Source organism: Ananas comosus, linkage group 15, assembly GCF_001540865.1.
Source record: "Ananas comosus cultivar F153 linkage group 15, ASM154086v1, whole genome shotgun sequence".
In the NCBI taxonomy this organism is placed as follows: Eukaryota; Viridiplantae; Streptophyta; class Magnoliopsida; order Poales; family Bromeliaceae; genus Ananas; species Ananas comosus.
In genome coordinates, this window is record NC_033635.1 from 2,756,063 (window position 1) to 2,876,471 (window position 120,409).

The following is a 120,409-nucleotide window of genomic DNA, read 5'->3' on the forward strand; positions in this document are numbered from 1 at the left end:
ATATTTGCATCTTAGTGCTTATTATTAGAATGTTTATTTTTTTAAGAAAAAATTGAGTTAGTAATTTATAACTTCTTCTAATTAAAGATGTTCGCAAATTATAACACACGTACGTATCTATATATCAAGAATTTATCAAACAAAGGCTTTAAAGGCTTGAAGTATGTAAGAAATAACATAAAAAGGACTTCAATAAAATTTATTGGTTAATTTGTTCCTGGAATTCATCTAATTAAGGCTTTAGTGGCTTAGAAAGATAAAAGGTAAATTTCAATTTGCTCCCCGTTAAGTTTAACGATACTTTGTCGCTCCATAGTTTAAAAAATTGCATATAACAATCATGTAATCTTACTTTTCTTTCACCAAAAAATCCATCCGTCAAATAAGATAGCAAAGTAATTTTTTTTAAAAAAAATCATACAATGTATATCATGTTTAGCGATAGTTTCTTACAGTAAAATAAAAATAAATTGAAATGATAGTTAAATATAATTTTTTAAACCGTGTAATGGTAAAATGAAAACGCAATATTAAACTGCAAGATAGCTAATAAGGTATAATTTTTTTTACCACATGATGATAAAGTAGAACTACGTTAGATCACGGTGAGGTAAATTAAAGTTTACCTAAAGATAAAATTGGTGGGGGGAAAAAAGGACCAAGTCCCCACCTTAGCTTAAAAGAATGTCACAAATGTTGCTATACATCTTATTCATGAATCTCTCACATATGGCTCCAGTGGTCTCCTTTAACATTGCTTTAGTTTCTTATACGACAAGGCGACAAAGGAAAGAACACATCCCCTACCAACAACACCAACAATGACCATCAAATAAAATATACCTAACTTAAAAGAAATCTCTAGCAATTAATCTTTTTTTTTTTGAGAGATAGGTAGCACGCTACCCGCTTCGTTTATTTCATTTAGAAATAAACTTAACTAGAAACGTGAATCAACTAGGATTCGAACTTGGGTCTCGGGTACCAACCACCAAGCCCTTTGCCGCTTGCTCTAGGAACGGGCGGTATCTCTAGCAATTAATCAAACCCACACTCTTTTGATTTAGATTCTCTTTTGCTCATGCTTATCTCTTTTTTGTGTGGATGAGGGTGTAAAGCAGTAGACACAAATTAGCTGGTGAAAACTATGTGTGAGTACATGCTTTTATTTTTGATATCTAAAATTGAAGTGGGGGTTCCACCATGGAGTGTCTCCTCCTTTTGGCAACATGATATGAAGATTATCAACAGTCCATCAACTTAATTATGGGGGCTGGTGAAGGCTATTGTTACCAAAACCATGGATGCGCTACTTCTAAAAAAAAAAAAAAAAAAAAAAAAAAAAAAAAAAAAAAAAAAAACACTATTACTATACCCAATATTGCATCAGTAAAAACTAGAGTTAGTGTTGTTCCTTTTTTTTTTCCTTTCATTTTTATGTTTGGAGTTGAGGCTCGGAGAATTATTTCTTTTGTTTATATTCAAACCCACAAACTATTTCGAGCGTTCGGACACCAACAGCTAGATTTAAGCACGGGTGATAATAATTGTTGGTATATATTTCTTGATCCATTTTTTACTAAATCAATCTTTTGTATAATATGGTATCGAAATCAACTCTAAACTCTTTTCATTCTGTGAGATGTTGGGATCAATCCCCACTTTTAATGTCTAACTAAGAAAATCCTTTCGCTCTATGGGCCATGCAGCATTATGGTATATCATGTTCAAGCTTTATGACAAGAGTAATACTTCTATACTTTTTTTTTTTTTGTTACCGTTCATTCACGTGTATTCAACGGCTCGGATTTAGTTTTTTTAAAATAATGACCTACAATAGCAGGTCACTTTAGGAGAGGTACCGGTTACCAGGTATCTCAAAAAAAAATATTTTTGTCTTTTAATACATGGGCAATTTAGTCATTTTACATCTACTATATTTTCCAAATTTTTATTTTTTCTTTGTTTCCTTTTTCTCTCTCTATCTTTCCTTTCATAATTTGGCATTTCATATAAGAAAAATTTCAAATGATTTGACAATATAATCATTGAATTTAAACTTTAAATAGTAATATGAAATTCCTCTAATTTAAATTTCACTTTTAAATTTAAAATTTAATATTATATTCAAATTTATATTTTAAAAATTTAAGTTTCATATAAATACTTTGAAATATGGTAAACAGAAATAATTGTTTGAATTCTAGTCTTCTGGTTTAGGTTTGGTTTTGGGTTTCGAAAAATTGGTCAGTTTTGAATTTGGATATGGATTTTTGAAATCCGTCGAGTTCGGAAATAAGTTTTGTGATTGTTAGTCAGATTCGAATTCAAATTCCTAACTATTTTTTTTCTCACCAATAATTCTAATCTTTTTAATTTATATGTTTAAAATTATATTTAAAATATTTATTAGCTCTAACAGTTAAATTATCATTCTGTTTAAAATATTTATTATCTTTACCGGTTCCAAATTGTTCTTAATGTTATTCGGTTCAATAGGTTAAAATCAGATTCTTGATAGAATAGGTCAAAGTCTGATCAGTCAAATCAATCGGTTCAATCTAGTTTTTAAATCATTGAATTTAAAATTTAAATAGTAATATAAAATTCCTCTAGAGAAATCTAGTTGTAGAAATCTTACTCTCTAAGTTTTTTATGCATTACGTTTTAAACTGGTGCGAATAAACTGTATTTTAAATCTTGGTAGAAATTTAGTTTTTAAATAGTAATATGAAATTCCTCTAATTTAAATTTCACTTTTAAATTTTAAGTATTTAATTTTTAAAATTTAAATTCATCGTATTTAGAAATAAAACTATTTCTAAAATTTCTATAATTTAAATTAATGCATAATTTGAGAAGCACTAAAACATTTAAAGTAGATTCCTAAATTAATGCCTAATAATTGCATAAATTTGGTTAATCAATTAATTTTCTAAATTAGTGCTAATTAATGCATAAATTTAGGACGTCAATTAAAAGTTTTTTTAAATATTGTATTATTTAATTACCAAACTAACCTTGAATAAAACAATCATTTTACCTGCTAAGTATTAAAGTTACATTTTTACCCTCTATTAATCAACGGTTAAGATCTTTTTTATTTTTTAAAAAAAAAAGTACCTAATCATTTCTCTTGGTTTGAGACCACCTACAATGTGAAAGCTTAGGAAAGGTTTTTGGGAGGATTTACAAATGAGAAATAAGTTAATAAGTTATTTTTCACCTATCAATTTTAGTGAATTAGTCATCAATTTGAAAAACTTTTATGATTTTAACCCCATGTACTATATATGACTTAAAAATTCTACTCTTTTTTTTGGTCTTTTGTGATTAGAACTTTTCCTTAAAGAATGATTGGATGGAGAGTGTGTACACTTGGATTTTAACTGTTTCTTATTGAGTCCAAGATATGGTAGGTGAGCAGTAACATTGTGAGGGGGACAAGCATGGTTTGAATCAAAGAACTCAATAAGAGAATTAGGGTAGGTGAGGAGTGGTGACATGATCTACAGAAGTCGGCTAGGGGAGAGTAGTCATTGCCGAGTTAGGCTTTGTAAGCTGATACTTCTAGGGTTTGACACCAACTTGCGTGTTTATTTCAATGAAAGCAGAAGGGGTGAAGTTGTTCTCGGCTGTAAATGCGCACTTTTGTTGTTTCATTCATCATAAATTAAATTCACCTCTAAACTCTACTTTCTGAAAACACCAAAATTGACTTCGTTCAAAATCAATTTATGTGAGAAAAAAAGATAAAAGAATAATAAAAAAAATCAACTGCTATATACGGTGGTGTGAAAATTTTCAGTAAAATACAAAAAGGGATAATTAAAGTTAAAAATCAATTATTGGTATTTTGTCAAACAAATAGATTTATTTATTTATTTATTTATTTTTATTTTGGTTTCCACTCCCTCTCTCTTGATGGGGAGATGGGAGGGATAAGAAGGGGATATTTACTTGAAGTAAGGCATAAGTAAATTATTCACTACTTATCCTTTACCTGTACTTTAATAAGGCAAAAAATTAGATTAAGCAATTAGTACGTGTTTAATAATATTTGTTAATGTATGGTAATATGGAAGCAGGATTAATAAAGCTGAAGAATGATTGGTATTTTTATTACAGTTTGTAATTTTACAAAAGCAAAACTTTTACCTCACTGACCGTCCCCAGAGCAAGTGGCAAAAGACTTGGTGGTTGGTACCTGAGGCCTAAGTTCGAATCCTAGTTGATTCACATTTTCAGCTAAGCTTATTTCTAAATAAAATAAACGAAGCGGGTAGCATGCTACCTATCTCTCAAAAAAAAAAAATCCTTTTACCTCAAGGCCACTCACAAAGCTAGACACGCATGCGTAAAGTGATAGCAAAATTTTTGAAAGAGATTTTTCCAATGAGAATTAAAATATGTAGAGTTTTTTTTTTTTTTTTTTTGAGAATTATACCAACGATCCACCATTTTAAAATAGCTATCCAATCTTTCAAAATTTTATTTTACTATACAATTATTCAATTTATTTTATTTAAGTCAGTCAATAATATTTTGACTTTAAAATTTAACCCAATTATTTACTTTAGTAAATTTTTAATTTGCGAGAGTTGCATGAAGCATACTGATTAAATCTATAAAGATAAAGAATACATTTACATCTTGAAGGCAAAGTGTTATTAACTTACTCAAATTAAATAAATTGAAAGGTTAGATAGAAAAATTAAAATTTTTAATTTATGGTTTGATAGCCATTTCAAAATTATTGGTCCATAATTCAGGTAAGTTATATATATATATAGAGTCCGGCTATTATTCTATTAATAGGATTGGAGCCATTGTCCTATCAAGTCGTTTTGATTGATCGGAACTTCAAATTGATAATCGGCACCGTTGAAATTGATCTACACAATTAAAAATGTTTAGAAACCAAATTTTGTAATATTTAAAAATCATTATCAAGTTCATCTTAAAAGTTAAAAAATGAACGGTCGTAAATGAATAACCTTCTTAAAATAGAGGTTAGACTTTCTCAATTCATAATCAAAGTTATTAAACATTATCTAAATAGTATAAAAAATTTTCTATCAAAAATTCAAGCAATTTGGATTGCTCTACACCGTTAAACAAGCAAACGGCTCATAGAGGCCGTCAAAAATTGTCGATTTTACGATACTTTGATCACCATGTAAATAATTTTTAAAATTTATGAAATTTAGTTTCTAGATATTTCAAATACTCTAGATCAACTTCAACGGCTCTGATCATCGATTCGGAATCTCGATCATCAAAAACAATTTGATAGGACAAGTGCTCCTATCCTATTAATAGGATAGTAGCTCTAGCATATATATATATATATATATATATATATAATTTTTGTGGAACATTTATTTGAAGTTCATGACATTCTCTAGTAAATTTTTGGTGATATTAACGTATCAACTTCTTGATTGGTTTTGGCACGATCCAACGGAAAAAACAAAAAACGTTCACTCTACATATTTTCATGTAAATCTTTTCAATTTGAGTCTTTCTTTCATAGAAATTCCTAATAACTTCACCTTTATGCCCCGTATCTATATACAGTTCAAGTTTTATAAGCTTTGTATATATGTATATTCCTATCTTTATACAATTTCAAAAAAAAATTCTAATTTACTGTGTTTTCCAGATGCCATTGGGAATACTTGAAAAGAACACCTCTAACAAAGAAACTGCAAATGGTTAACAAGAAAAGAATTGAGATCAGTTTTTTAAATTACAAAGAAAAACACTTACATATTATTGAAGTGGGGTAGATATATGCTTCTAATAGCATTAAATTATTGGTGTTTATGAAGTTTCGGTCTTTAAATAAAAGATTGTGGGATCGGAATGATCGTCATCCCTCCAGATCGAGCTTAGGGGTGGTTGGCGAAATAGTATGATTGTAGATCTAAGAAAAGTTGATAATATTCTGTACGTGCTTGGTGCTATTAGAAGCATTAATTCAAGCCAAACTCTATCTTATTAGTCCTAATATTTTTGTATATAACTACAACATATTTAGTTACTAGTCACCATTGGAAACATATCCACTAGAGATCATTTATGGACCTAATTAGAAGTGAGAGTCGACGTACATTCAGAACACTTACAAACATATGCATGTACAAAACCTAAGGATATTCTTAATTATCAAGGTAAGATAAGAGTACAATATATACAAATCAATTAAGTACTCTAACATCCACAATATATATATATATATATATATAGAGAGAGAGAGAGAGAGAGAGAGAGAGAGAGAGAGAGAGAGAGAGAGAGACCGAGAAAGAAACTAGAATATTATTGATTTATATATAGTCCCCCTCTCACGCACACCAAAAAAAAGAAAAAAAGAAAAAGCATGCATGCAACCTATATAAGTTTATATGCCGATAATTATAAGATGCCTTACGTATTTACACATACGTACCAAGCTCATCTCCTTCTCCAGCTATCACCAGAAACTTATTGAGCACATCACATTAATTAATACATATATATAATACATATAATATATATGTTCTAGCACAGTTTTTAAAGTTGATCAGGCCATAAGAAGGCACCCATGGCATAATCTCTCTTCTCCTCAAGAGACCCATCAAAGACCAAACCATACTCCCTCAGCAACAAATCCAACCTCCACTCCTCCATCTTCATGTAGTCCTCTTTCTTGCACCGCGGGTAGTGCAGCGGCATCTGGAACCCCTCGTAGCTCACCGTTCGAATCTTCGCAGCCACAGGCGACTTTTTCAGGCGCGCGTCGACGACCCTCGAGCAGTCGACGAATTGGCTTGTTAGAAATAGTTGGAGGAAGGATTGGAGAGCCATCGATCTCGCTCTCACTCTTATTTAACTCCCTCCCCCTCTCTATCTCTTTTGCTCTCTTCAGCTTGCTCATATTCGAGGAGGAGGGTGTAGTTTATTTATAGGCTCGAGTCGCAGAAACAGTTGCTTGGACTCGGTGCACCACATGCCGCATTTTGAGCCACAAAGGGCCTAAAATCATTGAATCAATTATTGGATGTGTTATACGACAAACCAAAACTCCGTAAATTATTTATATGTAAATATATATATAATTAATTAATAGGCTAGTTAACACTTAACAACACATGCACTTAAGACAAAGTTTAAGGTGAAAACGAAATATATTTCGTGAAAAAAGAACAAATTAATATAGTTAGTTTGATTTTACGATATTAATTCATAGCAACCCAATAATAATGATTTTTATGAAACATGTTATTTAAGCATGACTCAACTAGCACATATATGCATGGTCATGGTTTTAATTACATGCACACAAGCTACACTTCAATGTCATGCCCATTTATGATTAGTGGAAGGATACTTTTGCGTGCTCGTTTGGATCATAAGATTCAATTAATAAGAGATAATTACACAATGTAGACTATTTTGCACACTTAAGAGAATTTTAATTACAACAACCTGCTTACGCTGATGTGATAGATTTTAATTGTTTTTAAACTATCATAACTATTATTTTTTCATCTAAAACATTATATCCGATCAGCATATTCAAAGTTATTTATCAAATGTGCAAATAAGCATTATTATTAACTCTTAGGACACGTTTGGTTCAAAATTGGATCGAAAAGCAGAATAGAAATGAAAATTGAATGAAATTGAAAACAAAATGATAGAAATTCTTAAATTGTTTGGCTTATAACAGGGCCCAAAAGTTAAAATCATGATCAAATAAAAAATTCAAAATATTTAAATAAATTTTAGATATAAATTTAAATTAGAATTTAAATCCAAACTGAAGAAATATTTTTAAAAATTGAGTTTTGAATATGCAATTCAAATTCCAATTAAAAAATTTATAATTTATTCTAAAATTAAACATATGTATAGTTAAATTTGAATTTAAATAATTCTCGATGAAAAAAAATTTTCTTTCCAATCTCTTTCAGAATTGATTCCCACTTTTGCAATAGAAATTATTTAAAGAAAACTCAGCTCCCTTCCGAAATCGCTCTCAAACGAAACACCGACAATAAAAATATAAACCATTCGATCCGATCTCCCTGATAGAAATTTTTTTCAAGAAATTTGATTTGCCCTAAAATTAAAATGGCTTTAAATTAAACATGAAAAAGAACCATTTCGATTTTCATTTCAAATGTCAAGATCCTATCAATGAATAAGAGGTGCCCTTGTTAACATTGCATCTATTGAGAGTGAAATTATACACAACTTACTTAATGAATGAAGCAGGTAGCTTGCTACCTATTTCTCAAAAAAAAGAAAAAAGAAAAAAAAGAAATTATACACAACAAATGGGGATAGTAGCTTAACATGATTGGTTTAGTATTTATTACATTGCGATCCACCTGGCTTAATATGGGGAGGATTGGGATTCCGTATAAGGATTTAATGGAATGTGATGTTGATGTTCAACTGCATTAATTATTAGCCCCTCCCTCAATTATTGAATCCAATTGGCCCCCATTGTTCCCTTAATTAATTGATGAGATTATTTGTTGCCTCTTCTTTTCTTTTTTTCTTTTTATTTTTTATGTTTTTTTGTTTCCAAATTGTGAATATATAATATCACACATTTTATATATCCTGCTAGGAATTTAGGAACTGTTCGGTTTCTCAATAATGATTTATCAAAATTTTTAATTTTTTGTCGTTTATGATTGAAGAAAAAATAAGTATTTTTGGATATTTTTTTTCCATATTTTATGAAAATTAGTATACTATTTGTATAAAATATGAAAAAAAAAAGAGCTTGATTTTTCAGAAACAAATGAGCAAAAAATTTAAAAACGATTTTTCATAAAGAAAACTTTTTTTTTGAAATTTTTTTCACACTGTTTCGACAAGCCAAACAATCCTGTAGGGAATAGAACGCAATTGGAATTTGGCTGCTTAATTTGTAGTGCTAAATGACTCCGACCAATTCAAAATTTTAAATTTAGAGATGAATAAATTCCTATATATTGTATGGTTATCAGATTTTCTTAATTCTGTTCAATATGTGATCATTTGTATTCATAAGTCATAACACGGTTTCTTAACACAAGAAAAGCGCTACATATACGCGGTAGGACAAAATAGGTCATATAAAAACTCGCGAGTTAGCAAGACGCCACAAATATTTTTTTTTTTGAGAAAGAGGTAGCAGACGCCACGAATATTGTTGTAGAGATAAAAGTCTATGTGCTGGAAAATTTGAAAACATGGGAGTTGTTCATGATCAAACTCTGCTAATGTTAATTAAAAAGACGTGGATCGATTAAAATGCTTAAACTGATAGGTGAAACTATAAGAGTCCTTAATTTTATACTACAATTAAACCCAAAAAAAAAAAAAAATACAAACAGTAGGTTGGAACTTAACTAAGTTATTAAATTTCCTTAAGCAATTAAAGCAGAAGAATTTATTTTTAACTTGCATTTTAGAATCCTGCAATCTTGCTTCCACCATCAATTATATAACCACAAAATAAATTTATAAATTTATTGTTTTTGAATTTTTAAAACTATAAATTTAACATTTATAAATTCTTAGATGTATAAATTTAATAAATTTTAGTGTGTTTAATTTGAACATTTATAGATCTAACTTTTTTTTTAAAAAAAAGTGTGATTTAAAATTCTGCAATCCTACACAATCAACTAAAAATATATTTTAAAAACAAATTTATAAATTTTAAAATAATAAAAAATATTATGTTTTAATTTTAAAAATATAAACTTAACTTTTATAAATTTTTAAATGCATAAATCTAATTCATAACTATAAAAAAGTTTGGTCAAGTAATTTAAATATTTAACTTTATGTTTTAAAATTTTCACAACAATTTCACAAATGTTAAAATATATGAATTTAAAACATAAATTGAAAACTTACAAATTAAATATTATAATTTTAAAAACTTATAAATATAAATTTCGGAGGTACGTAGTTATCACTAGCGTAAGATTGATAGGATGGATGGATGGTGAAATTTCCTAAATTCCCTCCAATCTTAAAAATTAAAAGGTTGGGATTATTTATTAACAAAATAAAAAAACAATTGGCTTATCCTTGAAACTCACAATTATTATAGTAGTATAGGTATAGATACATGGAACAGGAGCAATCATGCGTGCGTAAATTCTTTATTAATATATTAATTACTATCAGTTTAAGTCAAAATTCTTGTTAATTATATTAATTAACATGACCATTAATGTTCAATAATGTTAATTATTTTTCCAATATTATTTTGTTTTTGCTCAACTACATCATCATCAAATTTGTTATAAGGGACTATTGAACTTAATTTAATTAAGCAACCTCCTCAGTCAAAACTCTTCTTTAATGTCGAAATTTCCAAACATAATTTCTCAGTAAAAACAAATTTTAGCTCGAGTAATTTCATTTTATAAAAATTTGTGCTTGGTTTAGATGCTACGCTATTTTTTTTTTTTTTTTTTTGAGAAAAAGGATGCTACGCTATTGAAACACAGATTTTATTGGGCCATTACGAGCCCAAAATCGTTTCATTTGGAAACGATCTAAGCCCATTTTCACCCAACATTATTCAAAATATTATAAAACAAAATAAAATTATAAAATAATCAATATCAGCAATTTGACGCTAGTTTTTCTTTTTGGAAACTTTTGTTTTTTTGTTTCTTCTTTTCTGTTTTTCGATAAAATACCATATGTATATTTATATATAGGTATATATCATACATCTCTCTCATTTTTGAATTCACAAAAGTTCAAATAAATTTAGTAGAAAATAAGAAAATAAAACTAGCAAAAGAAAGAAGATAGATCTTCAGGAAGAGGATTACGTGTGGAGGTTAGGGTCTTAGGGAAGGGCACGTGTACGTGGATGCATGCATGAAGTGCACTTCACCCTGGAGTCCTGGTCCCGCTGCGTGCATGCGTTTGTACATCATTTCAAGTCAATAACTTTCCACTTTTATATATATACACCAAATAAATAAATAAATAAATAAATATATATATATATATATAGAGAGAGAGAGAGTCCGGCTATTATACTTTTATGAGTATATTGGCTCTCTTATACTTAAAAATTTCGGCCTTTAGATTTATTTTATTAATCATTTCCACCCGTTACATCATACTATTCAACAAACTACCCACTCAACCCTAGTAGGGGATCATTATTATTCTAAGTGAGGACCACCATCAACCTAACCATACATCCCACAATCAACAGTTAAAAATTCATGAGTACAAGAAGGACTATACTCATAAGAGTACAGTAGCTCCAACTTATATATATGATAATGGGGAATATAGAATTGAGCTAGAGTACTTTTAGAAGTATCATCTTTTTGGTGCGTCTAAATTTTTAGCCCTTGGATCTTCTCCTTGATTACTAATAGCCTTTAGATCAAGCACTATTCGACCTACCACCACCTATCGCCACCTACCACCATCATCTCAACTCTATATCTCTCCATCCAAAAGCTAAAAACTCAAAAGCACCACCCCTTTAGTGCTTTTGGAAGTATTCTAGCCCAACTCTGATAATGACTATGATAATGGTGTTTCTTTTCAATATTTTTTCTATTGAATCCAGAGTCTACTGAGAGTTGGTGGAATAATATAATTTAATAGTGAAAAAGTTACTAATAAATACTATTCATATGTTATGTTAGATAACCAGCTTTTATATATATATATATATATATATATATATAAAATTTCCCTTTCATTAATCAAATCTTTCCTTGCGTACATTGTCCAATGGTCTGAGACGTGCGGAAGTCCCTAACCTTTGTTTGTTTACTCTTTATAGCTAGGAAAATTCGATTGTGGATGTGCAAAAATAGATTACTTCATGCGTGTGCGTGACGTGATGTACATTAATTTTATGCACATACTGGTGGGGGGGCCAGTTCGAGAGCAAAAAATTTGTGAGCTTTATAAATTCAACTGCATCTTTTATCTCAGGGAAGTTGATGAAAAGTTGATCTTCATACAATTATAAACGGGAGTACAGATGATCTCGTCAATTCGATGTCGAAACAAATACGGGTGAAGCAAAAAATTTGTGAGCTTTATAAATTCAACTGCATCTTGTACCTTATGGAAGTTGAAAAGTTGATCGTCGTACAATTATAAGCGAGAGTTTAGATGATCTCATAAATTCGGTGTCGAAACAAACGCCAACAGCGATCACGTTTTCGAATTCATAAGTTCAACCGCCAAAATCCAGAAAACAAACGGGCTCTACAAACATGTCACTTAATTTCATATTTCAATCCATTAAAGGACTTTATATATAGTGAAAAGACTCTGATAAAGTACAGGACAATTGATCTCGTTCAACTGCAAGATAGGATAAGGACTATACATAGGTATAACGGGGGAGGGTTCAAGAGGTGTGCAAATGATGCATCTGGATCATTGTATTAATACATATTTCTTTTTTTTTTTTGAGAAATTATTAATACATATTTCTAAACCCATATTATATAATACTAGTAAAGTCTCTCGCGTGATGCGACGGAGAGATAATAAAAATAAAATAAAAATTTATGAGAGAAATAAAAATATGGGAATATATATTTCATGATCGTTGAGAATGAGACAGCTGGTGATGGCACTGTACGCCGTTCTTATCGAGGATACTTGAGAAACAGCGAATCGGAGCCGAAGGGCTCTAAGCGGCGAGCAAGAGAAAAAGGGAAAGAGAAGAAAACAAATGTAAAATTATAGAAAGAGAAAGAGTTTTACTAAGATAAAAAAAAAAGAATATAAAAAAATTTAAAACAAACAATAGATCCCACCATCCTGAAATAAAGGTGGTACATCTACATTAGATTCAACCATAAAAAATCATGTATAGAATATAGATTTATAATATATATATATATATTATATATATTATATATTATATATATATATATATATATATTATATATATATATATATATATATATATATAATCGTCGAGTCGTGTCGGAAGTCTGAAAGATGGAATTTGGAAGCGAGGGATGTTCGCGCCTATGGTGGAGATAGTAACATTCACGAACTGGCACATGGGGGTGCGGATAAAGAGTTTAACCCAGTTGGCGGCGATATGGTGGGTCATATGGGCGGAACGCAATAATATTATCTTCAACGACGCGCGACCCAATGCTTCTCAGGCTCTCGTACGTGTCAAGAGTCTGATCAAGGATTGGACGGAGGACACCTAGCTTTTGGACGGAGGACACACAACTTCTTTTTTTTTTCTTTTTCCTTTTTTCTTTTTTTTTGCTGCCTGACTCTCAAGGAGGCCTTAGCTGCCTCCATTTTGTTCGCCTAATTCATTTTACTTAATGAATGAAACAGGTAGCTTGCTATCTTTCTCTCAAAAAAAAAGATTATAGATATAGATGTAGATATAGATATAGATATGAGTAAACTCATTCATACTGTAAGATGCTGATTTCGATCAATCTCATCCATTAATTTCACATACTTTTGAAGCGTTAATGTATATATATTTCTGAATTTATTAGTAAATAATATTTTTGGGTAACAGATGAATAGATGATACTTAAAGGAGGTCTTCGCGTGCATCGGGCCTGAGATGCGGCCGCTGCTGCATGCAGCAGCGCCGTTCGTGCTACATTTCTTTAAAAGCGCTGCCACATAAATGCAGCAAAAAGCAGCAGCAGCAGAAGCTGAAGCAGAAGCGTTCTTTGTTGCTGTACCCTCCCCCCTCCCCCTACCTAGGAATATTAATTTGGATTCCACACCTTATATATTAATTTCTCCTCCTAGCTATATATAGCTATATATATATATATATATATATATATATAGAATTATAGATCCCTCTCTTCTATGGCTACCATGTACATCATCATGTACTACTCATCTTTATTTCTTTCCCTACTTTATGTTAAATATAAAAATGTTTAAAATATCGTCCTATAATAGTTTAAGTTTTTAGAGTATAACGGTTATTTCATATGGTATCAAAGCAGGAGGTCCTGAGTTCGAGTCACGCCAGGCTCCTGGCATATTAATTTTCTCCAATTTAATTCAAACTCACGTCATGGACCGATTAAAAAAAATTTCGAGCCCAGACGTGAGGGAGAGTATTAAATACAAAAATATTTAAAACACCGTTCTCTAATAGCATAAGCTTTTAGAGTACAACGGTTGTTTCATACTTCATACGTCACCTCGAAAGGAACAATCAGAGTTAATTTGCCTTTAATTAATTGCTTCCATTTTTTTTATTTCCTTTCCCACTCTTCTAGCAACAATCCACCATGCTCCAATCCCTTAAAACAGATTTTATAATATTTTATAAATTATACAATTCAATTATTAAATTTAAATTTTAAAATTATGTCATAATTATTTTTTCATAATTTATATTTTCTACTAATTAAATACCCTCGCAAGTATTAATTTATAAAATTTATTTATAAGCATAATATTATTTTTCTGAAAATTGTGTCAATGATTTTATATTAAAATTTTGAATTAATTGCACACGGCTCCTTATAAACATATCGAATAGCAGATAAATTTCTGCAGAGTTCAAGTTTTCATTTTTATCTCTACAAAAGTTCTAACGCTTTCAAATATATTTCTACTGTTAGGATCCGATAGAAAATTACAATTAATTATAAGTAAAATACTTAACCTTGATTAATAAATAAGATAAATTAATATTTTTACGCCTCTTATATTATAATAATCTTATTCACTTATGGAAGGTCTTTTTTGCACAATACTAATCGTTGAGGCCTTTACATGTACATATTTATGATGATAAAAATATTATTTTATTTATCTGCTGTTAAAAAAAAATAGTGTTCTAACGGCAACAAACCAGAGAAGTAAATATAAATATTACTGTATTTTTTTTTTTTTGCAAAGATAAAAGTGAAAAGTTAAACTTTATAGGAATATATTTGCTATTCCATATATTTACAGTGAGCTGTATGCAATTAATCCTAAATTTTTTCACCTTTTCTTTTACATTGAATTCCCAATAAATGTGATATTTATGATATTGAGATTATGACAAAAATTTTAAATTAAGATAATTTTTTTTAAATTTAAAAGTAATGTAAACTAATCACACGATCAACCAAATTATCACTATCGGAATGCTTTAAGAAGTTCTTTTTGCGCTTGTCGATTTGATCATCCCCAATCCACATACAAACAGCACAAATTCGTGGGTGAAAGTACTCCTACTTATCATTCTATTTGGAACAGATCAAAACAAAAAAAGAATTTATATCAAAATTTTGACATATCAAAATGGATCAAGAAAAACTATGTATGCGTAATTTCTTCGTGTTTCGCTTCATTTTTTTTTTTTTTTTTTTTTTTGTAGAAATGAAAATCGCTGCGCATGCACATGAGCCAACATATGATAGCACGTGCCATCGCTGCGCATGCACGTGCCTCGTCGACAACTCCGCCCCTGGATTCGTACACCTGGGCACCAACACTGAACGTTATTTCCCAACGTCGCAATGAAGAAGGATCCCTCCCTCGCTCTCCACAGAGGAGCCTCGGAATTCGTGAGACTTGATGCCAAACACATCACGGCCGTCGAGATCGACCCGACGTCCAATCAGTGACCGGGGCCCACCGTAGCACACGCGCACACAAAGATTAGATCCCTCACCGCGAGTCAAAGATCATACGGCTGGATCTTTCCGTAACTCGAGGGGGGGCATTTAATTCAGAGGCCTCGAACGGTGATCCCTAGTACTCCGTAGGCCGGGAGCATCGTTTCGTGAACAGGGCCTTTGAGCGCGGTTGGGAGGTGCACGGATGACGTGGTGAACCGAGCCCCAGGAACAAATGGACGGTGCGATTGTTTAATGTGCGCACGCATCGTAAAGAATGTCCTCCCGCGTGATGGAACCCCGTCCCCCCGCACGGTGGCGATCGCCTCGGGGAACGTAATCCGATGTGACCCCACCCATTACTCCCGAGACGATTCCCAGCCGTCCGATCACGATCCGACGAACCGGGCTGCCGACCCGTCATAAATACGAGGGCCCGGTCCATCAGTGGCATTCCCGTAAATATTGGGAGAAAGAGCGGCCATTGGTGTAAAATAAATGCGTGGCGTGTGGAGGGTACATAAAGCGGTGGGCAGTGCAGCCAGTGCTCTATCCTTTTCAAATGCCCAACCGTTTTGGGGGAAAAAAAACAGGGAAGTGGATTTCGCCAGCATCCGACGGTGGAGATTTAATCATGGGCTCGCTCAGCATCTCGACCGTTGTCGCCTTCGGTGTACTCTTCTCCTTGCTCTGCTGCGGTGCGTTTTCGTCGAGTTATATTATTATTATTACTCGGTTTGCATGCGAAGCTTATCCGATGGCAATTATGTAATTTTGGTGAATTTTTAGGGGTGTTGTCGTACGAGAGCAAAATGCATGGTACGGCAGGGCAGGTGGGTGGGGCGAGAGGTCGACGGATCGTCCCTTCCCCGCGCAATCAGACGGCCGGGACGCGCAAGCTCCTCGCAGTGGGTACGATCCGACGGCTCAAACTAACTGATGACTAACTAACTAACTAACTAACTAAAGTGCGCTATACATGTTCCCCCAAACACATCTCATTGTCAACATATACACGTTGATGCTTATATCAGTACTTCTATAGCGCGTGGATTTTCTACTATATGAACAAATATATGATGATAATTTTGTGTGGACTTATATAGCAGTGTTCAGTATCTGTTCTGTCAGTAATAAGAATTATATNTATATGGACGGCTGATATGATATTTTTGAACAGATGGCGGTGGGAGCGGCAGCAGAGAGGAGATGATGAAGAGGAAGAAGAGGGTGGATCGGATGGGGGGGGAGGCGTGCACGAGGGAGGACGTGGCGGTGTACCAGGGGGCGACGGCGCCGCTGCCGAACGGGATACCGACGTACACGGTGGAGGTGCTGAACGCGTGCGCGTCGGGGTGCGCGGTGTCGGACATCCACGTGGCGTGCGGGTGGTTCAGCTCGGCCCGGCTGATCAACCCGCGGCTCTTCCGCCGCCTCCGCTTCGACGACTGCCTCGTCAACGACGGCCGCCCCCTCGCCCCCGGCCAGTCCCTCTCCTTCCAGTACGCCAACTCCTTCCCCTTCCCCCTCGCCGTCACCTCTCTCTCCTGCTACTAACTAACTTTAACTAACGAACTAATTTTGTTACCTAAGAAGTACATAAGAAATGAATGGAGAAGTGGTTTTAGTATATGGTATGATGAGAATAATAATAATGTACTCTAGTTACTATATATCAGAGCTGTAATGAATGATGAATTTATATTAATATTTGCAACTACTGGCTTATTTGTTTGACAATTAATTTGGGAGAATCAGCACACGTATAGTTGTGGTGTAGATGCAACATATAAATACTTCTTTGGCTTGGAATTCTCCGGTCGGATCGACCGGACCGCGAATGAGACCAGTTCGATCGGTTGCCGATTTTCGGGTCTCACAACACAATTTTTAGATTCGGTCTCGTTTTCACGGCTCGTGTTCGACCCCCACCGACCGCGACTAACGCAGTTAGAGCTACAAAAGTGGTGCGACTGTTACCAGTTCCGTCCAGCGTAGCCATTTGGTTCAACTGGTCTAGTTTCTCGAAGTCGAAGGCGAATGACCGGAATTCGACCGGTTTTGGCTCGGTCGGTGCCTGATCGGTTCGGGACGTGCTTGGCCTCGGCTCCTCAGTGGACTCATGCCTGTGGGGGAGCTCAAATCTCGGGTGTCTACGGGCCGGTTGGGCTGTACGATCAATGCCGGGACCGTTTTCGGCCCAAGAGTAGTGGAATTCTAATGCAGAGAGCCCATTGGGCAAGCCCAGAATGAGCCCACCACATTTTTGGTAGTTCGATCAAACGCTTTTATTTGTATAAAGATTTTAAGAGGAGGACATTTTATAACAAACTTGATCGCCATTCGTATCATCTACGTATAAGTTACAGCATCACTATCCTAAATAATCATTATACAAACTTTTGATCTCAGAGGAACTCTACGAATCCAGTTGAGTTAGGCTTGTCAAATCGACAAAAGTGCATACAAACGGTGAGTGTCGCAACCCAATTTGGTTCACCGAATTGGCAAAAAAATTAGTTCAGGCTCGTCTAAGTTTTATGTTCTCATTTCTACAATAAAAAATCAAAAGACCTGTGAAGAGTCTATCTTTTTTTCTTTTTTTTCTTTTTTTTCTTTTTTAAGAAACTCGTTTCGTCTATTTTATTTAGAAATAAACTTAGCTGGAAATGTGAATCAAATAGGATTCGAACTTGGGTCTTAGGTACCAATCATTAAGTCCTTTGTCACTTGCTCTAGGGACGGTCGGTGTGAAGAGTCTATCTTCGTATGCCAATTCCAAGGCTATGAGTGGAGTTAGCTAGTCTCATAATTACAAACAACCCCCTGTCAAAAATGAGTATTCGTCAAGGCCTATATTCTAGCATGTGCGTGATGATATATACTTTTGTCTCCTGGAAAGATTATGTATATTTTGTGCATATTTGGAACACATTTCTCTCTGTCGTTGGATATAAAATATTTTATATCCGTACTTGCTTTCACGTTGAAAAAACAGAAAAATTGTACATCTCAAAAAGACTTTTTTTTTTTTTTTTCTTTGGAGGGTCCCTAGCCACATGCACTTTGTTTCTTTCACTCAAACAAGCATTTTAAAGCATTTGATACAATAAAGTTGCATTCTACTCAAAATCAAACTCTGTCAAAAACAAAAAACAAAAAAAACTTAAAAATCTCTCAGCCCTAACATAACCCATCTCAATTTTAACAGCGAAATACACATTAAAAAGATTAGCCATAAAAAGGAAAAAAATGGGACCGTCGCATAGCACAATACAAAAAGCACTACATTTAACTTATTTGCCAATTTCTCTATGCAAATTCTGAGCATGCAAACCCTTCAGTTTCTTTCACTGAACACAACATAACTATATCCCTCGACGGCAAAAAAACTCCGACTCCCAAGCGCATTTTTTAGAACGATCTGCATGCATCAACAACTACAGGTACACTGTTATTACCTCTACAGGGACTTGTAGAGGACCACTGTGACATACTTGGCGAGAAACCGGCTCGTCGATCCGAGCGCCACCACAGGAGAAAAGTTCTTGTGAATGTAGAGATGGTTGAGCACGACATGCGGAGGCCTCGAGAGAGAGGACGACGAGCTGTTTACGTTGGTTGGAGAGTTAAGAATGGTGAGCTGCAGCTGCGGAGGGACCGCCGGGGGCTCCTTTGCGAAATCTTCAGGCCCGAGCAGCCAGTTGTTGTAGCTTGATTCAGGAGATTGAGGCGACTCAAAACCCGCGATGCTTCCAAGGTCATCGGGAACGTATTCCTGCATGCAGAAATGTTGCTTGAGTAGAGCTTAGATATAGAAGCATAAATTTCAAATTAGAGTTTCCGCTTTCAGAGTTCGAAAGCCCATTTTGACTTCTGATCACCACAATAAAAGCTCCAAATACCTAATTAATTGCTACTTCTTGGAGTAGAGAAGCGGTTTGATAAGCGAAGCCAAACGGGCGACATGTATTGATATTTATGGCTCTGAACTAAGAGGAGCAAATAGAAAAAGCAATTAACGAATACTCAGATAAGCATATTAATGCCAAATAATCTGAATGTGTCATAAAATCTGATCAACCTATGAAAATTACATTATGCAGTGTTCTGGTTCCTTAACAGATGTGTGGAATTTTAAAAGTACACAAAAATGAAACAACTTTAAAGAAGTATTCAGCAGTAAAATCAAATGAACTTCTCCCTATTCACTACAACAAAAACGGTCTATAGCGACACTTTTAAATGTCGGTACAGGTCAAAAAAAGTGCTGCTAGCTAAATTACCGACACTTTCTAAAAATGCTGTTATATATGGGGGTCGCTATATGTGAGGCCGCCTCGATGTTTGGCACCCACTCCTCCAGCGACCTGAAGCGGAAGGACATATGGCGATTGTAGCCCTCTATGGTCTCTGTGAGATCCTCGTGGCCGAACTCCAACCGTCGAAATCCTACCTCGTCGGCTGCAACGGCGGAGAAGGAGAAGGGGAGATGGTGATCAATTTTTCTTTTTTTTCCTTTTCTATTTGTAATCGGGCTGAGTGGGCTGGGTTGAGTTGGTTGAGTAGAGTAACTTTTTGTTTTTGGTTGAATTGTGCTTTATATTTAGGTCTTAGTAGATTTTTTAAAAAAATTTTGACATAAATGAGACACTTACATAAAAAATGTCTTAAAAATGTATCTCTATAACCTAATTCTATTGTAGTGATTCTAGATATAATAGATGTACATACCCATGATTTGGATGCTAAGCCAAAAATGCAGCAATTTAATAACGAAATAGGAACTGAAATCCAAATGCATACCACCATGACATGTAAAATTTATGCATCGGCATATGCAATGTTCAGAAGCTCCACTGGAACTACATCACTTGCATTGTGCGATTTGATCATGAATCGTAGAGACCAAGATGGATAGTAGAAAATTATTTCAGAAACCAAGCCACTAATTAATACACAAGGAATGATCGAAACTAATAAAATAAATTCCATGCATAAATTACCTTAATGTCTAAGATATTGTACACATTCCCGGCGGCATCACGAAACCACGGCATGTCGGGAGCGTACTTCCACTCTCCATCGACAATGAATTTATACTGGTAGTAGCCCGAAGGGAGGACTTTCATTATGGCAAACTCCTTGCCCGATCTTTGCAAGAGCTTCCTATAGCAGCGACAATAAGAAGTGCCAACTAACATTACATAAATAACAGTAAAAAATTAATGCACAAAATAAAGGTAAAAACATCCAGACACAGGCCGAAACTATAACACATTTTGAAATTGGTACCTGAACTATAAAGAGTTCTGGTTTGATTATCTAATTTTTCATTATTGTTCATTTAGAACTTATTAATGTATTCGATCAAGAAAGTTACAGAAAATTCCCTCGAATAACAAAATATTCCGTCAGGTTATGGAAAATTCAGGTACCCATTTCAAAAAGCAGTATAGTTTAGGTCACGTCCGTAAGTTTTTACCTAAAATTTATAGTTCGCCATACTTTGTTTTCCAGTTATCCCAGGAACCTTCGACAAAGACTTCCCTGCCACCATGGCTCCAAGTAATCATTGTCGGAATTCCTTCTTCATAGAAACTTTCCTCGTCAACGGAATTACGAGGACATAAATTGCTTTGACAATACATCTCCCCCACTTTCTGAAGCGGAACCATTGGGGTCTGGAAAAATAAAAGAAGAAATATGACCTCTCTTTTTTTAAATATATATATATATATATAGAGAGAGAGAGAGAGAGAGAGAGAGAGGCTCCTATACTATCTATAGTACCGGAGCTCCGGTACTATAGTCTCATTTTAATTGTAGGGTGTTCAAATCAACGAGTTACACTGTTAGAACTGATCTAGGGTATTTAAAGTTTTTAGAAATAAAATTTTATATTTTTTCAACATAGTATATTTTATAATCAAACCATTTCAAATTTGTTAATTTTCAATGACTACTATGACGAGTTTGTAGCTTAACGGCGTAGAAGAATATAAATTTATTCAAATTTTGATAGAAAATACTTTAAACTATCTAAATCAAGGTCGACATCCTTGATCTTGAATTCAAAAGTTCTATTCTCAAATTTTAATAATTGTTCAATTTTTACCGTTCATTTTGACATGATTTACTTATTAAGTAAACGATGTTGAAAAAAATTAAAATTTTATTCGTAAGAACTTCATATACCCTAGATCATAATTGACGGTGTGGATTGTTGATTTGAACACCCTAAGATCGAAAACAAGACTATAGTAACGGAGCTCCGGTACTATAGATAGTATAGGAGCCTCATTCTATATATATATATCCTCTGAAACTTGAATAAGAGAATAAGAAATTCCATCAACATAAGATGTATATAAGTCAATTTATAAGCAGCAATACAATAAGTTTGGTATGAATTGCGAGTACAACAGGCTAAAGTTCCAAACTAGGCAATGCATTAGGAATCAGTAGGAGTCGTGCTTTTGATATTAAGGGGAAAGGGAACGGTTGCTGCGAACAGAACTGAAGGCATTAGGATGTATTAATTGATGAAATGCATTGCAAAATAGAAAAATCTCGATAAGCATAAGTCGGTAATTTTTGAGGTAAAAGCCCGTACGCAAACCATCAAAAAGTATAGCTTGATTCCATCATTCTACTGTTTTGGGGAAGAAAACAAGCACATGGAGGAAAACATAAATGTCTCCAAAACCATAAGCACACAAGTTGATAATTGAAATTAAATACCAAAGCAGTTGCAATTTTAGTTCATGCACGATGAACAACTCTCGAAAATACTCGAAACATGAAAATAACTAATTAAGGAGACAGCTGACAAGTTTTTACTAAGAGAATTGTCTACATACGGATATGCAAGATAAGCCAAAAAGGTCAAAAGAAGCAAACTATCACTTGCATCAACATTTTATATGCCTTCTTTCTCAAAGTTCAATGTAACTAATTTCTACCAATTATATAAGATTGCTTATATTGAGAAACTACAAAGGAGAAAGATTAAAAAAAATCGACAAATTTGAGTAGCTGATATCTTAACGATGGATGGAAAGCCTCTTAAAAGTAGCAAGCACTGTTATCATGCACGAAGTCGATAGCGATGAAAAATGATGCCGACATGTAGCATAGTAGCTGCTATAAGTAGAGCCGATAGAAGAGAAGATGCAATTCGGCTGCAAAGGATACGAAAATCCCATAAACCTGAAATCATCTCTTCAAAAACAAAAAAGGGACTAGCTACAGATTCAATTAATGTGGCTATCGTCGAGTATAATATATTAAAAAACAATGTCCTCTAACAAATTAAGCTTTTAGAGCAGTTGTTTGTTCCACATGGTTCTGAAGCAGGAAATTGAGCTTATTCATTGCCCAGGTAACAATTACTGGAGAAAAGGGAACAAGTATAAATGTAAAGAGAACTTAGTTCACATGCACATAACATAGTTGAAAATAGAGCATACTTCATACCAGGCTTACCACCATGATTCCACATACAAAATAAGACAACATGAATAAGATCACAAGTAACATGCATCTACATATATAGGAGACACCAACAATGAAGGAATCAAAAAGAAAAGGAAATAAAGAGTTGTTCTTAGTACCTAGTTAAAAAGAAATGCTCAGGAAACAGACACAGAAAGGAAGAGAGAAACAAGTGCAGGAGAATTAACCTGAGGATTAAAGATCAAAGGAGGTGATTGCCCTGCACCCATTGGGCTTTGAGGAGGGCTCTGCCCCATCAACTCCTCATAACCTCTGTGTGCAAGAGAGCTCCTACCCTCCCCTTCCTCAACCTTAACTTGTTGCCCCTCCTCCCTAACACTACTAACATTACCCATCACTCGAAGAAACCACACCAATAATCCTCCACACAACAAAATATGATCTTTAACACCCAAAGCCCACTCTTTCCAATTGTAGAGAGAGTGCCAAGAGTAAAGCTCCCTCCTTTACTCCAAAAAAGCGAACTACATGATCAAATGAACAAAACCCATCTGGGAATCAGCAAGAAAACCAGGAAAATATCACTACCTACTACCCAAAATTTGCTCCTCAACGCACACCAAACCAAAAGCTATAAAGTGAGAGCCAAGGGCTCTAAAAGGGCCCCAAAACAAAAAAAAAAGAAGAAAATAATCATAATAAAGGGGGAAAGAGAATATGGACAAGTGAGTGAGTGAGTAATTAGCAGGAAAAGAGCGAGACCTTTGTCTCTGGAAACAGGGCAGGAAAAGGAAACCACCCACTCCCACAGTCACTCCAACACCCAGCACCCCCACAACACCCATTTTTGGTATCTGTTCGTTTGAACGTACCAGCATTCTCTCTTATGGCAAAAGATCATATCAGATCGAGTCACATTCGAAATAATAATAATTTAATTTAGATCGAGTTATGTTCGAAGTGGAGGCACTCTATCTGTACGCTTTAAGTGAATTAATTATATATTTTTAACTGCTCGAATTTAGAAGATTAGTGGTTAGCACCAACGACCTGACAATACCAAAATAATAAATTTTTACATTATACCAAAGAAAAGATTACAAAAAAAATTGTATCGGACATCCCGCGAGTATAAAATGCATTCTGCCACCGATAATCTGTAAAATAATTTTGAGAGCTGAATATTTCTGCACACGAAAATGCACTCACTGAAGAATCCTAAATATGTTTGTTAACTAGAGATTATATTGCATTAATCAAGAAAAAAATTCAATTAAGAGAAAAACAATTGAAGGGACCATTTGAAAAAGTGCATAATTGAATGATCCTTTTGCATTTTCACACAAAAAAAAAAAAAATCAAAACTCCACTTTACCCTCTTAATTAACATTTTCTTTTAATCATTTTCTTTTTTCTTTTTCTTTTTTTTCTTACTTTTCTATCCTCCAATGAGTTTGGAGAACCCCATCCCCAAGTCATCATATCTCTTCGGACACATCTGAAACCTCCCCCACCTCACCAAATGAAACCAAATAAAAAAAATAATTAATTATATTTTTATATATCAATAAATTAATGTTTACACTAACCAATCACTGATCGGATATTTGCCTTCGCGCACAGCACGTGATAACCCGCGTGTAATCATGTGACGCGTGTCCGATGGTCGTGTATTTCGTACACGTGTAAGGATTTGGCTGGTTTCCGTGAGTAGCGTCGCACCAAATAGTTATTCGCGGGGTTGGATGCTGCCTCGGCTCCTCCTGACCGTTGAAACTGTGGGAGTGGGAGTCTCGATGTGACATCACGTACCGTTCATTTCTCTTTTCTTCTCTTTCTATGATAAAACCGATCAAACCGTATTGGGACAGGGATCGGGACCACAACTTGTGACTCTCCAGTTAGGGTGCAGAAATAATCGGGCGCACCCGGTGTAACCGAACTTCTCATGCACCGCATCCTATTTATTAGACCTAATACTCTAAAATTAAAACTTAATCTTTATATATTCATATAAATGTATTATATAATTTATTGGGTGCCTTTATAGTTCATTGCATGAATATGCTATTTATTTATTTTTTATAAAAATTATGTAGCTTGTGATATTTCGTAAAGTATGATCTAGTATAGAGAATAATATATAATATTCCGCCCTCAAACATATTTTTTAAAAATATGATAAATAATTTTATAGATATAATATATTATTCTACTAAAAATTTAAGATATTTTATTCTGACATCTAAATCAGAGTCTTATAAATGTAGAAAATTTATTTCTGAGATATTAAAAATTTTAAAAAATCAGCAATATAGAAAAAAGTATTGCTTGATTCATGATAGAATCGGCATGTAAAATTTTGTAATTTTTTATTTGTAAGATATTTAAATTTAGTAGGACAAATTCAGTAAAATTTTGATTATGATTTTTTAGGCAAATATAAAATGGGGATTTAGTAGTGCGGTGTATGGGATGTGCTCGTACACCGAGTTCAGGAAATTATTTCTCCTGTAGGGGGGGTGGGCTTAATGAACTATTTGACTCGCGGGTGTAGCACGGCGTGACGTGGCGGGACCCACAATGGGGGGTAGTAATGGGCCCCGCGGGATCAACGGCTGTGATGGGGCGGACTTTGCCAAGCGTCATGGGAACGGCTGCGATGCTATCGGTGGGTGGTGGGCCGTTCTTGGACGGGCCGCTGGCCCAGAAACTGTTGATAGTGCTCGTTAGGCATCTCGGGTGGGACCCACCCTCGTACCAAAAATGGTGATAATTGGGCCCCCACTTAGAAAATTGTTACGAATAATCTGTCACTACTTGGGTTTGGGATTGCGAAAAAATAACGTTAAGCGGTAAAAAAGTACGATTGAAAAATACTGTATTTCGTATATCGTAATGAATCGGTTACGATATATTTTTTACGGTCCCACCGGAAAAAACAGAGACATAGCCTTGTATATTTTTATCTCAACTCTATTTTATCTAATAACGTCAGATAAGTCTCAATACCACACTAATTTTAAAGCACAATGAATAATAAATGAGTTTTTTTACACGAACGAGGGGCCCACAAGTCCTTTTCAATTAACAAACTTTTAATTAACTCCTTAAAAAAAAGAAAATGAAAAAGAGTGGTCCCACCCCCCTTTTTTTTTTTTTTTTCTTTTCTTTTTTGGAAGCTCATAGAAATATTAGGAAACAGAATCTTTGTAGCTATTGGAAGTAGTTAAGGGTCGATTTCATGAACAGGAACAGCACTGTGCGTCAGATGAGAATCCAACGGTGGGGACATCTCTTTGGGTAATTAGTTAATCCCACTAAATTTAATTTTCAAGCCATACGAGATTATGCACTTTTAATAAGATTTTGATTTAGTGTCTAAATTTTTAAAAGCGTTTTATTTTAGTTTTTGCCTTTAAGTTAAATTCACAATTTTTTTAAAAATTTTCTCATATTTGAAGTCTAAAATTTTAATTTAGAAGCTACTAATATCGAAGTTAAAAGAAACTTGGTTGAAAGTTCAGGGGACTAATGGTGTGATTTATTCTTATTATATTTATGCGAAGAATCTGATACAGAATAGACCTTCCCACTTCATATATTATAAATTAGTAAGCAATCAAATTTCGTATGAAACTTTTTGGATGCATCATGAGCAACTTTTTGGAGCGTGGGGTGGCTTCAGTTTCTCGTGAAAGTGTACCACTGTGTATGGATTGGTTCTGAGTCCCCACCACATTGCATTGTTTGCCATCTGGTAGATCATTGTCACTTATCTTAAGGTCGGGATTCGAGCCTCTGTGTATAAAACAGGGATAACTTATCTTAAGGTTGGGATTTGAGCCTCTGTGCATAAATTAGGGGCCTGTTTGATTTTATGGATCTTGGAGGTTGAACTCGTCACTTGGATAAATTCATAGACGTTGGTGTTTATTTTGACATTTTTGTTATTTGTTTCGTTTATCTCTTTTATAAATAAATTTAGCCGGAAATAAAAAGCAACTAGGTTTCGAATTTAGGAGCTCGGGTACCAACTGCCAAGTCTTTTACCACTTGCGCTAACGGCGGTTAGTGTTTGTTTCGACATTGAAGTTGTAAAATCATCTGAACTCTCAATCACAATTGTACGGATGGATATCGGTCCTTTCTCTTCAACATTTATTATGGGCTGCATCAGTGGGCCCAAATTAAAGTTGCCTTGCTTTGGTGATTATTGGGCCAGGCCTACTGGAGCTTTTGCCGTAAAATGGTTTTTTTTTTTTTTTTCTTTCATCTATCCACAAACCATTTATTGAATTTTCAATCGAGGACAATTTATAACATGAAAAGGACTAGTAACAAATATTTATGCGAGGTAATAATACCTTTGAGATGGAGCCCATTTGGTTCACCGTTTGATTGCTACATATATATATAAAATCCATGTTAATATTTAGCATATTGTTTGATACTATAAATTGAACTATAGTAAAGCAGTGAAAACTCTGCAGCAAGTTATGTAGATACTGCAATAACACACTTTAGGACGCATTTGGATTGATGTAATTGCAATTCCGTCGTATTTGAAGCTTTGTAAGAGTAGTAAAAGCTTTTGCTGTTGGCGGAGTTCATGTTTCTACTCTTACTAAATCTTATTTATGGCCGACCGCAATTATGTCGATCCAAACACCCCCTTAGACACTGCGAGCACGCCGTCACGGCGAGGCGTTCTTCGACGTGAAAGCCGGTGGGATGCCGGGAAACAGAGGGCTCGGCGGGAACGGGAACGGGAATGGAGGGAGCTGAAAAGCTGGCGGCGGCGGCGGCGGAGTCAGGAACGGCAACGGTGGCAAGTTCACGAACGGCGGGGGCGACGGCTGGAAAGGAAGCGGCGGCAGAACCGACGGTGGAGGCTGCAACGGGTTCGGGGGCAGGAACGACGGCGGCGATGGCAGGAAGGGGAAGTTCGGCGTCGGGAAGAAGAATGCCGGCTGCTCGGCATTCTGTTCGGACTCCGGAGAGGATCTGTCACGTCGTCGGTCACAGAATTCCGGCCGTTGCAATGGCTTGAAGGCGAAGATCCCGGCCGAGAGCACGCGGACGTCAGCCGCCTGCCACCGCGATTTGAACCGGTGGAGGAGCAATGCAGCAGTTGATGGTGCCGCGCAGAAAGGGTCGCTGCTCCGGATCAGGTTCACCGAGCAGGGCCGGACCGACTTGACGTGCTTGGTTACTTCAGCTGGGAGGCGGATTCTGAACACGCCGCGCCGGTCGGTCAAGACTTCTTTTCTGAAGCTCGGCCTTGCGGACTCGTCCCGGCGGCATTCGATTGCAACCGTAGCACCTGCAGCAGTTGAAATTACGTACCAATTCGTATCTTATTTCGTGAGACAGAGTGGCGCGACGAAAATAGAAGATCTACGTAAAAATCGCGAAAAAGTTCGGCGATCAATATTTGCGCAACCTGAGATGAATCTGCTGGACTCGGAGAGCTTTCGGAGGAAGCAGGTGTCGCAGAAAACGGCCCCAACCACCACTGCAGGTGCGAAGTGCTTCTTCCTTACGCGGTGATGAGCAGCAGAGGAACAAAAGAAGATGCAGCAGTACAGCAGGATAACTGCTAAGCAGTGTGCAGTTACTTTAGTACCCATCATTGAAACACACTGGACCATGCAACGTGCACATAGACACAATACATGCTTCAGTATTTATAATGAGTGTGTAGCAAATTAAATAAAAAGATGAAATGCATGAGAATATGGATTTAGTTACAGTTATTTGATTCTGAGTACTTTTAGTTGCAGCACATGAACATTTAAAGCTCCATTTATGTCAATCATACGGAGAGAAATACAACACCCAACTGCGCGCGAAGAAGAGGAGTGAATGATCTAGCTAGTAGGCACTAGATTCAAATTATTAAGATTATTTTTCGATCATTTCGAATGATCTTTTAGATAATATGGTTACAGAGTCAGTCCTAAGATTTTTTTTTTTTTTCCGCAAGGAATATTTTCAAACCATTTTTTGTTAGAACGATCTTCTGGATTAACACAAATTACGTTTTTAGCGTGCAAAGAAACAGAATTTATACAAGTAAATTTATAAAAGAAAATTAAAAATCTTCACCCAAAAGGAGGAGGAGAGAATGGTGAGAAGTGCTTGGCCTCTATGTGCTCCTGGCCTTCGTGTTGTGTGTGGGCAATTGAGGATGAGGATAGGGATAAGGTTCTCATGGGTGCTTATCTAGTTTATATATTTTGTTGGATTTGTATGTGTTTTTTTGCTTGGACTATTCATTTTATTGTATTTGTCAAATTTTGATTTGTTTATGATTATATGGGGCCATTAATCATAACTTCTATTTTTTGAAATTTAAAATTATTTACTAAAATAACTTTACTACTTCTTTTGCATCGAATTAGAAGGAAAAAAAAAGAAAGAAAAACTTATTCAATTATTTGAAAACTCTAGTATCTGGGCTTGTGATAGTGCTGTGTGAAAGAGTGATGAATATAAACAGTAAGCCCCACAATTCTCTGACAACTTTAGCTTTTCAAAATAGGTATGGCTTTATGATTAAGGAGATGAATTTAGGCTTATGATAATTCATTGCACATGATCTTCTATTCATTCTTTGGACAAATTTGACTATGACAGAGCTCATTTTGTTGGTATAAAACAAGATAAAGAGTCAGTGTTGATGTGATCTTCAATGGATTTTCCTAAGTTTGGGTTCACGGGTTAGGGAGTCAAAAAGAGTCACACCAACTTCACAAGTTTGTGGTGATGTTTGTTGATAAGATTATCTACTACTTGAAGCCATTTATGGTGAGAAATAGCCTCTTTTTTCTATTTACTTTGGTAATTGCAAGCATTCCAATCATTTGTTGGATAAAATTGAAGGTTCAGTCGATGAGAATCCGACTCACGAGAATGACGCACTAATAAAATAAAACTTGACTGTTCAGTATTAGTCGTTCATCACTTTTTTTCATTTGCATTATGATTCAGAATCTGTTCAATATATGTGACAGCATCTGCAATTCACTTCATTTAAGAAGTGATGAACTACTGATATTGAAGCAGTGCAACAATACAATCATTGCTCGAGTCTAATTAATTGAATAATATGCATTAACCAATCTGATCATGTAAACACAATAAGGTTTATCAAGTGTGAAAAAATATATCATTGCAGACAATTTTGACTGCACTCAATGCTACAGTCTTTCTTCACTTCATGCCGAAATATAGATCAGAAAAAATGACACAATAACTTCAGTGAATCAACTTCGAATATCAGATTCCTCTTGATCAGCTTCTGAGAAGCTGAAGAAAAATGTTATTAACCTGTCTGATTATCTGTTTTACAATCTCTGTACACATTGTTTGACCAAAATCCAAAATTTGAGGTCCAAATGTGTGTAAATAAGGCAAAAATTATACTGTTTCTTCGAAAATTGAAACATACCAATACATGCTGATGATATTTTCATGCTTTCTCCGGTATGAAATCACTTCTCTTTCACAGATTAGCGAAATGGTAATCTTTTAATTATCGATACAACCTCTAACCAATGGATGTGTGAAATCGACGTACTGGTCCCATAAATGCTTGTACCTGGTAATGGCTAACTTCAGCCAGGGCTTCATGTTTCCACTGTAATGCACCACTGCTGCAGTTTCAATTAACCTCTCATCAATGTCCACATCAAACCCAAGGCCCAATACATGCCATCGTCGATCAAGTGGCTCCATTACCCCGTAAAATGCAAGAAGACCCGGTGGAAGTGCTCCTTTCTTCCAAATCATGTGGTCCACATTTTGGTCCTCCCAGTATTGGTACTTTGCCGTCACGTTTGCCTTTCTCCAGGCAATTAGATCAAGTATGTTCATCCCGAACGCCCACCCGCAAGATTGCGGGTCGAATTTAGAGCTAATTAGTGGGTTAGAGAAATTGAGATATTTGTAGAACCTGCGAAATGATTCGAGGCAAGTCTCGACCGCTCCGATCACGTTGCCATGTAATTCTATGGAGAAAAGAGGGGTCAGATCCTTCTGCACCACAACATCATCATCGAGAAGAACCACCTTTTCTAAACTTGGGTGTATTTGGGGAATATAGAACAGCAAGTAGTTCAGCGAAGAAACAAACTTTGCATTAAACCAAGAGAACTCTTCTATACTTCGGACTTCAACGGTGCACCCTTTGTAGTCGTTTAATAGAAACCAAGAGGTCATTGCCCAGTAATTGATCTTGTTCGTGACCACATGAAAAACGAGCTGCTGAGGGTGGTCGGCACTGGAGACCGTAGAGTTTACGACGACTGAAGTTGCAATTATGTTATCAGAAAATATACAGAAGTGGTACAAATTATTGTCCACAAGCCTAGGTGACTTCCTATACTCATTTTTGTGTCTTCTAATTGTTGGGTTTTGGAACCATTCTTCCGTGAGTTTCATATTCAAACAGTGAAGGCTTTTGGGCAAAGAAGCTTCTTCAGAAGCCAATCGACCAAACTCCGTGCTTTGAACCACCGCGGCCTTTGCACGCTCCTCGAGGGCGAGGGCGTGGTTCTTTAATGTTGTTATCGTAGTGCTGATATCATAATGGCAGTCCTGGGCTTTGTATATAAGCCGTGAGAGCCGAGTTACTAAAGGACGAGCTTCTTCTAGCATGATGAGCTTCCCTGAAACAGCTGCTTGAGAAAGCAGTTTCTGGTGGTTTCTAACCTGCGAACTGAGCTCCCATGCAAGCTGAAGATTGTTGTGCTCCTTCGCGATGATTATGTAAGCCTTAGCTAGCGTCACCTGATCGACCAACTGCCTGGCAAAGGATGTGCTGCTCAATAGCTCATGCGTAAAATTAAAGCTCTCATTAGGGGGTTCTTCAATCGCTAGGCTCTTATCCTACAAATTTTAGAAACGTGCGCATCTTAGATGACTTGAAAAGGAATCACATATGAAAAAATCATGGAATTCATAGAATGATCAATGAACTTATGCTTCAATATGTTGAAAACGAAAAGAGAAAGTTCCATTAAAAAGTAGCTAGACCTTCGCTCCAACTTTAACCTGGTAGTTTGGAATAACTAATAAAAGAGAAAAACAGTTGTAGTAACATACAAGTTTCTGACCAATGAAAGATGGAGAATAAATGACATAAACTTTCAAAAAATCATTTCAGTTCATCCCTGTGATTAGTTTCAGAATTTTGGTAAAAACAAAAACTTCATATGCTAAAATTCCACTTCTAAAGAGTCCTCTTTTTTCTTGTTCCTAAACAGATTCATCATTAGAGGCGAATATGGGTCTTATCCTACTTCCTATATGTCGGTCGGTAACAAGTGGTTGGATATTGGCATAGCACTTCATCAGGCTCTATTACACAGACAGTGTAAAAAGGATTAGATTCCATTTTCTTTTAGTAAGGACTAAGGAGATAAAGACACTTTTTTCCAACCATATAAAGTCTAAATATATAACTGTTCCTCATTAGACAAACTCTTGAAACAAACTAGCTGTAGAAAGACCAAAGAACCTGATAGGTCATTGAAAGTCACATGATTCCACACATTGCAGGGCTCCACTGGTTTACTTGTAGCATATCATGCTTTTCTTTTGATGGAAAGTGCCTTTTCCCCAGCATTTACCAATGAAAGTGAATTAAAAGAATCTTTCCAACAACATCTTTAAAATCAAAGTAAATTAGGAAGCAGTCACATGCCAACTCCTGGAAATTTCTACCAACTTGACTTGACTTCGTAACAGTAATATGGACCCATTACCAACTCCTACCACAATACAAGAATTATTTGGTTGCATATAGTTACAACTGTACTGTAATACGATGTTCCGTTTAGCGCATTTGAATTCAACTACTGAATCGGTCAGAATTACACCCAAATTGATCGTAGTTTTAACTTAAGTTGGAAAATATTTTTGACCTAAATGGGTGTAAATCTCGCCATTATATATACAAAGTAATAAAATTGTATAAATAGACTGTTTTATATTATATTCAACCAAACAAGATGCACACAATACCGATGTTAAACCTCTTCAGTTCCAAGAGGTCTATCAGTACAGGTGACATGATTCACTAATCACAAGCACACAAATCAAAACTAACTGAGAGAAAACAGTAAACCAACTTGGTATTTTCATCAAATCAAGAACAAATTTAACCAACTGTTGGATCCAGATATTACCTTTTTGGGTTCCTCGATCCGTTCCTGATGATGATAATGGTGCAGAGCAAAGAGAACTGCTCCCGCGAAGGCGAAGATCCCGAGGAGCCAGGACACCAAGAGAGAGCGCCTCCTCCTCTGCGGTCGCCGGAGCTCCGCCGCCCTCCGCCGCATGCCGCCGCCGGAGCTCCGCCTCCTCGGATTGTGTGCACTAAATCCGCTATGTAGGATCCCCAAGGCGCTACCTTTCTCACAAATTCGGAAAGAGGCGGCCTCAAAACCCAAAACCCGTGTCGCAATTTAGTCGAAAAAGGTGGGGGGGGTTTAAGTAAAATTTGGATCGGATTGGAGGTGAAAATGAAGGGCTTTGACTTTTCGAAATTGGGGTATCAAATGGTGTGCTATGAATGATTGATAGCATACATGAATGGTTTTGTATTGTGATTTAACTAATAATAATAATAAGTTGGCGTAATCAAGTTTACATTTTGGAGATGGTTTTGTAGAAATGTGGAAAAAGTTTTGGATTGTTGACAAGTAATTAAGAAAAAGGACACTGCTTTTGGTTGTTTGCTGCTAAATTTGCAGCTTTTTCTTCCTCTTTTTGCATTTTTTTGGATAGAAAGTCCGCAACATCTATCAGACAAATTTGGGCCTGACTAGCAAAGATCTTTGTCTCACCATCCATATTTTTTCTGATATTTTTAATATTTATTTTTAACATTTTTTTCACATCTAAACTAAATTTTTTTTATAAGACTAAAACATGAATTTGAATAATAAGAGAAAAATAATGTTAGAAATCTAACCGAACTCGAACTCAAAATCCGATACGTTGATCTCATGTTAAATAATACGAAGTAATCATTTATCCCTAAAATATTAAAAATATTATAAAATATTATTATTTGATAATTTAAGTTTTTGAAGAACAATAATTGTTTCATATTATTTAACATAACATTAAGAAACAGTATTTTTAATATTTATATTCAATATTTTGGTATTTATTTGGGCAAAAAAGAATGATATAAACAAATCATGTTTTATAGACACAAATCAAATTTATTAAATATAATTTAATTCAATATAGAAATAATAAATAAATCCAATAAAAATTTATTAGAAATATACTATTTTGTTAGTTTAGTTTAAAATCTAATTTTTAACACTATCTTGAATTAATACTGAGATTTGTCCCTATATTTCTCCTTAGAATAAGGAATATTAGTGCTTGTTTGACTCCACTGTTTCATTTTTTGAGAGAAAATCCGTACGTTGTTTTATTAGCAAATTACAAGTACATCAAATATGACAAAAGAGTTAGACAATAGACGAATATAATCGTAAAGTTGCATTGGCAACATTACGAGTGCATCTGTATTTTGATCTCTTCTAACATAGGAAATAGTAATATTTAGATACAATCGCAATAAATTTCTACACTCATTAATGAGATAAGCGAGAGTCTAATTTGACAGTGTATTAGTAGAAAGAATAGAAAAAACCTCATTCCAAGCATTACTATAAATTATAATACTAAAGGCTGGTCATGAGCTAACAATTTGAAGAGCTAATAAGTTAGCATATATATAATATTTTAAAAGCTGCCGAAAGGAATATTATATGCTATCTTGTTTGACTCCACTGTTAGATGCAACGGCATTGGAGAATTATTGTAATGTATCAAGGAAAGAAAATAGTTATTGAATATTATTGTATATTTGTAACAGAATAACTGTAAATAATTAAAAACTTTTTGGCAAGTTTACTATCACAGCTCCACTATTGCTATGTAATATTGAAATGACTAAACTAATCATCTCAAATGCAAGTGGAAAAAGGCTTTTTTTTTTTTTTAGAGAAAGGTAGCGCGCTACCCGCTTCATTTAGAAAGTAAGTGAATTAAGCTACATGGGTGAGGCAACAAGGCCTCGACGAGGGACGGACGAAAAAAAAAAAAAAAAAAAAGAAGTTCGATCTTCGTTGGACTAAGTTTCCTCCACAGGTCCGTCAACTGTTTAATCTTATAAATACCGGCTATTGGGTTGTTCTGGGTCGCCGTAAAAATCGCTCTGTTCCTGGAATCCCAAGAGACCCACCAGCAGGCTATCAGACCTATGAGACTGGTTGAGGTAGATTGTGATCTCAAGTGGAAAAAGACTTGATAGCTAGTACCTGAGGTTTCAATTTCAATGTATGCCTAGTTGTTTTATATTTTCAACTAGATTAAGATCTTGTCATCTGTAAATTATTTTGAAATAAGACTCAGAAGTTAATCCTTTTCTTTTATTATGAGTAAGTTGAGTTAATGATTTTGCTAACTAGAGAGTGAGTCAATCAAGTTCTTGTCAATTTCTAATAAAATACAAAAAATTAGAAATTCATGACACTCTACTTTTTGAGATTTTCTTCTATTTTTCTCTTGGAATTAAAGAAGGAAAACATTTTTTTATTTTTTTGTTTTTTTGGAGGATAAAAGAAGGGATAGCATTTGCTGGTGATGGAGAAATGATTAAAGTTTAAGGTACTTCGCTTTGTAGATTCCAACTAGAAGAGTATGAAAGGAACAAAGTGAAGCTTTTGATTTGTAGTAACTTTAGTTCCTTTGGCCATTGAAACAGCTAGATCACTGTCAAATAATTCACACTTTGTGTTCCATCACAAAAGGCACATATGCTTGCTGAAAATAATTCATGCAATTTTAGATTTTTTTTTTAATTGAGAAATTTCTTTTAAAAAAGCTTTCTCAAATTGCATGAAGAATTATTTTCATCAAGAAATAGTGTCTTTGTAATGTAGTTCTTTTTTTCTTTTTTTTTTTTGGTTTTAAAGCCTAGGGCCTATCTTAAATTCAGACCAACAAATTAACTGTTATCGAACATCTTACTCCGAATAAAATCTTTTATCGAACACTTCATGTTTAGTTCATGGGGTATTAATATAGAATTACAAAACTACAAATGATTTAATCAATAAAACTTGTAAATACAATCTTCATCTCAGCCAAATTTTTCATAGTTAAAAAAAAAAAAAAAAGCTCAAGGGAGAACTCAGAAATTACCCTTCTCACACATTTCGGTTTAGTTTGATTTTCTTTTACTTTTTTCTCATGGTTTTGTTATATTTGCATACCAACTATAGAAGAACTTCACCTCCTGTTTTGAAGTACTTAAAATAACTGTTCTTTTCAAAGCACGAAGCATATGAAATAATCGTTATTTTTTAAAAACTTTAGTTGTCAAAAAATATTGTTATTATATTTTATGCTCAACAGTTATGGTCTCCAAGTTTCTGCTTGAAATATTTTAATAAGCAGTAGATGTGGCCCAGAATTAAATGAGAGGAAATTATATGAGACGACGTGGCAAGATTTGAACTTGGAATTTATTATTCTGATGTCATATTAAATGATGTAAATATAATAGATTTTGATGTCAATTGCAGATTTGTATGGAGATCATTGCATTACGTACAGTGAATATGTACAATAAAAAGAATATTATGCTAATTAATTTCTATATGTACCATTATGCTATGCATGTCGCAATTGATTAATTATAATATTTTTTCATAATCACACTAAAACATAAATATATATATATTTTTAAATATTTTCATTCTAACTTTAATTTGTGTAATAGCATTACTTAACTGTCAATGTTCATGTTCAACATCATGGCGCCGTTACCGACCGTCCCTAGAGCAAGTGGCAAAGAGCTTGGTGGTTGGTACTCAAGACCTAAGTTCGAATTCTAGTTAATTCACATTTTCATCTAAGTTTATTTCTAAATAAAATAAACGAAGCGGGTAGCGTGCTATCTATCTCTCAAAAAAAACATCATGACCCCGTTCTATTGACTTTTGATTCGTACTAAAAAAACATCATGGCTCCGTTCTATTGACTTTTGATTCGTACTAAAAAAACATCATGGCCCCGTTCTATTGACTTTTGATTCGTACTATGTAGCTACCGAAGATATTGAATGGGTCCATGTAATAGTTGAGATCTCCACTGGGGATTCTTTGCTTACACAATAAGCACTCTCACTGCTTTATCTTTTTCAATTTTCTTTTTTTTTTTCCATCTATATAACTAGTAATTTTACATCTATTAAGGGCTTGTTTGTTTGCACGAAAGTAGGCTGAAAGTGGGAAGGAAAAAGTAATTTTCGGTGAAAACTGTCTACTTTCGTTATTTGGTTCACTATAATTTTATTACGCCCGAAAGTCCAGTTCATTCAAAATAATGAAATTGACTTCGCCCTCCCACGGGGTAAAGTCAATTCCGGTGAAGTGAAAAAAAGGCAAGAGTGGGATTAATGTGTTAGGGTATCTCCTCTCTACCCTTTCATCCAAATATATTCAATTGTGGAAGTAATTAAATTTTTTATTTTGATTGTATGTCTAAAATATGATCAAATTTGGTTAGATAAGTTTTAATATATTTTTTGTTTAATATGTATATTTAAAAAATGATGAAAAATGAATTTGTTAAATGTTAATAAATTTTTAACTTTAGAATTTTATTTGCTGCATTATAATAATTTATATGCAAACAAACAATATAATTTTTTAAAATTTTATTTTATAATTATACATATATATAATTATATACATATATAATTATATTAATTTTTATTTATTATAATTTATTATTCACTATAAGTTACAAAATAGACAATAATATAACTTCGGAGGTAAGTATACCGAGGGTGAAAAGTTACACTTTTTACGTCATCTACTTCCTACCAAATAAACAACAGAACTCGCAAAACTGTACTTCCACAGTTAAAAACAAACAGCAGAAGTGAACTAATTTTCACCCCAACACCACTTCAACCCAAAGTCCACTTCCACCCTAAGTCTACTTATATTGAAACAAACATACCCTAATTGTACGTGATGCGTACTAACTCTTTAAAAAGATAGAACAGGTAAAATGACTATTTAATATGAAATATACTTACCAACCGTTCTTAGTGCAAGTGACAACAGTCTCAAGTTCTAATCTTAATTGATTCATATTTTCAGCTAAATTTATTTTTTAAAAAAACAAACAAAGTGAGTAGCATGCTATTTATTTTTAAAAATATTTAAAATATATAATTTAGCTGAAAATATGAATCAAATATCAGCATATGAATTGATCATATGCATATTTAGAATATTACAAATGTTTAAAGTTCAAAAAAAAAAAAAAACACGGGTTAACATATTTTGAAAATTAGCAAATGTTCTAACTTTAGGGGGAAAAACACAGGTTAATATGTTTTAAAAACCAAATTATGATCTCTGAAAAAATTTTCCATATCACATGAAAATTATACGCCTCTTGTTTTGTTCTGTTAAACTTAAGCCACAAGAGGCCCGAGCCGTGTCAGACGCGCGTCCATCGCGCATCCTGACATGAAAATAAAAATAAGGAAAAACTTCAAATACCACCCTTGTGGTTTCATACTTTTTCACTTTAGTATCTTATAGTTTAAAATATCTCAATTTAGTATTCTGTGGTTCAAATACCATCCCGTTAATATTTCAGTAAATTATATACAAAAAACTTCATATAACCCACCTAGATATATTAAATATTCGCTTTAGTCCCCTTTAGTTTTACGTTTATCACTGATTTAACATAAAAATTATTGGAGTCAATAATAAAAAAATAAAAATAAAACCACAGGACACTAACTTAATACACTTTAAATCATAGAATACTAAAGTGAGAAAGTACGAAACCACAGAGGAGGTGACATTTGAAGTTTACCCGGAAAATAAAAAGGGGTGTGGAGAGGACTTGTGTGAGTCTTCAAGAGGACTTGCGTGTGCCTTGTTGGATACGGATGCAAATTGATTTGAATTGGTAGAGCTTTCATTCTAATTAGTTTAGAATTGGACAATAAATGAAACTAATAAATGAATATGAGGAGTAAATGGAAGTATTTTTTTTTTCATCTGAAAGATATCCAGGGCGAGAGATATATATTAAAAGAATTGATTCGTCCTGAATCAGCTCCGAATAGAATTTAAATTATAGAATAATTTTTTATTTTTTAAATATTATTGAGTCTTAAATCAGCAAATGTGATTTAAAAGATATTTTCTTTGATGATATTTTTATTATTTTAAAATTTTATTCTAATTAAAATAATAAAAACATATTGTGTTTAATTTAAATTTAAATAAAAAATAAATAAAATTTGGTTGGTGGTGTGAATTTTGAGCAATGGTAGAAGGCAGTTTTTTTTTTTTTTGAGAGATAGGTAGCATGCTACTACCGGTTTCGTTTATTTCTTTTAGAAATAAACTTAGCTGGAAATGTGAATCAATTAGGATTCGAATTTGAGATCTCGGGTACCATCGACCAAGGCGTTTGTCACTTGCGCCAGGAACAGTCGGTGTAGAAGACGGATTTTTAAGCGGGGCAGGTTACGGGAGACATATATTTCGTTTCATCACAAAGGAGGGGCGGGAAGCGAGACAGGCTTAATATATGCTGGGTGGGTACGTAGGAGGCGAGGCAGGATTCTCTCCGCCGAATCCACCCCGTTTGCATCCCTACTCAGCACACAGGGAGGGAGTGGTGCTTTCAACAATGGAAAAATATTATTGCCTACACTTGATGCATTTTTATATAATTATACAAACTACAGTCTACAACTAATATTTGATACTTAATATTTAAAATTAAAATCTAATTTGGTATGATTTATAATATTTAATAGCCATATGTATGAACATTATAAGTTTTAAAAAATATATTGTCTAGACATTAAGTAGTTTTAAAAATCAACTATATTAAGAAAATTCGTTGTTTGATTTATAAAATTTATTATTCAAAATTTAAAATTTTGATATATAATTTTTTAATGTTATAAAATACATATAATAAATTAGATTCTACAAAAAGGATTTTATGTGCGGTAAATAAGATGTACTTACTTATACACTTGGTTACCGTTTGGTTTGGGTATAAGCAAGAACTAGCTATTACAGGAATAGGTACAAGTATGGAGATAAGAAAAATAGCGTTGGGATGAAAATTGAGTTGTTTCCGGGGATAAGAAAAATATTAGGTAGTTTTATATAGAAAATAAAGGTGTTGGTGGGGATAATCGAGAACTACTATTCTCGAATAAAATCTAGGTTGAAATTTAAAATTTTATGTTGGAATTTATAATTTAGAGCTTAATACATCTTTGAGATATGGGAGCTGAAAATTCTTTTGTTAGAGTGAATTATAATTTACTTTATTTTTTGGAGTATAGTTTAACTATACTTTAAAAATTACGTCATTTTTTTTTTCCAAACGCTTCACAGAATAATTTTTCTACCAGTCTAATATAGTTTAACTATGTTACGTTTTCAGGAGTATCCAAACGGGGTCTAAGAGAAAATGTCCAGATGGGGAGTTGATTGCTCAGGATTCAGAAGTTTCTACCACATTCTCTACAGGCAGCGTCCTAAGATTAGTCCAAAAACATAAGCTAGCTAACTATTAGTTAGAAATTAATTCATTTTTTGAAAATAGATCGACTCAATTAGTTAACATATATATAAAACATACAGAACTTTTCTGCATATACACATGCTGCTGTAGAAAATACTTAACTCATTATGAGTCGATAGAGTACTTGGAGAGGATTTTTTGGATCACAACCCAAAGCATCTGCTGGAATAATTAATGAAACAAATATATATATATATATATATATATAGAGAGAGAGAGAGAGAGAGAGAGAGAGAGAGAGAGAGAGAGAGAGAGAGATAGAGCCCGGCTATGGTGCTTGTAAAAGTGCCAAACACTTGGTGCTTTTAAATTTTTTACCGTTAGATCTCTACCTTTGATCCATTTTACCCGTTAGATTATACTATTCAACCAACCACCCACTCAACTCTAGGGAGGCCACATCATCCTAACCACACATCCTTTAATCCAAAGGCTGAAAACTTATAAGCACCAATGACTTGTTACTTTTAAAAGCATAGGAGCTCAATTATATATATATATATAGAGAGAGAGAGAGAGAGAGAGAGAGAGAGAGAGAGAGAGAGAGAGAGAGTTGAGCTAGAATACTATCGATAGCAAATCGGCTCTTTTACTGCCCATTGTTTTCGATGATGGAGCCTCCAAATTGATGATCGGCACCGTTGAACATGATTTATACCATTTGAAATATTTAGAAATTAAATTTCATACATTTCGATATTGTTCTCTTATCCATCGAGTGGACACAAAAATGAACGGCTGAAAATGAATATTCTCAAAAAAATGATGATAGGAGTCTTGTAATCAAGATCAAAAGTATAGATCTTATTTTAAATAGTTTAAAGAATTTTCTAACAAAAATTCAATTGATTTGGATATCTTTATACCATTAAACGAGAAAACGCCTCATATCNAGTCTAGATCTTATTTTAAATAGTTTTAAAAAAAATTTACAAAAATTTAGTTGATTTGAACTTTTCTACATCATTAAACGAGCAAATGCACCATATCGGTCATTAAAATTATAGGTTTTATGACCCTTTGATCATTCAGTTAGTGATGCCAAAAAATAATGAAAATTGATTTCTAGATAATTTAAATGATCTAGATCATGTTCAACAGTGCCAATCATCGATTTGAAAGCTCTATCATCAAAAATAAATCGATAGTAAATCGAGCAGTTTAATACCGATAGTAGTCCAGTCAAACTCTCTCTCTCTCTCTCTATATATATATATATAAAGCAAACGATGCACCATATATATGTAGATATATACACTAAGAAAGTGTACAACAACACGACTCCAAATTACTTTACTAAATTATTATACAAACATCATCGATCGATCTCATTCCACGCATGCATGTCAAGCTAGCACGTCGGCCTATTTCAGAACTGTATTGTCTAAAAGCACTCATTTTTATATTTTAAATATTTTGAATTTTTTTAAAATAATAACGAAATAAAAACGGATGCTTTTATTAGCGACTCAATCTGGAACTAGGCCTAGCGACTCAATCTGGAACTAGGCCTTAGAAAACGTGCTCCCTTCCTGCTCTGAGATTTATGAAGTATCCACGAGGGTCGCTCTCGAACACGTCCCTGGGAATGAGCGCGCCGCGTCGCCCCGGGGCGCGCATCATCCTGCGACAACAGCAGCAGAGGCTGCGGAGGCAGCGGTAGGGGATGCAGAGGCAGCTGCAGAGGCAGTGGCGGCAGCAGTAGAGGCAGAGGAGGGCGAGGGCGGCGGGGAGGCCGTAGACGAGGCCGATATGGGTCCAGCGGGCGAACGTATCGGCCCGGGTGTCGGGGGGGAACACCTCGTCGGCTTTGCTCACCAGGTAGGTCCAGATGTGCTGGAAGAAGTGGAGCAGCTCCGCCAGCTTCTCCTTCACCAAGTCGAGAGCGTCGCCTTTCATGTCGTCCAGCCTGTTCGATCGGCCGGCCGACGTGCTCTCCAGCACCAGGAACTTCCTCATCCCCTCGATCTTTGTATATATAAATTAAATGATCTCTCTCTCAGAGTGCATGTATGTGTGCAATGGCTCAAGAGGAGGAGGTGATACATATTTATATATGGAAGGACTTTACGATATGTTGCACAACAGGTCCATTTTTATCCGATGGAAAGAGAAAAAGAGCAGAAAAAGAAAAAGATAAAAAGGAAAAAAAAAAACAAAGTAATTTTATTTTCCTTTAATATATATATATATATATATATATATATATATATATGAGTCTGGCTACTATACTCTTATGAGTATAATTCTCTTCGTATTTATAAGTTTTTGGCCGTTAGATTTACTTTTTTTTATTATTTTCACCCGTTAGATTATACTATTCAACCAACCACCCACTCAACCCTAGGGGACCACTATTAACGTAACCGGGGATCACTATCATCCTAACCACACATCTCTTCATCCAATAGTTGAAAATTTGAGTACAAAAGGAGGTATACTCATAAGAGTATAGTAGCCCTATCCATATATATAGAGTCCGGCTACTATACTCTTGTGAGTATAATCCCATTTGTACTTATAAATTTTTGGCCGTTAGATTTATTTCTTTTATCATTTTCATCCGTTAGAGTGTTGGTTTTTCAGTCGAATATTGCTCAAATTAACACAAATTGAGAATTTTCTAAAACTTTTCTTGTGAAAATTAGTACAATTTTTATTTTCTGATCTTGTGCTTGCACGTTCTTAGGCATATTGCAATGGACATAATTCTAAGTACTATTTTTACTGTCATAGAAATACACCAGATATAGCCAATATTTTTTTAAAAAAATTAGTGAAGAAAGATAAGGAGTAATATGAAACACTTTTAAAAACTAAGGATCTAAAATGCCAAACTTATAAAGTTTAAAACTAATAGAATGCAATTTATTGTCACTACAACAAAAACGGTCTATAGCGACATTTTTAAATATAGGTATATGTCAAAAAAGTGCTGCTAGCTAAAATTACCGACACTTTTAAAAAGTGTTGCTATATGTGGGGTCGCTAGATATATAGTGACAGTTAAAGAGTGTCGCTATAACTTAAAAGAGTGCTGCTAATTTACCAACACTTATTTAAGCATTTAGCAATCGTCGAAACTCTCTCTCGTTGGCTGCGGTGGCGGAGGAGGACGACAGGAAAGGCTCTTCGTCTAGAATTTCAGTGGATTGAGTAAAGAGAGAAGAAAAGATGGTAATTGATTTTTTCTTTTTTTTCTTTTCTGTTTGTAATCGGGCCAAATGGACTGGGTGTGGTGGGTTGAGTAGAGTAATCTTTTATTTTTGGTTGGATTGGGCTTTATATTTAGGCATTAGTAGATGTTTTTTTAAGTTTTAGCATAAATTGGACACTTACCTAAAAATATCCCAAACATGTGTCCCTATAATCTAATTTTGTTGTAGTGTGTGGACTATATTATAATATAGAAAAATTACTGCATGCGTGCGCTGTGCTGCACATTACTCTTGAAGACTCAGGCAAAATAATTTGGGTCTCCCGAAATATTACTTTTATAGATTATTGATGTATTAATAATTAAACTTATCATATCTTTTTGGCTTGCATTTATATATGGATCAATTGAAACTCTTCTTTCCAACTGTTTAAACGAAAAAAAAAACAATTACACAATAATGTTGGGAATTACGATTATCAATCATATCTAGCGCAATTGGCTAAAAGTTTGATGTTGGATATCTAAAATCCTAAAATTCAAAATCTAATTACTCTATTTTTAAAATTAAATTTATTTCTAAAAAATAAAAAAAAGGTAGCATATTATCTTTCGCTACAAAAAAAAACACTCACACACAGACACACACATTAGGATTTGCTATTAATTGCTTCCTCCTAAAGGCTTTCCCATGGTGTTTTTGGTTTTTTTTAATTTTTTTCCCCCCTAAAAGTATGTTCAAATGAACTGGCTAACTCACTCATCACCTGTGTAATGGCTCCCAAGTCCATTGCTTATGAAAATTAATAAAATCTCAACCTAAATCCCTCCTACTAGGAAAAATAAATTATAGGATAGTACCTGGAGATTAGATGGAAAATAAAATATTACTTACCCACCAGTTTAAAATTCGAATGCTAGATAGAGATAATGATTCCCTGCATAATAGTGTGCCAACCTTTATTGTTTTTTTTTTTTTTTTTTTTTTTTTTTTTTTTTTGGTGTGTCGCACTCTACTATTCCACTAATTATCCTACTAGCTTTTTATTCCACTAACAAATAAAAAAAAAGAAAAAATCTTCCACTAACGAATAAAAAAAGAATAAAAGTAGTCCTGTATTTAATTATAACTCGTCGCCACTCTCTCACTCCCTTAAACAAAAAAAAAAAAGAAAAAGAAAAAGAAAAAAGAAGAAGTACTATGTTGCAATTAAAAAAAAAATCCGTTCTGCAGGATGTTAGTAGATGGATGAATCTTTTTTGGGAAAACTTCTGAAACCCCCCTTGTGGTTTCATTTTTTTTCACTTTAGTATCATGTAGTTTAAAATGTATCAAGTTAGTACCTTATGGTTTATCACTTTATCACTTTAGTACCCTGTGGTTTAAAGTGTATTAAGTTAGTACCATGTGGTTTTACACTTTATCACTTTAGTACCCTATGGTTTCGCACTTTATCACTTTAGTACCTTATGGTTTAAAAACCAAAGGGTACTAACTTGATACAAAATTAAAACCACAGGGTAGTAAAGTGATAAAGTGCAAAACCATAGAGTACTAACTTGATACACTTTAAACCATAGAGTACTAAAGTGATAAAGTGAGAAACCACATGGTACTAACTTGATACACTTTAAATTATAGTAGGGTACTAAAGTGATAAACTATGAAACCACAGGGGTTTTTTTTAAAGTTTTTCCATCTTTTTTCCTCTTACCCCTACTTTCTTTTGCTTTTGCTTCCTTTGCCTTTTTCTTTTTCTTTTCTTTCCATGTTCTTTCTCTCTTTAGATTGCTTTAGCTTGTTCCTTTTTTTCGCAAAAAAGTAAAATTCAGATCTCTAATAACTTAAATATTTATAAAGTAATAATGAGAATAAAAGATTCTGAATTCAAATCCCCTTACTTCGGATTTTATAAAATTTTTGTGCATTTAATTTAGATTCATCTCTTGAATTTATTAAAATGTTAAAGAAAAATATTAAATATACATATTAAAAATTATACTAAAAAATAAGAGATTAATTTAGTGGTTTAAGCTTAGGGAAGTAATAGTTGATCCACTAGGCTTCTAGACATATTTAATTTTTTCTCATTCAATAATAAGTCCACGTCTCGAAACAACGATCATCACATATAATTTAATAGCAATCTCACGAGAACAAAAGAGGACACCAACTATTTCTGGCGCAAGTGATCACAAAGTGTTTATTAGTTGATGCTAAGATCCTAAGTTTAAGGTTCGTATATTAAAAAATGAATGAAATGGAATATGGATGCTAGAAAAATGATCAAAATTAAGAGAACTAAAAATTCTGCATCTAATTAATCATCTAAGAGAAAGTCCTGCCTGAAACCTTAATTACACTACAACAAAACTGAGCTATAGCGACACTTTTAAGTGTCCCTAAAACTATAAAAAAGTGCTGCTAGCAAAAATACCGACACTAAAAAAAATGTCGCTATATGTGCAGTCCCTAGGGTATATAGCGACACTTAAAAAAGTGTCGGTATATCCCAAAATAAGTGCTGCAATTTAGTGGCACTTTTTTTTAGTTTTTAGTGACACACATAAGTGTCCCTAATTTTTTTTAAAAAAGTAATATTTTTTTTATATAATAACACTTTATAAGTGTCCCATTGTCATTCAAAGTATAATATTTATTTAAACATCTAGTCTAGTATTAAACTTTAGTTAAGCTAATCTCATTTATATTAAATTGCTGAGACTAAAAAAAAGCAATCAACAAAGTTTTTTAAATTCTTATTAAAATGATAAAACTAAAATCAAATATACATACGTCACAACAATAATATCCACTCATATGTTGTAGTAATTATAATAAATCAAACTCTGAAAAAAATACAAAAAATTAAAAATTGGATGATAACAAAATCAAAAGAGCATAAACGAATTCTAATCGGCTCCACGAATATATACTTGAACCTGCACATTGAATAACATTTGAATTAATTCAAATTTGTGCAACATCCTTGATTTGCCAAAGCATTAAAAAAGAAGAGTGTATTGCCTATGTTTATAACAACAAAATGCAGGAGTTCCGCAAGAAATTAAAACAAATCATTTTCCGTCGACATTAGTACCGAGACATTAATTATTTTAATCTATAATTTTTCTCTTTTTAAAATTCTAGCATTGTAAATACAAGTTACTTACAAGAGAACAAGATACCATGTACACGGTTAAGTTGAGATTTAGAAAGATCACTCGAGCATTAAAGATCTATTGAGGTAGAAACAGTAGTCTTAAGAGAAAATAATTACAAAATTCGACCTCGCAATAATATTATTTGCCTGCTGCAACATGTGCTCGGCTCATAAGAACTATGTAAACTTTATAGGAGTAATAAGGGTGCAATAAATACCATAGTCAAATATAAAACTATTCAGAATATGCATGGTATTTTAAAGCATTATTTGTTGTTGTTTGTGATTCCGATTCAAAATAAACAACAAAGAGCGAGTCGAGGAGACCTTACAAAGGGAGTGATTGAGGCCCCCCTTGCATTTTTGCTCTTTTTGTCCTCAATCTCTCCATAAATTGTGGGTTGGCCCTCAGTCGATCTTTGACGTAGGCGTTTCGAGCCGCCTCCACTAGTTTATCTGCTTTCATCGCGTCTTCAATCAAGGCGTATAGAGTCCTCAGACAATCTTTTTTGTTCTCTTCCCTGTGCTCAAACCTGGAATTGCAAGAAAAGGGATGGCTCCTTTATAAGCTTCCAAAGTTATAGTTCACATGCATTTTGCATGATCTATGAGTGTGAGTGAGTGATTGTTCAGTAAACTTAGATGCTAAAATTTGAAAAGAGAGCTTCATAGGAGTATAAAAAGTCTAAGGCAACTATTGCGATTTTTCGACATCAAATGGAAGAGAAAACAAAAGATCAAGTAAAAGACTGAGAGACAGAAGTTGTAGATCCCGCACATGTAAAAAAGCACAAATAAAAGTATAGTCCGGTGTTTCCTAGGCAACTTTTTCACATGAGATGTAAGTAGCCTGTTTACATTGCAAGTACCTAACAAAAAAGAAATTGTTTTATCTTACTCTTTTCACATTATTGATATCACAATGCCTGTCTAATGGAAGTTCCTTGATCCTATTAGGGAAGTTCCCCTCAAAACTTGCAACAATTTTCCATCCTGCACCCTGCATATACAAGGTAAATCTTTTATAGATGCATTACATATATAACGGCTAGTAAGTTTTCTTTTTAAGAAAAGAAAAACATAACTTTCTACTAACCTCACCAGTTGCAATATGCTGAAGAAACTTATCTTCAAATTCTCGGCAAAGCTCCAGAGCAATAGTTCTGGTTCCTTCCGCACTATGCACCATTTGCTCCCCCAGCCTTACCAATTCATCTTGTACTATCTGCGACTTATCCTGCAGGAGCCTGAAAATAGTGCTCACAGAAGAAGTTCATTAGTTCAAAACTGATCAAACATTTTTTACCGAGCCTACTGATCAACACTAAATTATTTGGAAATTGGAATACACAATTAAAAAAGCTAGAAAAAGCCCTCCATCTCTGGCTAATCACTCAGCCATCTATACGATTAAAAAAATCAAGCAAAGTCAATAAATTTTTTAGTACTCAATATGTTTGAAATAAAAGGGTATAAATGCTTCATGACTGGCCTCTGCTATTTCTATTGGGAAGCAATTAATTCTAGCCATCTATTAGAAGCATAAAATTTTCAACTTTCAAGGAAGCTGATAAGCTATTGCTTAACAGGACATCACATTGCAAGAATTATAACATTACATAGTTTAAGTATGATAATCCCAACTGTTATCAACGAAGCAAACATGGAAATTTATTGATAACCTCATATTCTCATGAATATACAAAGATGTGAAATTAAAATTATGCAAAAGCAGAATAACTCTTCAAATTCTAACCTCCCAATATGTGGAGCCTCCTATTTACTTGTGCATCTTACTTTGGTGCAAGTGCAGCACAGGAACAAAAGGACAAAGCTTTCGATAAATTAGTAAAAGAAGAGTGGTTGTTCATTATTAGAGATAGCATCAGGTATAGTTGATAGTTCAGCCAAAACCAAATTAGATATCAACATAAAAGATAATTTGGAAGCCAAAACCAAATAACATATTGCTCAATTGACAAGTTACATCTCACACATAATAACAAAAAAAAAGAAATCACAAATAAATCAAAGATGATATCCACTTAGTTGAAATACTGCAGAGGTCTAAAGCAAATCAAAACAGGAACTTATCCTTGAATCCTAACACTGTTCAATTGAGATGCAACAATAAGACTTATGTTTCGCTTTAAACTTCTAACAGTCTGCTTTAAGCTGCACATTAATCCTTGTACATCAATCCCAACTTTGAGGCTTAAGGTCATGCATCTTACAACTTATCTTCAAGATCTAAATGTGTAGAATTTAGATGTTGTTCTAAACAAAAGAGTTCAACAGTTCATTATATAAAGGACCTAATGTAAGAATCAAAATCTCTGAGTTTGAATGTTGCAACACTATAAGTTTATTGTTAGTTATATTCAGCTAATAGAAGAAAACAGAATTTCACATCTTTTAATCCCTTCAAACCTACAGATTTTCAACATTTAAAGATCCAAGATGGTGCATGCAATTTTATTCCAAAACTCTTTCGTGTGACAGTTAGATAAGCATAATCTGATCATTAATAGCAAGGCAATTTAATAGAAAAGGTTATCGTTACTAGCCACATACATCACAAAGCAAAATATATGCCTCTGTTCAACAACATTCAGCTTATGACAATGGTCCCAATAAACCAATCAGCAATTTTGGAAGCTTTTTACCTTCTCTAAAAGCATATGAATGACTAAAAGCTTAGTCAAAGATCATCTATAAGCCTTAATTTGTTATCGAAGCAAAAGATTCATGCACAAAGATATTCTTACAAGAAATTACACCCTAAATCCTCATGAACAAGAAACCCTACCATCGATCGAGCTCACGTTCTTCTCCGTCTCCTCCTTTCACGCCTTTGACGCCGCCACGAGCACAGCTAGAAAGTGGTCGCCGGACTCCTTCCCCACCACCGCCGCCGCCTCGACGCTTGCCGCTCACTCCCCCGGCGACCGTGGCGTCTCGGGTGCTACGTCGGAGGAGGAGGAGAGCGAGGGCCTCTCTAGGGTTTCGGGGGGTCGGGTGAGGGGAGAAGAGGGATACAACCCCTTTTTGTTTTCTCTTTTTTTCTTTTTTTTTTTTTTTGTAATTGTGGTTTTTATTTGGGCCTTGTTAGTTTTTTTTTCTAATTTTAAAAGTTTTTTAACATATTGTGGGACACTTATACTAAAGTGTCCCAAAAAAGTGTCTCTACAACCTAGTTTTGTTGTAGTGTAACAGACATTTTCAAAACTTTGAAATTGCATAACAGAATTAATAATGATTATTTCAGAGAGGACTCACACGAGGACATTCAAGGGAACATAACAAAATTACTTCTCTCTAATATTAGCAACGTCATTTCAAACCATGCATTCCTCGAACATTCCAAACCAACTAAAGCACACGTATATAGTTCCATCTCTAAACTATTTATGAAATCCAATAATCATACTGAAATTAATACTTCTAAAAACATTACACATTACTATTCATACGCATGCTTTCACCCCTCCGTAACCTTTAATGAGCGTAAAGATTAGAGATACATTTGCTGAGGGAACAGCTAGAGCTAGGGAGCGTCCACACATGTACATTTGCATGGAGCGCATTCTCTTCTATTTATTCTTTCTTGGATCTTAGATTCTTGAAGTAGCCACTGGGGTTGCTCTCGAACCCGGCCCTGGAGATGCGCTTGCCGCGTCTTCCGGGGGCCTTCATCGTTCCGCCGCCGCATCTTCTGGGGGCCTTCATCGTTCCGCCGCCGCAGCAGCAGCAGCTGTAGAGAACGCGGAGGACGACGAAGACGGCGAGGCCGATGTAGGCCAAATGGGCCCAGTCAGCCTCGGCCCGGGCCTCCGGTGTGAGCGCCTCCCCAGCCTTCTTGAGCAAATAGAGGTAGATGCTGTAGAGGAACTGCAGCAGCTTCCCCTTTGCCAACTCCAGTAACGTTCCCATCCACCCCATCTCTCTCTCTCTCTCTCTCAAATGGATTAATAGTGTTGAAGCACAAGGCTATGAAGTTATATGTATGGAAGGGAGCAGATAAAAATTATTAGTTTGGAGACGATGCGGATGACACGGCATGATGAGTGCGTGCCCATCGCACGTACAGGAACGAAAAGAAAAGAAAAAAAAAATTCGTGCGCCTTAATTTTATGAAAGAGAGAGAGAGAAACTGATGAAGAGAAAGGGAGGGTTGAGATGCACAGGTTCACCACGTGGCACCCATTCGCATCATTCTCAAATTAGTAGTTTGGGGACTATGCCCATACATCATGCTAGCTTCGCTTTTTTTCATTAAAAGAGTGGATTTAAATTTCCCCAATATCCCCAAACAATATTTTGGAGGGTAGGGTTGTTGACCTGAATTAATTGGAGTGGAATTTTACCCCAATTTAATTTTTTAATAGAATTTATAATTTAAATTAAAAGTTTAAAATTTAATTTTTAAATTTAAATTTAAATTTTAAATTTTTTAAATTTAAAAATTTGTAAGTTTAAAATTGGTATATTTAATTTTAAATTATTAATTTTAAATTTTAGATTATTATTTTTAATTTTTTAAATTTAAAATTTGATATTTGATATTTTTAAATTTAAATTTAATCTTAAAATCAAAATTTAAAACTTCAAATTTTTGAATTTGAGATTTAAAATTTTTATTTTTATTTTAATTTTTTTAATTTTTAAAATTATATATTTAAATTTAAAATTTTAATTATGAAATTTAAAAATTTAAATTCAAATATAATGAGCAATATTATAATTTTCTATTTATAATTACCTACTATTCTTCTTATTTCATATTATCTATCCAAATGCCATTTTTTTTATTCTCGAAAATAATTCAATTTTTATTTCAAACTTAATACTGAACTTATATTTATTTTTAGAATAATAGTTCTTACTTAGCCCCAAAACAAACAAAGACTTCATTAAACTTTCGAAAGACGTCGACGAGGGGGAGAGGCCAAATCCACCATGTCTGAATTGGTGGTTTAAATTTATTGAATCTGTGGGTGTCAAAAAGTGGAAATTAAAGTTGTTAATTATTAAACGGAGTACCATCTAAGTGCTAAGATGGCTGTCTTAGTAAACGGAGGCCAAATCCACCATGTCTCAATTGGTGGTTTTTATTGAATGCTAATTAAGATGGCTGCCTTAGTAAACAGAGTACCATCTAAGTGGATCAAATCTAAACGAGGAGTGCGACAAGGCGACCCCTTATCTCCTTATCTCTTTCTTTTTGTGGCTGAAGGTCTTGCAAGGATGGCTGTAAAGGTTGAGGAGTCCAACCTTCTCAAAGTCCTCGGACCCACGAAAGACAGCTCCATAATATTAATCCAGTACGCAGATGATATCTTATTTTTTTGTGAGGCAAGGAAAAAGTATATATATAACTTCAAATTTTTGTGAAGTTTTTTTTGAATGGGCCTCTGAATAAAAAAAAAAATCAAAATTATTCTATATGAAAATGAAGGACGAAAAGGACACTAGACTTGCTGTATCCTACAATGCAAAGTTGGAAATTTGCCTACAAGGTATTTGGGTTTACCTTTGACATTCAGGAAGCTTAAAAAAGAAGATTGGGTTGGGGCCATTGCTAGCTTCCAAAGGAGGATTGAAAGCTCCTTTCAAGAGGTGGTCGTTTAACACTGGTCAATTAAGTTCTTTCAAATCTGCCGATGCATTTTCTTTCTAGTTTCAAGCACCGAAATGAATTTTAAAGCGAATGGAGGCGCTGCGAAGGGACTTCTTTTGAAAAGAACGGGCGAGTTTTATCGGTGGTGGATGTCTGTTTGCTTGGAAAAACGTGTATATGAGTAAGAAGGAAGGTAGCTTAGGTGTTAAGGACTTGGCCACCATGAACGATGCTTTACTTGCTAAATGGTGGTGGCGCTTTCGCATTGAACGGGAAGTATAATGGACTAAACTTATTAGGCGCCTATACTACAACTGACGACGACCTCTACTAGAGGGAAGGCCCTTTCGGCCGGTCTCACATTATAAAGGGTTCAGATCATCCTAACTGCACATCTTTTAATACAAGGACAGAAAACTTAATAGCACTAAGTCATTGGTGCTATTAATAGTATTCCAGCCTAGTTTGTTTTTTTTATATGTTGTAAATTATAGGGTTAATTGTATACACGTCCCTGCAAACATAGTGAATTGTAGATATATTCCTGCAAAGCTCAATTTTCATAAGATATCCCTACAAAAGTCCTAATGTATTCAGATATGTCCGTGCCGTCAGGATCCGTTAGAGAAATTTCATTAACCACAGTTAAAATACTTAACCATGGTTAATTAATAATGTGAATTTACAATTTTGCGCTTCTTCTTCTTCCTCTTCCTCTCCTGCTTCTTGTTCTTCCTCTTCTTCCCCATATCCTCCTTTTCCTCCTTTTCTCTTTCTTCTTCTTCTTCTTCTTCGTCATCGTCGTCATCGATGATCCGATCGTCGTCGCCGTCGTGGTGCCCTTGTGGGCCGTCGTCACGGGCGCCTCCGACGGCATCGGCCGCGCCTTCGCCTTTCGCCTTTTTCTCGTCCTTGTTGGTTGCAACCCCGACAAGCTCCGCAATGTCGCCGTCGCTGCCGCCACCGCTGTGTGCTCCCGCAGCCTGAAGAGGAAGAGGAAGAGGAAGAGGAAGAGGAAGAGGGTAAAGGCAAAATTATCATTTCACAACTCTACTGTTAAAAAATTAACAGCTCTCTAACGGATCCTAACCAGAGGGACATATCTGAATACATTAGGACTTTTGTAGGGATAGCTTATGAAAGTTGAGCTTTGTAGGGATATATCTGTAATTCACCATGTTTGCAGGGATGTGTATGCAATTAACCCTAAATTATATATATGGATTGTGCTTGTACACCCGGTGCAGGCAATAATTTCTCATGTTAGAGGGCCAACCGGAGCATAGTTCATTACGGCCTAGTAATGACCCGGCCCGGCTAAAAAATATCCAAATTTTCGACCCGGCCTAATAACAACAAAGCTGGGTTTATTGTGGCGTCCATTTCGATAGATCGATATCGAGCGCCCCAACAAAAACCTCTCTTTTACACCCTCAGGCGGCGGGGCGGCGTCTTCGTCGAGGAGAGCGAGGTCGCGAGGATCATTCTCAAAGCGGTTGATCCCCCTATCCCCCAATAATCTCCATTGGTACCCTTCCTTTCCTCTTCTTTTCGATCCAATCCCCTTTTCCTTGGCAAGGTTCGAATCGATTCTTTTTCGCTACTTTTCGAGAGATTCCGGTCGTTTGAGATTCGATTTTTCTTAGGGTTGGGTTTTTCTCCGCTAAGAATCGATTCTAAATATAGAAAAGACGATCAGAAAAGGAGAGAAATTTCTCATTTGTGCTAAAAATAGCTTCCTGTTTAAGCTTAGTGTCGATTCAATCCCCATGTTGAAACTCTGGCGATTTTGATCTCTTAAATTTGAATTTGGTTTGGGCAAAAAAAAGAAAGCTTTTTTGTGTGGCGTTTTGTGGGAATTTTCTTGAATTGATTTTAGGTTATCAGAATATAGCTGCATTGGTTGGTAAATTGTGCTTGAGAATTGAGATGATTCTTTTCCACTTCTTTTGATAGGTATCTGCGAGAAAAGAGGTTCTTTTCATGCACAAAGAGCCGTTCAAATTTACCCTTTTCATGTAGATATTGCGATTAATGATATAGCAATCAAATTCTTGTAGGGAGAGGGTTTGGGCTTGCTAGGGAGTTCGATATTTGCAGGTTGAAAACCCTCTCTTGTACAAATTTTGGCATCGGTTCCTGAGTAAATTATTGTTATAAAGATTTGGGAGTGGGAGGAGTATGGGATCGGTTTGTTCCTGCTTTCAAGGAGATGATTTTGGAGAATATGCCAATGTTGGTGCTTCGATCTATAGACACTGCATCTGCCTGAGATGCTTCGCTCGACAGATTATTCAGGCAGTATGTCCATTCGCGCTTTATCTGTCGTCTTCTATTTTCAATTCTGTGTATTTGTCATATAATGGAAGTTAGGAAAACCCCAATTCTCCACGTGAAAAGAAAATTGATTGTTGTATTCTCTGATATCTGTTTATTTGGCTTGATGAATCAGTTACAATAGCTTCAGTGGGTATTCTTTAATGAGTTTCCCAGGATGACAAATAGAGTGAGTTGTCGTTGCTTGGGCATAAGAAAGGAAGGCATTACCATTTATACCTAACATTGTTGAAACTTTTACATATCAGGAAATCGACAAACTTAGTAGGAAGCATATTGGAAGTTTGGCATGTTGCTTTGTCTATTTCATGAGTCTATAATGCAACCTGTAAGATAAGTCTATCATTCAATTTATGCATGGGATGGTCTCATGTCAATTTTTAGAAGGTTAATGCTAGCTTTAAAGGTTTATTGCAAGATTCATATTTGGCTGTAAAACCCAATCATTTTTTTTTTGTTGCTGGGCCTCTTTCTATTTTGAATTATGCTCTTTGTTGGCCTCATTTGGCTATGGGAAGGCTTGGGACAAAGAAGATTAGAATTCTACTCTTACTGTTTCAGTTAGATATGATACTTCAAGATAAATGCTATTCAAACGGTATTCATTTGTCTGATGATCTATAAATAGTGGATATGCCTCTTCTATTTCCGAAAGGTTCAGCCATTTCATGAAAAGAAATACCGAAGGTGGCACTTACTCCAAAATCTCGCTTTTCAATGGAAATACTGCTGGGTGTTGATCTACTGTTAAAGTTTGGTGGTGAATTGTGGACGGTATAACTTTTCAAAAGTATTTTGTAAGAAAACTAAGAATATATATGTATTGAATGACATGCAACTTGTGATTGTTATGCTCTTCATATGTCCCCCTATATGCTGAAAACAGCTAATTTCTCTTGGAGACCTGTTTATTAAACCATCTTTCTTAAGTTCACTTGCTGTAATGCTCTTCGGCTGTTCTGAGGCATTTGCTGATCACTTAATAATAGGTAGCTACTATTGTTAGTTCTTCCATCGCCCCTTGGTGCAGCCACTATTCACTAGTTCTTTCTAGTTTCTATCACTGGTTATGCTCCTGTGAAACTTATTTAAGTGGTTATGAGATAGAAGTCTTAAATTTTCCCACCTGGTGTCTACATGCATTTGATATCCGAATGTTCATTTTTAGAAAAAGTTGCATATTGTGGTGGGTACATCATGATGTTTTGTAGTTCTCTTTTGTAAATTGAGCATAACTTGGCTGGATCTGCTTATTATCCAAAAAATAGTTATTATAGCATTGTTTTTGGAACAACTGTAGAAGATAGACTGCTTTGGTTTACTAGGGTTTTGTGGGGAGAGGTGCCAACTAGAATATGCTCGACTATAATGCCAGGGAATTCGAGTAATATTGTGTTGTACTGAGATCTAAAATATGATTTTTATGAGGCTATCATTTTTTCCTTTTGACTCTGCAGTACAGCACATTGTTCCAAAGAGGTGCTTTGCCCTCTGTATCTCCATCTGTACAAGGGACAACTCCCATTGCTTCAATTGAAAGTTCTATATTTGATGCATACCGTTCTCTTCCGAGGCCTTTGCCTTATGATGATCCTAGATGCTCTCGTGTACCACGTGATGGTCTTGTATTGAGGCGTGACAAGTCTTCAGGCCATCTTAATGAAGAATCAGAACCACTTAGAACTAATAGTGACAACGAAGTAGAATCTCCCAGTTCAAAAGATAAGAGTGCCGGATCTAATTATGATGGAAACCTCAAGTTATGTTGTTCTGGATATGCTTCGAAGCTTCTGCCAGCAGAATTCACAAAAGGAACGACATACTATTTTCCATCATCTGAAGATGAAGATGTGTGCCCGACATGTCTTGAAGGTAGACAATTTATTTTTCATTTATTACTTTCATATGTGTGGCATATACAACCTCTTAGTTAATATAGCTCTGATGATATAACATCCTTGGTTTTGGTATTGAAGAAACGTCCTGAGGTAAATATGATGAGAATTTTGCTTGCAGATAAGCTGATTTCAGTGAATGGACATTTTAACTTTTTTGAGTCAATTATCTTGTTTCTAAGTTAGCGTGGTGTGATTTTCATCAAGTATCCTATTTTGGGTAGCACCCAGTTTTCAAGCAAAATTCCTGGAAATGGATTCAAATTCACCCCTCAGGAAAATAGTTTACGTTAATAACTTATTCTGAATAATTAAACACACCTAATAACTTATTCCGAATAATTAACCACACCCCAAAGACAATATGTTTATGTTATGCATGTGGGCTTGATTGCCAAAAATCTTTGACTTAAATTTGCTGAAAATAGAGACCTATATTAAAAGAAAGAAAAATTCCTAGTTAATAAATAAAGGTTATATACTTGTTTTTGACATATTTTATAACTATCCCTTCTGCAGAATATACTCCTGAAAATCCCAGGATTGTAATGCAGTGCTCTCATCATTTTCACCTCGGCTGTATATATGAGTGGATGGAAAGAAGTGAAGCTTGTCCGGTTTGCGGCAAGGTAACTGATTTATCGCTGCCTATCATAATGAATATACCACTATCCATGCAATTAATTTTACTTTCCCCGTGGGGATGCCGACAATCTTTGCTGACAAAGCTGTTGGAATACTAGTACAACTAGCTCAGCAGTGCTAATAATTTTAAAATTTGTACATCTTGTGTTAGTTATTGCTTCCTTTTGTTATGCGTTGCTGATGGATCGGTTCAACAGGTCATGGCGTTCAACGAAGCAACTTGATACTTCTGAATCGACTAAGAACTTTATTCCTATATGTTTGTAAATTTGTAAATACATTGGACATAATCAGCATGCTGTTGTAGGCTGTATATATGTGTTCTGGAAGTGTAACACAATAATTTTATCTTCGTTGTTTACTGGACGTAGAATATCATTCAAGGACGAATTCATGGCATCATACTGTATCATGATCTCATTTTCTTAATCCTTTTTTTTTTTTCGACATTGTTGTTATTAATTTATTAGGTTTCTGTGAATTATTGACATTGTGGAGAAGGACTATTATCATTTAAGTCTTATAAATAAACTAGGAAATGTGTCGCATTTGTCAGTGCGGTGGTTGTTTCTATCTAAGGAAAAGGAAAATCGTAGCCAGCAAGTTATATAATATATATATATATATATATAGAGTCCAACTACGGTGCATTTGAAAGTATAAATGAGTTGGTATGTTTAAATTTTTAATTTTTGAATCCATTTTTTTGATCATTTTTAATTTTTAAATTAATATTATTTTTCTAAGAAGACCACTAAACTCTATAATAGTATATCAGTCTAGCTCTCTCTCTCTCTCTCTATATATATATATATATATATATTCTTGTGGGTGTTTTTTATTTATTTATTTATTTTTCATTTTGAAAGCAGATAGAAGTTTGCTTATAAATTTTTATGAGGTTCCAGTAATTCTCTATTATTATGAAGTAATTTATTCAAATTCTAAGAAGCAAGGTTTTAAGTGTCCATCGGCACGGACCGTATCCACTGTGCTGTACAGTGCCAACAAGATACCGGTACGATACAGACCTCGTGCCGATGCCAGAGCTTAAAACCCTCTATTTTTTAAATTAGTAAGTAATTTTTTCAATAAAGTTCAAAAGATGTGATAAAAAGAAAAAATAAATAGTTAGAATATTTTGTTGCTAAAGAAAATAAATATTTTATACTATTATGTGTCAGCACAGAAGAATTTTTTTTTACCGGCACACATCGGCATGGCTCGGCACGCATCGTGTTGTACCATACCGGCAAGTTTCCAACACGGCCCCGTGCCACGGCACTTAAATTCTTGCTATGAAGTAATTTATCTTATTTGATTTGCATGGACAAACAAAATGAAATCATAGAGGTATGCCTTTTTGCAGTTTCTCATCTACTAAATTATTCACGTCCTTAATTTGAGTAAATACGAAAGATGTGTTAAACAAAAATATTTATTCAACCAATTTAACAATTATAGAAATTGAATAAATTATAATAAAAAAAATTAAATTGGCCTATTAGCTCAGTTGGTTAGAGCGTCGTGCTAATAACGCGAAGGTCGCAGGTTCGAAACCTGCATCGGCCATTAAATAAATTGTTTTTTTTTATTTCATTAATTTTTTTGTTTGTCCTTGTGCACTTTTACCATTATTTTAGCATACAATTTAGATCTACTCATTCAATATTTATAACAATTAATCACTCTTTTCATTTTTGTATATTAAATGGAATTTGTATCAGTGAAAACTAAATTATACCTGATTAGGCAACAATGCTATCTCCATGTTTCTTCGAAAAAAAAAGAGGGGTTAAAAAAAAAAAAAAAGGTAGCTCCATGGTTTAAAATTTGAGTAATACATCAATACATCATATAAATCTTAACCATTTATTTTTCTTAATAGATAGTTTAGATTTAATATGACTCTAGAGGTGGCCTACTATTGAAGCATAGGCACAATTCACGAGGTACCTATTTAAAGGATATTTTAGTCTTTGTAAAATATTTTGGTCTACAAAATCAGCTTTATCCAACTAAAAATACTGTAACATTTTCAAATGCCTACAGCAATAGTTGGACTTCAAATTACAACAAAATTATAAATTTAAATTCAGAACAACATTTAAAACTTAATTATAAATCAAATTCAATTTTTTTAAATATAAAACATAAATTTAAAATAAAACTTTCAGTTCTAATTCAAAATTTTAATTTAAATCAAAAAATTAAAATTTGGCTTTAAGATTAAAAGTTCAATTTAGATTCAAATTTAAAAGTTTAATATAAATTTCAAAATTCAAATTTTACATTACAATACTAACTTCAAAAATTAAATTTAAATTCAATAGTTTTTTGAGCTAGATACTTAACAAATTGGATATTATCTAATTTGGTAAGTTACCAAAGTAAATAAGATATTTAATATTTATAGGATACTGACAAATTTGGTATATACTACTAATTTTCTTTTCCAATACTATCATATTAATTGATTCAAATCGGTAACCTGTTCAACAGGTTACTTCATGTAAAACCCAACTATACCCTTTATTAATTAAGAATTAGATTTTTATATTTATGGTGTATTGAAGCATCCCTTTTAAAATTTTGGAACCTAATTAGTACCTGCCTCCTTATCATAAACCTCTTTTTCTGCTTGTAAAGCAATTGTAGGTAACAAAACAATATTAAATGTACAAAAAAGAAATGTCACATGCATTTCTCATTAATATATATCCTCCAAACAAGTGGGGAATGCATGGATTTGTCCTCTTTGCTACTACCTGTTGTTCCATCAATTTGAGACATTATGCACCACAAACATTAAAGATTCATAAAAGGAGTTGCTTCTCCTTGACTTTTCAATTAGATTATGACTATTCTATGCGAAATCTAGCAAGCCTACTAAGCTTTATTGGCCTCATCCCACTCAACAATCAAAGGCAAATTAGGCACTTGTGGGTGTAAGATGCCCAAAATCTCTGCAGCTCCTTAGAAATGAATGGAGGTGAGCAATGGAAAACAACTAGTCATGTACAATAATATACTGTGGACAATAACTTTGGCAATTGAGATCTATGAAGAGACATATTTAAGAGATTTGTGGATGTTATGGCCTTGTAAATATATAGCTTTACAAAGCCTCTGCATATATGCGTGTGCACTACCAGTTTTACTATTCAAGATATGGTTGGATACTTAATTTGTGGGGCTATGCTGGTTCTTTGATTTATAACATGTTAACTAATATCTGCTTTGAGTAGTACTTAAGCTTTTAGGATTTTTGATTTTTCTCTCTCTAGATTGATAAGAATTTATAGAAGATGAGAGGATGAGGTGATGTTTAGTGTGATGATGCACATGTGATGCATCTGTATTGTTGAATGATTAGTGTTGATGTAATCTTTTCAATGTAATAGATCCAAAATTTAGCCCAACATGTCTAATTTTTTTATCTTCTTTTGTCACGTTTCGATTTGCTTTAATAAATTATTTTTTTAATATATAATTTTTTCGTTCTGCCATTCCATTTAGATTTATATTTTGGTCATGTATATAAAGTGCTCAATAAATTTTAGTAAAGCAACTTTTTATATGATTGTGAAAGGGACACTCACATTTTGCTTGTAAAGCATTTAGTAAATTCTAGTAAAGAAACCTTTTCTCCCCCTCTTTTTACACCTCCCAAAAAAATTTATAAATATCTTCAATGTGAGATAGCAAATGGCTCAGGATAATACAATATGGTTGTTAACATTATTTAATTCAAAATTGTTTTTTGTCAAATTATTATTTTCAGTAACATAGCTCATAATGAAGATTAGATGGATTACACATGTGCATATCCCTGGAACTATTATCGAATTAAAAATAGGATTATTTAAAAGTTCGCATATATTTATGATGTAAAGTTGTGCCTACAGTTGAAGGGGCCGTCATATATATATATATATATATAGAGAGAGACCGGCTGGGATACTATCGATAGCACCAAGAGTTTGGTGCTATCGAGTTTTTTACCGTTAGATTTAACCTTGATTAGTTTTATCCGTTAGATTGTACTATTCAACCAACCACCCGCTCAACCCTAGGGGGGCCACATCATCCTAACCGCATATTTTTCAATCCAAGGAATAAAAAATTAATAGCATCAATGGCTTGGTACTATTAAGGGCCCGTTTGGTTCGAGTTATGTAATATTACAAAGTATCTCGACATATCCAGGTATTTTAGATTTCGGCGTGAGATTACTACTGATGCTGTATTAGCGCGTTTGGTTTAATGCAGTAATGTAATACTAGATTACAGTGTTTATAGCATTAATACTTTTGGTTCAGTTTATAAAATTTAGTAATCCTGACATAAAAGTATAGTTTTTCCAAAATTGCCCTTGTTGTGGTCATTTGAATATTATTTTTTGCGAAAATGACGAATGGAGGGAAAGAGATCGTGATGATTACCTGGGAGGACGACGCAATAGAAAATGATAGGTGTTCGTGCGAGAGAGAGAAAGAGAGAGAGATAGAGAGACATCGAGAGGGAGAGAAAGCGGCGTGCGAAAGAGAGGGGGAAGGCGAGAGAGAGATGAAAATAATATTGTTAATTAGATTTGGGGTTGTTGGAGGGTAAAATTGCCATTTTAAATAATATATAGTATTAACGGGTTTCAGTAATGCAAGATACACGACCCCCCTCCCGTTAATATTTTCGATGTAATCCTGCTCGATTTGTAATGCTACATTAACGACTAGATTACATAGCGGATTAACCAAACACAGTTATCCTGGCAGGATTGCCTGTAATCCTGCCAGGATAACTCGAACCAAACGCACCCTAAAGCAAAAACCACGGCCGCCAACTCCAAGTCGTGGGTTGGATAGTTTCTTTCATATTCCTTCAATTGGCGAGAAGCATACGCAATCACTTTCCCGTCCTGCATCAAAACACAGCCCAATCTATTAAAGGAAGCATCACTATAAATCACATACCCTGCTCCAGCAGTCGGCAAGGTAAGAATCGGGGCGGTCGCCAACCTCTGCTTCAACTCTTGGAAGCTCATTTCACACGCGTCATTCCAAATGAACTTAACACCTTTATGCGTGAGCCTCGTGAGGNAGCCTCTATATATATATATACACACACACACTAACATTTAAACTATAAATAAAAATTCCCATACACTTATGATTTAAACTTGTGCCTATAATTGAAGGGGTCGTCGTACACACACACACTAACATTTAAACTATAAAAATGATATTTTAGGAAACATAGTATTACTCTCCGAACAGATTTAAAGATAAATGTGTACGAACAATGCTACTTTTATGCATATTTATTTATAGGGTGTGAATTAATTAGTATTTTTTATTGTGTGTAGATGCAAACACAATCAATTAAAGATCCCCACCTCCTATTTGAGTCAAAAGTTTATAATTAATCCTTTGGAAAGCTTTGTGGATCTTCAATTGTGATTAAAGGAAGAGAGAGGAGGGAAAAGAAAGAAAAGATATCATGGTCACTCCGAGGGCATTAATTGCGTTACCAGATATACGTAAGCAATCTCGTTTTACAGGATTTAATGTACAAAAGCCACAAAAGTCTTTCTCTACCCTATCTCCAAAAGAGGAGTGCTAGGGCTACAATTTATTATGAGTTGTAATCACAGAATTTCTTTTTTTTTTTTTCTCTACTTACATATTATTTTTAAAATAAAATTTAAAATGGGTCAGTAAATTCTACACCCCTTAGATAAGGGAGATTCTATTTTTCTAAAGAAAAAATTCAACGACTATATATGGATCAAGTTAGATAAAGAATACAAAAACGACCAATTTCGTTTATTTTTTTAGAAATAAATATTACTTAATTGAAAATGTAAAACAATAAGATTTTGAAGTTCCAATTTCAAGTAATAATTATCAAACTCTTTATGACTTGCGCTGGAAACAGTCATCGACAAATTTACAATATTAAATAATATAAGGGATTATCAATACACCTGACATCAAGAGTTAGAGTCTCTTTATCCAAGTAGTTATCCCAACTTGCCAAAATAAAAATCTTACTCACCATCAGGCCAAAGTTCATACTCCTCATCTTATTTGTTGAATCTCACACCACAATATATGGTTAAGAGTTGTTCAACATTTATAGCTGATGTGGTCCTTTAAATTGGCTTGAGATCGACTTAGCTTTAGTTGAGACTTATCTATATATATATATATATATATACAAGATGAGCTTATGAACCAACCCAAGTGGGTGGGTTGGATTCATTATCTCAAAGAGTGATTTTAAGTTCCTCCTTTAACCCAACATCTTTATTGCATCGAGCCGATTGAGGTCAACAACAATCCCATCCATTCATAGCAAAGCCAAAAAAGTTGACTAAGGCACACAAATAATGTTCATTCCCACAACCTCAATCACATCTTAGATTTCGATATGTAAAGAGGGTCACCACTAATTAATTTGTGGTTCTCCAATCTATTATTTATACTCTAAAACATAAAATAGTTTTGGAGTATTAGAAATGAATTTGAATTTGAATTAGAAATTAGCTAGTTCAAATGATATGAGCTAGAATTCTACTTAAGATGGGGCTAAATTAATTTTTGTTATTATCTTTTTATGAACCAGGAGCTTAGCCTCCAACGTCTGAGTCTCCCCCCCGGAAATTGAATTCGAAACCTCACCCTTCTCTCTTCGCGCCTTAATCACAGAAAATCGATCGCTTGTTGAGAGTTTTCTCCCAAATAAGTCAGCTCCGCGTAATTGTACTTTTGCTAGTTTGCTCTGGGAGTCGAAAGGGGATCGCTCAGAGGAAAGGAGTTAGCGACAATCACCACAACGTGGTTAGTCATTTAGTTAATTGGAGCGTAATAGAAGAATCTTGCAAAAAACCAAACGTACGTGACGAGTTTATTAGGGTCTGAGATTCGCTCGCTTAGGAACAATTGGAATCTTTTTTGCTATATATATATATATATTATTTTTATTTATCCCAAGGTCCAGTTGCTTTATTTTGTAGCCCAATTCATACTCTAAATGAATGAATCGGTAGCATGCTACCTTTCTCTCTCTAAAAAAAAAAGTCTAACAATATGAACATACTAAATTATTGAGATTATATTCGGAACAATTGTAGATATTTAAATTAGATCATTCATCATGTACATAGAATTAGTTAGCTATGTATTAATAAATGTAAATTTATTCCATGTCTTTAAAACTAGGCATAAAATTTCTACTATACTATATTTTTATATTAGAAATACTAGATTCGACAACATAACTAATTACCATCTATGTTTCTCTCTAAAAGTTGTACAAACCTCATCATGCATTGCCTTTCACACTAGATAGTGCTCGATCTTGAGTTAGGTTGCATCCTTATAAACTCCTCTTTATCCTACAAATATTAGACAACATAACTAATTACCATCAAGTGCGTCTCTACAAAAAGCCATACAACTGATCTCCTTCTATCTTGCATAACATTTTAGTGATATATGTTAGAATTAAAAGTGAGAAGATCTAGTCCGTCGGGTGAGAAAATATCAAAAAAGATTTGAAAAAGAGAAAAAAAAATAAAGCACATAATATTTACGTGGTTCGGCCATCGGCCTACGTCTACGGGCAAATACGGAGCAGAGATCTTCATTATAATGAAAGTGGTATACAAAATATGCCTCTCTCACGAAACCCTAATCCCAAAGAATTAATATACCCATATTTTCTCTCTCATTTTCCGCACCAAATCAATAGCATATTTTCTCTCTCATTTTCCGCACCAAATCAATAGCAGAAAGGGTATACTTATAATAGTGGCTAAATCCTAACACAATTAGAAATACAAACACACTAAGATTATGAATATCTCAATAAGATTAGGCATAATATAAACTTAACTTAATGGGATAATCAAAACAGAATAGAGTTAGAAAACCTTGCGCTACTAGAATTCGAGACATATCTAACAATATATAACTCATCATTCCTAGTGCATATGTTAAAGAACTTGATGGTTGATATCCAATGTTTTAAGTTCAGAACTTTGTTGCTTTATATTTTCAATTAAATTTATTTTTAAAAAAATTAAATGAATCAATGAGCATGTGCTAAATTTCTCGCTAAAAAAAATAATTAGAAAAAAACTTTTTAGTGGTGGTACGTAGTGTTCTTAAGATAGGGTGCACACTCCATCACTATCCATCACCTTCACACACCCCACAATTAAAAAGAACCACCCCTCCCACACACAGCATGCAGAGAACAACACACTCATCCATGCCCACTTCCATAACAACTCACTGCCGCGACAGCTCCGACGACGAGCTCGATGTCTTCGAGGCAGCACGCTACTTCTCTGGCGGGTTCGATGGTCTCATTACCGGTCGACTCAGTTTCCAAAGAACGTTGAGGCAAGAGCTCTTGTTCAAGGGAGACAGAAGGAGCTTAGACATGCCCATGAAGAAGCCTAAGACACCAAGTTCTCAGGAGCCATGCAAGATGGAAAGGAATTATAATGAGATAAAGAGTAAGCAACCCAGCTCCCCAGGTGGCAGCAGGTTGGCTAGCTTTTTGATCTCTTTGTTTCATCAAAGAAGCTCCAAGAAGAAAACAACCAAGTCCCCGGTCACCACCACTCAATCTATGAAGGATGGGAACCTCGCAATGATCAAGCATGGGCAAGAGAGGAGGAGGAGGAAGAGCACTAGCTACTCCCAAAACATTAGTGGTGATCATAACAGTTACTCCAAGTCCATGCACTACTCCTCTAAGAGTAGTAGTGGATTTAGGACCCCTCCACCTTTACCATGCATGCCAAAAGAGAAGGTAACCACTTCTTCTTTGGGAGGTAGAGTTCATGGAAGTGGTGATCATCATGATCATAGTCATAATGGAAAGAGTAGTGTCAGGGAGGAGGGTTTTATGATGAAAAATGTGGGATTTGGGAGGAGAGAGAAGGAAGAAGAAGCAGGAGAAGGGAGTAGTGATTCAAGCTCTGATCTCTTCGAGTTGAAGAACTATGGCATGGAGGATTTCTCAAGCGGCGATTTTCCTGTTTATGGCGCAACTAATGCAGGGATCATCAGTAGTAATTAGGGATCTACAGTTCCAAGTGTTGCTTTCTAATTAATGTAATTGTTTATATGTTTGTCATATAGCTCGATTAGAAAAGTACTTGTCAATTTGCTGGTTTGAACAAATTAATGGCTCTTAATCTTAATTAATTAATCTTGTCTTCAAGTTCATCTAAACTCGCATCTTCAAGTTCATCTAAACTCGCATGAGCTTATTATTCTTTGAGTTCTCTCTCTCTCTCTCTCTCTCTCTCTCTCTCTCTCTCTCTCTCTTTGCCATTTTAGCTAATGTTGGTCTCCTTATACATTCTACTTGATCTTCAGTACTTAATGCACGGATTTACACTCAATACTATATATATAACGGTAAAAAACTCGATAGCACCAAATCCTTGATGCTATCGATAGTATCCTAGCCGGACTCTATATATATATATATATAAAAGTATATATATAAAAGAAACACGAGCTGATTGGCACATTTTTATTTTCTGTGATCTTAATGCACTAAATTGTAGGGTTGATATAAGCAACTAAGCAAACAATTTAGAAGTTATAAGCAATTAAGTAAACAATTTAGAAGTAAGGTTGTCTCAATTGGACGTATGTGGGGACAATTCGCCAAATTATCTACTTGAGAATGTAGGATCTATTGTCGGGCCTTGGATTCCATATCTCCAGATAATTTAGTAAGTTAATTGAAACTTTTCTTCTTTCAACTATTAGCAGATCCCAATTTTTTTTAAAACTAGTTAACTAAAAAGCCCAAAACATGCACAAAAAATTTACAACAATTTTTTTTAATTTTTTTTGATAAATTTTTAACCTTACTCTAACCATTTTAGCAATAAAGTTGCAATATTGAATAGTAAAAACCCAATAAGGGTTGCCTAAATCTTAGAATAGAAAATATTTTATTTGTTAAGTTACTATGTTTTTTTTTTAAAAAAAATTTACTAAAAACCCAATAAGGTTGCCTAAACCCTAAAATGAGAAATATTTTATTTTCTGAGTTAATATTTTATTTTTATTTTTTTATATGAGTTATTACTTTTGAGTTAACATGTCTAAAATATATTTCAAATTCGTTAATAGTTGAAAGAAAGTAAATTTCAACTATTTTACAAAGTTGTCTGGCGATGTGAGATCCAACGCCTACGTGATAATAGATTCCACATTCTCAAATGAATGATTTGGATGGAAAATTTTCCTCGCACAATCAACCCTCTCTCTATTATGTAAACTGATTTAACCATTTTAATTTAGTACTTTATATGGCATAGAAATATGGGTGAATTCAAGGAAAATTAAGGACCCGCTCAATTTTCTCAGCAGTATATATCTCTACAATCACTTCCATCAAAAGTATATATCTTTTATCTCCCATACACGGTACACCCTTTTGCTGCGGTACTGCAATTTGGTCCACCACTGTAAAAACGAACCTGTCAAAAGGCTCATTCAATTTTACAGTGCGATGGCAAAGGGCTTGGTGGTTGGTACCCAAAATCCAAGTTCGAATTCTAGTTGATTCACATTTCCAGCTAATTAAGTTTATTTCTAAATAAAATAAACGAAGCGGGTAGCATGCTACCTATCTCTCAAAAAAAAAAAAATTTACAGTGCGATGTGGCCCCACCATCATATATATTTTACTGTGGGTTGTAGTGTTGTACCAGTACTGTAAGATCAGTGTGTGTTGAATAATATAATTTGTAGTTTTTTAATATCAAACTCCCTCTCATGCATACTGGGGCTTAAATCTTTTAATAGGTTTCAGATATAAACTTGAACTAAAATAAAAATAAATTAAGTAACAGAAGTAGAATATAGCTAAGAGAGGAACTCAAAATTTACTGCTATGATACCATGTAAAATTTTGGGAGAGCTTAATCACTTCATTAAAAACATCAAGTTTATTTGGACATATGTAAGAGTTGACTTCTGAATGTACGTTCTTAAATACGCTACCATTATTTTATCCAAAAATACTGTGATACGAAAAGTATATGAGAAATGCATGCATGCAATCAAGCGCAAGTAAGTTGCACTCAATTTGGCTAAATTGGTGCGCATGATTGGTGCAGTCAATCACAACAAATAAATAATTTATTAATCATCGCTAGACTTGTCAATCTCTATCTATACCCACAGATTACCCACAAATATACAGTTATAGATATTAGTTTTTTTATCCAAAAAATTATAGATAAAACTGGTGAGTATCCGTTAAATGGTAGACATTTTGGACAACCGACCGCGAGTCCCACATATACCCGCAAATATATTTTTTAATTAAAAAATATATAATCTTTATAATATTGACTTTCTAATAATAAAAATTTTATTAATTTTGTATATAAAAATTTGGGATGATAAAATATTTTTTAATTATACAATTTATGCGCTTTAAGATTTTGTATTGTTTATTGTATATTATGATATTTCAAACAAGAAGTTATATTATACTTTTAAAAATTTTATATATGTATTTTGTAGTTGAAATGTATTGGAGTTAAAAATAAGATAAAATCTTGCGGGTAACCCGCATACCCATCTGCCTGTTTGTTGGCGGATATGAATAAAGATGTTGACTACTCAAAAATTTATTTTATCCATACTCATATATAATTCATAGATACAATAATCCATCCGTGAATTACCCAACTCATCCATTTTCCAGTTCTAATCATGGCAATTGATGAAGGGCTAATAGAGGTGTATATTTGTATTTTATACATCCGGCCCGGTCCGATTCTTTTAAGACTAATTAGGGTCGTGTCAAAATAGGCTTGGTCCAGATCCAAGTGATGATCCTAACCTTGTGGATCAATTAATTAAGGACAAGTCCAAATCGAATACACATGTATACATGAATACCAGCTATAGTGACCAACCATGTCCCCCCATCTCTCGAGCATATTCCAAGGTACGTTTTCTCTTTTTTACTGGGGAATTTGATACGTTAAATTTTGCTTCTAAAACCCTGAAAAGGCATATAATTGCTTTGTTAGATCTAAATTCTGTTCTTAATTTCAACTCTATTGTTACCTAAAATGTTCGACTGTGATATAAATAATATTATTTTTAGAAACCTACCTACTAACGTGATCTCAGCTGCTCAGCGTATTGGAGTGCAGGCGAAGGAGTGGGCTAATTTTTGTAGAGCCGGATGACGGCGGTGTTTGCTATACATTTTGTTTTGACGCTTGTTTCTGCTTCTACTTTGATTTTTCTTTTAAGTTCTTTTTTTCTTTGATTTTTTGCCTTTTTTGAGGCTTTAACTGTCTTACTTTATATAGCTAAATTTATTTATTTAATGAATAAAACATGTAGCGTGCTATCTTTTCTGAAAAAAAAAGTTCAACTGTGTAACTTATTTGTATGTAACGTAATAAAAGGGCATGTTAATTAGTTGAATCCATAGGAAAAGAACTAATGGTTTAGTAACCCGTTCTCTTCTACATTTAAAATTTTAAACCCTTGATATTTAATACTTGATCTCTGATTTTTGCATGCAGCTTAATTCTAGCTGTATTGAATTTATCAGGACTACTGATGTCTTTGTTAGCTACCTATATATATATAGCGTGTAATTTTGATTATTCTATTGATTCTTCAGCAATGCATGTAATCATCAGTGATTAATTGCTTCATGTTTGATTTGCCTGTTTTGTGAATAATTTCTGCATATATATAAAATTGGGTTTCTGGTTTGGTTACTCCAATGTAATAGTTAAATTTGAAAAGATCTTGCAGAATTTTTGTAACGGCGGGTACAATTAGGGGTTCAATTATTGCTACGGCCTACTCAGCCCCAACAATTATAATTTATACTTATTTACATATAACTTCTATTACATTCAATGAAACATATAGGCGATGCCCTATACGTTCCTTTCAAAAAAAGAGATTTTTTGTAGGTTTTTGCGTCTAGCTACTGGAACACCTCCTGATTCATTCTCCAACCTACCAAAATTCTACAAACTAGAGAGACACAATTGTGATTTGTGAGAGAATCGGACAAATATTAATTCCTTAGCCTCTTAAAAATCTCCACAGGATGGCAACTCTGAACATGACATATATATACATTCAATTAACATGGAATGAAGTTACAAAAAGAAATTCAAAATCAATATGACAAGAATCTAGCTAATCAGAACGTAACACGACATGACATGATATGACAAAAATGAGACACCAGTTAATTTTTGAGCATGCGTTTGAGATACTATTAAATTAAGTTCGACTTTTGCGTATCTTTATATAGGCATGATCACTAAGGTAATTGCTGAACACGAACGCAACTTACGAAACTGAAATGCTAATAACTTGGGATGTTCTCTCCAAATGCTAGTGACTCCGAGTGCATGCGCGCACAATATATACATTTTTGTTGTGTATGGGAGTTCATGCAAGCTTTTGAGTTTGTCTAAATGCGGTATTACTCAAATGAAAGATGCATACATACTTGACAACATGAAATTATAAAATATAAATATAGTGTATCGGCCAGGTTCATATTTTAGAAGGGGATCTAAAATCCCACCGACAAGCAAAATTCAATAAGTTCACAGATGGTAAAAGCTTGATATGTCGATGTCGCAAACTAATCCTTACGCTCCATTGGCTTGAAAACATCGAAGCTGTTAATGGGGAGACCGTTACTTCTTTCCTGCAGAAACAAATCCAAAACCATACATCATCTCCTCCCCAGAGATACTCCTTTGTTCTATATATAGAAGAAATATTTTATGACTAACTTAGAAGGGTATGATGGTGAATATATAGTTGTTCTAAATGTTAAACTTAACACAATTTGGTCTCTTATCTTTCTCTTAACAAGATTAGTCCCCTAACTTATGTAATCTCTGGCAATGTTGTTCCTATATATATTATGCTTCAGGGTTTATTACACTCTTTTGCTCGTAGCATGCGTTAGAGTATTTTAAATGAAAATAAACATAGGGATGACATTACAAAAGCTTAGGTAAATTCAGGCTAATGTGTTTAAATGAAAGATTAGGGAACAAAATGCCATCTCTTGGTAGTTTAGGTTATATTTTATCAAATTCAAAATTAATACTTACATGCGAAAAGGACATTGCTCTTACCGCTACATTGTTCTCAGAGGTTGAAACAGTTGAGCAGCGAGGATCACACTTAGCCCACTACAATTAATGGATCCAAATCAACAGAAACATGGAATAAAATTTCACAAAGAAAATTGGTTACTTATAAGATTAATTCAGTACAACAAATCTGAAAATCAAAGTTCATGGAGTATTGGCTTACATTTTTTGCAGCCATGCTAAAGGCCTCTCTGTGAGGGATATCAGGTTTCACAGCTTTGATTCGCTGTATTTCTTCCCTGTCATGCATTTTTGATTATCTTAATTTGAAGGGACCTTGCAGGCTAAACAATTTACGAACTGGCAAGTAAAATGACTTCCTACTTATCAGTCAAGTCTCTTTTTTTTGACATGACTAACGGTTATCGAAGAAAACTGATAGACAGATCAGACCCATGAAAAGGTAAATAGTGCAATTATATATGTGGCTCTTTCCTCTTTATTTTTTATAATTCCGTGTACGATTTGCGAATGCTCAGAGAGGTTTGGCATGCATATTTTCTCTCTTTTTGAATCATATATAAGACGAGAGATTAAGAACATTTGCATATGATTAGGTTGTAAATACATTTGAATTTGGATCAATAAAATATATTATGATGAAACATAAGTTAACTATTGTATACCTGTATATAAAACTGAAATAACAACGTGCTGGCTACATTACGAATTCCTATTAAATTTATGCTGATATTAGATCATTTACATTGCTTTAGCCTATTGTTTTGATATGTCTAATTCAAAATTTATTGGTCAGCTGAACCCCAATCCACTTAACAAAAGAGAAAAAGAACCATAATTAATACATGTAGAAAATTAAAACAGTAGATCAAATTATATGCAAACTTATGGGGAAAAATTGCATAATTAATTGTAAAGAGCATACAATGTAAACATTAGTGATGATTGAGAATCCTTATCATATATATAGAGACCTTAGGAGTTAAATTACATTCTTTATAATCCAGTAGATTGAACCCCTTTCCTTGTTACCCCACCTGTTGCCTCTCAATCTCTCGTATTCATCATGCACATGGAAGAAGAATATTCATTCTTCCTGGATCTTTTTTTTTTTTTATCAAATTAATCCCTTCATCAGTAAGTATGTAGGTATATTTATATGTAACGTACTGCATTGGTAGGTATATATACAGTCATATATAATTATATATTATCATTAGCAATATATATCACAAGGTTTGCACTTCTCTATTCCTGCAAAAGTGTAAAGAAATTGTGCAATTCAACCAAATGATTTAGATTTTCTTGCGCATCCATCCCTTGCGAAGTATAAACATATGATATTTAGTATTTATAGTTAGAAAGAAGATGTGATATTATGTAGCTATAGAAGTTCAATTCATGGAGACTGAACTGGTCAATTTATTGTTATCGAGCTATTGACGATTTGTTTCATTTGGCATGTTTGGCAGTAAATCTGTTTCCATGTAATCTGCTTTTGTGTATGTAAGATACAAATCTGTAGTTTAGCGAGCCTCCTTATATGATTATATATTTTTATCTTAACAGTTTAATGAGCCTTCTTACAGACCGACACGATAACAGTATACTGCGACAACTTAGGATGAGCTCTTGTCAAACAATAGATCTCATGGCACATATTGCTGTAAAAGAATTTCTTATGCCAGAAAAAAGAAGCACAAGCCTTACTTCATAAAGCGATTGTAAGCTGACGGAAGTCGATGTTTCTTTTCAGGAGCTGCCACCAAGAAATAAACCAAAATAGAAAGAGGAAATTAAAGAGAATTAATTTGGGGAAGCAAAAACAGGAAATTATTAAGGTTATATATATGTTCCCGACATACGTTTAACAACAAATGGTGCTTTGGTGGTTGTCTGTTCGCTTGACATCGATGAGTTAGACGGCGAAGGTTGCAATCTCCTACAATCGTTGCAGGGACCCTAATTCAAAGAAATTAAAGAGTCATTTAATTTTCCTCAGTATATTGCCAGCTATATAATATTCAAAGAAAACATAGAAGCTATAAATTTTCCTCATTATATTGTCAGCTATATACATAATCATTTCCAATCAATAGCTTATGTTTCAGTAAACATAGCCATTTAATTTTTTTTTTCTTTGCAAAAATATTCAAAGAAAACAAAAAATGAATATATACATGTACACATATATCTATGAGCATTTTTGGACTATTAATATTATATCGATATTCTTAACATAAAAAAAAGGGACGAAAAAAACAGTTTGCACTAATAATAGGTAAGAAAATTAATTCGGCAAAAGTGGGAAATAGCTGAACCTGAAAACACATTTGTTGATGATCAGTAGGGCAAACGGGTTGCACCATAGGCCTTGGGCTAAGGAAGGAGAGATTGTTGCAGTGTCCACATTTCACAGTAACAGTGTCCATTATCCTCTTGCATGGAACCCCAACCTGAAAACCAAATCCATCACACCACATGGGATTATTAAAAACATAAAAAGCAAGATACTCTTTGCATGCACCCTCCCCCTATAAATTTATAATATATATTATTCTCATGCATTTTAATTTTTACTTTCTGGTAGTTGTAGATCAACCCTAGGGCACTTAGCCGTATAGGGGACACTTCTTTTAATGGGGAAAATATATGAACTACTCTGAGGACAAGCCACTACAGTCGCACGTAATCTTCTTTCATAATTAACTTTAGGTTTGAGAGGTCCAATCCAAAGAAATTAAGTATAGAGTCTAAGGCATTGGTCGAAGGGGGTATAATTTAATTAATTCCAAGTCCACAAAGCTAGCTAGCTAGATAAATATGTTACAAGGTTGAAAGATGCCCTTTTTTTTTTAATGCAATACTGTACAACCCTGTTGCATTAAAAAAAAAAAGAAGAAAAAAAGCTAGTTAGATAAATATGTTAAAAGGTTAAAAGTAAAGTGATCGCTTGACCAGAAGAAACTAGAGTTGATCAGAGAGAGAGAGAGAGAGAGAGAGAGAGAGAGAGAGATGATATCAAATGCATGCATAAAGATCTGCATAGAGAGAAAGAAATGTTGGGTAAAAATGATCCAGCAATCACAAACACGAGTGGATCGATCTCTTTCTGAGTATTCTCGAAGAGATCATTACCGCGAGAACGGTGTTACAGTAGGTGCAACGAACGTAGCAAAGGTGCTCCGAGGGAGAAACCAAGTCCATGATCGATGAGGAGAAGTAAAAGAAGATGAGGATGAGGATGAGGATGAGGAAGAAGAAGAGAGGAGAGAAAAGCTAGCTAGTGAATTAAGAAGGGAGAGAGTGGGTGGGGGAGCTTCTTAAAGATTCCAAGAGAAATAGACGCCATGGGTAGGGTTTCCATTACAGCAATAATGCCCAGGGAGGGATGCCCCACAGCAAGGGTTGTACGGACGAGCCAACACCCCAGCTAGCTATAGCTACACATCATTATAAAGTATACGGCCTAAGCCACTACTACTACTTGGTTTCTCGCGCGATATGTAAAATGTATACAACTTTAAAAAGGAGTGGAATTAATCTCAGTGGAATTAAGAACTACTACGGGACTTAGTTTGATCCTGTGGATCAGAGCTCAATTGCGGACCTTTTTAGTCATTAATTGGTAGTGCAATCTCCTCTTCTTTACATGGTCACTATTTAATTAGAAATCACTTTATGCGTTTATATATATATATATATATATATATATATATATATATATATAAGGGTTCGAGGCCACCTTCTACGTTCTAATTATGATGTGACGTACGTACTTATGTCATGCAAATAGTGTTTATAAGTGATGAAGTATAAAGGATTAGCTTTTAATTAAGGCTTGAAGGAAATATTAGACATAAATACTGAACCGTTTATGTAGATCAGAAAAATATTACAAGTGTTGGTATTTGATCCATCAAATAATTAAGAAAATATGTGTTTGAAATAGTATGAATTATTTGGTATGTCTATAAAGTGTATTTTAATCGTTTCAGCAAAAAAGAAAAAAAAGAAAAGAGCTTTTCAGTGCTATAGAAGAATATGAGAATGAAGGTAAGTATTCACGTTTGTATGCGAATAATTGGGAAATCGTTGACGAATTTATTAAGAGAAATGCTGATGTAAAATTCCTATAATCTGCTGGTGTGTTCGACTGCGTCTTCTCTCTCTTATTAGATTATCTTAAGATTTATTGAGAACTTATGAAGTTGAGTATGTGGACTCTTATCTTATTCTCTTTTTTAGGATAGGAAGGACATAATCTTTTTTCTGTTTTGTTTGATGTGATTATTAACTTCGATTTTGTGTCTCTGATTCATTGACAACTTGGTGGTGCAACAAATTTGGAAAAAAAATTTGTAAAGAAAAGAATTGATGTCTGTGGTGCAAGAGGTGAAGCACCCTATGGGACAAATCGGACCCAATAATGAAGAAATCCGTTAATAAATTTTCTTCTTTTTTTTTTTTTAGATGCGATACGGCGTAATTGTACTTCCACAAACATTATACTCCCTTTTTTGTTGTAAAATTCTCTCCTCCTTCGCCTATATTTTTTTTTTTTTTCCCTACAAAGGGTTTTTCCACGTAAATCCTTATGCCCCATTTTAGATTACTATTTTTTGTGGTTTGTCTACTTTCAGATCGTCATTTTTCGTTTTTGTTTGTGCGCTCGCTTCGTTGTAACAGTTTTGACGGTTGTTCTTGTAGTATTTCTATTATGTTTTGTAACCTACTTTCTTTCCATGCATAATAAGGAATCCTCCTATGTTTTAATTTCAAAAAAAAAAAGAAGCATGAATCTTTCCTGTTCTTATATTGATAGAAAGCTTGTGTACTAGAACCTCCTCTTTTAACTCGCATGAAGCCAACCTCACATTTTCTAAAGGTCGCATGCAAATTAATGTGCCATTTTGTTGTGGCATGAAGAAAGTCTCGCTAGTAGTTCATTCACACCGTGTGATGGTTGTTTGTCTGACCAGCTGATGTTTGAAGTTAGGTCAGATTCACAATATGAAAGAATCTACTTAGCCAAATGCATGTTAAGTGAATAATATATATATATATATATATATATATATAGAGAGAGAGAGAGAGAGAGAGAGAGAGAGAGCTTCATTTATTATTTTAGAAATAAACTCAACTAAAAATGTGATGCAACTAAGATTCAAACTTGGAACCTCGATCGAATACCAATCATCAAGCCTTTAGCCAATTCACTGAGTATGGTTGGTGAATAATATTATGGGGCAATAATGAGAAGTTCTTGATATCTGAGTTTGGCATGCAGTTTGAATGGTTTGGAGTGTGCCAAAGCTAGCAAATATTAGTAGGCTACAAATAGAGACAATTATCATTAATAGATTGGACATGGCTTATAAATTACTTGATTTTGGTGTGCCAAAGCTAGCAAATGTTAGTAGGCTGCAAATAGAGACAATTATCATTAATAGATTGGACATGGCTTATAAATTACTTGATTTTGGTCTCTTCGTTAGTAGTATGCGGAGAAAAAACTAACCAAACTTATTATGTCATGCTTAATTAAAAAAATTTAATCAAGTATCACAAGGGTCAGCCACTAAAAATATGTACAGTAATCTATTGAAGCTTGATTAAAAAAAAAAAAAAAACTTAATTTTAAATCTGTGTGGCTTTGGCAAATCTTTTTTTTTTTTGAGAGAGATAGGAAGCACGCTATCCGCTTCGTTTATTTCATTTAAAAATAAGCTTAGCTGAAAATATGAATCAACTAGGATTCAAACTTGGAACCTCGGGTATCAACCACATCAAGACTTTTGCCACTTGCTCTAGGGACGGTCGGTGGCTTTGGCAAATCTTGATCATAGATTTTTGTTTGAGTATTCACATGGAAACTAAACACCAAACTAGTGCACTCTAGTATATTTGTGTCTCACCTTATTTAGGTTGTGGTCCTAAAAATTTTTGTTAGGCTAAGAGAAAGTAACCTAACTAGATATCTTGACATGCTAAGTGTGTTATTGCCACTGGTTGATAAATTTAGCTCGGGTATGCAAGCTGTACTAAAAATAAAAACTTTGAAGGCTCAATTGAAGCTGTAAAGCTCTTATCTCATTTGATAATCTCGTGTAACAACACAGTAGGAGTTGAAGCAAAATGAAAAAAAATTATTATCAACTGAACTGTTTTCACTGAGTTCATATTTTTTTTGATCGACGAATATAAATTGTTAATTAAGTCGATTGCTTCGGACAAAGCAAAACGAGCAAAGCGGTAAGCACAGTGCATGAATATGTAAAACAGTTCAGGAAATGCATGTACGTAGAAGTCTTGTAGTTCCTAATTACTACATCCAAAACTTCCATTGAGCCAAAAATAAGGAGATATCATGATCTAGGCCCAACGGCCCCAACCCCATATGTTCATGCACCTTGTTTTAACATGATAATCACTCCAAATTAAAATCTAATAAGCTGTAAATTTTTAAAACATAGATTTCTTTTTTTTTTGTGCGAGTTATAAAACATGCTTTCGTATATATATTTAAACTGTACGTATATGTTACAATGCAATATATATATATATATATATATATATATATATATATATATATAGTTGCTGGGCAGCTGGGAGATTGATATTGACTTGCCAATAATAATTAAGTCAACTCAGAATTTAAGTGAAATGAAATATATATTATGCAAAAGTGCACCAAATCATCTCATATATATGTCCTAGCTCCCGGCCATCCATCCATTCTATCATATTTTAATCACCTTCAACCAATTGTTAAAGTTGCTTAAACGCACCTAATACAAAAGCTAAAGCTGGTAGGTAGATGGAGAGAACCTTGCACATTATATACGGATCAAAATTCTTATTCTCGTATTTTTATTCAATATAGAACTAGTAATCTTATCGCTCTGCTTAACATGTATTAGGTGTTATTAGCGCCCGACACCAATCAAATGCATTAAGAAAAATTCTAGATGCTACAGCACACGTACGGCACAAAAACGAATAAAAAGCCACGTGCAAGAAGTTACCAACATATAATATGACACAAAACTACTAGGCACCGACCGTTCCTAGAGCAAGTGGCAAAGGGCTTGGTGGTTGGTACCTGAAATCCAAATTCGAATTCTAGTTGATTCACATTTTCAGCTAAGTTTATTTCTAAATGAAAAAAACGAAGTAGGTAGCTATGCTACCTATCTCTCAAAAATAAAAATAAAAAAAACTACTAGGTGGAAATCCAAAAAAGTATACAAACTAGCTTCGATACTATGTTAAAGGCTTCAGAACTCCCAGAAAAACTTAAACTGATAGATGGACTAATCCTTACATATATAGTACATACAACTCAGAAGTTGTATTAATTTGCATCCAATATATATGAGAATAACACGCCTTACAATGAGTGAAAGTCTATTAATTTAGTTTCAAAATTAACCAAAACAAAGCATATGGTGAGCAATTGAACTATGAGATCGAGAGATCGATATAGAGCAGAAAGAATAGTAGGTGGTAGCTGGAAATGTGAATCAATTAGGATTCGAACTTGAGTTTCGGATACCAACCACCAAGCCCTTTGCCACTTGCTCTAGAAATGGTCGATATGTGCGAGATGACGTGGTGCACCATCTGTAGGGAACAGCCTTTAGATGGCGCGGGGTGGCGTATGGAAGTGTGAACCCGGCCAAACGATCGAGGGTGGGGATCATAAGTCGCTATCTTTAAAGGAGGTGGGGATGGAAGGCGTGATGTGACGATTCCTCGGTTTCCATTAGGGGAAAAAGGAGACCTCTCTCTAACCCTACCCCCTCTCTTTCCCACTTCGTATAACACCCCCCCGCTTTTACCAACAACACTGTATATATAGACTCCTTTTCCGTATCCTCCTCTCTTTTAACTCTACAAACTCTCGTCCACATCCCGTGCACCACGTCACCCATGCACAGCGCTAGCCCATCTCTCCTTCCTCGCTCTCATAAGTCTATATATATATCTATATAATGTTAAAAATATTATTTTTTGACATCATAAGTTGTTGGAGATAAACGATCGTTTAACCCGTATGTTCGAATAAAGAATTTAACTTTTGAGGTGGTCGAATTTTAAAGGAGAAATGAGATGGAGTGAGATGAAGATGACACCATGGAGCATGGTGCATACACTGGGTGCAAGAAATGATCTCTCAACTCCTCTCTCTCTTTTATATGTGGGTTTCTCTCTCTAGAGTTTGGACCTAGAGTTGTATAGATAGGAAACTAGCTAGCTAGGTAGTAGACTATAATGTTGAAGAGGCTTGGGGGAGTTTGTCGCCTTTAACGGATTTGTGCACAATCATTAGAACCAAGGGGGCCTCTCACTTTCACCTATTTTAGGAAAGGTTTAGTTGATTAGACAAGCCCTAGCTTGTACAGCAGAGTATGCAGTGTTTGCCTTGGCAGATCCCAAAACGGCTCCCTCAATATATTCCTAGGGAATTGAGTCGATTGACCAATTCACCACACAATTTCTTAGGTCTCTAATTTAAAGGTAATATATTATTTCATAAAATAATGTCAAAGTATAGTGTTACTGTAAAATAATAGCTATACTTTAAAAACTTAAGTTGTTAGAGAATAATGATCATATATTTTTATATTTAACATTTTCCTCGTATCTAAGGTCAAGATTTTTTGTAAGACTTGTGACGTGAATTGGGAGAAAATTAATAATGTTAAAAGTCGTGTGATTTGAACTCAGAACCTTTTGTTCTAATACCACATAAAATAATCGTCATACTCTAAAAACTTAATCTGTTAGAGAAGGGTGTTTATATATTTTTATATTTAACAGTTACTAAAAAAGGCGCCATTATACTAAGACATGTCTAAAAATATTTCTAAAGTTCAAAGAATCAAATTGTAACTTTTGTTTTCCAAGGTTCAGATTCTTATTTCTACTTTGCATTTTCAGTGAATATTTAGATTATTCTCTTTAGAGAACCTTTTGCTGGAATCTATTGTTGCTGAAAACAGTAACGTACTTATGACGGCCAAACAAAACAGCGTAAAAAGATATCAATGAGAGAATACTTGAGAGATTGATTTTATTTTATCAACATGTGATTCTATGTTATTGTTTAGGTTTAATAAAGACTTGCTATTAAAACATAGTTGAAAGCTAGCATTATAGGATTTAAGATACAGAAAAAAAATTTAAAGGCATCGTTTTTTGATATAGAATAGAGTGCATGTAGCATTTTGTTCGCCGTCTCTAATAATATTCTAATAAATCATATAAAACAATAGCACATGTGAAGCAAATTAAAAGCGTCGACACACTTTCAATCATAGGATGATAATGTAAAATCGAGCTACATATATATACACTACAGGTATGTACATAGTTTTTTTGAGTAGCTGAGTAGCTGCAATATTAAATTTAGTCAATCATACCTCGTGTATAATTCAAATTAGTTAACTACATCTAGCTAGCTTGTTAATAATAAATTTGTAATATCATATTACAAACTAGTATAGGAGGACTTAAATCCTATATCTACTCGTGGCTATGATATTACTAGGATTTAAATCCCATACTTGCAATATCATAGTCACAGCATAGTGACATCTAAAAGCGATAATTAATTGATGGATGATTTCGGTTTTTTGTTGCTTTAACAAAAGACCTTAAATCAAATTTCACCAATTTGTTGAAAATAATTAATTATAAGAAGAATTGATTTCTCAGTATTTATTCATTAACGGGTAAATTATACTATTAGTTTCTAAACTAGTGCTCCTATTTGATCACTTTGATTTCTTAACTTTTCCATTAGGATGTTTAATTAATTGAACTGTTAAATTGCTATGACCTACTATCATCTTTAGCTTTCATTATTTAAAAAGATGAAAATCTAATATGTCATGCTATGTTGGATATGAATATTAATTAAAAACACCGTTCACTAATAGCTTAAACTATCATGTTGTTATCATTATTTAACATGATATGAGAGTAGTGGATCATGAGTTTGAGTTCTATCATGTTGTTATCATTATTTAATTTCCTTATGTTTAATTTAAGTCCATGTTTTGGGACTATCAAAAAGCCTCGATACCATGTGGAAGGAGTGATGAATATAAATATTAAAAACATTATTCTTTGGGGTTTTTTATTGTGGGAGTTTCTATCATTGATATATGAGCTCAAATATTTTTTTAAAATATTTTTGTTTGACTTGAATAATCTAGTTAGCCTAGTTATTTTGGAGCAAACCCAGGCTTAAAATATCTTTGCTATCTAGGGCAAAATACGTGTCATCGAAACTAACTTACTCTCCCAGGAGTATATATGCTATCAGTTAATTCGTGCAATTCAATTTTGACTATAAGAATATGAGAATGGCATTAGAAAAATAATGAATGCATTGACTAGAAGTTTAGGGTTTTATAAGTCAACAGCTTATTGTAACTCAATGGCGGCTACCCATGAGATAATGTGAAAAATTAATATAAGCACGTACGTGTATGTGTGTGTGTGTATATGATATGCTATTATATATACTATTAATATATAGTATCAAGTCATTAGTACTATTAGGTTTTCGGTTCTTGCATGAAGCGATGTGCGGTTAGGATGATAGTGATTTTTTATGGTTAAGTGGTTGGTTGAATAGAATAATCTAATGGTTGAAATGGTCAATGGGGCAGATTTAATAACGAAAAACTTGATAGAGCACCAAGTGCTTGGTGCTATTGATAGTAGTACTATAGTACAGTTGGAAGCTTGAGGTTGAACATTTTAGCCCGTGTTGATAAAGCTTGTTTAATTGTCAAAGTACTAACGATACCAGCATACATATCCAGCTTAAGGAAACTACTGTAAAAACAAATTCTACAACAATTTGCAAAATTTGAAAGTAAATGAGTTAGGTCTTGTATTTCCATGCAAAATCATCATTTTGTGATTGATGCATGCTTTTCTACTATTCAAATACGGCCACGTATGCAAGTTTTTGTAAAATGTTATAGCTTGTAGGCATAGCATTGTCGAAAAAATTAACGCATGAATGGTGAATATTATAACTAATTATGTTGTCCATCTTTTATCTGATGGAAAGAATTCATTATGTCGACATGCTTTCGATTTGGAGCAGACTCACGATATGAGGATCGATGCAAATTCAATAAGGATTAATGGTTCAGATTAACCTTTAAACCATTTTCTATTTTGTTTGGATTAGTACCGCGCGCGTGCTCCTGCATTGAACCCAATCTAATTATGAGATCAACACATATAGGACCCACATGTTAGCTCAAAACCGTGACATACATATCCGAGTCAACATTGTACAATCGATTAGTTCATTTGTATTCTGCATAACAAGTGTTGTAGCCAAATCTTACCGATCGAGCACTGTTAAGCTCATTTTAGTTTGCCCTTGTTGCGTCTTTGTGCTACCTAATTATTTCCAAGTATATTGTAAATTTTCTTTTTTGAAAAGCTATTGATATGTTGCCAAACACAACACACACACACACACACACACACACACACACACACATATATATAAAGCTATTATGCTTTCGAAAGCATAACAGAATTCGTGTTTTCAACTTTTTAGCCCTTATATCAACCACTTTAAGTATTTTTAATCTTTGGATTAATATTATTATCCTAAGGAGACCACTCAATCCTAGAGAATCACTCAATCCTAAGAGGGATCACTATCATTCGGACCCTACAATAAATTGTTGACGTGCTGACTTGCATACATAAATATATATATTCATAGCACAAAACGGTTGATTCATATATATAGTATAATTGTTACATTAATTAGCAACTCATGTAGGAGCATTACTCCCTTCCTCTCTGACCTCTCACTAAGATTTAGCCTTTAGATTCTGACAAAAGAGATATGGCTACACAGAAAGTGCCATACAATATAGGATAAAGTAAGTTTTCTTAAAATAAAAGGGGAGAGAGAGAGAGAGTATATGTTGAATAGCATGGTCCCTACACCCATCTGATGAAGAGAGAGGGCCTCTTTGGCTTTCCTTTGATGGACAGCACATGCCTCACAGTGATTCAGCTGTACTATTTTGATCTACAAGGAGGTTGGGTCAATCAAAGAGGAGAAGAAGAGATGGACATAAAAATTTATTCTCCCCCAAAAATTTTGTAGGAAATTTATTTAAATAGGATTTTTGATTTGATATAGAAGTGTTTTTTTTTCCCTGAAATTAACTTACTTAATATTTAAGCCTTTTGATTTGATATGGAAGTGTTTTCCCCTGTTGACAAATAATAGATATGAGAGTACGTTACATTACACTTTGATAATATGTTGGTTTATAATGACTCATCGAAAAGCGGTAGAATGTCAATTTAGTAGAAGCTATGCTTCGCTAAAACAAGTAACTATGCAAAAATAATTTTGAACAAAAATGGATTTATTTAGGACCTCTCACAATTACGAAAATATATTTTAGAAAAACAAAAAAACTGAATTCATGATGCTCTTGACTTACCAACCAAATTTCAATATCTTCAAGACAAGTACCCCTTATAACCAATCACTTTTTCCTTCCATGACCAGTTTTATATTAATCATTGTTAGAAGCTACTTTTGTTGGCATGTTACATCCTTTTAGTTATCTCAAAGCATAAAGTGTTATTCTATTGTAAAAATTTCGCCCTAATAGAGCTTCTACAGAATTATCTATAGACAGTAGAGAATCACGAAGAGCCTTATAAATTTTCGTTGTTATCCTTTTCAATGATTTTACAGCAAAACTAGAAACTCCAAATCTCGTCCCTTTTGATCTTCCACTCTACTTTGTAACCTCTAAAATTTTCCACTACTTTTCAAGTTGAGGAGTTGTTTCAGAAGCACAGTTAGCCAAAAAATTAAAGCGCCTAAACCATTAATCGTGAATCGACGTAATTACTCACATATAGTGATTTTAGATTCTACTGGCTATATGTGCTTGTACTGCCTGTGTGGAGACTTAAGGACCACTTAACAACTAGTATTAATTAACACATGTAGGCTCACTACCCTTTTTTCTCCTTGATTATATAGCAAACAGTAAGTTTTAGCACATACACATATACAAGGACCACTAACCTTGTTTCTCCTTGGTTAGCAATGATGCTTGATTTGTCCCCATCATGTTGGGTATGGGCTTACGAAAGCCACATGTTCTCATGACCTTTTTGCATGGCTGATCCATAAGCCAACACAAGGAGAGCTAGTGCTCTTTCAGAAGTTTCAAGTTAAAACTACATTTCATTTTAGCTTCTTAATTTAGTCTTCTTAGATCTGGGAATAGTAAATATTGAGCAGTGATAAGAAAAGATAACAAATTGAATACAATGTTAAGATTAGAATATCAAAGAGTACATCTAGATACATGTACCATGATTTGTCGTTATTACAGTTTTCTTTCTATTATTATTATTATTATTTTCTCATTCAATTAATGCATGCATGGGCTTATATATATATATATATATATATATATAGAGCCTTCGTTCTCTTAAATCATTTTACATGATAAAAATTTCTAATCGATGATCAAAACCGTTAAAGTTAATCTAAAGTACTATTTAAATCATCTAGAAACTATTTTTTATAAATTTTAAAATTTATTTACGTAGTGATCAAAGAATCACAAAATTGATAATTTTTTGATGACCTATATGAGCCGTTTACTTGTTTTACGATATAGAGCAATCCAAATTGTTTAAATTTTTAATAAATTTTTTTTATAATACTATTTAGATAATATTTGATAACTCCGATCATAAATTAAAAAAGTCTAACATCTAATTCAAAAGGTCATTTGTTTTTGACCGTTTATTTTTTAACTCTTAAATAGGCTTGGTTGATTTTTAAAACTTATGAAATTTAATTTCTAGACGTTTTAAAGAACTAGATCAATTTTAATGTTTCGCTCATCGATTCAAAATTTTTATCATCTAAAATGACTTAACAGTACGAAGACATCCGTCCTCCTAAAAGATCGTAGGTGGATTACATATAAATGTCATGCATGGGCACCACATTTTTTTTATTTCTGTTTACCTTGTAAGGGATTTATTTTTCATGTAAGCCCCTAAATTATTCATATTTGTGTAAAGATTTTAGTAAACTAATATTTACATCTCTACCAGGTGCGAAAGGAAAAACCCAAATCCTGGACCAATTGTCGCCAGTTTAATCCTGTCACACATTTATAAGGGAAAAAATAACATGATGATAAAAAAATTTTTTTTTTTTTAACATTGAGGGAGTAAATTTGAATACATTGCAACGTAAAACTATCGTGGACCGATTCGTAATATATATATATGTCAGGTACCGCTAATTAACAGTAGCACTGACAAGTAGGTCCCACATGTAAGCGGAACAACATTACCCCGCTCACTTTAGCAAAAGAAGCGCTCGAATTCTACAGTGCGCCTGAGGCGGGAGTCTCTAGGGTTTCGCAATGCTCCGACCCGTGGGGATTCATGGCGCCAAAAGGGCGAGATTTGGATCTCCATCGTCTCCAACGCTCCTATGAGAACCCTAATTCGAGCTCCTATTCCCCTCAGATTGAGGCGGAGACCATCAAAATCGAACCTTTCCTTCTCCTCCTCCTTCTCCACCACCACCACCACCTCCTCCTCTTCTACTCCCAATACCACCATTTGTAACCCTAATTCCGACGACGGTTGCTGCGCCGCCGCCGGAGAAGGGACCGGAGACTACACTATTGTAAAGGAAGGAGAAGCGGATATTCTCATGGATTCCTCAAATAGCGTCTTCTACAACAAGGCGCAGGTTTAATTACTTGACCACACTGATGCATACATAACTTTCTTTCTTTTCCCCCATTCTATGATGAACTCAATGAGCAAATTTGAGCGTAAGCGAGTAGGTCAATTACTAGGCATCCTTTTCTCCATCTATACTCCGTTTGGTATCAAATCACGACAAAAATGAATTGATTTGCAGCTCCGTGAATTCGAATGAATTGATTTTGGACTTGAATTCTTTTGTTTGGAATGAGTGGAATTGAATTGTATAAATCATATTACTTCTGAAGGAATTAGGGACAGTATTTTTAAATTTTCTTACATGTGAAAAGTGCAAATCTTGGCAAATCCGAGGTCACCTGATTTAGTTATACTTATTGAAATCATCCCGAATCATGGCAAATTAACTCAAATTATATCCACTAATGTTCCCAAACACAAGTTTTAATGCATTCTGATTTGTAATTCTATCCAAATCAGTGACATGGAGGTCACCAAAAAAGGGTGCAATATAAATGTGATAGTTTAAGTTTACTTCACATATGTTGCATAGCGGAATTGTTAAGGTTGTAATTACGAATTCTAGAAATGCAGCATTACCCTCATTTGCATCTCTCATCTTACTCACAGTTCAACATTGATAGTTACTTCGGGTTCCTCTTTTGTACCCTTTTTTCTGGTTCTGCTGGTCATATAACAAAGTTGAAGTTGAATTTGAATGAAGTAGCTTGAAGGATGAAGTATAATCTTCTTTGCATTGTTAAATTGCATACATGTTCAGGTTAACAACAGAGACTTGTCGATTGCTGTTTTGAGAACTTTTATTTCAAGACGCAGTGAAGAGCATGCTGCCATGTTAAGTAAAATGGTTGGTTCAGGACCAAAGGACCTGAAGGCACCTAGAGTTCTTGAGGTGCATCGTTAATTTCTTTTCCTTGGTTTTCTTTTATGTGTTTATTTGCCCGACAATAATTATGTAGTTTATATTTCGAACTTTGAAATCCTATTGTTTTGAGTGTGCAGGCTTTGGCTGCTTCAGGGCTAAGAGCTCTGAGATATGCTCGTGAAGTAGATGGAATTGGTGAAGTCGTGGCTTTGGACAACAATAAAGGTGTATGTATATCTTCGTCATTCAATTAATAATTTGTCATATGCTGGGATGTTCCTAGGAAAATATGCTAAATTTAATTTCACATGTTCATTTGCAGTTGCTGTAGATGCATGCAAGAAAAATATCGAATTCAATGGTTCTCATGTTTCTTCAAAGGTGGTAGTACATGAAGCTGATGCTCGAGTTTATATGCTCACCCACCCAAAGGAATTTGATGTGGTATTTTATGTTGACCTGTAAACGCATATCTTATTTTCGCAATTCTCATGCCCTTTACGAATCATACCCTCATCAAACAAAATACTTATGAGCTGGAAAGTCTGATTGCTTTTTATGCAGTTCAAAATTTAGAAACCATGATGATTATTATCCTTCTATGCAAAGAGATTAGGTTCCACTTCTTGTTTTCTTTCGGTTAGGAACTTATTGTTTGGGTTTGCAACTATGATTGATGATATTCTCCTAGTTTCCATAGGCTTTTCGTTTAATAAGTTGATAGAATTAAAATACATGATTTACATTAAGAAGGTGATCTTAGCTCAGGAAACGCTGCTTACGTTATCTGAAAAAATTGCAAATATGTATGCTCTTAATGCGAAGTGCAAACAATGAGATGTAACAAGGGAAAAATCAAAGCAAATCATGGGGATTGTTGTCTGACAGAAGAAATTCTCCCGTTATATATAATATCTATTGGTTGTTTTGGATGGCTTTATCAAAGATAGGTTAATAAGTGGTTAAATTAGGTTGACCTTGATCCTTATGGATCGCCAGTTGCATTCTTGGATTCAGTAGTACAGACACTAGCTGATGGTGGTCTGCTAATGTGCACTGCTACTGATATGGCGGTGCTCTCTGGGGGCAATGAAGGGGTTTGCTTTTCTAAGTAAGTTTTCTGCTTCATACATCTATTCTTTAATCTGTTGTAATGGAGTTCTAAATATTTTGTTCTCGCAGGTACGGTTCTTATCCTTTGAAAGGAAAGTATAACCATGAGATGGCTCTGAGGATTCTTCTCGCTTGCCTTGAGGTGATTCTTCATTGAATATACATAGTTTTCTTTTTACCATCTTACTGATATTCTTTCTCTGAACTTGGATTCCCTCACTTGTTCTCATGATACAGAGTCATGCAAATCGCCACAAGCGCTATATCGTTCCCATCCTCTCTGTGCAAATGGATTTCTATATCCGGGTTTTTGTGCGCATCTTCACGTTTGTTTCCAGTTGCTTTTCTATCATTTTTAGTCATGTCACACCCGAACATTTCCCTTCTCAGATCAAATGGAGAAGTTGGATGTTGGACTAGCACATTAGTGTTGGTAACTTGCGCTTAAACTTTTTTGCACCGTGAGATTAAGACACATTTCGAGTTACTAATATTTATGGTCCGGTCAGGGCATTACAAGCCCTTTTCTTTTGAAAGTGGTATATATAATATGCTGGAGTTAGAGTGTTAAGTCAAAGTTAAGACAATACATTTTATTTTCTTTGATATCTCTCTCAAAATGTAATGTGATGGTGGATTCTGATGCAGTTCTGCCAGTGCAATGAAATGCTCCACGCTTAAATTGTTGTATGTGTATCAATGTGTTGGTTGTGATTCATTTCATATGCAAAGCCTCGGAAGAGTTGTTTCTAAGGTATTCTCTAGTTTACTTGCTTGGGAGGCACTTTTTGTTTTTCTCTGTTTTGTTTACATGCATTTAGTGTGCGACCTTTAACTCTTAATATGCATTTTTTTTGACATCAGAACAACAGTGTGATGTACGCACCTGGATTTGGTCCTATAGTACCTCAAGAGTGCGGTGATTGTGGAAAGAAATTTAGTATGGGAGGACCTATATGGTCCGCACCTATCCATGATCATGACTGGGTACCTTCCATTATGTCAAACATTAGTGCTATGAAGGATAGATATCCAGCATATGAGAGAATTTCAGCTGTACTAACATCAGTATCTGAGGTATCAGCACTACCTTTTTCTTTCATCATTATAAATCGCTACTTGAATTGTTGTGACCATTCTAAACATGAGACTATCATGTTAAAGTACATGACTACCAGAGAACCGTGTTCTTATATTTTATATTCAACATATCATATGCAGGAATTGCTCGATGTCCCTCTCTTTGTCAATGCTCATAGCTTGTGCTCTACTCTCAAGTGTACTTCTCCAACCATGGCTATGTTCCGTTCTGCATTGATAAATGCTGGCTATCGGGTTTCCGGTAGCCATGTGGATCCACTAGCACTCAAAACTGACGCCCCGATGAACATAATTTGGGACATCATGCGCTGCTGGGTACCCGTCTTTTCTTCTATTGTTGAATTCTCTTTAAAGTTTTAGATTATAATTTATTTTTTTTTCTGTTTTTGTTTCTCTTTCGTTCTTTATTTACGTGGGTATCCTTTCTTGATAGATCAAGATTCATCCAGTGAAAGCTCACGCAGCGAGTCAGCCAGGGACCATAATCCTTTCCAGAGAACCAATCCTGGAAGTGCGACTTATATCCTTCACTCAACAAAATTATTTATATGTTATACTTGTTGGTCGCCTATTTTACCTTGAAGTAATTCACCTCGGTATTAGCTTAGGGGAAGATGCACAAAAGACTTTTCCCCTTTTTTTTTTCCCTTATAAAACTAAAAGGAGCACTCCTTGTAGAAATGTAGTATCAGATAGACTCAAGTTTCTGTCAATTGTAGATTAAATTAGTCATGGATTCCTAAACTTTAATTCAAGTACTTCCCTCAAACACCGACTGTTTTAACCTGCTTATTCTATCATGCAGGCAAATTTTGCCCAACCGGTGGATCATCTCAGCAAATCACGGGTCAAGAAGCTGCCACGGTTTCTCCCAAATCCTGAAAGGTACTGGGGGCCTAAGAGTAAGGCAGGAAGACAAGTTAAATGCAATCTCAGTCCTGCGGATGAAGACAGAAATCGAGCATCGATTGAGACACCGATAAGCTAGGTTACGGGGAGCCGTAGGAAAGAGAGAGGGTAAAATGTGTGGATAGTCCCCGTGCTGTCCTGTTATTTCGATTCAGTAAACACATTTCTCTCAGAACTCTCACTAGTATTTCAATGTAGTCCCTCCAGAGTCATATGTAGAAAACAAACCTAATGCTTCTCATGAAATGACTCTATGTTGATCTACTTCGAATAAAGTTTCAAGGCTGAGTTAGAGACATAGAGGTTGAGAATGTACTCCGGCGTTTAGTGGTGCAGGGCAGCTTTCTGAGCATTGCAAATCTTCAATTATCTCAAGTTAGTAACATGCCAATAAAGTTGCATGTCAGCTGAACTTCATGCAAAAGTACTTTTTTCCTATTGCGACCAAAAAACTTTGCTTTATAGTACTTTTCCTATCATACTTCCTCTGGATCAAATAGTGCCTCCGATGTTTTATTGGAAAAAAAAAAATTCTCAGAGATTCCCATTAGGTGATCGAGGCGATTGGCAAAAATGCTCAAAACTGATAATTATGATCTTAAGCACTGTATAGTGACATCAAAATTTGACAAGATTTATTTGTAATATAAGTTTTCTTTAGATAAATATATTTACGTAACAAACCTTACATCAAAGTCGTTGTAGTATAGTGGTCAGTATTTCCGCCTGTCACGCGGACGACCCGGGTTCGATCCCCGGCAACGGCGAATTATTTTTTTTTTCAAATGTATTATTCTTCTTATTATTTTATACTTTTTGAAAATGTGAAAATGATCCAGAATTGCCTTGATATTTCAATCCAAATGTGAAAAACCGGATCCAATACCATGTGAAAATAGAACGGCAAATGATATAGCTAACCTAACGCACGTAAATACTCAACTGTTTTACAGAAACAAAAATGTCCACAGAATTAATGTAATCTATTTTACAAAAACAACAAAAAAAAAGAAAGAAAGAAAGAAGAAGAAAAGGTGCTTCTCCACGTGACAACTCATTTTCAATTATGATGTTCGTTAAATTCAGTTATCATTCTAAGATTTTTTTTTGACTTATTTGGGAAAACTACCGTACAGAGTGAATGTCTAGAGTAATTTAAACTGTAGGGATAAAGGGGATACCTTGAGAAGGGAGGCAAAAAAGGAAACCTCTCATCACATGCCATCAAATTGCAACACTATCACACTATCTCAATACCAGATTACAGTTCCAAAACACTGATCCTATTGTAATTTCAAAGACAATATTACACCTGTCCAAATTTTTTTAAAAAACAAATACCAATAACACTAACAAAATGAACAGCAGATGGTGCTCCAATAGATAACAAATCTCCAGACAACCAAGATTTGTACTACTACTTTGCCGAGCCATTGTGAGCATTAAGCGCTTTTTCTGGAAGCGTTAAGCTCGTCCCAAGCTTCAATCCATGTGACCATGGCATCCGCTAGCCTGTTGAAGTAATCGTCAACCTTTCCGAGCTTCTCTCTCACCTGCTTTGCGAGCTCTGTGTAGCACTTCTGCACGGTGTCGCACTCCTTGGGGAGCGCAGCGGATTGGAAGAAGGAGATGATCTCTTCCTGCCAATAGGTGCCGTTGCATTCTTTCTTGAGGTTCACGAATGGGTTGCTCGCCTTGCTGTGCCAGATGTAGGAGACGCCGTCCCCGTCTTCACACCCAAGCCCAAGTGGTTGCAGATCACCTACGCAAAACCAGCATTTCACAAATTAACAATAATTTGTATAGAGAAAGATCTGTAATTTTCATTTCGCCACTTTCGGCATTTTTAAAGATTTCCAGTTTCGTTCTTTAAACTCTTTCAAATAATAAAACTTTGATCTAAAAACATTTCAAAGCGACAATTTTGACAGCAGCCTTAAATACTAGCAGTAACTTCCACATTGTCCCCTATCGAAGAGACAATAGACAATACAACAATAGAACAAATAAACTACGTACATAACTGGTGTGAACAAGTTTGGCACTATAAACTATAAACTATAAACTATAAAGTATAAACCAAGAAAAAACTAAATATAGTACAAAAAGTTGCTCCCCAAGAGCTACATAGGAACAAAATTATAGGAACATCATTACAGGCTAAAAGGCTAAATCTCACACCTTGGCACACTATCCAGCCCACATATCATCGTAGCAACCAGCCGGCTAACCATCACCCATTAGTCCGAAGTACATGGCAGGACAAGTAAGCTCACAATTAAATGCCAGATTCATCCCACACATCGGAAAGAATGTTCCTTTCGGGATTGTAAGAACTGCCTCCACATATCTCATATCGAGAATCATTAGAAAACAAGTAAAACAAGCTACTCTAACCTCCAACGGGCAGATAATAATGTTATGATTCACTACCTGGTATTCCTCTCAAGAGGCTTGACGAGTTGGGTGCGGGCATCATAGTCCGGAATGTTAAGCCAAAGGCCGTGAGAAATGGCAGTTGGGACGCCCTCGCGGAGGCTGAAAGGATACCCTCGAACAAAGTCAGCACCCTCACGATAAGGATCGTATAAAGTGTTGAAGAAGAAAGGCGTAGAAGGGGAGAGGAGATTCTTTATGTGCTGCTCGAGTGCATTGATCTCCATGCCAGATGGATCTTTGGCGACCTATGTAGAAAGTAAAAAAGTTAAATCACAACCTAAATGAGATAGATTGATCAGTAATTTACTGAAAATAGTAATTTGGAAAGATCAAAGTAACAAAATCAGATTAAGATTGATGGCTTTTGTAAATCAGTACTGAAGATATAAAAAGTTTGAACCATTTCATGCATCATATTGCAATTTGATCAGAAAATGACATTAAAATGGAGAAACCTCAAGAAGAAATGATATTTATATCGTTTTAATAGCAGATCTTTTAGCATTCAACTAGAAGAAAAATGCAGGACTCCTTAATCTAGCTAAGTTAGAACACTTAGTTAGTACCAAAAACAATGTAATAGTATAGGAGATAGAACACTTATAGTACCAAAAACAACGTAATAATATAGGAGATAAGAGGAATGGGAAGAGCTAGAAATGCTAAACAAATTGATATATCCTTCTACTCCCAAATCAAAGCATGCAAATATAATAATGCTAACTCTAGCAAAATATGCTACCATTATCCCGTAGTTCCAATTTACATGTAATGCACAAAACAGATCATAACAAATGCACACTTCAAAAGAAAATTAATCATCACAATCAATTAAATCTAGCCTAAAACATACCAAAATGTTAGCATTCCTAAATTAATCCTAAATTAAGGGGAAAAAGCTTCTCAAACAGGGCATTAGATCTACACAATTTCCTCGCACAAATCCCAAGTTTTCCCCAAATCCCACCACAACTTATCCCAAAAGCCCAAAAAATCCCCAAATCCCCCCAGATGAAACAAAATCCCACCAACCAGTGCAACAAAACAAGCCCTAATCGAGTAGATCCGGTAGAGATAAAACGACTGACGAAGCAATCGTCGTCGATGGTGTAGATGTACTTCTTCTTGGAGACCATGTAGCCGAAGGAGCGGCACGCGGAGTCCTCGAAGGAGATGCACGAGGCCTTGCGGCCGAGGATGCGGTTGATGTCGTTGCGGTTGTAGATCTCGTAGTCGAAGCCCTCGGGAACCCTAATCGCGCTAGGGGTCCCCGTCCTGGACGATGATGAGGTGGTAGGGCTCGAAGAAGAGCCTCCACTTCTCGAAGAATTCGATGTTGCGGATCGTGGGGATCACGATGTCGAGCTCGTCCTTGAGGAGCAGGGTGGTCGGGGACGAGGCGGATTCCCTCGCCATTGATGACCTCGGAGATCTCGGATCGTAGAGGAGAGAGAGAGAGAGAGAGAGAGAGAGAGAGAGAGAGGGATTTGGATCTACGAGACGAGGGCGCGCGAGCGGGGAGGAGTCGATTATAAGAATGGCTTATTTACACTTTACTGTACAAACTATAACTCCTTTAAAATTGGTCCCTCAAAAATTTTTTAATGTCGGCATTACTTTAATTGTTTTTTATTTCAGTTGTTATGGTTAGTTAAACTAAAAAATTTATTAATGTCTTTTAGCTATCTGTTGTAAACTATCACAATTTTATTGCCAAAAAATAAATTCAATAATTTAAATGAGTTACCGCTGAATTTAACGAACTTTACAATTTTTATAACTAAAATTGTAAACAAAAAAAAAAAAAACATTGTTTGTTATGTGAACTATATAGCCACTCGGTCATAAAGATTTGAATTCATATCGTGTTGTGCCGTGCCGTGCTGAGCCGAGCCACCATTTTGTAAGCTGTTTTTTGGGCCAGATCGTACCAGATGAGGCCACTGGCCACTCTATTTTTAGCATATAATTATATCTTTTTTATTTTAAAAGTTTTTACTATTAATTTTAATATATATATATATATATAATTATATATTTAAAAAATAAGTTTGAAATGATTTTTTAAGAAACTATTTGAATTTTAAATAATTTAAATTACATTTTAAAAAATTTAAAAATATTGAAGAAAAATTAAAAAGTTAACAAACAAACGGGCCGGAAGGCCCACTTTACACCGCAAGTTTTCCTTTAATGTGCATTATTTAGTTGGGCCTGGTCCCGGCCCAACACTAATAAGCGAAAAAAGATATTTATTTCGAAAAAAAATTCGGAGTCACATCATAATTGGTGTGAACATAAAATGAGATTTATTACAACAAACACACTAATTGATTATCTTTTTATAGACAAATTCAACCACATAATTCTTATTTGTATGACATGACATATATAACGTTTCAAATCTGTACAAGTGTGTAATTAATTAATACATAGAAATGCTGATTATTATATTTTTAACATTAAACATGTTTATTTATCGGTCCGGGAGAAGAAATGGTTGATCGCGGGCATGACTTCGGGCGGGCGGCTGCTGAGGAAGCGGCGGAGGGCATGCTGGCTGTATTTCTGGCCTTCGTCGGCATTGTCGAGGACCGCAGTCGTGCGGTGCAATTTATTGATCCTATACATATATATATATATATATATATATATATACACGGTTAAATACTTATTACCCCAGTGATTAAGATCAAAATTAGGTTTCATTTTATGATGATGGATTAAAAAAGCACATAAGTTTTGTTAACGAGCCATACCTAACATCAGGATTCAAGAACATGTTCCTGGTGAGCTGAAACAAACACATGCCCGTCACGAAGGTCATCGCAGCCACTAGCGGATATACCTGAAAAATAAATACATAAAATTACGAACGTATTCGATGCGTAAATTTTTGTAATCTCTCTTTCTCTCATTAAGTACATAGCACAAGAAAGAACAATTAACCAACATACATCAGGCTTAATCCAACGGCCCATATTGATTTGCACTGCTAATATAATCAACTTTGGAACCCCTTAATCAACTTGTTGTGGAGATACGTTTGGTATACTTATGCATGTAATTTAATGTGTGTACATGATATATTTATATGTAGTTAGAGAGAGAATGTGGGAGGAGCAAAAGAAAAACTAAACTTTGTTTTTTGGGATGGATAAAATTTCTGTGGGCTGGGATTTGACTTGTAAAATATAGAGTGGTCAAAACCAGGAGCTGTGCCTCTTGTTTTCACTGCAATATAAGGTCAACTTAGTTGATCTTTGCATATTAATTGGTCATCTATGAAAATTGTTTTTTTTTTTCTTGTTATTCGGATAACAATTGTTGACATTCAAATCGGACCGTGTCGGGTCGGACCACTTTTTTTAGACTACGGCCCAACACGGCCTGTAGCCATTCTGGCCCACGGACCATGAACTAAGATTCTTTTTTTAAAATATATATATACTATATATAATATATATATATTAATATATAACTATATATATATATAAATATTATATATATATGAAAAATATCATAACAATGATATGCATTTAGATAGCTACATAGATTCATGAGAATCCACTCCCATGGAAAATTACATTTTTTTTTGGCATACATTCGTTGGCATGTTACAATGCCTTTCTCAATGTGAACATTTCTTGATATTTTTTCTTAAGTATACAACAAGCATTCCCCAAAAATATGAAAAAACTTACATTACATGTATAATTTATCAACATTACAGGTATAATTTGTCACGTCACCTTAAAAAGGCTCATATCATATCTCTGGAGATCAAAACACAGCAGGTATTTGCATATCTATTTCTCTTATGTTTTACTTTGTACAGCACTTTGGCTACAGAGTATCATAGCTGAGAAGTGAATTATACATATGATCCCGAGTTGCTGCGCTCCGAGACCAAATCTGCTTCGTCGATGGCTCGAAACTCTAATCCATACGCGACCCTTTACTACACACAAATAAATATCAAGAATGTAAAAATTGCCCAAAAGGCGATAATTGGGAGAAATGACGGGCCGATTAGCCGAGGGCTGGTATTCGGTAGCCATGGATACGCGTCGGGAGGAGGCATGACACAGTTATCACCATTGAAGTACACACGCCGCGGGAAAGCCCATCCTTTCTGGAAGGTGAAGGCCGATTGGTCCTTCCGGAATAGAAGTTCCGATTGTACGTTTCCGTACGGTCCGGCCTCCATGAGTAGGTCGTTGTAGTACTTAACACCCCACAGCATCGCGGTATCGTCTGCAGCAAAAGGCGTGTATAATAATAGTTAATTATACGTTGTTTCTCGCCCCTCATATAAACTGTTTCAGAACGAAGGTATATCGAAAACCATGTGGTTGTTCATTTACTGTAATGGAACACTTACTAATAGTTCCGTAGGGGATCAATGACTTGTAATTGAAGCTAAAAATCTGAGTGAGGTTGTCGAAATTGGGATGTTGGACAACTAAGTTCCACTGTGTGTAATTCATCCTGTAGTTAAAATTTGTTATCGCGATCTTCACCCGCCAATACTCTTTGTAGTTGAGTTTAACATGCCAATGCACTCTAATTGGGCACATGTGAGATGTACACTGCACTAGGGGAGTGAAGCTATTCTTGCCCGGGCCGTTGATCGCAGAAGCTAAATAAGGCGAATCACCCCTGTGATTGTTTGGTGAACCTCAATTTATCATTAAAATGAATCGAAAAATATAAAACTGTGAAAGAGATCAAAGAAAGTGATTGAACTCACTCTACACAGCTTCCCGGGTGGGTCATATTATTTTGGCAGCCGCAGGCGCATGTTGGGCAGTTAACGATCGTGTCATTGTAGAAAGATGAGAGTGATACACAACATGTCGGAGTCTTCTGAGCGAGAAACTGGGAATATGTACATGTGACATTCCATGTCACTGCAATGCCGAAACAATAAAAAAATAAGAAAGTGCTTATCACCAAAAAAAAAAAAAAAAAAAGTCAGCAGAAATGTTCATCATTCACAAGTTCCAAATTCAATCACCATCACTACTCTACAATAACCAGGATTTTGTCACACATCAAAGAGATCATAAACTCATTTTGCCAAATAGAACTTTTTGTTTTTCTCTTCACCCCGTAGGAACCAAAGGTCATTGAACTCTATGATCCCAGTTTTATTCAAAACATATCTTAGATATGCAAAAGATGATTGGCACATATATTTTTGTTTTCAACAGATTTTGCGGACAATTCCAGTAACTTACTCAAGGCTTGGGTTGTTCTCCTTCCGTCCTGCGAAACAAATTGGGTAGGCTTCACGATCTTTGCGACGCCACAAGTGTACCCCGGACCCGGCGCACTAAGAGTGAAGTTCTTGGGCACGCGGACCGTCTTGTTTGAGGTCCCTGCTCGGCCCACGCTGAGCTGGAACGAGCTTGCGGAATTGGCTGGGTCTTGAACCCACGAACTAATCACTCCGCCTTTGCAGCAATTGGCTATCTGCATGTTATACGGTGTTCCCGGCAATAAATCGACAACCGTAGGGTCTTTTTTGCAACAGTGGGGGATGTTCCCTTTAAACTTCGAGCAATCCCCTTGTTCCGTAGCTTGACCTCCTACCATCGACCAAATGACCTCTTTCTTGGCCCACGTCCATCCGAGAGTCCACCCCGGCGCTTGGATGTGCCGATATTGCTGGAAGTTGTATATCGTAACAACAGCCTGAAAAACAGTTCATGATTCGGCTGAAATTTTCACCACAGATATCGAAGGAAGGTTAGTTAGAAACTTAGTCTTGAAGCTTGATACCAATTTGAGTTACATCCTTAAGAGTCTCAATTATAATCAATTTAGTCTCTAAAGTTTGTTCTGTCGTCAGATAATGTGTGGAAAGCGATACGCCGGCATTACTGTTTTAATTGAAAAGTCTGCCGTGTCATTTAACTCTACCGGTGATGCTGACATGATGCCACTTTCGAAATTGCGGAATAGAGTAAGGTACAAATGGGTACTTACAACATAGCCATCTGGAGTCCACTGCATGACATCCCATTTGATTGTTATATTTCCATTTGGATCCAGTGAATCATATGCCTCTGCGGAGTTAGCCAAAAAAAAAAAAGAGAGTTTGGGTAAAGACCATGGCCAACCAATAATTCATACCAAGATCTGATAACAAGTTCCTATCCTGTTGCAGACGATTACTCGGGTCACTAATTCCTTAAGATAAAGAGAGCAAAAAAGCATCAATTCGCAATCACAGATAATAAATCATGGTAACAATTCGTCGATTAAATAAATTGATTGTTTATCCAATTATTTGGAAAAACAACATTTTTCGAGAAAATTGATCATAGGTAGCATTACTAGTAAATACAATTTCCACCAAAAGAGTGATATTTAGACATGAACATAGTAGATGTTAATTGGATAAAGAACTAAACCACTCTCCACCACTTTATCAAAAATATGTCAGCAAGAACTCTAACATTTGAATCATCAGGACAACTACATTTCTTATTGAATACTCTAAAATAATTTACAATTTCATTCTAATTTCAGCTTTCCCATGCAGCATCAGAAAAATTTGCATCATTTTTTTTCATAATTTGAAGAAATAATGGGGAAATGCAATCCTTCTCTTCCCAATCAACAAATTGCATGCATGTAAGACCTTATAAAAATATCAGAGATATCTCTCATCCTCAAGCTGTAATTTTTTTTTTTTAAAAAAAAAAAAACTGAAACCCCAAACGTATTGCATTGATGCTCAATTAAAACCAAGTTAAACTATAAAACAAAAAAGGTCCCTCCTTTCCCAATTCCTTCTACAGCAACAGAGCGATCCAATCCCCAAAAACCCAGACTCAAACATGCGAATTGAAAGAGCAAATTCCAGCAAAAACCCATTAAACCAAAGATAACAAAGAACTATAAAAACGCAATCTTTGACATGATTATTAGTAAAGGAGCTCAAAGAGAAGAGTGTTTTGGGCACTCACCTGTTGTTGACGTGAGAGAGGAGAACAAGAGAAATAGCCCCAAGGAGATTGCGAAAGGTGGGAACTTTAAGGCGTATTCGATCATGGCGGAGGAGGAGAAGCTTAATTGGCTAAACTCTCTCTCTCTCTCTCTTTCCCTCTCTCAAGAGTAGCTGTGACCAGTGAAGCTTCTTCTATGGAGTTTATGAAGAAGCAGTAGCGAGGAGGAAGGAGAAGTGAACAACAGCTTTTTCCATTTTTCCTCGCACGTGTGAGAGGAAAATAGTGACTGTGGGAGACAGTTGGCTTTGATTTTTTTGGGGGCATAAAAATAAAAAATAAAATAAAATAAATTTAGGCCACCTTTGGTTATTATTATATATATTTTGTATAATTAGATAGATTATAAATTTTGTATTATTATAATTGATTAATTTATAGTGCATCTAATTACATAATAGATAAAATTTAATTACAAAAAAATAGAAGCATACTCAACTTATTTTGAATTATAGATATTTTGAATAAACTATCCAATCTTGCAAATTTTAAATTTTATTATCTAATCTTTCAATTTATTTGATTTGGGTCAGTCTACGGTATTTTAATTTTATTATTCAATTTTTTAATTATAGCTTGCTATTGATTCATTTATTTTTTCTAAATAAATTTAGCTAGAAATATAAAGTAATTAGATTTTGCACTTCAAGTAACAATCACTAAACTTTTTTTTTTTTTTTGCATTGGAATACTATTGATAGTATATGAGTAATATTCACTATTATTTTTTTTAGTTATTAGATTCATAACAGTGTTACCACCAAATAATAAAGACAAAATATTTAAAAAATAAAAAATAAATGTTTTAACTGTTAACCCCACTATCAACTTGAGCACATAAAATTAAGTATTAAAAACAAAAGTAGAGCTCTCTTTCAAAGGAAAAAAAAAAAAAAAAAGTCTCAAGCATTATAAAAAGGTCATGGGAAATAGGAATGTGACGGGCTAGAGACTGAAAAATAAGCACTTCTTTTAAAAATTTTACTAGGGTTAATAAATGTTTAAGTTGGGAGTTAAATCCATAACCTCAAGACTATGACATTCCATTACCAAAGTAATCATCAGATAGTAACAGGCACCAAAAAGTCATCGCACATTGAGTGATATTCTCTATCAACATCTTGGGTAATTCCGTCGTTCATCAGCGATTGTACGCATTCGAGTTTATTCGTATTAGGTGATTCATATACAATTTATCGCGAATACGCAATTAGATCGTTGCGTACATATTTCTTTTTTAAAATTTCATGCACAAAAATATAGAGAAACTGTGGACAATTTTTGCTCGCATCTTAAAAGTACAAATCACAAGTCACAAACCCCACACATGTACCATAATAAAATCTTCAATAGCGACTTAATACTAGACCTTAGTTAATTATGCTCAACTGCAATAATTAAACACGCATGTTTTAGTTATATTTAGATTGAGGAATAACATATAAATTAATCTTATCTGAAGTTCTGAACTACAACCTATAAGAGTAAATAATATTTATATAAATAAATTTGCTATATATATATAAGGTAATGTAGTTCGAATGATGACAAACTCTACATCCTCTCTTTTTGGTAAATAGTAAAATTAACTTTACAAACATCATTTTTCATTTTCAAACGGGCACCTAAATTTTAAAATTTTAACTTAACTATCTATATTTTTTTTATTTACAAAAAATTTTCAAATAAAATCTCAAATTCTTTTTCTATTTTTTTTAGTTAGAAGTTAAATTTTCACTTTAATTAACTTATATTACAATAAGATTTTAAATTTTTTGTTTGTTAAGCAGCTGATCGATCATCGTTTCGGTAATTCTCAAGCTAAAATTGTGGTATCAAAGTTATGCTTGTTGAATCAATTTATCTTAAAAAAACAAAAATAAAAACAATGTTTGTTTAATTCATGCTCTCCATCATCGTTAGGTTCAATGTCACTATCATGAGCATATATATAGTTTACATGAATGCATACCCGCATAATAATAATAAACATTATGTCGTATGCTCGTATCAACCTTTCTATTAAACTAGAGAGTCAACGTTATCACGAGTCAAATCTACGCGTACCCGCAAATGTGGGGCCCACCTGTCAGTGCCCCTCTGTTTTCACGCAACACGGTTGCACGGAAATGTCCAGCGTGAGAGTATGCGGACTCGCTGGCGAAAGCGGCGGCCCAGTTGGCATCCACCCAAAGTCGTATGCGACACGTCGCAGAATTGTTGACAACCGCTCCGGTGAATGCCCCGCCGCAGCAAACATCATGCAAAGATAGCACCTAAACGCCACGTGGCGCAAAAAAGATCCGGAGCTACCGCACGACTCTTAAAGCAAACGGACGGTGGATGTGACCGTCTCAAGTGGGGGACAATCCCCGCCAAAAATTTTTGTTCGGTTAATTCGCCACGAGTAACTTTTATTATACAGCTAAATAAAAAAAAAAAAATGCAAGTTGTTTAAGTAAAGCATATATTTGGGTGAAATTACAGCGAGATTACAAAGAATCTTAAATTCACTACAGCTTTTGAAATGTATCTAATCCAAGGTGCTGTTCAGGGGAAACTTCAATTGATCGATGATCTCTGTCGTGCATGATTTTTGCATGAACAGGGGTGCTGGAATGTGTCACTGCTCACAAACAACGTGCTCTCGGCAACTTGTTTCGTGTTGGATTTTGTGCTCTTTGGCTTCTGACGCAGCCTTTTCAGTCGTGGAAGCAGAAATAAGCTTTCGGAGTCTAAGAAACAAAAGCCCGACTTAAAAGTTCCACTCTACAGTAAGTTGCTGACAGACTTTAATCAAATAAAAAAGTTATTCGCGCTTCTTGGAATTGCAGTTAGAAGTCGCTTTCTGACAAAAATGTATGACAGAAGTAAAGAAAAAGGTAAAACTGTTTGATTTACCGACTTATCTTGCTCAACACAGAAGAAATAGCGAAAAGTTCGAGAACAGCATCAAATAACTCAAATCAAATAGAGAACTTGGTTGTGGAAGGAAATCACAAGTATAGGACAGTATAATTTGAATATACACTAAATTTCAGCTCCATATTTACATGGCCACAGATTCGCCTGCTTGCATTGACATGGTTTTTCTCTTATCAAACAGCGATATTTTGTGTCCTTGATGCTTCTCCCCATGCACTATATTATATATGAATGGTGCAAATGATTCATCTCTTTCATAACATTAAAGGATCTCCATGCCAAATTAGTTTCTCAGCATGTCACGACACGAAGTACATGAAATTCACTTCACAAGAGAGATCCAACAGTACTCTGTAAATGTCTTCTTTTGCTGATCTTTTTGTCTTTTTAAAATTACAGAAGATCATGGATATCACCTTTTGCAGAAGATGGCATTGTCGATTACAAGACTGAAGCAAAGCAAAAAACTAACTTATTTTCTTGTGTTACTTCATCATACATCAACTAACAAAACAAGTCACCCTTCATAACAATCTATTGCGAAAATTATAGCAAAACCAAGTAACCAGAACATTTTCTATAAAACCATGTGGTCAGCATAAACCTCCTTGGATTATAACAAAAGAAAAAAGCTAAGCAATTAGACAGACTAGTGCTCAGCATTTCCAAGATCCGAGGCAGCAGGCTTATCCAAGAACCAAGCCAACGTTCCATCGATTGGCCAAACCATTCGAGCAGGAAATAACGAAGAGCAATCCGTTCGCTCGCATTTGCCAGATACAGCAGCACGAGCTGCCGTTGCCTTATCCTCGCCAGTAACCACAACTGCAACATTCGAGGCTGAGTTGATCACGGGCAGCGTGAAAGTGATCCTCTCAGGCGGAGGTTCGGGTGAGTCGGTGATGAAGGTGACCCACTCATCTTTCACCCTGAGAGCTGGATGATCAGGGAATAACGAGGCCACGTGACCGTCAGGGCCCATGCTGAGGATGATGAGGTCGAACTTCGGGCAGTCGTTGCTCTCAGAGACGCCTAGTTTGCGAAGCTTTACCAGCTGGCGGATGGCGAACTCGTACTCTCCGGCTGCATCCTCCACGGTGACGTTGTCGTTGATGGAGTAAACATGGCTGTTAAGAATAGGTACCTAGAAGAGTACATAGGCTGCATAGTAATAAATTTCGTGTAGTGATCATAGAATGAGCTTATTGCAGCGGGATTAGATCATGTTCTGACACAAAGAATTCAAGCAATTAGATTATATGCCGTCACTATGAAAAGCATAGTCTTAGTGGTAAACATAGGTAATCGATCTAAACAGCTAACTACGACACACAATATTCAGATTGATCAGATTGATCAGATTGAGATGTATGATACATACTTTGCATCTTTGCAGAGAGATTGATCGACTGTATTAGAGGGCAGGTAGCTGAAATTCTCGTTTTGTTTTGACAATATGGAATTGGTGGATGCAAGATACATATGTCATTCATCTCAGCACGAAATTTCGAAATAGTTAATAAACCAAATTGAGATTTTCTCATGTTACATAAAGACACAATCAAGGGTAGCCACTCAACGCAGGGCGTGTCATAAGATGCCAATCCATGTCCCTTTTCTTTTCCTTTTTTTTTTTTTTTTCTCAATACGAACGCCTTCACTCGCAGAGGGAGTAGAAAACCAACTTTTTTCCAGTTATCTTGCAACCAAAAGAGCTTCAAATTCTCCTCTAAGCATTTTAGTCTATCATTCATGCACTTGACTGATTCAAATTTGAAGGAATATGTATGACATCTGGTAATATAAGTGACAACAAAAGAGTGGACCTGTTAGATTTGCACATTGCAAGCTTCATTCATTCATTTGCATTATGCATTTAAACGTAAATGAGCGTGAATTGGAAAGCACAGACAGAGTTGTATAGCAGATCCTATGACATAGAAACGACATACTGAACGAGAACATAGTTATAGTGGCAAAAGCATCAAATTTTCAGCAGCAACAAAGTATAGGAACTATCTGTTGGGAATCCGGTACTCGCCCCGGTACCGGATCTCGTGAATCCGCAACCCGCTCCGATACCGACTGCTGTGGATCCGGTATCGATTGTTGGGATTCCGCAACGGAAACGTCAAATCGGGTTTTTACCATAAACCCGTCTCTCAGCAAAAGCTGATACAATCATAAAAGAGAAAACTATGCAGGTAAAATAAGATTCATTAAATAAGAGAATATTACACCCGACTCCTCTTCTGCACAGAGTAGCTACAACCCGAGCCCTCTTTCTGAATCTCTTCTACCCTTCTCTCGTCTTCTATAAACCCATAAAGAAGACAATCCTTCACATGCACCCGTGCACTAGGTGCACTCAAAGCATAATTAAATAACTCTCTCTCTCTCTTTTTCTCTCTCTGGTACGGCAACCCAAGAGACTCTCTCTCTCTCTCCCGTACTTCACCACAAAAGCAAACCCACAAAGAGCTATTTATAAGGCTCCACCAAAACGTACCCCAATCCTAATATATTTAGGATTTTTACTCCAATTAATATCTAAATCTATCTTAATCAATCTCTAATAGATTTAAATATTAATCCTAATCTAGTTAGGTTTATCCTCTAATTAATATTTAAATCTTAATTTATCTAGATTTAAATATTAATTCTTATTCAAATAGGATTTAACTACAAATCTAACCAAATCCTAACACTATCATCTTTAAAACTAGATCTTCGCCAAAACCATAATCTCAGCCCTTGTGCCCTCTAATTTGGATATTCATGAGCTTGTAATCAATATCCAAATCACACTTAATGCGAGTTTACTGCAGAAAAATGAAGCACAACTATTCTTTAATGAAGATTAGCAAAAAAAAAAAAACAAAGGACATAAAACAAACATTTACTTGACCGAAGATATATAGTTAGATTCAACGCAAGAGTATGAAGCAATCAAATATCTCTCATTCGTATACCTTCGAAAGAAATCGTTCTTTGGTCGTCTTGTAGTTGCTATCTGCATGATTCTTTGCGACAGCACGCTCGTCGGTCCAGAAGATATACCATCTTGTCCAATCCACCGTCATGCTATAAGGAGCTTCACATAGTTTCCTGCTTTGAAACAGTTCATCTTGAACTAGTACTATTCGCATTATAATCCATAAACGACGCGAAAACAAATAAAAAAAAGGGAAGAGAAAGGTATCGATTGTGAAAATTTTTTGACTGAGAAAATGAAACTTTCAACTATAAGTTGGCAAAATCAGAGGAAACAATCGAAAACAGTTACCCGATCAAACCGACAAGCGGTCCTCCGGATAACGCGATAGTAAAAGACCCTCTCTCCCTTACTGAAATCTCTGATAGTTGCGAGATGTATTCGGCCAAATCGGTCGCCAAATCATCTAAATTTTCGAAAATTCGTAATTCACTTTTCTCCCTAGTTTCAACAGAAGCAGCAGCCATTTCTTTATCTTCTTTGTCCTCAAATCATCTTACTCTTCGACTAAAAAAGTTCCTACACAAAGATAACATTTCGAACAACAGAAAAAATTAAAATAAAATTAAAACCCCCAATATAAAATAAAATTCTGGAATGCTTGAACCACGCAGAAGATTGCAATTACTGCATTTTGTTATTATTTGTAATTGTTCGTGCTATATTCAGTTTTGTATGAACAATGATCGTTTAGCGATTTACAAAACAAAATTAAGCGAAAAAGGTGCAGAGAACAGCATTGGAACACAAACAACAATTTGGCATTATTGAAGAGAATGACCTAAAAAGAAAAAAAAAAAAAAATAAATCTACAAGCAAAAGAACTATGACAACTAAGTGTGAGTCCTAAAAAAAATAGTAAAAAAAAACACAAATTGCAAAAGCTATGATTTTGTCANAAATATAAATCTACAAGCAAAAGAACTATGACAACTAAGTGTGAGTCCTAAAAAAAATAGTAAAAAAAAACACAAATTGCAAAAGCTATGATTTTGTCAAAATGAAGCATACCCAGATCCCAAAACCATCATCTACAGTTGACAAAGATGAGCCTTATCCAAGCCAAGCATTTAAAATTAATCTCTTTTTATCCACCTTCTAGCTGCAGACACATGCACCACCTTGATCCTCATCATTTAGTTAAGGGGGTAAAGAAGGAGAACAAAAAATTAACAAAACAATATATATATATATATATATATATATAGAAAAAAAATAGAAAAAGAAATCACATAAACCTGATAATCTCTCTGGTTTGCAGCTATTTGAGGAAGCTTTTCTCTGAACTTTTTTTTTTAGTTTTAGTTGCAGGAAATGTACAGAGAAACAGAAGGGTTGGTGGGAAAAAGTTATGTAGAGAGAGAGAGAGAGAGAGAGAGAGAGGCATGTAGCAGATTCTGCAGTCTCTCTCTTTCTCTCTCTACAGAGAGGAGAGAGAGAGAGAGAGGAGGAAGGGGGAAAGGTAGACAGGGAGACCTGGACAAATATTGTGCTGACAAGTGGACTAATCAAAATGCTTATCTTCACCTCCTTTTGTAAACTCCCAAGTTAATGCTGCCCCTAGTTCAGATTCTTCAGGATGGGAACTGCTGCTTCTATATTAAAAAAAGTAGGTATAATTATATATTTTTTTTTAAGAGATAGATAGTATGTCACCCGTTTCGTCTATTTTATTTAAATAAATTTAGCTGGACATGTGAATTAACTATAATTGGAACTTGAGTTTCGAATATCAAACACTAAATCTTTTGCCACTTGATTTAGGGACGGTCGGTTATGTATAAATATTACACTTATCTATTTATGAGTATATATATATATTTTTTTTAAAAATTAATACTACTAATATTTTTTAAAAAATATTGATAAGATTTATGCATGTTCATATAGCATTGCATTTTTAAAATTTTACTTTTATAATCTGCACAACGTGCTGCCGTTTATAAAAAAATTTTTGTCAATATATCAGCAATTTATAAGAGTCTGCTACGGTGCTTTTAAAAATACCAAGCACTATCAACCGTCCCTAGCGCAAGTGGCAAAAAAGCTTGATGGTTGGTACCCGAGACCCAAGTTCGAATCCTAATTGAATCACATTTCTAGGTAAATTTATTTCTAAATGAAATAAATAAAGCGGGTAGCGTGCTACCTATTTCTAAAAAAAATAATAATAATAATAATACTAAGCACTTAGTGTTTATAAGTTTTTTGCTGTTAGATCTATTCTTTTGATCAATTTTATTCGTTAAATTATACTATTCAACCAACCAGTCACTCAATTCCACACACTAGTATCATTCTAACCATAAATTTCTTAATTCAAAGGTCAAAAACCTACATGCATCAATAACTTATATTTTTAAAAATATAAGAGCTCAATTCTAATTTATTTATTTATTTATTTATTTTTGAAAGATAGGTAGCACGCTACCTGCTTCGTTTATTTCATTTAGAAATAAATTTAGCTAGAAATGTGAATCAACTAGGATTCGAAATTTCGAACTTGAGTCTCGAATATCAACTGTCAAATTTTTTACCACTTGCTATAGGGACGGTCGGTCTCAATTCTAATTTATTATGATTTTTTTTTAGTTGAATGCGTCCATTGGTCCCTGTACTTTGAGTGACGGAAAGAATTTCTTTTCTTTGTGAGGATTATAAGTTATCTTTCCGCAAACATGATCATTTGAGTATAGATTTCTTGCAGAGCATATATGTAGAAAAATTATATGTGCTTATAAGAGTGAGGCCGGTATGCTTTTCGAAGTACAACGTCTTCCGTACTTTTAAATCGTTTTCGATGTTGGAATTTTTGAATTGACAATCAACTCTGTTAGACTTAATTTAGAGTATTTGAAATATCTAAAAAATAAATTTTGTAATTTTTTGATATCATTTGCCTAGTGATCGAAGTAGCTCAAAATTAACGGCTAAAAATAAAATCTTACAAAATATGATGATATAATATCAAAATTTTAGATCAAAGATATTGATCTTGTTTTATATAGTATAAAAAATTTTCTATCAAAATTGTTCATGATTTGAATATTTTTACACCGTTAACTTACAAACGAATGACCACGGTCATTAAAATTATTGATTTTGAGCACCTTCGATCACTAGCCAAATGATATCAAAAAATAACAAAATTTATTTTCTAAATACTTCAAATACTCTAAATCAAGTCTAACGGAGCCGATAATCGATTTGAAAGTCTCAACATCAAAATCGATTTGAAAGTACGGAAGGCTCTATACTTCCAGAAGCATACTAGTCTCATTCGTGCTTATAATTACATTGTTCACAAGAAAACCGCGACTTATAACTACATTCGTATCAGCAATGAGATGAGTTTTATCTTATCACAGACGGTCGGTTAAATCTAGTGGTGCATAAAATTTTTAAGTGCATTTATTCTGTAGAAAATTTGCTTCATATCCGTCACACCGATCTTACATGAAATAAAACATTAGACCCCAAAATGAAATCCTAAAATATATTTTAAAAAAATAAAGAGCTATTTTAATTAAAGGCTTTGGGCTTTTTGTTATTAGCTCAGCCCAATAACAGGACGCCATAAATGAGCCCACAAAGGTCCAAATCTCTGCGGCTTCGCTTTCGCATAGATATTCGCCCAGTCCGAAAACATTTTGGGCTTCAATCCAGGTTAAATTTTGATAATGTGCTACTTGTATACTCTCTTATAGGATGTATATTTTATACCCCATAATTTTAAAATTTACAATTAATATAAAATAAAATTTAAGACAAGTGAGTAAATCATGGACTTTTAAACGCTAGGGCATAAATTTACACCTATATTACATGTGTACAAGTAGCATTGCTCTTACATTTCGGGCTCGAGCCGAAACATTTGTCAAAAATAAAAGATTGTTACAATTTAGGGCTTAGACGGCCTAATTACCCTTACGGATCGATTTGAATTTGGGCTTCAATTTTGGGCCTTGAATCTTAATCCAGTTTGATCCAATGCATCCTTTTGCAGGGGATTAGTGTTCACAAGGAGCTTATATTTGAGGCAAATGAGATAATAATCTAGCATAAATGTGTTAATAACAAAATCAAGCAAAGAATTCAAGTGAATTGGATTTGAACCTTCCTTTAGAAAATGGCAACGATCGATGGCCGTCGTCATGGCGGCCGTAGTAATGCGGTGGAGATCGACCGCAGCATAAGCAGTGGTGATAGTTACAGATATGACGACCGCAACGATGATGACGACTATATATATATATATAGCTAATTGCGATGATTTATTAATGGCGAAAAAGCTAGCTGCACTGATTTACAAGTGGAGACAATAAGTTGATTGCAGTGCTTTTCGGTAATAATAATGATAGCGATATTGATAACAATTCGCGCGCGGATACGATGGATAGTGATGGTTGCAAACTTTTTCGATTTGTTTGATGTCGATTGTGGAACTAAAGGAGTGACTAGCACCATTAGATTTGAATTTTATAAACGACATATTAATTGAGTAAAGATTATAGCTTTTTTTTGGGTGGGGCAACAAATTTAAGCCTGAATAATCATATCACCAAGCTAGCTATATATGCTAAAATTTCCACTCACTTAAGAATATTAATGTGTCAAACTCTTTTTTGTATGCGTGCGCGCGCATGCGTGCACATCAGCATGCTTGTATTCCAATTCTAAATCTTCTCTTCTCGGCTCAATAATATTGGCCTGTAAATGAAGCCCTTGAGTGACTTGTGAAATTAAGTGCTTCATTAATTGTAGTTAGATCTTTCCATCTCAAGCTTTGCATTCCTCAAGAATGGCCTTAAAAAAAATCATAAAATTTATGACGAATAAGAGGGTATTTCTCTCTTTAAATTCGCCTCGCGCGCGCGGATGATTTTTCCTGATTAACTTCTTCTTTTACTTCAAACAAAGAATAATTTCTTTTCCCATGCTTGCCTTTCTTCTGGTCACTCGCATTAGATATTGAATGAAACTAACTTAGATATTTACTCAAAATAAAGAAAAAAATTTAATAAAGTACTGTGAAATGATAAATACTAGTTAACTTTTAGTAAAAATAATAAATTTGAGGTGAAGAGAACATATATATCTATATTTGTCTCTAAGAACCTAAAGTATTGTATATGTCTACAATTGGTACTTTAAGGTTTCAAGTTCTAAACCTAATTATTTTATATTTTCAGCTAAATTCATTTCTTAAAAAAAAAATGAAGCGCCTTGCTATATAGCAAAAATAATTGTTACTTAACAAAAACAAAAAAAAGGGTTTATCTCGCATGCTACATTTCACTCTCTCAAAAAAAAAAAACTTGTTCCTTATTAAAAACAAAAAAAATTAAACTTTGTTAATCTTCATGTGAAGAAGAATAATTTAATGAGTAATTAACTTCTCTGCAATCTTTTTACTATCGTGGAATGGACTAACACACCATCTTAAATTGTCCACTTTTCAATTGGACTTATAAAATTATGGACTTCTCAAATAGACAAAGCATCCATTAAAGTGCTCGGATAAATATGTATTTTGTGTATATTAAGTCCATTTAATAACAATTTTGTTCTGTAATTAGTTGCAACTCAAGCTCTTAAATTTTCCACAAACATTTAAGAATCAAATATATATATATACACACACCGACACAATAAACGCCGACTTAATTAGTTTAGAAAGCAACTTTGAAACCAACCAGTAGGAATTCATGATTAGTCAAAAAGAAGAATCATCGAATCGTGATAATTATATATTGAAGGATCATCGAATCGTGATAATTATATCTTCCATAGACGATAATCAAGGTCAAACGACATGTAATCTTCGATGAAATATTCGATTCCGAAATCTCCAATTCCAAATATTTTCTGAATTGACTACAGAAGAAATTAAAGTTCCTTTTGAATTAAACTGAAATTAACATTGAGACAATGTGCTATGAACCAACATATGTATTCTCAAGATCAATCCTGAGTGCTCTAACAAAATTCTGAGAAAGAAGAAAATATTGTAAGCACAAGAGTTTACCAGAATATCTGGTAAAATTATTATGTTGGAAACCGATATATTTCGATTAGCACATTTGAACATGACTAGTACATTTGGACATAGTAAAATATATGAAAGAAACTAATAATGCCAATATTATTATTACTGCTGATACTATCATTATGGTGTACCCTCATGCCTAATTTGCTTGAGTATATGTTCAAGAAAGGACTAAGCATTTCGGAATTGCGTGAGATTGATGAATATCATGTTCTTCACCATAAAATAATTCACATCTTCTTTGGCACCTCAATTTGCTTCTAACCAACTCAAATCATCTACTTCACATTCTCACCAAACAATTAATCCTACCAACAATTACCATGCCAACCGCGTGCATCGCGTCTTTTTTCTTTTCAAAAAAAATATGTTGAAGGTTGTGGCGTACGTGCGTTGATTTTGATTACATGCAATGAACACCATGCTACTCAAATATGGAATCTTAGTGAGGATAAGATGCATGTAATCTTCTTCAATACACTGTTGGGGATCTTCTTGGCTACTGTAATCAATTAAAAGCAAGGGTACATATAATTTGTTGCTTTTTTTTTCCTCCACTTGACACAAAAGAAACAATACCTTATGGAGCCTATACACCGACAGGGATTCCAATGAAAATTGTATCAGATGACTAAATATACACCAATGATCTTCATTTATCCGAGAGTTGAAGTACATAACTGCGCTATCTAGAAGATATCATAAACCATAATTTAGCGTGAATCATCAACAATAAGTACATTTAACATGCCAAAGAATGGACAAAGGAATGTGATCACCTTGTATGATTAACAAATCATACCCAACTAAGCTTGTTTAGCCTTATATTGGTGCCAAATTAAAAGTGATCAAGAACTTGGTCCTTTGGTACTCCTAATAGTCCTTTACAAGATGGATAAAAGTGCCTGCGATGATTTGCTAATATGCTTTTAGGGTTTTCGTATCTTGTTTACTGTTCCTAAAAGGTGCCAACATCCTCTCATACTTCAAGCGCGCTTTTAGGATCGATAAAAGTGAATTGGATCACAACCATCATGATCTAGCAAAGGCACAACTATGTTTATATGCTCTATATTCTTCATTAAGGCCTAGCTAGCTACTAGCATTAGCTTCACCGGTATGATTCACGCTTATTATGCTATTCAGAAAAGTGTTTTAGAATATAGGGGTAGATGTCATGATCTATTAATAGTTAATTTGCATTCAAACATAACTAGCAACTGCATCAGTGGGTTAATGGGTATATGTTCTCAAAAACAACATGATTACTTCCTTATTTAAAGCTTTAATAACAAGCTTCTAAGTAGAAAAGAACCACCCCTTGTCATAAAATAATTTACTTAGATCTCATGACAAATTAGAAAAGCAAAGGCTCTTCAAAATACAAGTATAAAAATTTGCAAGTTGAATCAGTGACTTTCACAAACTGAAAAACAATGTATATATATGATGATAAATAATATCCACTAGGCTAGCATGCTTTTCATGGCATCAATTCTCTTTGAGCCTAGACATTGATTACTGGTGAGTGACTAGAAAACTCTCACGAAGATGCGCACGAGGATGAGCATCACAAATGACCATGACACGCGCATAACGCCACCGATATCGAGCCATCGATCGCGCGCATGGCCCCCGCGACATCCACCAACCCCCCCACCCCTCCCGGTTCATCCCCCTAGCTATAACAAGCTTTGTGTAGAAGTGGCTAGAGAAGAATGTGGAGATGGATTTCAATTGGTGGTCAAAAAAAATTCCCTTTCCTTTTTCTTGATCATGGGCTCCTCAAAAGCAAATCAAATTCCGTAGCTTTCATGGAATGGTCAATAACAAAGAAAGAGATTCCCAAGAGATTTTTTTTCTCCCTCTTTTATTTCCTCCCACAGAAACAAAGATATAACTAATTGTGATGTGGAAGCTCAGGAATAATTTGGAATAGTTTGCCGGAGAAAATAGAAAAAAAATTAAACAAATTGTTGATTTGCATTATTTGTGAGGATATTCTCTATAACATATAGAAAATAGAGCAATGCTATCTGTATACCCAACAAATGATTATAAATTTTACACTCCACTTATCCGAAGTTCAGTTTTTTCACACGACCTTATCAATCTTTTTTTTTTAATATAAAAGATTCAAATACAGTATTTAAATCTTCCATAAGCAAATATAATATTTACATCCCACTTTAGATGTACAAGTAGTATTTCTCTAGATAATATACCTTTCCTATATGGGAGTAAAGGGTGCGAGCTTTATATAGTTCCGATATTCTATGGGAGATTTGGATCTTAGAAAAGAGGATGACCCTGGAATCATATCATTATGTTTGGGTTCTTATTCTTCAATCATTTGTGAGATTGTACTCTGTAAAGAGAAACTCACAGAAAACCTACTAGCTAGAGACATGTTAATTAAGACTACAAAATTTAATAAATAAGTAATGACCCATGACCATTTAGTACAATCAAATTTTTTTTTATATTTTTGCAATATTGTAATGAGCTATATATATATATATATATGGGTCAAATGCATACAGCTCCCTGCAAACATAGCCAATTGTGAATATATCCCTGCAAAATCGAAACTCTATAAGTTGTCCCTGTAAAAGTCCCAAGTTATGCAGATATGTCCCTGCAGTTAACATTTGTTAGTGAGCTGTTTGTTTTTTAACAGCGAAGTCGTGAAATGACCATTTTACCCTCACAAATATATCCCTCCAAAAGTTTTCCTCTTCCCCTTCTCTTTCTTTTCCTTTTCGGACCGTCGAAGCAGACGACGACGGCAGCGGCGGCGCGGGGTCAGGTTCGCCGGAGACGAAGAAGAGGGAAGAACGCCGAGCACCGGAGCTCTACCCGGAGCTCGTCGCCCTCAACGCCGTCCCCTCCCTCGTCGGCCTNGAAAGTCGCAACATCAAAAATGACCTGAAAGTATGGGAGGCTCCGTATTTCCAGAAGCATAGTAGCCTCACTGTATCTATATATATATATATATATATATATATATATATATATATGCTTGTATAAGGGAGTGAATAAGATTAGCAATAAAAAAGAGAGGCATATGTGAGAATAAAGAGGAGAATTTCATGAAAGGAGTTTGTGGATGTGCATCAGGAAAAGGGAGAATTGCCATTGGCCACCTTGGCCACCTTGTTTGTGCCCTCAAAATCTGTAAACAATCAGAGATGGATGCACAGGAAAAGCTTTTTGCAAAGAGATATGCTTGGCATGTAGGTATTAAAGGGCTTAATTATTCTCCATCTTTAATGAGAGAAAGTAAGACATTAATGGGGCTTTAACTAGTGCCCATATAATGTCTCATGTCACAGGAAATAAAAGTTGAAATTGCTTTAATATGCTATATATATATATANTCTCCCTCCTCACCGACCTCACCGACACCGACGTCCTCGGTGACCATGACGACCCCGCACACGCCCTCGTCGCCGCCCTCGTCGACAACAACGCCCTCGAGCTTCTCGTCCAGAAACTCGCCCGCCTTTCCTCCGAGACCGACCCCGACGAGATTCTTCTCCCTCGCCGGTGACGAAGAAGAGGGAAGAGGAAGAGGGAAGAGGAAGAAGGAAGAAGGAAGAAGAAAGAAGGGAGAAAAAGGGAAAAGAGAAAGAGGGAAGAGGAAAAGGAAGAGGGTTCGCCACCGTCACCGCCATATATACTCGCCGGCGACGAAGTAGAAGGAAAAGGAAGAGAAAGAAGATGAAGAAGGGTAAATACGTCAATTCACACTATAATTAACCATGGTTAAGTATTTTAACCGTGGTTAACGAAAATTTTCTAACAGATCTGTACGGTAGGGACATATCTGTATAATTTAAGACTTTTGCAGGAATAACTTATGGAGTTTTCAATTTGCAGGAATATATTCGCAATTTACTATGTTTGGAGGGACGTGTATGCAAATAACCCTATATATATATATATATATATATATATATATATATATATNTTATACATCTTACAACCTTAGGTCCAAAAGTTCACAAAAGTCTTTTAAATTTTTAGTTAAAAAAAAATGATAAAACAAGTGAGTAAATATGAACGACAAACAAATTAAGATGTAAATTTTACTTTTATATATTATATGAGTGTACAATTAGCATTGCTCAAACATTTTTCTCTTTGCCGTGGTGGGGAGATCGACTAGGAAACTAGGGAACAAGAAAACCTACAGACCTACACTAATTTTAGTAACGGGTGTACTTAGATCAAACTATTGGATAGGATAGTATTTATTGATCAATTAAAGGTAAACCATTAGCTCCTATTAATTAAGAGATGTTAATCATTCTTTATTTCTAATTAATGTAATACAAAGTGAATAAACAAAGCAGGTTAATAGTAATACAAAAGGCTTTAAAATATATAACTAATGGTAATCAAAGTAGTGCTCAAACATTAGAAAAAAAAAAAATCATGGAAAAAAAAGACATAAATGAAAATATTATGCAAATTAAGAAATTCGTAAGTTTTCATTTGCCAAATTAAGGGAACTATTTTTCCATGGATTGCCGAAAGCTGTGTACATTGCATGACACAACCAGCATACAAGATTAGTCACATTAGTGTTCGGTCACCAACCCCCAGTTTAAGTAACTAGAGACAACATAACATTAGCACATTAGCATTTAACCTTCCAACCTATATTCACATTACGGACAAACTAAGACAAGAACACATTACACCCTATATATATATATATATATATATATAACAACTAATATATATATATATATATTAAAGCATTAGAAAAGAGCAAACTTAAAACCCCATGCACGCATTAAGACGTACCCGACCCTAACTAGCCAAAGTTACAAAATTATGGAGATAAGCATTGCCATCCCCAAGAGCTAGCCTAGCACCAGAGCTTTCGACACCACTACTAGGTACTACTACTAGTTAATAATTAGAAGCAGAGCTTCTGGGAACAGCTTTACACACAAGCGGATTCTTCATCTCCAGGGACATTTTCAAGCACTCGGAGAGGTCGACGCCGTGGTGTTCGGAGGGGAGCCAGTCGAACCTCTGCAGCAGCTGGGCCAGCCAGAGGTGGACGGTGGCGAGGCCCATCGCCTTCCCGGGGCAGACCCTCCGCCCGGCCCCGAAAGGCGCCAGCCGGAGGTCGGACCCGAGCACGCTGACGTCGTCGTCGCCGACGAAGCGGTCGGGGCGGAAGTCGTCGGGCTGCGGCCAGATAGAGGCGTCGTGGGCGATGGCCCACATGTTGACCATCGCGGTGGTGCCGGCGGGGACGAGGTGCTCTCCCACGTGGGCGTCGTGGACGGCGAGCCGCGCCCACGAGAGCAGCGGGCCCGGGGGGTGCATCCGGAGCGTCTCTTTCACCACGGCCTGCAGGTACGGGAGGTTCGGGATGTCCGCCTCCGAGACTGCGCGGTCGCCCACCGCGGCGTCGATCTCCGCCTGCGCTTTCCGTTGGATGTCCTCGTGCAGCACCATCCGGGCCGTGATCCACTCCAGCAGTATCGCCACTGTGTCCGTCCCTCTAAATATCATCTCCTGCATATTTATATATTTATATATATATATATATATATATAGCCATGCAAAAATATATATATATATATATATATATATACTCATCATCATGTGTCGTCGACATATTATCCAAAAAAACAAAATAGAAATGATATTATATGATATGGATATATATATTAATAATTAATAATTAATCAGAAGGTAATTCAATAGGTTACCCAAAGGACAGCAACGATATCAGCATCAGAGAGCTTGGCCTCCTTTTCCAGATCGAGCAACACATCCACGAAGTCGCCAACAACGTCCCCCATAACTCCCCCACCACCAGTACTCATCATCCTCCTCCTCCGCCTCATCCTATGCTCCTCTATGATCTCCCCCACAAACACGTTCACCCTCTTCACCAAGCTCCTGCACCTCCTCCGCACGCCCTGCAGATCGAACCAGCCCAGGATGGGGAAATGGTCGCTCCAGTTGAACAGCCCCAGGAGCTCGTAACCCTCCCTCACCATCCCTTCCAACTCCGCGCCCTCCCCCTTCGCGAAATCGAAAGTTTTCCCGAACACGCTCGCCATCATGCTGTTCAGAGATGCGAAATGGAGGACGCGCTTGATCTCGACGGAGCCGTCCCTTCGCATTAGGGTTTCGACGTCGCCGAGCATCCGATCGCCGATGAGGCGGCGGTGCGGGGCGGAGGCGGAGATCCCGCGGGGGCCGAACAAGTGGGTGGCGGAGACGCGGCGGAGGTTGCGCCAGTACTCGCCGAAGGGGGCGAAGCCCATGGCGCGGTGGAAGAGGAGCTCGTACGCGGATTCCTTGACGGGGCGATCGGCGAAGGCGGAGCTGTTCAGGATCTCCCGGGCCGTGTTGGGCTCGCACGAGACGACGAACCGGGTGAGCCCCACCGAGAACGCCATGAGCGGGATCGCCTGCGCGGATCTGGCGAGCGAGGCGAGGGCGCGGTGCGCGCAGGGGCCGGAGAGCGCGAGGACGACGCCCGGGGGCCCCGGGATGGACTTGTACGCCCTCGACACGGCCCACGCGAGGCCGCCCGGGTAGAACCAGAGCGCGCAGAGGAGCAACACGAGGAGCGCCATTAATGGCGAGAGGAAGGTGCTCGGGAGGAGGAAGAAGAGGAAGGTGAGGTCGAGGTGGGAGAAGGAGTAGGAGGACGACGAAGAAGCCATGAGAGAAAGGTGGGTTCGGGAGAGGGAGAAGGGGAACGAAAGCGAGGGTTTTGGGGCGAGGGAGAAATGGCGTGAGTGGGGGCGGTTAAATAGGGGTTTGGGACCAACGAGTTTGAAAATTTTTAACCCGTGTTGTTAACTGTGGTTAGGATTTATTATTTTTTAAAAAAGAAAAAGAAAAAGGGGTTATAAAATAAATGAATGAATTACTATGATAGGAGGGTAAATGAAAGGGTTTTGATCGAAACCGCTTTGTTAAGTAAAATGACCGTTTTGCCCTTCATTTAATTGGGGGTGGTTACTATAGAGGAGTGGGGCGGTTAAGTCATTTTGGGAATTTAATTAAGTTATTCTAATAATGTACAGTAATTAGATCTCTGTGCTTTTTTTCATTCACTTTGACTTGTGCACTCTCACATGTATTCTGTTTTAGATGTCCACATAAACAAAATTTTTAAAATTTTCTGACTATTATATTTTCATACGTTTGTTACAAATATAATAATATATGTTAATTTTTTAAACCTATAATATTTAACTAAATAATATATAAATTTATTAGACACCAAATTGCAATATATCAGAATAATACGTGGACGGTCAATACATTCCTTTATTTAGATATTTATAGGACATTGTGGGGATACCGCATAACAAAAAAGGAAAAAAGAGCTAACACCGCTGAAGAATAAGGAATGCATGAATAGGCTTCGGGACCGCGTACATCCTCATAAAAATCTCTGTACGACGTTCAATCCAGCCCGTTAGATTCCTCCATTCTCGCTAAAATATCATTAACGCATAGATATTTCTATGCTGTCGTCCGTTGAGGCGGTTCGACTGGGACACCAAAAAGGATGGACCTAAATAATATAATAATAATCAATAATGCTAGGCTCACGCATTAATACAATGTAGGATGAATTGCACACTTAGGCCTCAAATTATAAGAGTCGTAACATTCGAGTCCTCACACTGTAACTTACTATAATTTTTTGCTATAATTTTTAGATATTGTGACTAACGATCCGCCAATAATTAAGATGTCATATAATTTTTATATCAATAATACATTAAAATTTGTAGGATAAAATGCATGTTTAACCCTCAAACCACGAAGAACATGACATTTTAGTTCGTAAATTTTAATTCATTACCTCTCTATTCATGCATTGTAGGATAAATTACACGTTTAGTCCTCAAACTATGGGAAACTTGACACTTTAGTCACTAATTTTTAATTTGTTATAAAATTTGAACTTAAACTTTTAAAATTATTATAAATGAGTCTTACAGTTCAATTTAATTGACTATATTTTAATATATTGTTGATATAAAAGTCATATGGCATCCTAATATATTGGCGCATCATAAATCAAAATATTACTATATAATTTTTATATTAACAATATATTAATATTTAATTAAATATTAATCATAATAATTTTTAAAATTTTAACAAAAAAATATAACAAAATAAAATTTGGGAATCGGAATACAATGTATGAGAATAGGGGGCGGTGGGCCAGCTCCAGCTAACACGGCGCAGCGCTAATCATTCCAGAGGGGGTGCGGAGGGGACACGTGGCGCAGCGGGGAGCGGCGGCAGAATCCCGGACACGTGCGACCCCTGCAAGGGAGGGAGCGGGTGGGGACTTGGAAGCGCCCCGAGGCTGCCCGCGGCAGGAGGAGAGCCGCTGCCCGCGCCCGCTGCGCGCCGCCTCCCGCCGCTCC

General features: G+C 35.0%; 16 protein-coding genes, 2 non-coding genes and 1 pseudogene across 28 annotated transcripts; 6 read left to right on the forward strand and 13 right to left on the reverse strand.

Annotated features, from left to right (window-relative positions):
* On the reverse strand, positions 6,300-6,932 carry LOC109721052. Its single transcript, XM_020248473.1, has one exon. It carries the CDS (start codon positions 6,847-6,849, stop codon positions 6,556-6,558), a length of 294 nt encoding a protein of 97 aa, XP_020104062.1. The 5' UTR covers positions 6,850-6,932; the 3' UTR covers positions 6,300-6,555.
* Positions 16,843-17,220, forward strand: LOC109721848 (TPD1 protein homolog 1-like). Its single transcript, XM_020249657.1, has one exon. It carries the CDS (start codon positions 16,857-16,859, stop codon positions 17,172-17,174), a length of 318 nt encoding a protein of 105 aa, XP_020105246.1. The 5' UTR covers positions 16,843-16,856; the 3' UTR covers positions 17,175-17,220.
* Positions 18,723-23,914, reverse strand: LOC109720972 (SNF1-related protein kinase regulatory subunit beta-2). The gene is made up of 5 exons (XM_020248351.1): positions 23,838-23,914; positions 23,303-23,599; positions 21,126-21,301; positions 20,624-20,786; positions 18,723-19,395 (listed from the first exon to the last, which is right to left on the reverse strand). Exons 2-5 carry the CDS (start codon positions 23,468-23,470, stop codon positions 19,081-19,083), a joined length of 822 nt encoding a protein of 273 aa, XP_020103940.1. The 5' UTR covers positions 23,471-23,599; positions 23,838-23,914; the 3' UTR covers positions 18,723-19,080.
* Positions 27,437-29,298, reverse strand: LOC109720878 (pollen allergen Che a 1-like). The gene is made up of 3 exons (XM_020248216.1): positions 29,187-29,298; positions 28,522-28,720; positions 27,437-28,401 (listed from the first exon to the last, which is right to left on the reverse strand). Exons 2-3 carry the CDS (start codon positions 28,709-28,711, stop codon positions 27,773-27,775), a joined length of 819 nt encoding a protein of 272 aa, XP_020103805.1. The 5' UTR covers positions 28,712-28,720; positions 29,187-29,298; the 3' UTR covers positions 27,437-27,772.
* LOC109720977 (probable galacturonosyltransferase 11) lies at positions 30,227-33,838 on the reverse strand. 2 transcript variants are annotated; one of them, XM_020248357.1, is made up of 2 exons: positions 33,272-33,838; positions 30,227-31,970 (listed from the first exon to the last, which is right to left on the reverse strand). In XM_020248357.1, the coding sequence occupies exons 1-2, from the start codon at positions 33,422-33,424 to the stop codon at positions 30,612-30,614; spliced, it is 1,512 nt and encodes a 503-aa protein (XP_020103946.1). In that variant the 5' UTR covers positions 33,425-33,838; the 3' UTR covers positions 30,227-30,611. The 2 variants fall into 2 exon arrangements, with proteins under 2 accessions (XP_020103946.1, XP_020103947.1); XM_020248358.1 differs by lacking the exon at positions 33,272-33,838 and adding an exon at positions 32,602-33,263.
* LOC109721110 lies at positions 41,979-42,826 on the reverse strand. Its single transcript, XM_020248527.1, has one exon. It carries the CDS (start codon positions 42,717-42,719, stop codon positions 42,273-42,275), a length of 447 nt encoding a protein of 148 aa, XP_020104116.1. The 5' UTR covers positions 42,720-42,826; the 3' UTR covers positions 41,979-42,272.
* LOC109721509 lies at positions 46,712-50,647 on the reverse strand. Its single transcript, XM_020249159.1, has 6 exons — positions 50,578-50,647; positions 49,891-50,146; positions 48,178-48,328; positions 47,980-48,081; positions 47,414-47,614; positions 46,712-46,860 (listed from the first exon to the last, which is right to left on the reverse strand). Exons 1-5 carry the CDS (start codon positions 50,645-50,647, stop codon positions 47,609-47,611), a joined length of 585 nt encoding a protein of 194 aa, XP_020104748.1. The 3' UTR covers positions 46,712-46,860; positions 47,414-47,608.
* LOC109721761 lies at positions 50,318-51,206 on the reverse strand. Its single transcript, XM_020249534.1, has one exon. It carries the CDS (start codon positions 51,021-51,023, stop codon positions 50,679-50,681), a length of 345 nt encoding a protein of 114 aa, XP_020105123.1. The 5' UTR covers positions 51,024-51,206; the 3' UTR covers positions 50,318-50,678.
* LOC109721591 (E3 ubiquitin-protein ligase At3g02290-like) lies at positions 54,078-58,040 on the forward strand. 4 transcript variants are annotated; one of them, XM_020249277.1, is made up of 6 exons: positions 54,078-54,229; positions 54,658-54,675; positions 54,762-55,002; positions 56,496-56,910; positions 57,453-57,562; positions 57,776-58,040. In XM_020249277.1, exons 3-6 carry the CDS (start codon positions 54,883-54,885, stop codon positions 57,800-57,802), a joined length of 672 nt encoding a protein of 223 aa, XP_020104866.1. In that variant the 5' UTR covers positions 54,078-54,229; positions 54,658-54,675; positions 54,762-54,882; the 3' UTR covers positions 57,803-58,040. The 4 variants fall into 4 exon arrangements, with proteins under 4 accessions (XP_020104866.1, XP_020104864.1, XP_020104865.1 ...); XM_020249275.1 differs by having other exon boundaries at positions 54,658-55,002; XM_020249276.1 differs by having other exon boundaries at positions 54,080-54,280; positions 54,658-55,002.
* TRNAI-AAU lies at positions 59,077-59,150 on the forward strand. The gene has a single exon. It is a non-coding gene; the product is annotated as a tRNA-Ile (tRNA).
* On the forward strand, positions 65,792-66,798 carry LOC109721583 (protein BIG GRAIN 1-like E). Its single transcript, XM_020249267.1, has one exon. It carries the CDS (start codon positions 65,832-65,834, stop codon positions 66,672-66,674), a length of 843 nt encoding a protein of 280 aa, XP_020104856.1. The 5' UTR covers positions 65,792-65,831; the 3' UTR covers positions 66,675-66,798.
* On the reverse strand, positions 71,127-75,166 carry LOC109721724 (protein DROOPING LEAF). Of its 2 annotated transcripts, none has more exons than XM_020249475.1 (7): positions 74,887-75,166; positions 74,070-74,204; positions 73,614-73,710; positions 73,459-73,507; positions 71,951-72,026; positions 71,770-71,826; positions 71,127-71,330 (listed from the first exon to the last, which is right to left on the reverse strand). In XM_020249475.1, the coding sequence occupies exons 1-7, from the start codon at positions 74,953-74,955 to the stop codon at positions 71,265-71,267; spliced, it is 549 nt and encodes a 182-aa protein (XP_020105064.1). In that variant the 5' UTR covers positions 74,956-75,166; the 3' UTR covers positions 71,127-71,264. The 2 variants fall into 2 exon arrangements, with proteins under 2 accessions (XP_020105064.1, XP_020105063.1); XM_020249474.1 differs by having other exon boundaries at positions 71,746-71,826.
* LOC109721756 (probable tRNA (guanine(26)-N(2))-dimethyltransferase 1) lies at positions 86,195-90,900 on the forward strand. Its single transcript, XM_020249530.1, has 12 exons — positions 86,195-86,557; positions 87,314-87,445; positions 87,556-87,643; positions 87,741-87,862; positions 88,390-88,529; positions 88,601-88,673; positions 88,769-88,857; positions 89,180-89,285; positions 89,396-89,608; positions 89,753-89,947; positions 90,066-90,143; positions 90,438-90,900. The coding sequence occupies exons 1-12, from the start codon at positions 86,294-86,296 to the stop codon at positions 90,618-90,620; spliced, it is 1,683 nt and encodes a 560-aa protein (XP_020105119.1). The 5' UTR covers positions 86,195-86,293; the 3' UTR covers positions 90,621-90,900.
* TRNAD-GUC lies at positions 91,237-91,308 on the forward strand. Its single transcript has one exon. It is a non-coding gene; the product is annotated as a tRNA-Asp (tRNA).
* On the reverse strand, positions 91,720-94,512 carry LOC109721799 (annotated as a pseudogene).
* Positions 95,302-96,208, reverse strand: LOC109721768. Its single transcript, XM_020249546.1, has 3 exons — positions 95,938-96,208; positions 95,740-95,828; positions 95,302-95,603 (listed from the first exon to the last, which is right to left on the reverse strand). The coding sequence occupies exons 1-3, from the start codon at positions 95,959-95,961 to the stop codon at positions 95,453-95,455; spliced, it is 264 nt and encodes an 87-aa protein (XP_020105135.1). The 5' UTR covers positions 95,962-96,208; the 3' UTR covers positions 95,302-95,452.
* On the reverse strand, positions 96,596-100,225 carry LOC109721285 (COBRA-like protein 1). The gene is made up of 6 exons (XM_020248798.1): positions 99,961-100,225; positions 98,975-99,054; positions 98,224-98,680; positions 97,734-97,893; positions 97,365-97,642; positions 96,596-97,237 (listed from the first exon to the last, which is right to left on the reverse strand). Exons 1-6 carry the CDS (start codon positions 100,043-100,045, stop codon positions 96,942-96,944), a joined length of 1,356 nt encoding a protein of 451 aa, XP_020104387.1. The 5' UTR covers positions 100,046-100,225; the 3' UTR covers positions 96,596-96,941.
* Positions 103,264-107,390, reverse strand: LOC109721286 (probable 6-phosphogluconolactonase 2). 6 transcript variants are annotated; one of them, XM_020248801.1, is made up of 5 exons: positions 107,158-107,389; positions 106,931-107,021; positions 106,273-106,438; positions 105,897-106,032; positions 103,264-104,068 (listed from the first exon to the last, which is right to left on the reverse strand). In XM_020248801.1, the coding sequence occupies exons 3-5, from the start codon at positions 106,323-106,325 to the stop codon at positions 103,574-103,576; spliced, it is 684 nt and encodes a 227-aa protein (XP_020104390.1). In that variant the 5' UTR covers positions 106,326-106,438; positions 106,931-107,021; positions 107,158-107,389; the 3' UTR covers positions 103,264-103,573. The 6 variants fall into 6 exon arrangements, with proteins under 6 accessions (XP_020104390.1, XP_020104388.1, XP_020104391.1 ...); XM_020248799.1 differs by having other exon boundaries at positions 106,211-106,438; positions 107,158-107,379; XM_020248802.1 differs by lacking the exon at positions 106,931-107,021 and having other exon boundaries at positions 107,158-107,390.
* Positions 116,462-118,723, reverse strand: LOC109721054 (cytochrome P450 78A5-like). Its single transcript, XM_020248474.1, has 2 exons — positions 117,707-118,723; positions 116,462-117,509 (listed from the first exon to the last, which is right to left on the reverse strand). Exons 1-2 carry the CDS (start codon positions 118,673-118,675, stop codon positions 116,892-116,894), a joined length of 1,587 nt encoding a protein of 528 aa, XP_020104063.1. The 5' UTR covers positions 118,676-118,723; the 3' UTR covers positions 116,462-116,891.

What these genes read in the sequence shown, in the direction of transcription:
- LOC109721052 (XM_020248473.1), bottom strand. Translation starts at nt 6,849, where the DNA reads ATGGCTCTCCAATCCTTCCTCCAACTATTTCTAACAAGCCAATTCGTC.
- LOC109721848 (XM_020249657.1), top strand. Translation starts at nt 16,857, where the DNA reads ATGGGGGGGGAGGCGTGCACGAGGGAGGACGTGGCGGTGTACCAGGGG.
- LOC109720972 (XM_020248351.1), bottom strand. Translation starts at nt 23,470, where the DNA reads ATGGGTAATGTTAGTAGTGTTAGGGAGGAGGGGCAACAAGTTAAGGTT. An exon ending in CTTTGATCTTTAATCCTCAG is followed by an intron (nt 21,302 to 23,302) that starts GTTAATTCTCCT and finishes TTATTTTTCCAG; the next exon opens with ACCCCAATGGTTCCGCTTCA. An exon ending in ACAATATCTTAGACATTAAG is followed by an intron (nt 19,396 to 20,623) that starts GTAATTTATGCA and finishes TTCTGCATGCAG; the next exon opens with GAATACGTTCCCGATGACCT.
- LOC109720878 (XM_020248216.1), bottom strand. Translation starts at nt 28,711, where the DNA reads ATGATGGGTACTAAAGTAACTGCACACTGCTTAGCAGTTATCCTGCTG. An exon ending in GTCCAGCAGATTCATCTCAG is followed by an intron (nt 28,402 to 28,521) that starts GTTGCGCAAATA and finishes CAACTGCTGCAG; the next exon opens with GTGCTACGGTTGCAATCGAA.
- LOC109720977 (XM_020248357.1), bottom strand. Translation starts at nt 33,424, where the DNA reads ATGCGGCGGAGGGCGGCGGAGCTCCGGCGACCGCAGAGGAGGAGGCGC. An exon ending in GGATCGAGGAACCCAAAAAG is followed by an intron (nt 31,971 to 33,271) that starts GTAATATCTGGA and finishes TAAAATTTGTAG; the next exon opens with GATAAGAGCCTAGCGATTGA.
- LOC109721110 (XM_020248527.1), bottom strand. Translation starts at nt 42,719, where the DNA reads ATGAGGAAGTTCCTGGTGCTGGAGAGCACGTCGGCCGGCCGATCGAAC.
- LOC109721509 (XM_020249159.1), bottom strand. Translation starts at nt 50,647, where the DNA reads ATGTGTGGACGCTCCCTAGCTCTAGCTGTTCCCTCAGCAAATGTATCT. An exon ending in GAACGTGAGCTCGATCGATG is followed by an intron (nt 48,329 to 49,890) that starts GTAGGGTTTCTT and finishes CACTATTTTCAG; the next exon opens with GCTCCTGCAGGATAAGTCGC. An exon ending in AGCATATTGCAACTGGTGAG is followed by an intron (nt 48,082 to 48,177) that starts GTTAGTAGAAAG and finishes TTGTATATGCAG; the next exon opens with GGTGCAGGATGGAAAATTGT.
- LOC109721761 (XM_020249534.1), bottom strand. Translation starts at nt 51,023, where the DNA reads ATGGGGTGGATGGGAACGTTACTGGAGTTGGCAAAGGGGAAGCTGCTG.
- LOC109721591 (XM_020249275.1), top strand. Translation starts at nt 54,883, where the DNA reads ATGGGATCGGTTTGTTCCTGCTTTCAAGGAGATGATTTTGGAGAATAT. An exon ending in CTCGACAGATTATTCAGGCA is followed by an intron (nt 55,003 to 56,495) that starts GTATGTCCATTC and finishes TTGACTCTGCAG; the next exon opens with TACAGCACATTGTTCCAAAG. An exon ending in GTGCCCGACATGTCTTGAAG is followed by an intron (nt 56,911 to 57,452) that starts GTAGACAATTTA and finishes TCCCTTCTGCAG; the next exon opens with AATATACTCCTGAAAATCCC.
- LOC109721583 (XM_020249267.1), top strand. Translation starts at nt 65,832, where the DNA reads ATGCAGAGAACAACACACTCATCCATGCCCACTTCCATAACAACTCAC.
- LOC109721724 (XM_020249474.1), bottom strand. Translation starts at nt 74,955, where the DNA reads ATGGACTTGGTTTCTCCCTCGGAGCACCTTTGCTACGTTCGTTGCACC. An exon ending in ACTGTAACACCGTTCTCGCG is followed by an intron (nt 74,205 to 74,886) that starts GTAATGATCTCT and finishes TTTGGTTTTCAG; the next exon opens with GTTGGGGTTCCATGCAAGAG. An exon ending in TTAGCATGGCTGCAAAAAAT is followed by an intron (nt 71,827 to 71,950) that starts GTAAGCCAATAC and finishes CATTAATTGTAG; the next exon opens with TGGGCTAAGTGTGATCCTCG.
- LOC109721756 (XM_020249530.1), top strand. Translation starts at nt 86,294, where the DNA reads ATGAGAACCCTAATTCGAGCTCCTATTCCCCTCAGATTGAGGCGGAGA. An exon ending in ACCCAAAGGAATTTGATGTG is followed by an intron (nt 87,863 to 88,389) that starts GTATTTTATGTT and finishes TGGTTAAATTAG; the next exon opens with GTTGACCTTGATCCTTATGG. An exon ending in CCAGAGAACCAATCCTGGAA is followed by an intron (nt 90,144 to 90,437) that starts GTGCGACTTATA and finishes TCTATCATGCAG; the next exon opens with GCAAATTTTGCCCAACCGGT.
- LOC109721768 (XM_020249546.1), bottom strand. Translation starts at nt 95,961, where the DNA reads ATGGGCCGTTGGATTAAGCCTGAT. An exon ending in GCCGTTGGATTAAGCCTGAT is followed by an intron (nt 95,829 to 95,937) that starts GTATGTTGGTTA and finishes TTTATTTTTCAG; the next exon opens with GTATATCCGCTAGTGGCTGC. An exon ending in TTCTTGAATCCTGATGTTAG is followed by an intron (nt 95,604 to 95,739) that starts GTATGGCTCGTT and finishes ATATATGTATAG; the next exon opens with GATCAATAAATTGCACCGCA.
- LOC109721285 (XM_020248798.1), bottom strand. Translation starts at nt 100,045, where the DNA reads ATGATCGAATACGCCTTAAAGTTCCCACCTTTCGCAATCTCCTTGGGG. An exon ending in CTCTCTCACGTCAACAACAG is followed by an intron (nt 99,055 to 99,960) that starts GTGAGTGCCCAA and finishes CTAACTCCGCAG; the next exon opens with AGGCATATGATTCACTGGAT. An exon ending in GAGAACAACCCAAGCCTTGA is followed by an intron (nt 97,894 to 98,223) that starts GTAAGTTACTGG and finishes TCGGCATTGCAG; the next exon opens with TGACATGGAATGTCACATGT.
- LOC109721286 (XM_020248800.1), bottom strand. Translation starts at nt 106,386, where the DNA reads ATGGCTGCTGCTTCTGTTGAAACTAGGGAGAAAAGTGAATTACGAATT. An exon ending in CCGCTTGTCGGTTTGATCGG is followed by an intron (nt 106,033 to 106,210) that starts GTAACTGTTTTC and finishes GTTTCAAAGCAG; the next exon opens with GAAACTATGTGAAGCTCCTT. An exon ending in AAGAACGATTTCTTTCGAAG is followed by an intron (nt 104,069 to 105,896) that starts GTATACGAATGA and finishes GTACTCTTCTAG; the next exon opens with GTACCTATTCTTAACAGCCA.
- LOC109721054 (XM_020248474.1), bottom strand. Translation starts at nt 118,675, where the DNA reads ATGGCTTCTTCGTCGTCCTCCTACTCCTTCTCCCACCTCGACCTCACC. An exon ending in ATATCGTTGCTGTCCTTTGG is followed by an intron (nt 117,510 to 117,706) that starts GTAACCTATTGA and finishes ATAAATATGCAG; the next exon opens with GAGATGATATTTAGAGGGAC.